General features: G+C 41.2%; 1 protein-coding gene across 3 annotated transcripts; it reads right to left on the bottom strand.

Annotated features, from left to right (window-relative positions):
• Positions 1-16,821: 16,821 nt before the first annotated feature.
• Positions 16,822-105,264, bottom strand: LOC138739606 (interleukin-13 receptor subunit alpha-2-like). 3 transcript variants are annotated; one of them, XM_069891973.1, is made up of 15 exons: positions 105,125-105,264; positions 75,683-75,806; positions 74,718-74,783; positions 71,394-71,426; positions 70,853-70,989; positions 65,612-65,749; positions 43,492-43,643; positions 39,587-39,728; positions 35,333-35,453; positions 35,063-35,241; positions 33,898-34,037; positions 29,177-29,318; positions 27,171-27,264; positions 22,014-22,098; positions 16,822-18,488 (listed from the first exon to the last, which is right to left on the bottom strand). In XM_069891973.1, exons 6-15 carry the CDS (start codon positions 65,685-65,687, stop codon positions 18,402-18,404), a joined length of 1,218 nt encoding a protein of 405 aa, XP_069748074.1. In that variant the 5' UTR covers positions 65,688-65,749; positions 70,853-70,989; positions 71,394-71,426; positions 74,718-74,783; positions 75,683-75,806; positions 105,125-105,264; the 3' UTR covers positions 16,822-18,401. The 3 variants fall into 3 exon arrangements, with proteins under 3 accessions (XP_069748074.1, XP_069748076.1, XP_069748077.1); XM_069891975.1 differs by lacking the exons at positions 70,853-70,989; positions 71,394-71,426; XM_069891976.1 differs by lacking the exons at positions 70,853-70,989; positions 71,394-71,426; positions 74,718-74,783.
• Between the last annotated feature and the right edge of the window lie 38,915 nt (positions 105,265-144,179).

The raw sequence follows: 144,179 nt of genomic DNA on the forward strand, positions 1-144,179 counted from the left end.
TCTCTTTCTTCCATCATTCTCAATTTCTCCAATTCCAATGGCAATTCAACAGATCTATTCTTTGTAAAATTATCTTTTTCAACAAATGTTCCCTCACCTATATAATATTTCACTATAATCCTCTGTATTTGCATTTTCCTTATCCAATGCTTGACTTCAGTCAGCTTTAATGTCTTAGAAATAACCATCATTTCCTCTTTTCTCTTTTTTCTTGCTCTGCAGCTCCGCAAGTGATGGTTGTGACAAAAAATGGACTAACAACCATTGCTGTTGTTTTCCACACCCACACAAGCTTGAAAAAACCTATTAATTAATAAATCACAAAAACTCCAAATGTTTAAGATCCCAAAACTCCAATTTTCAATCCAAAAAGATAAACCCCCAAATGTTACAAGCCAAGAGGACCACAAAACCCAGCAGCAATATAAATTCATCAAGACAAATGGTTAATCATATAAACATTGCTTTTAATTATCTTTAAACATGAAAACCGGATCAAACTCTAACTTATTACCATTAACTTAACCCCTTTCTAGTTCTAAGCTCGTGTATGTAAGTTCAGAAAAGTTATTTGATTCACTGTCCAATCTCACTTCTCACTTCTTCAAGTTCACTGATATCAAGCAATTCTTATGCCGTGCACAGAATTTTTATGAATCTTCACTAGGTTTTGGTGCTTGAAAGGTAAATTGTTACTGCTCAGGAAGGTTCTTGTCAGTTTTCAGGGAGAGATTTTTTGCTCGTTGGACACAAACTGATTCCTTCCAATCAGCCACTTGCCAAAGAAACTTGCCCCATTAGAGTTTTCCAGGTGATAACCTATTTCTTTCAGGTCACCACAGAGTTTCTTTTTGTTTCCCCTATTTCAAGTGAAAAATTATACAGCCAGTCATCTCCTCTTGTATAGACCGCAAAGGTTTTGTACAAGCTGAACTAAGAACTCACAACCCATCTTCAAAATGGAGTTTCATGTCATGTTCCAGTCCCAGATGCTTCTGCTGAACTGTAGAACTGTAGAACTGAATTCCCCCTCTCTCTTTCTTTAAAATAAAAGCCTGTTTAACTCTCTCTGCTTGCAAAACCACACAACCTTCCTAGAACAGCAAACTTCATTCAGACTGCAGCACCAGATCCAAACTTCTGAGTTCATTCATCTGTTGCTTTACAAGGCAATAATCCATTATTTCACAGCATGTCCAATTAACACCTACTTGTGAAGTCTCTATAGACCTTCTTCAATGTTTTTACAAAGGCACTCGGAGCCTGGACCGTCTGGCTTGAGCAGAGCTCTTGCATTTTAAATGAGATCTGTTTGGAAGTTTTTGTATCTGTGTGTGACCTAACTAAAAAAAAAAACACACTTTATCTCCTTTAAAATATATCTGTATACAATATAAAATATAAAATAATCCATCATAATGCCATACTTTTCTTTGGATGGTGTGAGGAAAACAGAGTCATGCAGATCAAGGGAAGAACATCCAAACCCCTTACAGACAGCACCACATTTCAATCCGGGTCACTGGCATTATAATAGCATTGCACTAACTACCACAGTAACCCTGCTGCCTTATTTGTAGAGACCAGTAAGAATTACTGCAGGTATAAAGACATTTGGACAGATATGTATACAGGAAAAATCTGGAGAAATATTGGCCAATGCAAGCAAATGGATCTAGCTCAGGTAAGTACTTTGATCTGCATGGATAAGGGCCTGTTTCTGTACTTTAACTATGTGGAGGAACACAGCACTGTAGGTATAACCTCACTGGACTGGGCAGGCTGGCCCACCTTCCAGACCTGTAGCTTCTTTCCCGTAAGATCCCTAATAAAGGATAGTCTCCTCCCTCATACCTGCCTCGGACATGAGCCAGTGGCATGTAGAGGTATGCCAAGGTTTTCTGATTAATAAAGCCTTTGACTGCTTGCTTCATGTCTGTGGGTGGTCATTGATCATGCCACTGACTGCTCATCTATATACTACTGAAGCAAATTTATAGCTAGGGAGCTGGTAGAAATAGTGTGATGATATTACCACAATGTCCAGAGTCAATCGGTATGGAAGTAGGCCATTTGGCCCTCCAGGAAATGTAAATTGGAAGTGCTGTCCACTTCCAATTTACATATCCTCCAGTGATCCCATGTCCACCTTCCCCATTTTAGTTCTGTACTTCATTGATTGTTTTTATTCTCCCTGTATTACACAGTCAGTTTGCTTACATTCATCATCTGTTTACTGTTCTTTATTTGTTTACATGTGTACATTGTATACAGTACTTGTTTGCACTACCAATAATTGGTAATTCTGCCTCGCCCACAGTAAATAAAAAAAGAATCTCAGGGTTGTATGTGATGTCATGTATATACTCTGCCAATACATCTGAAATCTGAAAAATCTGAATCTATCCTCCAAATATCTGAAAAATATCACAGATGTGTGGTTGAGTTCATGTAGAGGAACTGAGAGAGAAAGATTACAAAAATAGCAGAACCAAAAATAGGTTGCATAACAACTAAGACATTGTGAAAACTATTAATTCGATAAAATGAAGTTGAGAAACTATTTTCTACAAACAAAAGATTGGCATATCCATTTCCCACTAAGCAATGAAACAGGAAATTAGTACCATCTTAACATAACATAACATAACAATTTACAGCACGGAAACAGGCCATTAGGCCCTTCTAGTCCGCACCGAACCAAACACCCCTCTCTAGTCCCACCTCCCTTCACAATGCCCATAACCCTCCATCTTCTTCTCATCCATATATCTGTCCAACCTTTTCTTAAATAATACAATTGACTCCGCCGCCACTATTTCTCCCGGAAGCTCATTCCACACGTCTTCCACTCTCTGAGTAAAGAAGTTCCCCCTCATGTTACCTCTAAACCTCTGCCCCTTAATTCTTAACTCATGTCCTCTTATTTTAATCTTTCCTCCTCTTAACGGAAATAGTCTATAGAGCTGCAGGAGTAAAGCCTACTGCTGATTTTGTTTCTCAAACACTCTTATTTTCTATCTTTGCTTCAAGTCCGTCAATCGTGCAGCAAGAAACATTTGGAAGTACACTTGTCTTGAGGTCTGCATTCATGTCCCACACCAAGGATCTGAGCACAAAAGTTTCAGGTGACATTTGTGTGCAGCACGAGAGTGAGTGTTGCATTCCAGGACGTGCTATCGTTTGGTTACAAAATATTTTTGCAGGTGAATATTTCTGGTCCTTGGTTATTTTGTAGAGAAGTGGGCAATGATCCGTGGAGTCCTTGATTTTTTTTACAACACTCTTAAAAATAGTACAGTATACAGTAAAACTCTGATAACGAAGATTTTCCTTCCAGAATACTTTTGGGAGTATTATATGGATTTTGATCTGATGATCATGAAGGTCAACTTAAAATTTTCCCATCATGTACTGTTGTTTTTAGATATAATCTATTTTTGTGACTTTCTGTCTTATTTTAAGTCTACCAGCATATTGTACACAAAGCCAGCTGTTTTGGTTCGTCCGAACTTGCCTGGGCATCCTCTCAGTTCAGGTGCTATGCAAATGTTGTCTTAGGCCTGGGCATGCTCAGTCAGGACAGATAGAGACAGACTACAAAAGGAGCTCACAGATACAGATGCTGTGCATTGATATAGATTGAATGCATGCTGATGTACATGTTATCTTCAGGCAGTAGCATAGTGAGTGTACTTTATTGCCTTTGGGAAGATTCAATGTCGCAGAAATGTTTCATCAATATTGCAACAGCTGTGATACATTCGGTTACATTTTTGATGAGTTATATCCTTAAGGAAAAGCAGTATCAGGGCAACTGGAATGCATCAATGCTGGCCGACTATCGTTGGACACTGATACGAGAGGCATCAGATGCTGAGTACAAATGAAAATGAGCAGCAAAGCATTTTTAGGTCATTTGAACTAACCCAATGTGTCGGCATCATTATGCGATTAAACACGTTAAATTCAATGTTTCTACAACTTCCCACATGATATGACAAATCTGAAATTATCTCTGTGTTCAGCTTGAAGATATTTATCCTAATCCCTAATTTTCTTTCAGGAAGCAAACCTTTTGAAAATAAAATAGTCCAGTAGTAATCTGGCATTCTTGGGAAATTGGCAATATACTCCTGGGAGATTTTCTGGATGATTGAAAATAATTCACTTTTAAATCCTAAATTTTTGCATCTTATAAGACCATAAGACATAGAAGCAGAAATAGGCTATTCAGCCCATCGAGTCTGCCCCACCATTTAATCATGAGCTGATCCATTCTCCCACTCAGCTCCACTGCCTGGTCTTCTCCCCATACCCTTTGATGCCCTGACTAATCAAGAACCTATCTGCCTCAAATATACTCTGGTCTCCACACTGCCTGTGGCAACAAATTCCACATATTCACACCCTCTGCCTGAAGAAATTCCTGCACATATTTTTTTCTGAGTAGGTGCCCTTCAATTCTATGGAGTAATATAAAATATTTTCCAGTGAACCCAGATATTGGCCCCAGAGAGAAGGAGAGAAGAATGTGGCCTACAGGTTTAAAAAAGAGCAGGAAAAGCAAACTCAGTGAGTTTACATGAACCATTTGATGCAGAACTATTGGGATTTCCACATAAGGAGATTATGAGTTGTGGGCATTTCATTGCAATTATTTGGAGATTATTGCTGTGCACGACTAAGGTCTCCGTTCCCCTGAATTGCAGAGGTGACTACACTTGAATACTTTAATGTCTGAAAACTACTTTGGAGCAGACCTGAAACAACATAGAAATTACTTTTTAAAAATTTCCTTTACAATGTTTTGTTCAAGCAATTTCCTGTACTGAAACCTCTTGTGGGAAACTACAATACCCAGAAATATTCAATCACTTTGACATTTGTCCAAGCCTTAAGTCATTTGAATGTTGTTGCCACTGTAAACTCCAGTATTATTCAGGACCTGAGGTTCAGACCCTATAGGACAAATGGTGCACGTATCTCAATTCCTCGTTCCCTTCCTTCATTCAATAAGATCATAACTGCAATCTCAACTCTCAATCCCACCAAAGGCACTGGACAAGCGAGGTGCTCAGTGGGTGAAGAACCCACATAGGCTTTGGGCCTTTGACGACTGGTGGTTGAAAGATTCACACAGGCTAAGGGCTGCTAGCAACTTGCAGTTGACGGACACAAACAGGACGAAGGCTGTTGGTGATGGACTCATGTTATCCGAATCAGGATTCTACAGAACCATAAAACATTACAGCATATAAAACAGGCACCAAATTATTATTCTATCGAGTCCCACTAACCTACACCCAGTCCACAGTCCTCCATACCCGTTCCATCCATGTACCTGTTCAAACGTTAATTAATGTGAAAAATTGAGCCCGATTCAAGAGGGTACTGACGGTAAAGAAAGGGGCTCAGGCACTGAAGGCTTTCTGATCATATCTGAAGTTTGGGTCTGGAGCTCAGGCTGATGACGGTTTGAATTGGAGTCTCTGCAGCTGCTGTAGAGGTAGTGGGAGCACAGGAAGTGAATCCACAGACATTCAGTTTCACTGAAGAGACCCTCTTATGCTCCTATTGTCAGGGGTACCTGGGAATGCTGATGGCAATACAGACAAAAGTTAGTCTATCATGTATATTACATTTTAATGTATTATTACATGACAATAAAAGGAAGCTTTGAACTTTTGAACTCTCAGTAACCTTAAATATCTATCTACCTCCTCCATAAAAATATTCAGTCTCTGCTTCCAGTGACAAAGAGAATTTCAAAGACTTCACATTGTTATCAAAGAAAAGCTTTTGCTTCATTTCCCTCTGTAAAGGAGCCTGCAGCTGACGTGGACTTTTTACCCCCTCCATAAATCTTCGTCCGCGAAGCCAAGCCAAAGAAGAAGAAAGGGTAACCATAGTCCTAGATACTCCCATAACAGAAAAAAAATATTCTTCCATCTGCCTTTGTGTCATTAACAAATTTAGCAAATCATACTGATAGGCTCTATCAACAACCACAAAGTCAAGAGCTGGGGAATGATAGGATTTAAGAAACACGAGACTTTGGCTTGCCTGGATGCGGAAGGAAGAAGGGAGATGGACCTTTATGGCCAGGTCATAAAGGGCGAACACATAGGAGATGAGTCACCAGTGGGCAGGCCAGCCTCATACATACAACAGCACAGGTAGAGAATAATGTACAAGGAGAAAACATATCACTACACTTAATTTTGATGCTTTGATCAGTTATTTATAGTAATTGTTAAATATTGAGGCCACATTCATGTGGTTCTTGTTTTTGCTAACCAGTAAAATATAGGCTTTGGCCTACTTTGTGTTTCATATTTTACCTTCTGTGCCATCAGCTTTCATTGTCTGCAAAATGTGGTAAATCAGTATCTTATCAACAACTACCACATACTTATTTAGGATATTTAGTACATCAAGCAACTTCCCCTTATCTGCATACTTGCCTTCATGTACTTGCATGGCCTAATGGCTGCAGGGTGTAGGAGCTGACACTGTGGTTTCCCTCCCCAGAGACATTTGTGCAAGATTGTACATTAGCGCTTTTCTCTTTGGAACAATGACTTAATAGAGGTATTCAAGATTATGAGGGGCATAAATGGGATGAACAGACTGCACCTTTGACCCAGGGCAATGGTAGCAAGTCCCAGAGGACAGTTGTTTAATGTTACTGAAAACGTGACCAGCCTCACTCTTCTGCACTCCCACTGCAAGATTGCCCAACGTTCAGTTGCATTGGACAGGCGGGGCCTAGATTGGAGCAGGGTGCCTTTCAATCTCTCACTGCTGCAGTTGTAGGTTCCCACCTGCTTCAAAGAGGCATCCATCATCCAGGTTCCCAACAAGAGCAGAGTGAGCTGGCTCAACCACTAGTGCCCAGTAACACTTGCATCTACTGTGATGAAATGTTTTGAGAGGTTGGTCATGGCCAGAATGAACTCACCTCAACAACAGTAACTCATACATATGGTTGCTCTTCAGAGACTACAGCTCAGCCTTCAACACCATTATTCCCTCAATGCTGGTTAACAAGCTCCAAACCCTGAGCCTCGGCACCACCCCACCCCCCACCCCCTCCCCCCCCCACCCCGCCCACCACCTCTTTGCAACTGGATTCTTGACTTCCTCATTGGAAGATCACAGTCAATATAAATTGGAAACAATGTTTCCTCCTGTACAGCTTTGCCCTCTGCTTTGCTTACTCTACATCTATAACTGTGTGACTTGGCATAATTCAAATGCTAGCTACAAATTTTCCAGTGACACCACAGTTGTCAGCAGAATCACACACAGCTAGATCAGCTAATTGAGTCGTGTCACACCAACAACCTTGCGCTGAACTTTAGCAAAACCAAAGAGATGATTGTGGGATTCCAGGACGAATTCAGGAGAAAACAATCCAGTCTTTTTCGAGGGCTCAGTAGTGGAGAAGATCAACCAATTCCTGGGTGTCAACATCTCCAAATATCTGTCCTGGAACCCCCATGTCAATCCAATCATGAAGAAGGCTCGCCAGCAGCTATACTTTGTGAGGTGTCTGAGGAGATATGGTACGTCATCGAAAACTCTTGTAAACTTCTACAGGTGTATTTTGGAGAGCATTCCGGCTGGTTGCATCACTTGTCTGATACGGAGGTGCCAATGCTCAGGACAAGAAAAAACTGCAGAAGGTTGTTAATTCGGCCTGCGACATAACAGGCACCAGCCTTCACTCCATCGAGGACATCTACAAGAGACAGTGTCTTAAGAAGGCAGCCTCTATCCTCACAGACCCCCATTACCCAGGCCATACCTTCTTCACTCTGGTACCATTAGAGAAAGGGTAATGAAGACGAGGCTGAAGATGATCATTCAGCGGCACAGGAACAGCTTCTTTCCCTCTCCTATCAGATTTCTGAATGAACAATGAACCACTGCCTTATTTTGACTTTTTCTTGCACTATTTTTATTTACTTTGTAAGGTAGCTTATATAAATGTTTTGCATGGTGATGCTGCCTCAAAACAATGAATTTTGTGGCATGTTCACGACAATAAATTCTGATTCTGAGATTCTGAAGGAAGGACCTACATCTAAACGGTTATAACATTACTGGAAGGGGTGGCATAATGACAGGAAAAGTTGGGAACTCTCAGGCAGTCAGAAGGAATCTGTGGAAAGAGAAGCAGTCACTGTTTTAAGTCCGAGATGAATCATCAAAATGAAAATGTGAGCTGCTTGAGAAGCAAGAGTGATGAAGAAAACAGGCTCAGTTGATCAGTCCACTATTGTAAAGAATGAAGATTGTACTTGCAAGTTTGCTCGTGAAAACAGCCTCAGGACATGCAACTGAACTTATTGCACATATCCAGTCTTGTTCCCCAGAAATCACTGAAAAAATCATTGCTGAGGTACAGGAAATTATATTCATGATGCAAATCTTTCCGTGAAATGTTTAGGATTGGGGAATTAGAAGCTCGGGGAGCATAGTCTCCAGAAAATGGATGAGTCACCTTAAATGAATTTCGAGATGAGGAAGGCTTTCTTCTCTCAGAGGGATGTGAAGCCTCAACCCTGGAGAGTTGTGGAGGTTTAACTCTGATGCTGGGGTCAAGTGCAGTATATCAACGTGCTGGAGAAACCCAGCAGGCCACGCAGCATCCACAGGCAGTATAGGGTAACCGACCTTTCGGGCCTAGGCCCTTCGTCAGGGCTACAGAGAAACAGGTAAGTCACTGAATTTTAAAAAAGCAAGTGAGGAGAGTAGGCAGGAGGAAATGGGTGGATTCTGCTGTCATTTGAGATTGGGATTATTGCAGAATCATGGGTTTAAATGGTTGGCCAGCATGTTGACATTCAAATCCGCCATGATCTTACTGAGTAACTGAGCAGGACAAATGAATTTGACAATCTACGCCTGAAATATTTCTTGTGGAAATAAAACTATTTTATTAAAAACACATAGGAACTCAGCAGGTCCCGCAGTGGCCCTTGGAGGTAAAGAGGCATTACTGACATTTTAGGCCTGAGCCCTTCATCAAGATATGAGCAAAAAAAAAATGGGAAGGCACCTAATAGCCTGGGATTGTCTGATCTCAGAAACTAAGTAGGCACAGGACTGGTCAGTACTTGGAGGGGAGACTGCTTAGGTACACTGGCCAGATTGGCGACACTCTGACTGCCTTACGCTAGACAAAAGTTAAAGAATTTCATTTATATTACATTCTAAATGTAGTATTAGGTGACAATATGAAACCTTTACCTTTAAAGAGTGAAGAATAGCGGGGAGAGGAATCCAGATCAGTCTGGCAGTGCATGAGACCATGAATAGACATGTCAGCAAGGGAATGGGATGAGGAATTAAAATGGATGGCCACTGGGAGATCTATGTTATTGCGGAGGACAGCCAAGCAATGACCCAGTCTGGGCCCAGTCCCTCTGATGTAGAGGAGGACTCAATAGGAGCACCTTATGCAGTAGATGACCCTTGCAGATTCACAAGTGAAGTTTGGCTTCACATGAAATAACTGTTTGGGGCTCTGAATGGTGGTGTGGGAGAGAGTATGGGTGCAAATGGAGCATCTCCTGTAGTCACAGAGTTGGGTACCAAGGGGAAGATTTGTGAGGAGGGAGGAGTGGATAAGGGATTCATGGAAGGAGCAGTCACTGCAGAAGGTGAAGAGGGGAGGAGAGTGTCTAGTGGTGGGATTAGTAGTAGGTGGCGGAAACAGTGGAGGAAGATATGTTGGGCATGGAGGATGGTGGGGGTAGTAGGTGAGGATGAGGAATCCTGTCCTTGTTGCGCCTAGGGATAGAGATGCCAGAGCAGATGTGTGGGTGGAGGATGTGTAGGTGAGAGCTGAGTTGATAGTGGTAGAGGAAAAACCACATTGTTTAAAGAAGGACATCTTTTTTGTACAAATGACTGAAGTTGATAGTAAACAAATAAAGAATTTTCAGCAATATCAAAATGCTCTTTTAATTGAGTAAAAAAAGAAATTGAACTTCTACAAAACAATCCTGCAATATTTTTATATCCTTAAAGACCCAATTCTTTAAATGACTATTAAATAATGAAAAAGGAATAAGTTGATTATTATATAATGGCATTAAAATAGATAATTTATCTTTTGATCCTATAATCTTATTCTTTTTTGTCCATAGCATCAATAAATGTTTTAATATCGGCACATTATACTCCCATAATAAAATTTATATTCCACCAAAATATAAATTGATGTATTGCAGTTTCAGAAACACATGCCATCTCAACTTTAGTCCAAATTGGAGGCCAATCCAAATCCATCAAAGCACTAATAAATTTGAGTTGGGCTGCTTCATAATTGTTCTGAAAGTGAGGTAATTGCAATCCACCTAATGCATACTTCCAAGTAAGTTTATTTAATGCTACCCTTGGTAATTTACCTTTCCATAAAAATTCCCTAGTAACTTTATTTAAATCCTGGAAAAAATACCTTGTAAGAGAACATGGCATTGATTGAAACAAAAATTGGATACGTGGAAAAATATTCATTTTAATACAATTAACCCAGCCAATTAAAGTTAACAGAAGGTCTTTCCACTTCATTAAATCTGCTTTTATCTTTTTCAACAATGGAACATAATTTAATTAATATAAAGATTGATACTCAGTATTCACAAAAATCTCTAAATATTTAATTTTATCTGACTATTTCAAATTAACAACAATTTTATAAAATGAATAATCTCATTTTCCTACCGGTAAAATTTCACTTTTATCCAATTAACTTTATATCCAGAAAATTATCCGTACTGTAATAAACATTCCTGTAAATGTGGCAAAGATTGTTCTGGATTTGTTAAATATATCAAAACATCATCTGCAAATAAATTAATCTTATACTCTTTGTCCAGAACTCTCATCCCTTGTATCTGTTCATTTTTACGTATTAATTGAGCTGACGGTTCAATGACCAACGCAAACAGGGCTGGTGACAATGGACAACCTTTTCGAGTAGAACATGTCAATTTAAACATTGACAAAACCAGTGCATTTGTCACCACCCTAGCAGTCGGGTTTGTATATAAAGCTTTAACCCAGCCAATAAAAAAGGGGCCAAATTTAAACTTTTCCAAAACCTTAAATAAAAAATTCCATTCAACCCTATCAAAAGCTTTGGCCACATCAAGTGCAACCACCATTGGATGGTTGGGTTGCTGTCGATATGCATTGATCAAAATAATTAATCAAAGAATATTATCTGAAGCATGTCTATTTTTAATAAAATCTGTTTGGTCTACATGTATCAATTTAGGTAAATATTTAGCAAGTCGATTTGCTAACAATTTAGCTATTATTTTATAGTCCACATTCAATAAGGAACTAGGTCTATATGAAGACACCTTTAACGGAGCTTTATATTTCTTTGGAATTACAGTAATTAAAGCACTAGAACAAGAGTCTGGTAACTCATAATGTTCAGTCAATTGTTGTAATACCTCCCCAAACACCGAGGATAAATCTTCATTAAAAACTTTATAAAATTCGGGCACAGAGCTGCAGGCTTGGATGTTGCTGCAGGAAGCTGGCAAGGTCGGAGGATGGAGAACTAATGCTGGAAACATTTAGCGCCTCCATTTCTGCAAGGCCGGTACCATAAAAAAAAACTTTATAAAATTCCACCGAAAACCCATCATCACCTGGTGACTTACCATTAGGCATTTCCAACATAGCAGTTTAAAAGTCTATGTCTGAAAATGGAGCTTCCAATTCTATAAGACCCTCTTCTTTTAATGCTGGTAACTTTAATGTAGATAAAAAATAATCAATAGATCCATTATCCCGTCTCCCCCTCAGAAGTATATAATTTTTTTATAAAATGTATAAAACTGTTAATTGATTTCCTGAGGTTTATAAATAACTATTGAATTCTTTTTAACAGCATTAATAATCCTTGAGGTCTGCTCCTTCTTTAACTGCCACACAAGTACTTTTTTTTAATTATTTTTTATTTTTCACACCATAAATCACATTAGCCATGATATACACTTTTTGTCTTTCCACACAAGTACTTTATGCACCTTCTCACCCCACTCATAATATCATTGCTTAGTTCGATTAAGTAAACATTCAAATTGATAAGTTTCAATCTAGTCAAAGCTATTTGCTGATCTTCAGTCATTTCCTTCTGAAATTCCTTCTCCAGTTCATCAATCTGCTTTTATAATTTAAGACTTTCAGCCATATACCCTTTCTTAACTTTAGTAGCATAACTAATTATTTGTCCTCTTAAATAAGCCTTCAAAGCATCCCATAATACAAAATGACTTTTAACTGAATTAGCATTTTCAGTTAGAAAAAAATCAATCTGTTTCTTAACAAAAGTAACAAACAGGTTTTTTCAACAAAATTGTGTTAAACCTCCATCTATAGGATGAATGTACTACCTCCGAATGTTCATAAGAAAAAAATAAAAAAGAATGATCTGATATAACTCTACTCTTGTAGTCTGTCCGCAATATCTTTCCATATAAAAGTGCCAATATTTTAAAAAAAATCTATTCTAGGAAAGGAATCATGTCGGGAAGAATAAAAGGAGAAATTTTTCTCTGTAGGGTTAATCCTTCTCCAAATATCTACCAAATTTAAGTCTTTCATTAAAGCCCCAATTTGTATCACCATCTTTGATTTTCTAATACATTTTGGGGATTTATCCATCAATGGATCAAAAACACAGTTGAAATCTCCCCCAACTAGAATATTTTCATTAGCTTGACTCAGTGACAAAAATGTGTCTGAAATAAAACATTCATCATCTACATTAGGTGCATAGATATTAAGTAAGGTCCAAAGTTCATTAAACATTTTACAGTTCACTTTTAAAACCCTCCCAGCATTCCCATCTACGGTCTGTAACTCAAAAGATGGATTCTTATGAACTATAATTGCTACATCTTTTGCCTTAGAATTAAATGAAGAAGAAAAAACATGACCAACCCAATCTCCTTTCAATTTCAAATGTTCTTTTTCATTTAAATGTGTTTCTTGTAATAAAGCAATATCAATTTTCATTTTCTTGATATAAGCTAAAACTCACTTTCTCTTAATTGGATTATTTAATCCCTGAACATTAAAAGTTGTAAATTTCAAACTAGACATTTTAATAATCTAATAATATAATCACTTAATACAAAAAGTCACTCTCCTACTGATAAAGAAAATCTACTCTCCCTCCCCTAAAATAAAAAAAAGTTGATATATAAAGGAATTCAATTAATTCCCCCAAAAAAACAAAAAGAAAAAAAATCACCCAAAAGTAGTAATTCCCTAAAAAACTGGGTGTGGTACACCCCACCAGTGGCAGATGACTATAAAAGATATCAGTGCCATCCACCTCCCCCAGCCAGAAATACAATTTATATATATATATATCTTTGGCTTGGCTTCGCGGACGAAGATTTATGGAGGGGGTAAATGTCCACGTCAGCTGCAGGCTCGTTTGTGACTGACAAGTCCGATGCGGGACAGGCAGACACGGTTGCAGCGGTTGCAGGGGAAAATTGGTTGGTTGGGGTTGGGTGTTGGGTTTTTCCTCCTTTGCCTTTTGTCAGTGAGGTGGGCTCTGCGGTCTTCTTCAAAGGAGGTTGCTGCCCGCCAAACTGTGAGGCGCCAAGATGCACGGTTTGAGGCGATGTCAGCCCACTGGCAGTGGTCAATGTGGCAGGCACCAAGAGATTTCTTTAGGCAGTCCTTGTACCTTTTCTTTGGTGCACCTCTGTCACGGTGGCCAGTGGAGAGCTCACCATATAACATGATCTTGGGAAGGCGATGGTCCTCCATTCTGGAGACGTGACCCACCCAGCGCAGCTGGATCTTCAGCAGCGTGGACTCAATGCTGTCGACCTCTGCCATCTCGAGTACTTCGACATTAGGGATGAAAGCGCTCCAATGAATGTTGAGGATGGAGTGGAGACAACGCTGGTGGAAGCGTTCTAGGAGCCGTAGGTGATGCCGGTAGAGGACCCATGATTCGGAGCCGAACAGGAGTGTGGGTATGACAACGACTCTGTATACGCTTATCTTTGTGAGGTTTTTCAGTTGGTTGTTTTTCCAGACTCTTTTGTGTCATCTTCCAAAGGCGCTATTTGCCTTGGCGAGTCTGTTGTCTATCTCGTTGTCGATCCTTGCATCTGATGAAATGGTGCAGCCGAGTTAGGTAAGCTGGTTGACCGTTTTGAGTTTTGTGTGCCCGATGGAGATGTGGGGGGGCTGGTAGTCATGGTGGGGAGCTGGCTGATGGAGGACCTCAGTTTTCTTCAGGCTGACTTCCAGGCCAAACATTTTGGCAGTTTCCGCAAAACAGGACGTCCAGCGCTGAAGAGCTGGCTCTGAATGGGCAACTAAAGCGGCATCATCTGCAAAGAGTAGTTCATGGACAAGTTTCTCTTGTGTCTTGGTGTGAGCTTGCAGGTGCCTCAGATTGAAGAGACTGCCATCCGTGCGGTACCAGATGTAAACAGCGTCTTCATTGTTATATAATAATGTAATTCAACATCATGGAGATATTCAGTCCTGGGACTCCAGTCCCAAAGATGGGTTTGAATCTTCATCATCACTAAGACTGTATATCAAAGCCTCCTTCTTCCCATCTTTCCCATTTTTCCCATTCTTTCTATTTCCATTTCCATTGGTCCTTCTTTTAGGTGACGACGGCAAGATTCTTCCACGACCATGTAGATCCAGTAACGAATTAGCAAACACCATTGCATCATGATCATTCTCAAAAAATTGAGACTAATAATTGCTATAAAAGACCTTCAATGCAGCAGGGTATCGAAAAGCAAATTTATATCCTTTCCGCCACAACGCATCCTTGGCCGAATTGAACTCGCGTCGACGTCTGATAATTTCTTGACTCTAATCAGCATAGAAGAAAACTCTATTATTCCGACTCATCATTGGAGATTGACTTTGTCTTCCCTTCTGTACCGCCAACCGCAAAATCATTTCTCTATCCTGATAATTCAGCCACCGAATTAACACTGCTCGTGATGGTTGACCCGGTAACGGTTTCCTCCTTAACGCTCTATGTGCCCTTTCCAATACCAAACCACCTGGAAAGAACTCTTTACCCAACATCTCAGGGATCCAGTCCTTAAAAATTTTTATTGGATCCGCACCTTCAATATCTTCCGGAAGGCCCACAATTTTTCCATTATTTCTCCGGCTTTGATTTTCTAATGAATCAATTTTTTTCAATAATTCTCCATTCTGAATTCCCCAATCCACAAATGATTCTTCCACTTTCTCTATTTTATCTTTATTATGTTCAACTTGCTCTTTACATTTAGAGAAAGCTGTCTCAAACTTTTAAATATTTTCCTGTACTACATCTACAGAAGCAAGGCATTTATTAACATCTCTCTAAAACATAGATAGATCTTGCATTTGGATCATTTGTTGAGACATAGTATCCATACAGTAAGCAATCCCTTCCAGCACAGTAAAAATAGAGTTCAGTCCCGGTTCCAGTGCCACATCTTAAGACCCACCTTCTACAAGCTCCTCCTCCAGTTGTTCCTGTGAACTAACTATGAAAGGTAAGTCTTCTTCTTGTTCCAACGTTGTCAGGGCTTTTCCTGTGCGGCTGCGGGTCTGGACACCCGACAACAGCACCCCGACCACATCGGGGCACCGCCACTCGGGCTCCCGCGGCCCATACGTTCCAATAAATCGTGGACCCTGGGAGCACTGCGCATGCCCGGCAGAGCCAGGGGCCGCACAGGGGCAGCCTCCAGTACCTGCCCCGACTCCCCCGACGTCAGCACGGACCCAAGGGTTCTTTGCTCCGCCGGATCACCCGCACACCCGACATCGCGAACGCGCGGGTCAACGTCCGTCGATTTCTTCAACAAGCCGGCGCCATCTTGCAGAGACAAGACCGTTGCCGGTGTAATGTTTAACCTGGCTGGAGTTCTCTGCGGCTTAGGAGTTCCCAACGGCAGCTCCTTGGTTCCAGCTGGACAAGTAGGCCACTTCAGCACTTTAAAAAGTAGTTTTTTCTGTAATTGAGTCTTAGGTTTTTTTAATATTGGCTGCCACTATAGACAACTAATGTACTTAGAAACAGAAATAAAATGTTTATATACTTAGATTTAAATTTAAAAATGTGTGTTTAAAAAAACTGGCTGGGGAGGATTAGGACCGCAAGTCTGCCCTCTACGCCATCTTGCCATGCTCCCCACCCCCAAGGAGGACATCTTTGATGATCTGATATGGAAGACCTTGTCCTGGAAGCAGATGCTGCAGAGATGGAGGAATTAAGAGAAGGGAATGGAATCCTTACAGAGGAGAGGGTGGGAAGAGATGTAGTCGAGGTAGCTGCAGGAGTTTGTGGGTTTCCAGAAGAGGTCTGTCGAGAGTTTGTTTCCTGAGATGGAGACAGAGAGATCGAGGAAAGGGAGAGTACAGAGTTGCTAGAAGTGGACCAAGTGAATCTATGGTTGGGGTGCACGAGGCAGCACCAAGGCAATGATCAATGAGGTGGAGAAAGAGTTGAGGGCCTTTCCCTGTGTAGGCTCGTGCCACGTGGCCAACAAAAAGGCAGGTATATCTGGGGCCCCTGCTGGGACCAGATGTGAGACCAGCTGAGTTCCTCCAGCATTTCTATGTGTTTTTACTACAATCACAGAGTCTGCAGACTTTCATTTTTCACCTCCCTCTCAAACTATTTTGTACCTATTGGCACAAACGATTAACCCCATGGTATTCATCCTCCATGAATGCATCTTGACAATAACTGCTTGCTCGAAGTAGTCAACAAAAATCACACAGACATCCTTTCAGCTTTTGATTGAACAATTCTTTAATACACTATGATATTTTCACAAATGACTGAAAGTTTGTTCCTGCTAAGCTCTGTTGACATACTTTCACTTGCATGTTCTAAGTGCTACTTCGGAAAAAAAAAAGTTGAAATGAAAATGACGATGAGTTTTAAACCACTTTTCTTCATGCAATCCAATATACTCGATCACGGTTTGCAATCCTTTACAAGTGACCAGATGAGTGGTTGTCGTCCAAAACATTCCATGTTTTTGTACTATGCATTCGTAATTGCTCTAAGTTTAAGCAGCGTTTACAATCACACTGACAGATTAGGAGTTTCACCCGGACCAAACCAAGTAAACGTTGCAGTTTCCTTCCACAAAGAGCCTTCTAGTTTTTATCATGTGTTATTCATGATGTATTCATTTAAATTCCCTAGTTGCTTTGGTGATATCTGAGCTCATCTTTGTGAACCAAATTATCTTTGAAACTATGCAACAACAGAAATAATTCAAGCATAAGAATGAAGACGGTTACCACGGTCAGATCGTTTTAAAAAATAAAATTGATTGCAATATTCAAAATCTCTCTTTGTACAGCATTTTTCTGATTAATATGTACATCTTCCTCCACATCTTCTCTAAAAAAATGTTGTGAATGAAATAATCCACCCAATACCTGTTTTCTAGGGCAAGATCAGCAAATGCCAGAAGACATATTTGCAAAGTTAAGGGAGGGAAGTTTACAGTAGATATCAGGAATAGGTTTGCTTTTTACTCAGAGAGCGAATTTAACCAGGCAAATTATTTCTCTTTCATTTCGTGCTTTCAACAATCTCATGGAACTTTCGGGATATCTGCAGGTACAACATTTACAGAATCCACCACTCAATATCCAAAAAAAATCCAATCAGGTTCATTGACGTAATTTTCTCCTCAGAAATCTGACCAGTTGATATCTTCCTGCTTGTTTCCCCCATTATATTACCCAATAGCTTCTCCACAAGAGATTATATTCTAATATTTCTTGAACAACAAAGATTTCATATCATATTATGCAAAATAAAAAACACTACAAAATTGTCTTTCAAAATAGAATTATATTCACATTTGTACTCTTCTTCACTATATCCTTATGTATTTGAAGAATTCTGAATTAATGCTTGTCAGTGACACACATAAAATTATTTATGAATATGCACGGCTTTTTATTCGTTGTTTGACGGTGGACATGGCGCGCCCAAAGGGAGCAAACTTTAGCTGAAGTAATGATGCTCAGTTTTGGCAAATTAATAGGATATCCTTAAAATGTCTTCTCTGTTCATTTTATTATTGGCAGAGGTGAAATTTAAATTAAATTGTTTGGAATAAGATCAATAAAACTGAAAATCCGCAATCCAGGTTATCATTTCACAGAGGAAATGAGTTAATGTTTCTGATCAGTGACCCATTCACTAGTCATGAGAATCTTGATTGACAGTGGAGACATGTGGTGGGTGGGAGGGTTGGTGGGGGGTTAATTAAGAATTCTGGTCGCTTTATATTCTGAGGTATGCAAACATCTGGTGTGATGGAAGAAGTGCATTTCTTAAGTTATGCTTCAGATATGATGGTTTCTTCAACAACGACCGTATAGCATTCTTCATGTTTGGTGATCAGTGTGTGATAGCCAATCCATGTCTGTTGAGCAAGGAAAAACTCAGGTTAGTATCTCTACTTATGGTTTACATTAATTGCACTGAGGTTGCACCAAGAAGGGGGTCCTCCCTTCTTCTTTATTTTTCATTTATGGGATGGGGGCATGCATCCTTGGTTAAGCTGAGATTTAATTGCCCATGGCCTGATTGCTTTGAGTTGTGTTGCCTTCTTGAACCCGCCCCATTTTGTCAGGTGAAGTTACACTTGTGTTAGAAAGGCAGCTCCAGAAAAAAAGGTAAGGAAGGGTTCTATCAGAAGTAGACAGTCAGCTACGTATAACCATATAACAATTACAGCACAGAAACAGGCCATCTCGGCCCTTCTACTCTGCACCATACCAAGTGCTCTACTCTAGTCCCACCTACCTGCACCTTGCCCATAGCCCTCCATTCCCCTCCCTTCTATATACCGATCCAATTTTTCCTTGAATTACAAAAATGGACCCTACCGCCAATACTTTCCTGGAAGCTCATTCCACGCGGCCACCGCTCTCTGAGTGAAGAAGTTTCCCCTCATGTTATTTCTAAACTTTTGCCCCTTAACTCTTAACTCATGACCTCTTGTTTCAACCTCTCCTATCCTCAAGGGAAAAACCTGATCTACATCAACTCTGTCTATCACCCTCATAATCTTTAATGAATCTATCAAATGCCCCCTCAACCTTCTATGCTCCAAGGAATAAAGACATAATCTGCTCAATCTTTCTTTGTAATCTAGATTCTGAAACCCAGGTAAATCTTCTCTGCACTCTCTCTACCTTGTTGATATCCTTCCTATAATTCAGTGACCAGAACTGCACACAATATTCCAAATTTGGCCTCACCAATGCCTTGAACATCACCTTCCAATTCCTGTATTCTATGCTTTCATTTATAAAGGCCAGCATACTAAAAGCCTTCTTCACCACCTAATCCACATGAGATTCTACCTTCAGGGAACGATGAACTGTTATTCCTAGATCTTTCTGCTCCACTGCATTCCTCACTGCCCTCCCATTTTACTACATATGTCCTGTTTTGATTATTCCTTCCCAAATGGAGCACTTCACACTTTTCAGCATTAAACTCTATCTGCCATCTTTCATCCCACTCTTCTAAGCAGCCCAAATCACTTTGCTGTTTGAAAGCCTTCTTCATTATCCACAATTCTACCTATTTTAATATCATCTGCATATTTACTAATCCAATTTACCACCTCCAGATCATTAATGTAAATGACAAACAGCAAGGGACCCAATACAGAACCCTGAGGCACACCACTTGTGCCACCAGGCTGACAAACAGTTATCCACTACGACTCTCTGGCATCTCCCTTCCAGACACTGTTGAATCCACTTGACAATCTCAAAGTTAATACCTAGCGCCTGAACCTTCCTAACTAACCTTCCATGTGGAACCTGTTAGGTCTGCTTTGTTCATGAATGAGTGAGACAAACACCAGGCTGAGTCGAAATCAGGGTTCTTTGTTCTTTATTACCGGATTGTAACACTTGCGACTAACAAAGTTAGTCGGAGAATGCATTCTGCCGTTATCAGCAAAATGGTGATTTTTTATACCCTTGGATACATGCTTAGAACATCATCATATCATTACTTGTCCAATGACTAAAACTGTTGCTATCCTTTCCCTGCTAGCTTCCTGCCTCTCAATCCATCAATGTCTCTCTTATCTTGTAAGTACAAGGATGCATTCTGTTACTCCTTAGTACTGGGTGACTCCTTCTCCGGTCCCATCTCATGATGTTTTACCTTACAAACCTCATCGAAGGCCTTAATGAAGTCCATATAGACAACATCCACTGCTTTCCCTTCATCAACATTCCTAGTCACCTCTTCAAAAAAATTCAACAAGATTAGTCAAACATGACATTCCACACACAAACCCACATTGAGTATTCTTGATCAGACCCTGCCTCTCCAGATACTTCTGTATATTATCTCTAAAAGCTCTTTCCATTAGCTTCCCTACCACAGACGTCAAACTTACAGGCCTATAATTACTAGGCATGCTCCTCAAACCCTTTTTAAATAAAGGAACCACATTATCAATATGCCAAATCATTTGGCATCTCTAATGACATTTGAAAAATCACTGGGTTTAGTATTATCATAGCTCATCTAAATGTAGCCTCAATTGCACATGCCCACCCTCCTTCAGTGATACTTCACCTCCTTGGTTATCAACGAATGACCAAAGACCACTATTTCTGCTGTTTGAGGACAAATTACATACTCAGCCCATTCTTGCTTCCTTCATCACTTTGGTAGAGTAATTCCACTTCCACTGCACTCCTTTCATAGCCTGTAAATAATTTTCACCTTGAAATTTCTTCTAAAATTTTTGTTTGTATCTCTCTTTCTTTATTCTTGAAGAGGTGCCCTCCAGATCAGAAAATAATCTGCTGGAGGAACTTTGTGAGTCCGGCAGCATCAATGCGAGAATTTTGGATTGGAATTGTTTCTGCTCTTGACCCATGACTGCACTGCCAGATTCAGTTCAAAAAAAAAATCATCACATTTGTGGATGATGCAACAGTAATAATGATGAGTTGGCATAAAGAGAGGAGCTTGGGCAGCTCGTAAAATAGTGTGAGAACAGCAACCTCAGTCTCAAAGTGAAGACTAAGGAGATTGCGGACTTCAGAAGGGCAAAGGTTGGGCCAGTCCCCATTACCCATCAGTAGCTCCTTTGTGGAGAGAGTAGAAAGCACAAAGCTCCTTGGTGTGCATCTAAAGCAAGGCCTATCTTGGACACACAACACCTTTAGTCAGGAAGGCACAGCAGCACCTAAATTTCCAAGGATGTTATGGAGGGCAAGCCTGCCAGTTCCCACCTAGACAACTTTTTACAGGAGTATAATTTAGAGTCTGCATGCATCACTCTGTGGTGCAATAGCTGCAAAGCATCAGACTGGAGATCAATACAGAGGAACATCAAAACTGCCAAGGTGATCACAGGTGTCTCCCTTTCCTCTATTGATGGAGAGCACTGCTTAAATTGGGCTCCACGAATTACTGAGGACCCTTTCCACCCCGCGAACAGTATCTTGATGCACTGCCATCAAGTAGAAGGAACAGGAGAATCAAAATCAGGGCTGCCAGGCGGGGAAATAGCTTTCTCCCACAGGCCGCAAGATTGAAGAACTGTATCCTGTTACCGAGTAAACACTCCCAAAATATTTATATTTATTTATTTTAAATTATATATTTATGTGTATATGTGATTATTATTTGCTCTGTATTGTGTGAATACACTACAGTCCAGAAAAATACTGCTTTGTTTTGCTGTAAATGTACGGTCAGATGATAATAAACTTGAACTTGAATGGAAAAAAGAGGGAATTGGATATACCTAATATGTTGCTTGTCTGATGAAGAAATATTAATTACATTGAGATTTTCTATTTTACACAAAGCTCCAAATGCATTGTTTATCACGGACAACGGGACAATTTTTATTCGAGCTTCTGGTCATGAAATAAAAGGCATTTTATCCATGTCTGCCTACCTGAAAGTCACCATTGTGTTCCTCAATCAATTCTTTAAACTTCTTCTGAGGATCGGGGATGGAGCTGGATGCAATAATTTTGTACCTGTGGAATGTTAAATATTTAAATAAATCCATGACTTAAACTCATTTGCACATAAACACAGAAGAGAGATAGAAGTAGGCAAAGCAATAGGCGAGATAATCAGTTGCCAGACTTCGAACTTTCCCCAATTTTGTTTTATCTTTGAGTCCAAAGGTGAAGCTGCCACTTGCCAGTATAACTATAGCACAATTGGAAACCTTCAATAAGACTGGCCATTCTATTTTACCCAATGATACTAAGTTCATCCACCAGATGATTTTTTTACTCCAGATTCCAGCATTCTGCAGTCACTTGTGCTTCCCCAGAGATGGGCTCTTCAGCCCATCATGTGTGTGATAACCTATTTAATCACTCTATGCTTCCCATTTGCTTGAATGAGAACCTATGCCAAGCCTACTTCAATATCTACCTAAAATAGTTTTTAAAAAGACTAATCACACCTGCTTGCATAGTTTTGCCAATTTATCAACAGGATAGTTCGTAAGTGGTAGGCATGAGGTTAGTCTTACCAAATTTGTTGTGAAGTTCCAGTCAAACTCCCCCCCCCCACCCCCAGTGAAGTTCAAGGCTGTTCATTTTGTGGCAGTGCTAATGGCAACACTCCAACTCCCAGGAGAAATCGAACCGGCCATGTGACATCGGTGCATGATGATGTCAGCACGGGTCGAGTACATGATTCCGGCTCTTAAAAGGTTGCACAGGTGATGAAGAGAAAATCTGTTTGATTCACTCTAGAAATGCCTTGTGTGGTTATTTCGTCATGTCCACTGCAATTCCAGTGGCCACAATCGGTGACTCCGACTTTAAAGGTTAAAACCTTGTGTTTTTGATTTTTGTTAATTTTGTGCCTTTAAGAAATTGTTGTTTGCAGTGTTACCATAGTTACTATAACATCATACATCATAATATCCAAGCAGAGGGAGAGTTTGCATCTCATTCTTTGAAGAATTATGGAGGAGACGCAGGCTCGAGATATTTTTCTTTAAATTCATCTTAATTTCATCTTAATTCATCTTATTTTGTTTATTTCATTTATATTTGTTTAAAGTTGAATATTGTTATCATTATACAGAACACTTAGTTACTCATCATTAGGAAAATCTCACTGAAAAGTTACGCAAAATGTTTATTCATTTTACCAACAAATTAAAGCTACTTACAGCTCCAACTATGAAGTTTAATTTATTGGATTAATAAGATAGTAATTTGGAATATCGTCATTTACTTTTTTTCGAAGATGACGTGTCTTGAAATTGGGAAGTACTAGAACTTGGGAAGTGCCATCTATACCGGCGAGGCCAAAAAATGTACTTTTGGACAAACATGGACTCTGCAGCTGTTGCTGTGAAGCTGCCACCTTTCTGGACAGTTGAGCCTGAACTGTGGTTCGAGCAGTCTGAAGCATAATTTCACCTTCGCAAAGTCGAATTGGACACCACTTGTTATTACCATCTCATCAGTCCCCTGGACCAGGCCTTCGCTAAGAGGGCCAGAGACTTCCTACAGGATCCATCATGTACCAGCAAGTATGACACTTTCAAAGCACTTTTATTACGTGTACATGATGGTATGTTCCGTAGGGAAAGGGTAGCCAACTAGTACATTTCGATGGGTTGGGAGACTGCGCCCTTTGAGAACTAATGGATGAAATGATGCTTCTGGTAGCTGGCGAAAGGCCCAACATATTTTTCAGGTGAATGCCAGATATATTAGGCTCTTGTTATCAAAGTGTTCATTTGAAGATCCAAGGACTGTAGTGGCAGAGGCAGACACTCTATGGCTGGCTAAAAAGCACAGCAAGGAAAGACAAGTCTGCACAACCAACACCTCCGACATTGACGCCATGTCACACTCTAGTGCTCTTAGCACATCACTCCCAACAACCAGGCAAAGACCCAAGACAAGCAAGCAGCCTAAGGACACTTGTCTTGGTGTTATTACCACAGATGTTGGGGAGTAAATGCCCACAAGCATTCCACCCTGCCTGTTTGCGGGAAATGCCAAAGCCAATCGCCAGTAAGGGCTGCGGCGCTTGGCAAGAAACCTACAAGCTTACTGTATGTATGGGTGGGACCAATTGTCCCAGCAGCAATATCCCAACATTTGCTTGATGCCAATTTTCTTCAGGGTTATTTATTCCTCATCGACTTTAAATGGCTAATGGATGGAACTATTTTTCAGATCATTCCTCTGGCAGAAGTCTATATCTCTGCTCTGAGCCTTAAAACATTAAGTAAACCAATAGATGAATTCTCCAAGCTATTGGAAGATTTCCCTGAGATGACTACTCTACAATTTTCTGCCTCCACTGCAAAGCATGGTGTTACTTATCGCATTTGTACTTAGGGCACTCCTATTCTTGCCTCCAGAGAAGCTGCGATTAGCTAAGGAAGAATTTTCCAAGATGGAGAAGCTAGGCATAATTCGCAAGTCCGACAGTCCCTGGGCATCTCCATTACATATCATCCCGAAACACAGTGGAGGTTGGCGACCATGTGAAGATTACAGGCGGGTTAACAATGCCACCATCCCGGATCATTACCCGATACCTCATATTCAAGATTTCACAGCTGATTTGGTGCATGGCTATCACCAAATACCAGTAGAACCAGAAGACATTCCAAAAACTGCAATAATTACCCTGTTTGGGTTGTTTGAATTTAATGAACACCATTCAGATTAAAGAATGCCACTCAATCATTTCAACGGATGATAGATGCTTTAGGACGTGGTATGACCAACGTCTTCATTTACCTCAATGACATTTTAGTGGCCAGTGGGACATTTTCATACACTTGTTATTCATCTTCAAAAGTTTGGACTGACCATCAATCCAGATAAATGCATTTTTGGACATGAAATGATTGATCCCTTGGGTCTTAGGATTACTCAGGAAGGCGTGACTTTGCTGCCATCCAAAATTGAGGCCATTACCAAATATTCAAGACCTGCTACGGTTAAAAGCCCGCAGAAATTCTTCGGAAATGTAAATTTTTACCGTCGGTTTCTTCTGGGAGCAGCTCATATCATGAAGCCTCTTTTCGATTTACTGTTCAGAAATGCCAGAACCGTCTATTGGACTAAAGAGGGAAACAATGTTTTCTTGAAGACATACGATTTCCTGACTCATGTCACTGTGCTCAGATACCCAGTTTTAAATGCATCTACCGCCCTTTCTACAGACACTTCCAGTATGGAAGTAGGAGGTGCACCTCATCAATATGTTTACGGGCATCTTTCAGCCGCTATCTTCATGAAGCAGAGAAGAAATACAGTGCTTTAGATAAGGAGCTTTTGGCCATTTACTTGTCTATTCGACTCTTCTGTTATTTTTTGGAGAGCAAAGATTTTACTTTGTACACCAACCACAAGCTCTTAACATTTGCATTTTACAAGGTCGCAGAGCCCTGGTCAGCATGCAAACAACACCAATTATCATTCATTTCAGAATTCTCCACAAAAAAAACCTACATATTTCCAGAAAAGACAATGTTGTAGCTGATAAACTTTCCCGCTCTGCTCCACTCGAGGTTTTGTCTGTAGATCAAGGTATTGACTACACAGCTTTGATGTGGCTCAAGAACATGATCATGAGACAAATGCTTATCCGACTGCAATCAGGAACCTGCAATTGAAAGATGTCCAGTCTGGAGTTGACAGCAAACTACTTTTCTGTGATATATCAATGGGACACCCATATCTAGTAGTTCTGGCACCATGGAAATGTTGAGTATTCAACTCTGTGCATGGTCTCGCACATCTGTCAATTTGATCGACTATTTGTATGGTTTTGGACAGATTCGTGTGGCATGATCTTAAAAAGATGCTACATAAATGGTGAGGTCCTGCATTGCCTGCCAAAAAGCAAAAGTTCAGCGGCATACCAAGGCACCACTGAAGTCCTTCCAGGAGTTCACTCGGTCTTTTGCTCATGTCCCATTGTTGGTCCCTTTCCTGTTTCAAGAGGATACTGTTATCTTTTTACAGTAATAGATAGGTTTACATGGTGGCCCGAGGCCGTGCCTATGGTGGATGCTACTACAGACACCTGTGCTCGGGCATTCCTCAGTTCCTGGGTGTCTCGTTCTGGTTTACTGGCGCATGTTACTTCAGATAAAGGACCACAATTTACTTTCTCGCTGTGGACGGCCTTGTCTCGCTTGCTCTGTACAATAATTCATTATACGAATGCTTATCATCCCCAGGCCAATGGAATGGTGGAAAGATTTCGTCGACACCTCAAGTCAGCCTTGATGGCTCAGTTAGAGGGTCCAAGCTGGACATTAGAACAACTCCAAAAGAGGACCGCCAAGCTTCATCTGCAGAGCTCATGTATGGCACATGGTTGGCGGTTCCAGGGGAGTTAGTCCCCTACCATTCCAACTCTAGCAATGATCCTAAGGAACTATTGAGAAGGCTAAGGGAGACCATAGGAAAATTGACCCCTATACCACCATCGTCACATGGAGAACACTCTTTCATTGTGCCAGAAGACCTCAAAAACTGCGAGAATATGTCTTCGTCCAAAAGGGAACACTTGGTCAACCTTTACAGATGCCCTACGAAAGACCTCATAGGATACTCAGACAAACTAGGTTGACCTGTATTTTGGACATTGGAGGGAAGCCACAGTCTTTCACTCTTGACAGCCTTAAACCAGCTCATGTGGGCAAATCTTTCCCACTGCAGCAGCCAACAATCTGATGCAGAAGTCGGCAACCTAAAAAAAACAGACAAACCTTTCTGCCGGTTCTGAGGGAGGTGCCGTGTAGCGGTGCTATGGCAGCACTACAACTCCCAGCAGGCATCAAACTGGCCATGTGACATCAGCACCAGTTGAGCGCACCATTCTGGCTTTTAAAAGGTTGCGCGGGTGATGCACTATGAAAATGCCTTGTGTGGTTGTTTCACCATATCCACAACGATTCCAGTGGCCACAATTTTATCAAGTTGTGTTAAGGGATTGATGCAGTTTCCAGGAACCAAATCACAGTCTGGCTCTCTCAGAATAGGAGGAGGAGCATGCACTGGAAAATATTTACAACACAATAAACCTTTGCGCATGGAGTTACCTTCTGAAAACCAGTGTCAGCAGCATTGCTGCCGTTATCATGAGTAAAAGCAAGGCAATTATCATTACGTGTCCATCCAGCTGTTCCGTGGGTTCTGCAATTAAAAGTCAATGATTATAGGCCATAAAAGATATTTCTTATTCAGAAATACCATAAATTTCAGCGTATAATTGAAGTCTTGAAACCCTCAAAAATGGAAGGGGTCAACTTGTATGTCAGACACAAAAATGAGCCTTAAATTCAGCTCAAACAATTAATTTTTTTGAAATAACAAAAAAAAAGCCAACCTTCAAGAAATTTTCATGCTGCCAGTATGTTAAAAATAACTTTTTTTATTGGGAAACAAAACAGTTCTTTCACTTTTAACGTAAAACTCGCTTCATATTTTCATGATTTGTCTGGAACCTCTGTGATAACAACAACCCTCAGGCCAGGCCCAGCAGCTCAGTCAGCGCCGTTTTTTGTGGGGGCGGGATCGACTTATATGTCTGGTATGTGATAAAACCATTCAAATGAGCCTGAAAATTGGGACCCAACTTCTCTGAAGGTCGACATATGCAGTACTTGCTGCAAGAAGGGTAGAGTACAATAAAAATAGGAGATGGACTGAAATAAAATAGAATGTGAATGTTCAAATAATCAATGCAAGAAATTGGATCATCTTCAGCCTGGCCAGAGGTTAAGAAGTAAAATCAAATGATATTTTTGATAGGGGACATATGAGAATTTCATGCTAAAAGTGTCAAATTGGTAGGGGGCCCTTAATAGACTCAAGCTGGTGTTAAGACCATTGCGACAGGTGAATTTGGTTGGGCAAAGCACAATGGTAATACAGTGCCAATGACCTGGGTTTGAATCCAGCCCTGTCTTGAAGGAGTTCTCCCCATGTCTGCTTGGATTTATTTCAGGTGCTCCAGTTAATTGGAGTATTTGGGTGGCATTGACTCATGGGCCAAAAGGTATGTCTACATTTTTTTTAAATTAAAAATCAGTTTGGCTTCATCTGGTACTTGATAGATCTTGGTGATAACTTTCAAATGATGTCTCAAACTGGTTCAATTTATTGTGTAGTCAAGAAGGGATGTACACAGCCACTGGACGTGATTACTGGGCCCACTGTGGCCATCTGGACTCAATACTGAATTCTCCAACTTTTGGGACACTCTCTCTCTTTCTATTTATACCAGAATGGGCCATTTCTGACTGTTGTAATTTTGGGTCAGTTTTTCCCTTTAAATTAGCATGGTCTTGACTTGTTGATTGATGACGTACATTGTGTGTCTAATTGCAACAATACGGCCTGTGATCTCTCCCCAGCGGAGTTGGTCCCTTGTTGTGTTCATGTGATTGTCTCCCTTTCCACTAATGGTGCCTGACCTGCTGAATGTTTTCAGTGCTTTGTTCCAGATTTCCAGCAATTGGAATTTTATTACTCGACTCCCACTCCTGATTACTGAGACCTCTTTGCTCTTTGATCTCCTTCAAAGCCATCGGCAGTGTTTCAGTCAACTGTGGCTGTTGGCCAGTGATCCAGCCCTTGTTAACCTCATGTCAAAAGCTGGTGGTGGAGATGATGATGTATTGAACAATTCTTTTAACATTTCAAGAAAATGACAGAAATGATGGGCTGAATGGTTCTCTGTTGTGCTTTGATTCCATTCTTTACTCTTTCTTAAAGGCTAGCCCATCCCTTTACCTCTTCTGCCAGGGCATTGATTCTTGGTCTTGCCTTTGAAGAGTCAACTTAAGAATAAGGACTCCTGAATCACTCTGCATATTGTTTTGGTTGGAATGAATTGGCTGCCTTTTCCTGCAGGGACGTTGGCAGCGAACACTGAGCCATGATCTCGTTTATTTTGTGTGGTTTCACTGGCATTCCATTTGAAACTAATCACTGGTCCCTTTGGAGGAAAGTGACACTGCTTCAAAGTCTTCTATGATTGTTACCAATGAAGGAAAGTTTGGGCCTGGCAGTAATGGTTGAAGCAAATGCTCAGAAGCCTTACCCAAAAATAATTCATTGCTCCAGTCACTCCAGTACATGGTCTCCTTGCAATACTTCAGCTTCATTCGGACTTTCACCGAGTAACGTTTCGATAAGTTGATATTCACAAGAACAAATTTGGTGTCAACTTTCACGTAGAAAAACTAAAGGAAAATGTCAACAAATTATTAGCATTATTTTGTGGCTGAATTGTACAAGGAGGCAAATAACAGTTAAGGTAAAGGTTTCATTATTGTTACATAATAACTACATTTAACTGTAGTCTACCGTAAGGCAGACAGAGAGTCATCACTTTGTCCAGCGCCCCTCACAGAAACCTACAGCATCTGGTATTCCTATGTTGTCTCCCCTAAAACACAAAGAAATGCTGGAGCGCAAGTCCTTCCCAGGTAAGATACAGAGACGGAGAAATACACAATATGATGCATTGTGATGTTGATATGATGTTCTTCCAACTTATGTAAACCTACTCCACATCAATCCAATCACCCCTCTTTCACACCTCATAACCTGATATATATATATATTTTTTTACATCTCATGTACCTATTTAAGAGTCTTTTAAATGTCCCTATTGTACCAGACTCTACTGCCATGCCAAGCAATGCATTCCAGGCATTGTAAAAAACGTATCTCAGACTTAACTTCTAAACTTTTCTCCGTTCGACTTAAAAAAAAGAGGTCCACTGGTATTGGCTACGGCTGCTCTGGGACAAAAATATCCATCTCTCACTTTGCCCTCATAATCTTAGATATTTACATTAAGTCACCTCTCATTCCATTTTATTTGCTCTTTTAAAAAAATTCAATCAACATGGAGTTACAAAACAAACAAAATCAAAGAAGCATCACAGATAAATACAATAAAATGCCAAATAGACAGGAATGATCAAATTCTGCACTACTGTTTATGAAAACAAAATTACACTCTGTGCTGTTCCAAAAAAGTAGAAAACAGGAAAAAAAAGAGAAAGACCCCCCCCTCCACAAAGAAAATGGAAAAAAGAAGGGGTAATTCTCCCATATGATGTAACAAAATCATCTGTTTTCCAAAAGCATTAGTTACATATAGATGAATCATCACGTGATTCATCCAGAGCTTACTTCCTCCCTTAAGGGATAAATGTCTTGGCCTGGACATGACTAGGGAGATTGGAGATCATGGTAATGGAGGGGGAAATCATCAAAGTTAACCCCCATATATCTTAAATATTTTTAAAAATACCTTGTAACAATTTCTGAGGTTGTAAGTAATCTTCTCCAGGGGAACACAACTATACATTTCTGACTTCCAACGGGTCAGACTCAGATGGGAATCAGATTTCCAAATAATGGCTATACATTTCCTGGCCACCGCTAAAGCATGTTTAACAATTTTCAGTGGATATTTCAACAGCCTCCCCAATGAAAATGATTCTGGCACCGGAGGTTATCAAATTCCGGTACTTTGTTCCAGAAGATTTCCCAAATCTTCCCTGAAGGATCTCACCTTACGGCATGACCAGGTCGAATGAAAAAGCCTCCCTATACCTTGACCATATTGAAAACATAAATTTGATCATTCAGATTTCAATTTCTTTAATTTTTGCAGAGTAAGGTACAGATGATTTTAAAAAATGATATTGCATCAACCTATACCTTACATTAATTGTATTGACACAGCCCAACAACACCAGAACACACAATTCATCAATTACATGCAGATGTATTATACAAAATGAGAATGCGAATGAGATGCAAGAAAAATGATAATTGGAAGGATTCATCTTTAGGTTATATTCTTGTACATCCGTGAGTCTATGAAGCTTTCAGTGGAGCCTGTATCAATGAGGCATTTAGTGAAATGTCCTTTTACCCTCACAGTCACTATGGAGTTGCAGAGCTTGTGAGGTCTGTCCTGATCTAGAACCATCGATAATTGTACTCCTGAGGCTCTGTACTCCTCACTCGAGTGGCCCCCACCATCCTGGGTTGCCCTGCATGGGTAAGATGGCGTCGAACTCGTGGTGCAACAAGATGGCCGCCCTCCTTCCCCCCTCTGATGATGATGGCGTCGAATTTGAATTTGGGTCATGGCAAGATGGCCACTGAGCATTTTTATGCCATCTTCTCACTGCCACTGCCACCCTCCTTTGGTGTGTAGCACAGCAAGTGTGCTCAGGCGAATTCAGAGCTTGGAATCAGATCCCGGAGCAGTGCAGGCCATGAGCTTCCCCAGGTTTCCTCTCATGTAGCAAAAACCCTCGCCTAATATCCTTTCTTGCCACAGCTGGAGCAAACTGAGTCTTTCGCAATGAGATTGGGGGTGCTAGCTCTTGTCGCAGAAACACAGGAGCACACCCTAGCACAGGAAGCGGCAGCTGTTAGGGCTGGGGTAGAGGGAGCAGCTGGTCCTTGGAAGGGGTCACCTGGGTGAGCGAGCTCGCTGGCTTTGAGGTCATCATTCTTGAGTTTGGCCAGTTCCAGCGACTTGGCCAGTTCAACAAGGCTAGCCAGGTCATTCTTACCCAACTCGCGCAGTCGCTGCCTCATGTACCTCAAGCGGACTCCCGTGACTAGAGTGTCCCGGATCTGTTCTTCCTCACGAGCACGACCCATAGCTGCTTCGTACCTGCACTTCTTGGCAAGCGTCTACAGATCCAGCAGGTAGTCATCAATGGTCGCTCTTGGCTGTTGGCAACATAGAGCGAGTTGATGCCTCACTAGGGCCTTGTTTGGTACTTCAGGTACCGACCCTTCAAAGCTTTGATGGCAACGTCACATGTAGAGCAGTCCTGATGACTGCACGCTATTTTGTTTTTACCCTCCAAATGAGTGCAGACCTCCTGAGTTTTTCAGTGTGGAAGACATCTCTGGTCACATTCAGGTAGGCCTGGAAGCAGTCTAGCCATTAAATGAACTCCTCAGCTGCGTCGGGGACAGAGGGTCTATCGGCAACAGACCAGGCTTGAGCAGCGCTTCCATCATTTAGGGAATAAGCTAATAAAATTGTAGCATGAATAAAAGCTCTCACGACTGGAGGGAGAACATATGCTTTTATTAGCTTATAACTGAGGGTAGGGTCTTACAGTGGTCTTCGGAAGGGCTCAGGGTTTAGGTGGGAAACCAGTGTTATATATGGGTAGATGGGGGTGGAACCAGCCATCAGTATAACACACCACCAGTGAATCTCAGTTCACTGCACAGAGATACTGAACATATGCAAATCTAAATTGACATAGTTTTGATTTATTACTAATTAAGGGAGCTAATGGGGAAGTTTTTGATTTAAAATGTTGTTTAACTTATCTGTCACAAAATACCTGCTTCTATGAGAAGGAATCTTCTTCTAACAAACTGACAGGTTGACTCTAGCATTCATACAGCTATGCAAAGAAACACAAATTACGCAATATAGGATTACAAGGAAAAGGAAGATCATCTAGGACCAAGCTAAAGTAGCATGACTACTCTGTTATGGGTTTCATTTGGGCACCTGATAGATGGGGGGGGGGGGGGGGAGTAACTATAGTTAAGTCAGTTAGCACTCTTTTGCTTTGTCCCCAATGGGCGTGTCCATGGTGGATGTGTCATTCATTTTGTGGCTGGAGATGTAGATGGATTCCATGGAAGGGAGATGTGCTCTGAGCTGCCCTCTCTACCTTCTGTAGCTTGTTCCAACCTTGAGCAAAGCAGCTCCCATACCACGCCGTGAGGAATCCAATAAGTACTCCATCAGGTAATGGTGCAGGATAATGGATCAATTCTAGACCAAGATCCAGAACTTTCTGCAGTAGTGGTGCTGACTCTCACGGTTGACTCCCATCTCTTTCTTTTCCATTCTTATTTCTCCTTTGGTTCATTGTGGAAAAGGCTGTGACTCATCTACTGAGTGCTGGGTCATTGGTGCTGTAATAATATCACATTAACCGCTAAGCTATATTATCATGGTTCATAACAGTATCATGAAATATTCTATAGAAAAGAACAGAAGTCAAAATAGATACTTGATAAGCCAGAGGTGAAGTGTTATTGAAGATACATGGGAAGGTGTCAGATCAGAACATAAGATATAGAAGCAGGAGGAGGCCATCCGGCTCCACCATTCAATGAGATCATATCTGATCTGATGATAGGCTTATCACCACCTACCTGCCTTTTCCCCATATCCCTTAATGCCCCTACTATGTGTAGATCTATCCAATCTTGTCTCCAATATATTTATTGAAGTAGCCTCGACTGCTTCAGTAGGCATCGAATTCCATGGATTCCTCACCCTCTGGGAGAAGCACTTCTTCTTCATTTCCATCTTAAATCTGTGACCTTGAATCTTGAGGCTACGTCCCCAAGTTCTAGTCTCCCCCACTAATGGAAATAACCTCTGTCTTAACGAAGCCTTTCATAATTTTATGTTTCCATATGATTCCCTCTCATTCTTCTAAATCCCAGTGAGTACAGTCCCAGACCACTAAATCTCTCCTCGTGGGTTAACTCCCTCATCTCTGGGATCAACTTGGTGAACCTCCCCCTCACCCCCCCCACCACCCCAGGTTTCCTGCCTCAAAATCCACTAATATCCTTCCTCAAGTAAGGAGACCAGAACTGCACACAGGATTCCAAACGCGTCCTCACGTGTACCTTGTACACTTTCAACAGAAATTCCCTGCTCCTCAACTCAATTCTTCATAGGCCTTGAAGGGGCTAAGTGGCCTTGCTCCCACATCATGAATTTTCATACTTTACCTCATGGTTATTTCCAGACAATTCCGTGAGTTGCAATTGATACTGAAAGCAATTATCATTAATAGTGTAGCCTGGAGGTTTTTCCCATTTCACTGTCAGATTTGGTAAGATCTCAAAATTCACTGGTGGATTGTATATCTCTGAAAATGAAGACAACAAAAAGAGACATTCCTAGTCACTTGAACATTGAATGCAATGAGCAACTCAAGTCTATTGCATCAAGATTCAAATGTGCTAGAGAAACTCAACAGCTCATGCAGCCTCAATAGGAAGTTAAGGGTAACTAATGTTTCAGACCTAGGCTATTTAACAGGTCCGAGCAAAAACAGGCAGGTACCTGAATAAAAAGGCGAGGGGACAAGGAGAGGAAAAAGGCACCAGGGGAGGAGAACAGACTTACAAGTAAGAGGCCATAGGTGGGAGTGAAGAGAAAAAAAGTTGAGGTGATTGGGAGAGAGGGTATCTCTCTAAATGGAGAGGGAAGGGAGGGGATAGAGAGCTGGAGGAAAAAGAGAGGGAGAGGGAAAGAAAGAAGCTCTAGGGAAGGGGGGGGGGGGTAGTTACCAGAAAAGCTAATGTCGTCTGGTTGGAGAGCACCCATTTGGAAAATAAGGTGTTGTTCTTCCGATTTGCAGTTAGCCTCAGTATGCCAGTGCATGGCAGACATGTCGGTGTGGCCAATGGTGTGTGGGAAAAGAAATGGTTGGCCATTGGGAGATCCTTGCTGTTTCCGCAGACAGAGCAAAGGTGCTCCACAAAATTATATCCCACTCCGTGTCCACTCGCACCGATGTAGAGGAGGCCACCTTGGGAGTACCAGGTGCAGTAAGTGACCCCTACAGGATTGATAAGTGAAGTATTGCTTTACTTGGAATTACTGTTTGGAGCTCCAAATAGTGATGAGGGAGGAGACGTTTTGTCCATGTGTAGCATTTCTTGTAGTCACAGGCTAGGTACGGAGAAGTGGAGGGGGTGGTGCAATTCAAGGGAAGGCATGAGTGGACGAGGAAGTCCCAGCAGAAGTGATCCTTTAGGAAAGCAGAGAGGGCAGGGGAGGGGAAGATGTGTCTGGAGGTGGGATCATACTGTAGGTGGTGGAAATTGTGGAGGACAACTACAGACTTTCTTCTTTAATTATATTGCATCAAAAAACACTTTGTCATACCAAATAACTGTGGATCAAAATCTGTATAATAAGGCATAATTGACAAAGAACTATTTGATCTGTTGATGCATATGAGGACATGCTCATCAAGTTCAATCCCATTTTCACCAACATGGCATTTTTGTCTTCCTTCAAAGTCTGTAAAGTAGTGAGGACATTCTGTGGTGATGTCTTCCTGCCTTAAATGGAAAGTGTTCAAAATTGATGTGAGAATTAATTGCCAAAATTTTGAGGTAATTAGAAAATTGTGAATTCGCATTGTACACTTACCTATAATACATTTTATATTGAATGCCCCTTGGGACTTTGATGCCATTCTGCCAGGTGCAATTCATGTATGAGTAATTGTACACAACACATGAAACGTTGGAAGCCAATGTTTCTGGATCACCTGTATCAATAATATACAAGTAAATTGATTAAACATATTGCATTATTTGTGTTCAATTGAAAATACAGCACAACTCCGATTTATTTGAAATCCTCAGCTGACCGAAATATTATTGGACCCAGAAGTAACATCTGTTCGGCTCTGGAAAACGTTTCGGATAATTGAGGATTTCAGAAACATCAGAAATCCTCATTTATCCAAAATATTTCAAAGCCAAAATGATGTCACCTCGCCTCCGAAAAATTTCAATTCGATGAGGATATCTTAAAATAAATGAAATCCTCAGTTATCCAATTCCGGAGCCAAACTGATGTCACGAGTTGAAAAAAATTAAAAGTTTACAAAATCTTATTTTGTTCAGGTTGCTTTTTTTGTGAGAATTAAATGTTATTTATTGCATAAAAAAGCCTTTCTTTGTTGTTTGTTGTTGTTTAAACACTGGTATAAAGTGATTCGCTGTTGCTACTAGGCTGTTTTTAAAAAATGACCAGTTATCCAAAAATATCATTTATCCAAAATAGGCCCAGTTCCAACCATTTCGGAAAATCGGCGTTGTACTGTAGTTTTAAATCGTATTATTTTTACTAAAATTAACATGCAACAAAAATGTGATTTTACTTCTACAGATGTCCCAATTAATTTATCCTGTACAGGAAGTGCCCTGATTAGTGGATGAAGTATTCACGAAGAGGGTGGTCCCTACAGAAGATGGAGAGATAAAGATGTGTCTGGAGGTGGGATCATATTGTTGTGGCAAAAATTGGGGAGGATGATATGTTGAATGCAGAGGCTGGGTAGGGTGGTAAGTGAGGACAAGGGGAATCCAGTCCTTGTTGCAACTTTGGGGGGGGGGCGGGTTTGGAGGGGGACAGGACAGATGCACGGGAAACAGAGGAGATGCGAGAGTGAAGTCCGAGTTTATGGTGACTTTGCATTTTGCTTATTTTTGGTGATCCACACAATATATTCCCACACAATCACATGACCCACTCACCTATTCCTATTCCGAACAGAAAAGAAATATCCAGTCTGTGGAAACAATTTCTCTCCCTGCATTTCATTATCATATCTATTGATTTTTTTTTTCCTGAAATGACTCTACTCTTTAAGGGACATGATTGTAATATCTGGCTTGTACATTCCCTCGAAAACCTTGATTCCTTCTGAAAGGGTAGAGCTCAGAATTGGCCACATTGGTTCAACTGAGGCCTCTCCATGATTTAGGAGAGCTCCAATGAAATAAAAGCTCAGCTGATAATCTGCATTGTAATTTTTTAAATTTAAATGTTTTAAATTTAGAACTACACGCCCAAGCCACCCAATTGCACCTAACTGACCTTCAACGTTGGAAGTTTTTGAAGAGTGGGATGAAACCGGAACACCTGAAGCAAAGCCCATGCAGGCATGGGGAGAACATACAAACTCCTAAGAGTCAGAGTGGGATTCGAACCCACGGTCGCTGGTGCTACAACCACATTGCGCTAACCGCTAGGGTAACCGTGCTGCCACTTTTCTATTGAAAGATCGTCCACTGCTCCACTTACATTCGACAGTCTCAGACAGAAGGCAGGGGGTTATATGGAATGAGCTGGCAGGGGAAGCTAAGGATGTGAGGAAAATTTCAATATAGACAGGTTAAGAGATGCAAACGCAGCAAGTTTGAGCTGCTGGAGGAACTCAGGGATCATGCAGTAGCCGTGGGTACAATTGGTAAGTCAACATCTTACATTGTGACCTTTAGCTAGAATAAAGTGGGAAGGGTAGATGACAATTTTCAATTTTCGATAACCCCCCACCCACTGTTCCACTATCTGGTTCCACTGTTTAGTTCCCTTTTTTAACCACCCCTCCCAGTGGTTTCTGTCTCTCCACATCTCCCATCTTCTATCCAATACCCTACCCCCTCTTTGTCCCTCTCCCAGTTTCTTTCATCCTTTGATGGAGTTGACAGCTCCCCTTCCTAATTTAGTCTTAATAAAGGCTCCCAGCCTGACCATTTCTACTCATGGATGATGCCGGACCTGCTGAGTCCCTCCAGGCACCATGATAGGAGAGGATTTGCGGAAACACTGGCAAATGGTCTAGCTTGAATGACTGACTTGGTCAGCATGGATGAAATAGGCCATAGGGCCTGTTAGCCTGCTGTATGCCTCTATGACACAGTTAGCGTAGCGGTTATCACAAAGCTGTTACAGTGCCAGCGATTGGGCCTGAGGTTCGAATCTCATGCAGTATGTAAGGAGTTTGTATGTTCTTCTTGTGTCTGCATGGGTTTTCCCCAAAGGCTCCGGTTTTCTCCCACCATTCAAAACATACCGAGGATTGTTGGTCAATCAGCCAGACTCACGCAAGAGACAACTTACAGCAGTAAATTAAATGGACCAATGCTTATTTTGTAAATTCTCCTCGTTCAATAGGTAAGGGATGAATTACAGATGTCTCGCTGAGTTTCCAAAGCTCACTGAGAGAACCAGCTCATCCTCTATGCAACACCACAGTTACAATACTCTGCTGAGCTGTAGCACCACAGCACATTAATGGACTGAGTTCTGAATAGAAAGCTATCCAGGCTTCTCAAATTTATTTATCATCCAATTGCACAAGCACAACCCGGTAAAACGGCGTTCTCTTGTCCTCGGTGCAAAACACGCAATACGCAAACATGACTTGAGGAACCCAGAAGGTCACCCAGTATCCATAGGGTGTAAAGGGTAACAAACATTTCGATCCTGGGCCCTTGAGCAGAGAACATGGATGCTGTGAAGATGGACGCTGGGTGACCTGCCTTGAAGATTCATTGAATGCATTTCAGTATAGTATATTGTCACCAATTATGAATCTGATGGTATGGGATAAACCTTCTCATAAATGTTTTGTGCCAAGTTAAGTTCAAGTTTATTGTCATCCGACTGCACAAGTAGAACGTGACAAAGCAGCATTCTTCGGTCCTTGGTGCAAAACATGCAGGTACACAACCAGGCAAATAATACATATGCAGGACACACATACATAAATAAAAATAAATAAATATAGTTTAGTTAATATTAGAGTCTCAAATGGTTAATGTGAGCATTTCTTTGCTTGTCCAGCGTTCTCACTGTCCATGGGTCGAAGCTGTTCCTCAGCCTGGTGAGGCTGGCTCTGATTCTCCTACTCTTCTTTCCAGGCGGAAGTAGCTGAAAGATGCTGACTTTCAACACCCTCTTAAGTCATTGATCCTAATAGATCACGTCAATATGGGGGAGGGAGATCCCAGTGCTTCTCTCTGCTACTGAAAAAGTCCTGTGGATTGACCTACGATCCACTTCTCCCGCGCAATCGAACCACACTGTGATCACCTGGCCAGGATGCACTCAATAGAGCTCCTATAGAAGGTTAACATGATGGTGGATGGTAGCCCTGCCCACTTCAGTCTTCTCAGGAAGAAAAATTGCTGTTGTGCCTTCCTGAGAAGTGAGGAGATATTGTGTGTCCAGGATAGATCACTTGTTAGGTGATCTCCAAGGAATTGGTGCTCTCCAATCTCTCCACTACTGAGTTATTAATGTGTAATGGAGAAGGGTCTTTTCTGGTCCTCCCAAAGTCCACGATGATCCCATTTGACATAACCATGTCGAGATTGAGTTTGTTATTCTTGCACCATTTCACCTCTTCTCTACAGTGCGACTCATCGTTGTTGCTGATGAGGCCAAACGACTGTTGTGTCATCTGCAAACTTGATGACACTGTTGGAAGTGGATCAGCCGATGCAGTCGTGTGTCGGTAGCATGAACAGGAGCAGGCCGAGCACACAGCCCTGAGGTGTGCCAGGCCTCAGCGTGATGGTGCACGATGTCCCGCTACCGACCCAGACAGACTGTGGCCTTTTCATTAAGGAGTCCAGAATCCAGTTACAGAGAAGAGTGTTGAGTTCCAGTGAGGACAAGGTTTTCCAACCCCCCCTGGGGAACGATCGTATGAAATGCTGAGCTGAACACATGAGGCTCGTTCTCCAGATATATTCTCCATAATCATTTATGTCTGAGAAAAGCTGAAAACATACGTGTGTACTTATGTATAAAACGAAAGCGTTCTTAGACAAATAGATATGCTTATTATTTATACAGACATATTCATATTCATACATATCATACCTGATGGTGGTTTCCTCATGACTGTCCAGTTGCTTTCTTTCATCTTGTTATTATCATAAAGGAGTATATTTTTAATTCGTATGTATAAACCCCTGTGCAATTCAAAAATGCCTTCATGCTCTGCTTCAGATAGTCTGACTTCCTGTGATAAATGACAGAACAATTAATGTTACGATCATTCAGCAAGCAAGTCTATTGAGCACTGATTGTAAAGTGCCATTTGCCCATTTTTCTTGCAAATAAGCCCAAAATGATGAAAGTACATCTTTTCCTTTCTTTGTGAAACATTTTTAATTGTTAATTTACAATAAAATGTTGAATAACGCAACTAGGAATTGTGCTACAAGATCAGATTTAAAAAATGATACAATAATGAGTGTACAAGCACACTCAACGCATTAAAACAGTACAGAACAAAAAAAAACAAAAAAAGAAAAAATAAATACATTCCAAAACTCCCTCCCCTCAGCAAGGTTGAAGATTGGCATTCATAAATCCAGGTGGCACAGTCTTACCCCCTTTTCTACTGGCACCCTGTCCCAGAAATTAACTGGGAATTTACTGGGACATGCTCCATTGGAAAAGGAACATTGTCCAAACGCCAGCATCAAATGACATCATTTCATGCTGGGGATTAACTGCCTCGACCCCTACTCATATCCCCGGCGTTTGCTGATGCCAGTGTGCTGATAAAACCAGTGGAAAAGGGACAGCAGATAGTCATCCATTTCCAGTTGAAGGTAGAACACACTGATCCCCGGGGATGAGTTGTGGTCAGCGTCCCAGTTACGGGTGGCACAGTGGAAATGGCACAAAGGGCTTCCTATCCCGGGAACACTGCACAGCCAATTAACTGGGATGCCAGGGGAAAAGGGGTTTTAGAGAGGGGACAACACAATGCCAAGATTCCAGTTTAAGACTAAATCTTAAGATTATAGTAGTATTCTAAGAATGGGTCATTGGAAATTTAATATTTGAGCTATTAACAACATATCTAATTTTTTTTCTAAGTTTAAACAAGAAAATATCCCTTCATCGTTGTAGGTGGAGTGTAGGTGGAGTATTATCTTTCCATTTAATCAAAATTTCACATCTGGCCATCAATGAAATAAAAGATTAAAAGCAGCATTAAAATGAAACTAGTAGAACATCATCTTTTTGTAATGTTCCAAAAAGAGCAATCAAATGGCAAGGCTCCAACTTTAAATTTAAAATTGCTGATTATGTTTGAACAACTTTCTTCCAAAATGTTTCTTCGCTAGGGCAGGTCCAAAACATATCAATTAAGGAACCATCACCTGTTTTACATTTATCACATCAGGGATTTATTTTTGAATAAAAATGAGACAATTTTAGTTTACACCAGTGGTTTTCAACCTTTTTCTTTCCACTCACATCCGATGACACAAGTCTTCTGTGATTAGTAAGGGATTGCTTAAGGTGGGAGGGAAGTTGAGAATCACTGCTCTTGACCCAATTTTTACTGAAATATTTTGCTAGACAAATTCTCCCTCCTTTGGAGTTATGAAATGTTGCACATAACGAGTCAATGAGGGATGATTAAAACAGTGGATTTCAGACTTTTTCTTTCCACCCACATACCACCTTAAGTACTCCCTTACTAACCACTGAGCACCTCATGGCATGGGGAGAACTTAAAGTGGTATGCGAGTGGGAGGAAAAAGGTTGAAAATCATTGATTTAGACATATGTGCTCTATGAACCACTTTAAACTGCAGCAGACAATGCTCTGCACAAAGATTGTCCAATCAGAGCTGGAAATGAAGAAAGATGGTGACTGTAAGGACTAAGAAGGGTATAAAATCATAGTGGTTAACCAATGGAACCAGAATTTTGGACAATTGAATCCAAAATTCGTGTTCAAATTAAACCATGTAAGTAAGGATTTTCAATTAATAAAAATGGCATTTTAGGCAGGACGGTGAGTGTGACACTGCTTCAACACCAGCATCTGGGGTTTACGTCTGGTGCTCTCTGTAAGGAGTTTGAATGTTCTCCCCCTGTCTGTGTGGGTTTCCTCTGGGTGCTCTGGTTTCCTCCCACTGTTCAAAACATACCGGAGTTGTAAGTCAATTGGGTGGTTCGGGCTTGTGGGCCCTAAGGGCCTGCTAATATTGCCCTTTATCTAAAAAAAATTGAATTTATTAAAATAATTGGCGTAGCGGTTGGCGCGACACCTTTACAACACCAGCAGCTGGGGGTGGTGTTCGAATCCCGCGCTGTCTGCAAGGCATTTGCAGTTCTCCCTGAGTCTGCTTGGGTTTTCCCTGGAGGCTCTGGTTTCCTGCCACCATCCAAAATTGGGCAGCATGGACATGTGGGCTGAAATGACTGTACGTCTAAAAACAAATACAAGAACTAGGAGCAGAAGTCGGCTGTCTGACTCATTGAGGCTTCTCTGCCATTCAGTAACATCAAGGATGATGTGGCTGGGGACAAAGCTCCACTTAACCCCCTCCCCCACTCCCCCCCCCCACTTTGCCCATTAGCCCATAAGGTTTTTGGCAAGTTGGCCTTCATTGGGTAGGATATTGCGTGCAACATGTGGGACCACGTGTACAAGTCATTGCGGAGATCACACTTAAGAATATTGCTTGCAGTTCTGGTCACCCGGCTACAGGAATGACATTGATAAATTGTAAGGGGTGAAATGGAGATTTACAAGGGTGTTGCCAGGAAGTGGGGGCTTGAGTTATAGGGAAAAGTTAGATAGGCTGTGGGGCATTAAAGGCTTAGGACCGATCTTAGAATTAAATTATGAGAGGCATGGGTACTATGAATGCTCAGGTTTGTAATTTTTCCCCCACAGGGTAGATGAGTCAAAACGTAGATGTGTTTAAGGTGTGAACAGTGGGATTAAAAAGGGAGCAGAGCAGACAATTTTTCACTTGGTGCACTGGCATCACTAGGGGGATGCAGACTGCACCAGGTGACACCAAAATGACTGTCTATAAGATTTATGTGCAATATTTCAGCAGAAATTTATTATTTACATCAAAATATCTCTGTGTGATAGTACAGTTTCTATCACCAATGTGTCTATGTACAGCTTGAAGTGTAGGATGACTGTGATTGGCTGAGAGTGTAGCCACACCAACTGGCAGGTCTTAAAGGACTGCTCCTTGCCAGACCAGGTCATTCTGGACTGGTCGACCTACTTGTGATAGGCTCCAGTCTTTTAGTTAATAAAAGCCTTGGTTTGGATCAACAAGTCTTTGGTTCTTTCAACACGCTCTGCACCCTGAAGTTAATTATAGCAACAAAAACATTTTTCGTCAGCCCAGTTTTCAAGGCAAAAACTCTATGCTACTTTTTGAACCTCCTAATGTGCTCTGGATAGAGCTGCTGCCCTCCCCCGACATACAAAGAACACACACCTCTTTCTTCTCCACTCTGTCCACCCATTTGCTCTCAAAAGGCCGAAGCCAAATACAAAGCCTGTGCTCACGAGAGGTTGGCCACCCCTACCATAGGGGCAATTTTCCCGAGATACATCCCCGGGTTGGGGGGGGGGAGTGGGTGAAGTTACTGCACTGGGTGACACCAACCCTAGAGATGCCATAGTTAGCATAGAGGGTGTCACGGTACGCATGGCAGTTAGTGCAACACTGTTACAGCGCCAGAGACTGGGAACGGGGCTCGAACCCAGCACTGACTGTAAGGACTTTGTACATTCTCCCCATGTCTGCCTGGGTTTCCTCTGGGTGCTCCGCTTTTCTCCTACCTTTCAAAATGTACCGGGGGTTGTAGGTCAATTGGGTGTAATTGCGTGGGTGGCAGGTACTCATGGCCCAAAAGGAGCTGTTACTGTGCTGTATGTCTAAATTAAAAATCTTAAATTATCTTTTAACATGACTAACACCAAGAATTGAAATTAAACTTACATTGCTCCAATTGTCTGAATCAAAGTATTGATACTCAAAGACATATTTAATATGATATTGTGGATCAAAGGGGAGGTTGTTCTTCCAAGAGAATTTCAGATCTCCAAGATGTTGCTCCACAATCCTGATGTTTGTTGGTGCATTTATATGACCTATTTAGAAATGAATAAATGACAAAAGGTTATTACAATACCCAAAACTACAAATGAGACAAACATATATGAGGAGACAATTATACAGTCCTGAACCTGTTCCTTCATTTTACACAACCCTTGTTGATCTAATCTCAGCCGTATTTTTTCTGATCACTTCCTCCAGTCTTTCTTGTGTCAATGTAATGCACTGTCACACTGAGATAATCCGTAAGACCTCGTCTTCCGTCTGGGCCCCCTCCAACCAGATGGTATTAATGTCGATTTCTACAGTTTCTCTTGAACCCCATCTTCTACCCCTGTCTCTTTTCCTTTTATTTTCTCTCTCTCTCACCCCTTTTCCCTCTTTCACCTTTCACAGAGCCAAAATTCCACCTTTCCTCTTAATTGCTTGGGACTCCTCCCCTCCCCCCGCCATTCTTCTCTCTTTTTCTCCCCAGTCCGGCCATGGATGCTGCAAGACCAGTTGAATTCCTCCAAAATTTCTGTTTCAACCAAGCCATGTTGAACCCTTAGGAGCGGGCTTGGAATCCAAGTTCAAGTTTCAGTTCATTGTCACATTATACTTGGTACTGTGAGATTACTTATTTTAATGAACAGTCCAGTAAGTCAAAACAATCATGTATACAGAAGTATGGAGCAAAAGAGAATGAGAACTGTGCAGTGTGCAGTGTTACATAAGAATATAAGAACATAAGAAATAGCCTGCTCTGCCATTCAATGTGATCATGGCTGATCCGATTTTAGGGTTATCTCCACGTACATGCCTTTTCCTATATTCCTTATTTCCTCTACTATGTAAAAATCTATTCAACCTTATCTTAAATATATTTAAACTGCTTCAATGGGCCGTGAATTCCACAGATTCGCCACACTCTCGGAAAAGCAATTCCTCCTCATCTCCGTCCGAAATTTACTATCTTTTCTTTATGAAAATTTTATTTTTCATTTGCTTCAATACGTACATACAAATTCTTCATCATATAACAAGACAATGTCATAAAAATAATACAAAATGATAGATTTGTTTTTCTTTTTATCCCCCTCCCCAAAAGAAAAAGAGAGAAAAAAAAACCTGAATTTATTTATCATTCACTATTCATATATTCCTAACATATTATTGAATCCTGTACATATTAATTGGGAGGAGTGGGTGTTATGGACGATGTGGATGGACTCTTACTGATGAAATCCATATATGGTCTCCAAATCATATAAAAATTCTCAGCTTGAGTCCTTAAATTATAAGTAATCTTTTCCAATGGTCTACAAGTTTGAATTTCCATATGCCATCTATCCAACCTTATAAAATTATCTAACTTCCATGTTACTGCCGTATATTTCCGAGCCACCGCTATTGCTACACTCAAAAATTGTTGTTGATATTTATCTAACTTCCATTTAGTATCAGTTTCATATAAATCACCAAGCAAAAATATTCTGGGATTTTTTGATACCTGTAACTTCATAATTTGTCCCAATAGTATATTCAAATCCTCCCAAAGTTTTCCCACTTTTTCACAAAACCAAATTGCATTTATAACCTGATATCAAACCATATTCTGCCAATCGTACATTTATTTCCTGTTTCTTTGTTACATCTGAAACATTTGTCTGAACAAGTTGAATTAAGTTCATGTAATTTGTATGGAGTGTAGTATAATTGGTGTAAAAAATTATATTGTACCATTTGATATTTAACAATAATTGCATTGGTTACACTCTCCTGGCATAATCTTCACAAGGCCTCATCACAAATTTGTATATTTGAATCTTTTACACATCTTTTTTTTTGACTTACATAGTTCCTTTTTCTGTACAGTGTATATTAGTAATAAATTTCTCAATAAATGTATATATTATTAAATACTCAAATGGGTTCTGTTCCAGAAGTCTTTTTTCTTTCTTTAAAATGATTTAAGCTGATAGTATGAAAAATAGTTTTATTTGATATATTGGATTTTTCTTTCATTTGTTCAAAAGTCAAGAAAAAAGAACCTAAGAAATAATCTTTTATCCTCTTTATCCCATGATTGTGCCAGATATCAAAGAAGGATTGACCATTCCCTCTGCCTCCACAGATGCTGCCTGACCTGCTGAGTTCCTCCAGCAGCTGACTTGTTCCAGATTCTATTCCCTTGTGCCTTTTATGGAGTTACTATTTTATCAATTAAAGTAAAAGAAATAAGTGGATTCTGCTTTAACATCAACTTAGCTATTTGGTTGTTCGTAATTCCTCTTTCTATATGAATTCTATTCCATATTTTGAATAAATGTTTTAAAATTGCTACTTTCAAAACTTCCTTGTTCCATTTATGCAAAAAATGTTCTGGATTAGTTTCTCCTTTGTTATTTATTTCAATCTGTACCCACACCATCTTCTTCCCAATTTGATAACAATAAGATAGAAATTTTAATTGAGCTACTTTATAATAATTTTTTTAAATTTTGGCAACCGTAATCTTCTTTGATAAAATATCCAAGTTAATTTTTCCAATCCTATCCTTGGCATTCTATTACGCCAAACAAATTTTCTTACACTTTTCTTTAATTCTTGAAAAAACTTTGTTGGTATAGGAATGGGTAATGATTGAAATAAATATTGCAACCTTGGAAAAATATTCATCTTTATACAATTTACCCTTTCTATTAAACTTATTGGTAAATCTTTCCATCTCTTGAAATCTTCATTAATTATTTTTTTTGTAATGGTAGATAATTCAATTTAAATAAATTATTTAAATTTCTTTCAATATTAATTCCTAAATATTTAATTGCTTCCTTTTCCCACTTAAACTTCATCACCTGCTTACTTAATGTATAGGCCCCATCATTCATAGGCATCACTTCACTCTTTCCTACATTGACTTTATAACCTGATATCAAACCATATTCTGCCAATCGTACATTTATTTTCTTCAATGTTATTTCTGGTTCTGTAAGATATAATATAACATCATCTGCAAACAAGCTAATTTTATGTTCTCAACCTTCTATCGTAAAGCCTTTAATCTCATGATCTCTTCTTATCACTTCTGCCAATGGTTCATTAGCCAATGCAAATAAAAATGGGGATAATGGGCATCCTTGTCTAGATGACCCTTCTAATGGAAAAGGTTTAGATATTTGCATATTCATGACCACCTTAGCTTCGGATTATTATACAAAGCTCTTATCCAATCTATAAAATCATTTGGAATTCTGAAAACATTCAATACTTTAAATAAAAAGTCTCATTCTAGTCTATCAAATGCTTTTTCTGTGTCTAAAGCCACTGCTACTGCTGGTATTTTTTTTCTTTCTGGGCTACATTTAATAGACATAAATTTAACTATATTGTCCACAGATCTTCTATATTTAATAAAGCCAGTCTGGTCCATATTTATTAATTTAGGTAAATATTTAGTTAATCTGTAAGCTAATAATTTGGATACAATTTTATAATCTGTATTTAATAATGATATCGGTCTATAAGAGGATGGTAATAAAGGATCTTTCCCTTTTTTTGGAATAACTGTTATTAATGCTGTTTTAAAAGATTCTGGTAAGTTGTTAGAGTCTCTCATTTGATCCAAAAAGCCCATAAAAGCAGGAATTAACAACTCCTTAAATTCTTTATAGAACTCCGGAGAGAAACCATCCTCTCCCGGAGCCTTATTATTTGGCAAAGGCGCCAAAATATTATATACTTCAACATCCATAAAGGAATTAGATAATTCCCTTTTTTCATTGACAATTAATTCAGGCAATGTAACTTGTGAAAGATGTTCATCTATTTTCCCTCACCCATTAAAGATTCGGACTGATACAATTGTTTATAAAAATTCCTAAAATCATCATTAATTTTCTTGCGTTTTATATGTAATTTGACCGGTTTCTCTTTTTGTAGCTATAATTCTTCTTGATAATTCCTCCGTTTTGATTTGCCGTGCTAAAACTTTATGGGGTCTATCCCCTAATTCATAATACTTCATCGTGTGTGCTTTCTACTTTATAAGATTGTGTTGTATTAAGTTTGAATTTTTTTGATTCCAATAATCTTAGTTTCTCTTCATTCTTATGAACATGCAATTCCTTTTCTAAATACAATATATCTTTGTCCAATTGATCTTTCATATATTCCTTCTTTATCTTAGATGTATAACTTATTATTTGTCCTTTTAAATAGGAGGAAAATTCATCCTAATGATAGGGAATATTCTTTTTATTCTTTTAGACACAAGACAAATTCATGTATTGGGTAGGACTTTTGTGAATTTATGAGACAACAGATAAAGTTTTTCTTGAAATTAATGAACGTTAAGTAGCAAATAAATTTATTATATGGGACTCTATGAAAGCCTATTTTACTACCTTGAATCATCAGTTTATGTCCCCTAGTTCTGGTCCCCACCAATGGAAATAACATTTATGTCTTTCATAATTTTATATATTTCTATCAGATTCCCCTCTCATTGTTCTAAATTCCAGCAAGTGCTGTCCCATATGACTCAATCTATCCTCATAGGCTAAACCGCTCATCTCTCCAATCATTCTGGTGACCTTCCTCTGCAGCCCTCCAAAACCAGTTCATACTTTCTCAAGCAAGGAGACCAGAACTGCATGCAGAACTCCAGATGTAGCCTCACCAGTACCTTCTATATTTGCAGCATAGCCTCCTTGCTCCTAAATCCAATCCCTCAGGAAAAGGATCACTTAGTACAGTGAAACCCCAATTTTTTGCACTCCGGTTTAATGCAAATTCGGATACAATGCATCGAGTCATGGGACTCAGGTGTTGGGCTCCTGGCAGGAGTGGGGACCTCAGTCTTCCAGCAAGAGGGAGGATGCTAGGGCTAATTTTACACCATTCAGATAGTCATCTGCCTTCTTGTTTTTGCCATCAAAGTGGATATCCACATTAAACTGCACCTGCCCACTCACCCAACCTGTCCAAGTCACCCAGCATTCTCCTAAAATCCTCCTCACATTACATACTCCCACCCAGTTTTGTGTTATCTGCAAATTTGCTAATGCCACTTTTAATCTCTTCATCTAAATCATTAATGTATAATGTAAATAGCTGTAGTTGCAGCATTGAGCCTTGCCCACTAGTCGCTTCCTGCCATTGTGAAAGGGACCTATTAATCTCTACTCTTTGTTTCCTATCTGCCATCCAATATTCTATCCATGTTGCATCAATGTAGTTGATCCATTCAGGTCACTGGAAATATGTACTCAGTGGCGACCCACTTACCAGCAAGCGAACTGGCTCCCAAAATGTTGGATGTGCTGCGGAAAACATGGGAAACTGACTTGCATCCAACACACGTTTTATCCGGGTCTGATGACATCACGGATGAATGTCACTTCCAGTCCATGTGACAGAAGCAGTGATGTGTATAAACCCAGCATGCAAGCATGGAGGTGTCACTCTTTCACTAGACTCCACAGTGTGTACACAAACTTCCCAGCATATACATCAACTCAACAACGTGTACAGCAATTCCTCAGTGTTTACATCGACATCTATGGTAGCTCAGTATAGAATATTTTGCTACACTCCCAAGAATTTGAAGGTATTTTAGTCCCTCCACTTCATCACAATTGATGCACACAACGGAGTGTACTGCACACGTCCCCCCACTCTCCAGATCCTGAATCTACGATCAGCTCCTTTAGATGTGTTAACAAAATCCAGAGGCTTTTGACTGAGTGACAAGAGATAGCAAAAAGAGCTTGAGGCAAAATTTAATTTCCAGGTCCTACATTTCTTTATCCACAGATTGTTCCCAGGGTCAGAATGAGACAAATATCAACCGTTGCTGGAAGATCATCCACCTGGCGAAAGAAGCAGTTTGCACAGCCCAAAACCTGTTGGTCTTCCAGTGTAAAAAGATGTGCTTCAGGGCTTCGGAGGGCAGAGGGAAGTGGTGAGGGGGAACATTAAATTTTGATACGGCCATTGCAAAGCTCCATGGGGAAGGGCCACAGTGCAGGATCGGACCACAACTGGTTGCTCAGGAGGATACAGCTCAAACATGAATGGCACTGTAATAAAATGTATAGATTTGATGGCACAGTTGATGTAAAGAAATATGTAGTTATTTTTCATTAATCAATTTTTTTTAGTAAAACCTTTTAACAAGTTTTTTTTTCTCCTGACTAAAACTCACAAGATCCTGTGTTCCTTCCTTGTATGAATATTTTCACATTTTCAAACCCGTGATTGATTTCATTCCAAATTAGTCCATTGGTCGAAAATCAAAAATAAAACCTTGCAGAGGCTGGAAATCTGAGATAAATTATAATGGAGAGTCTGAGACAGAAAATGTTAATTATGCAAAAAACAATGCTAGAGAAACTCAGCAGGTCAAATAGTGTCCTTCAGGAGAAAGTCAGGAGAACATGACCCAGTCCTCATCGAGGGCTCAGTAGTGGAGAGGGTCAAGAACTTCAAATTCCTGATTGTCAACATCTCTGACGATCTGTCCTGGAGCCTCCATGCTGATGCCATCACAAAGGAGGCTCTTCGCCAGAGGCTACACTTCGTGAGGTATGTCACTGAAAACTCTCAAACCTTCTACTGGTGTACCGTAGAGAACACTCTGGCTGCTTGCCTGGTATGGAGGCACCAACTCTCAGGACAAGAATAAATGTGAGAGCATTTTTAACTCATCTTGCGACATCACAGGCCTCAGTCTTCACTCCATTGAGGACATCTACAAGAGGCAGTGTCTCAAGAAAGCATCTTCTATCCTCAAGGACCCCCACACCCAGGCCATACCCTCTTCACTCTGCTAGCATTAGGGAAAAGGTACAGGAGCCCAAAGACGAACACTCAGTGGCACAAGGACAGCGCCTAACCCGCTCCCATCAGATTCCTGAATGATCAATGAACCAAAGACCCTGCCTTACTTTTCGAGCACTAGTATTTAAATTTTTTAAATTTATAGTAATGTTGTAAGATGGTTATAATTAGAATGTCTGCACTTTGACGCTGCCGCAAAACTCTGTCGTTACTCGTTCACGACAATAAATTTTGATTCTGATTCTGTAGAGACACAAAGTTGGAGAGACTCAGTAGGTCATACAGTGTCGTTTACAAAGCAAAGGTAAAGATATATAACCGACGTTTCAGGCCTGAGCCCTTCGTCAAGTTGCAGAAAAATATCGGTAGGCGTCTGAACAAAAGAGTAGTAAAAGGCACGGTCACAAAGGCAGGAGGTGATAGGTGGAGAAGGAAGGGAGGGAACAACAGTGACCAAGGGAAGGAGGGAAGGCTAGGTGAATAGAGAGGGAAGGGGAGGAGGGTGAGCTGGGAAGGGGAAGGGAGGGGAGGGTAAAGTGGAAGGGGGGAGGGAGAGCAGGTTAGCAGAAACCAGAGAAGTTGATGTTAATGCCATCTAACTGGGGAGTTGTACCCAGATGGAAAAACAGGTGTCATTCCTCCAATTTGTGAGTGATCTTGGTCGGATAGTATATAAGGACCATGGACAGACATGTGAGTGTGGGAGTGAGACACAGAAATGAAAGGGTTGAAAATTATGTTTTTCTCTTGATCTGCTGACTGTTTCTAGCATATTCTGTGTTAATTTCAAGACCTTTATTTATTTGGCTTTCTTTCCTTTGCAGACCAAGAAAAATAAATAGCCCTGACTTCTCATTTTGTTCACGGCAAACTGATCTGTTAATTCTCTGGTCAAAACCCCTCTTAGAGAGTTGTGGGTGCCTGGAAAGCTTTGCCAGGAGTGGTGAAGGAGGTTGGAACCATAGGGGCATTTAAGAGACACTTGGACAGGCACATAGATGATTATGAGGTAGGGAGAGTTTAGATTTTTTGGGAGTAGGTCTATATAAGTTGGCACAATATTGTGAACTGAAGGGCCTGTACTGTGCTGTAATGCTCTATGTTCCTGGAGTTTGATGATCTAAAAAGCCTTCATGTCTCTTTTTATTTCTTAAATTTGACATACAGCACAGTAACAGGCCATTCTGTGCTGACCAATTTACATTCAATTAACCTAAAACCCCTGTGACATTTTGAACAGCGGAAGGAAATCAAAGCCCCAGGGGAAAACTCACACAGACATGGGGAGAATGCACAAATTCCTTACAGACAGCATGGGATTCGAACCCCCAGCCCGGTGATCACTGGCGCTTTACCGCTATATCAACCATGCTTCAGTCCATTCCAACCAAGAGAACAAATTTTCTTCTGATGTCATCATGTTTCTTGAGGAAACTGACTCATTCTAATCACTGCCATTCTTTGTAGTATTCGTGTTTCTTCACTGGAATATAGAGAGAATTAAATATCCTGATAAAGCCCCATCAAGATGTGACACAATTTCAACATCAGATAAAATGAGCTAATGCTCCAAGCTAAAGACCCGTTTGATTACCAATGGAATTCAAGTCCTTTAGGTTGAAAATTGGAAAAAACTCCTGCAGAAGCTGAAAATTTGAAATAAATCCTAACAAAGGATCTCAAACCAGAAATGTTTTATTTCAGATTTTCCAATTCTTGTAATTCTTTTTGAAAATGAAAGGAATAATTTAATTGGCCACTTTTCAACCTGTGAATGTAAACTAACTACAGTTAATTCTGAGGATAAAATATTTGATATTTGGTTCAAAGATGAAGATCATTTCTTTCCTGAAAGGGTCAAAGAGCTTTGGAATTCATCTGTTTAAAATGAACTATATTTTTGGTTAATAAATGCATCGGGACATATGGTTATTGTTTTAAAAAGTTTTCCTTTCATTATTTACAACACTGTAGAAGCTGATTCCCGTCATTGAGGCTCATTCCACCAAATGCGCTTACAACCCTGCATGTCTGTAGAGGATGGGAGGAAACCAAATCACCCAGGGAAAACCCACACAGACATGGGGAGAATGAGCAAACTCCTTTCAGACAGTGCCAGATTCAAATCCATGTCACATCCACTGTAATAGGGTTTCACTAACCACTATCCAAATTGTGCTGCCCGTGCAGGAAGGGATGTGATTGAAAGGCACAAGAAACTGTCAGATTTTCCACCTTCAGCGGGTACTCAGTAGGTCTGTCAGCATTCACGGAGAGAAAGTGGGCAAACCACATTTTGGATCCCCACCTAAAACGGTGTATCCATTTCTTTCAATGCTGATTGGCTGACCTGATGCATTCATACCACTTTCTCTTTGGTTGCAACAGATATCACTATATTGGGGGGGCTGGCCATTAGATTCCCTTATTGCCTGGTACTAAGAACAGGAGTAATGTTACACAAGATTTGCTTTATCTGCCATAAGATAGACAGTTCTTTTTCTTTGGCTTGGCTTTGCGGACGAACATTTATGGAGGGGTAATGTCCACGTCAGCTGCAGGCTCGTTTGTGCCTGACAAGTCCGATGCGGGACAGGCAGACACGGTTGCAGCGGTTGCAGGGGAAAATTGGTTGGTTGGGGTTGGGTGTTGGGTTTTTCCTCCTTTGGCTTTTGTCAGTGAGGTGGGCTCTGCGGTCTTCTTCAAAGGAGGTTGCTGCCCGCCGAACTGTGAGGCGCCAAGATGCACGGTTTGAGGCGATATCAGCCCACTGCCGGTGGTCAATGTGGCAGACACCAAGAGATTTCTTTAAGCAGTCCTTGTACCTCTTCTTTGGTGCACCTCTGTCATGGTGGCCAGTGGAGAACTCACCATATAACACGATCTTGGGAAGGCAATGGTCCTCCATTCTGGAGACGTGACCTACCCAGCGCAGTTGGATATTCAACCGCGTGGATTCGATGCTGTCGGCCTCTGCCATCTCGAGTACTTCGATGATAGGGATGAAGTCGCTCCAATGAATGTTGAGGATGGAGCGGAGACAACGCTGGTGGAAGCGTTCTAGGAGCCGTAGGTGATGCCAGTAGAGGACCCATGATTCGGAGCCGAACAGGAGTGTGGGTATGACAATGGCTCGGTATATGCTTATCTTTGTGAGGTTTTTCAGTTGGTTGTTTTTCCAGACTCTTTTGTGTCGTCTTCCAAAAGCGCTATTTGCCTTGGCGTTCTGTTGTCTATCTCGTTGTCGATCCTTGCATCAGATGAAATGGTGCAGCCGAGGTAGGTAAACTGGTTGACTGTTTTGAATTTTGTGTGCCCGATGGAGATATGGGGGGGCTGGTAGTCATGGTGGGGAGCTGGCTGATGGAGGACCTCAGTTTTCTTCAGGCTGACTTCCAGGCCAAACATTTTGGCAGTTTCTGCAAAGCAGGACATCAAGCTCTGAAGAGCTGGCTCTGAATGGGCAACTAAAGCGGCATCGTCTGCAAAGAGTAGTTCACGGACAAGTTGCTCTTGTGTCTTGGTGTGAGCTTGCAGGCGCCTCAGATTGAAGAGACTGCCATCCGTGCGATACTGGATGTAAACAGCGTCTTCATTGTTGAGGTCTTTCATGGCTTGGTTCAGCATCATGCTGAAAAAGATTGAAAAGAGGGTTGGTGCGAGAACGCAGCCTTGCTTCACGCCATTGTTAATGGAGAAGGGTTCAGAGAGCTCATTGCTGTATCTGACCCGACCTTGTTGGTTTTCGTGCAGTTGGATAACCGTGTTGAGGAACTTTGGGGGGCATCCAAGGCGTTCTAGTATTTGCCAAAGCCCTTTCCTGCTCACGGTGTCGAAGGCTTTGGTGAGGTCAACAAAGGTGATGTAGAGTCCTTTGTTTTGTTCTCTGCACTTTTCTTGGAGCTGTCTGAGGGCAAAAACCATGTCAGTAGTTCCTCTGTTTGCGCGAAAGCCGCACTGTGATTCTGGGAGAACATTCTTGGCGACACTAGGCATTATTCTATTTAGGAGAATTCTAGCGAAGATTTTGCCTGCAATTGAGAGCAGCGTGATTTCCCTGTAGTTTGAGCAGTCTGATTTCTCATCTTTGTTTTTGTACAGGGTGATCATGATGACATCACGAAGGTCCTGAGGCAGCTTTCCTTGGTGTCAGCAGAGCTTGAAAAACTCATGCAGTTTGGCATGCAGAGTTTTGCCACCGGCCTTCCAGACCTCTGGGGGGATTCCATCCATACCTGCTGCTTTGCCACTTTTCAGTTGTTCAATTGCCTTATATGTCTCTTTCCGGGTGAGGACTTCATCCAGCTCTAGCCTTAGGGGCTGTTGAGGGAGCTGGAGCAGGGCGGATTCTTGGACTGGGCAGTTGGCACTGAAAAGAGATTGGAAGTGTTCTGACCATCGGTTGAGGATGGAGATCTTGTCGCTGAGGAGGACTTTGCCGCGGGTTTGGACTTGGGGTGAGGGGCCGTACACAGCCTTTAGAGCCTCATAAAAACCCCTGAAGTCGCCAATGTCCGCGCTGAGCTGGGTTCATTTGGTGAGGCTAGTCCATCACTCATTTTGGATCTCCCGGAGTTTGCGCTGAAGATGGCTGCATGCGCGACGGAAGGCTTGTTTCTTCTCTGGCCAGGACGGCTTTGCAAGGTGAGCCTGGTGGGCAGCTTGCTTCTTTGCCAGCAGCTCCTGGATTTCCTGGTTGTTTTCATCGAACCAGTCCTTGTTTTTCCTGGAGGAGAAGCCCAGTAAGGCCACAGAAATTGCCAGGCACCTCTTACAGTTAGAGAAAGAGAAGCAAACGAGAGTGCCCACTGTATCCATGCAGTCACCTCCAGCACCCCCGTAGCCTTTGCAGCCACACAGACTTCTGTCCTGAGCTCTGGATCTGAACATCTGACCCAATCAGCAAGCCTTCAGTGTGCTCAGCATCTTCTCGCATCCTGGTTCCGATAGCTGGTATCCCTCAAGCCTGATTTCAGCCAGCCTCCAGCAGTTCACAGCCTTTGGCAGGAGTCATCAGCCTTAGTGGGTTCCTTGCCTTGAGCCGGCAACAGCCTGCCCTGTCTGTGTGTTCATCAGCCACAAAGCTCTTCACTGGTCCGCTGCCTTAATCGCGTTCTGTAGAGTCTTCACCTCTGTTCCTTCGCAATAGGGTGAGGGAGGGGGATATCCTCGTTTCTGGGCCCCACGCCGGTTCTCTGCTTCCACAGAGTTTGCAACACTATGCCAAACATAGGCACCACCATCTTGGGCCAAGAACCTGCGGTCGTAGGATTTTAAAATAAACCACTGACAGCTCCTTTAACAGGCTGCTTAAAACCTCTATGGAACCGTCAGTAGTTGGACTAAGCGGGAAAACCCTGAGGAGGAGCACCGTGCCTCCTCTCCTCGCTTTTCGCAGGACAGCATCGGCGGCAGCGCTTCCATTGCAGCAGCCCTGGCAATGTCGCCATTTTTTTAAAAACTGTCATGTACGCAACGCACAATATTTTTCAACTTTTGTTTGCTGTTCAGACACGTAAAGAGGTACCCCTATCCCAGCACCACCACGAAGCAAATGACAGTCCCTTCAGAGACCCTGATGATGCTGAGTTCACCTCTTGAGCTCTTGAAAGCTCTGCAGTTGCACAGCCTTATCAACCTGTGAACAAACCTTATCCGTTTGTTCCAGCAATGAACCCAGGCTCCTATGCACCTTCTTTTCTTAAAGATGGAGACATGCATCAGTGGAAGTAGTCATTTGCCTTTCCAGATGCTGCTTGACCTGCAGAGTATTTTCCCATTTTTTTCCCCCAGATTCCAGCATCTGTAGTCTCAGTCTCAGAATCAGAATTTATGGTCATGAGCAAGTCACAAAATTTGTTTTTTTGTGGCAGCATCACGGTTCAAACACTCATATAAACCACCTTACATCAATCCATAAAAATAGTGCACCAAAAGTCAAACCAAGGCAGTGTCTTTGGTTCATTGTTCATTCAGGAATCTAATGGCAGCGGGGAAGATGCTGCCCTTGTGTGAGTGCTACTGTGCGAATAATTCTGACACAAAGTCCACAGAGTGTACAACAGGCTTTAAATTAGCTTAAACATATACACTACGAGACAACAACAAACTCTGTTATTGATTCAGAATAGCAGAGTTTTTTTTAAATCCTGATTTGAGTCAAGAGTTCATTCAACATCGACGTCGATTTAATCCAGATAAAGAAGTTTTGTGGCGTAAAGGTTATAAGTCTACTTTTCACTACCCGGCAGTGTTGAAGGTGTTTTATGGAGACTATCAATTTCGGTTTTTTGAGAATGATCGTGAAGCAATGATTTTTGCTGATTCATTGCCAGGACAAAGATGTAGTCCACCATTGCCTCCTAAAGAAACATCTGGTTGTTCTGGAAACAGAAGAAATGGCAGAAATGGGAAAAACGGGAATGGAAAGAGTCCAACTTCTTCTGAAATTGGATCTTGGAGATTGGAATCACTTGGATGAATAGAAACATTTTCTTTTTCTTACTCTATTTTTTTTTTGTTATTATGATATTTTGATGTCATTGATTGTTTGGTTGGGGAGGGAAAGATTTGCACCAAGTTCTTTACTAGTCATCAGCCACTGGTGGGTGACCCACACCCAATTTTTGCTTAGGGGATTACTACCTTTTGGTAGTTGTTTTTTGGGGGGGGATTTTCTTTTTTTTTTCTTTATTATTTTTTAATTTTCATTTTAGTTAGTTTTTAATTTGTGATTTTTTTTTTCTATTGGAGGGCCTATATACGTTGATTTGAGTTTTTATATAAAGATATTATTGGTATTTAGTAATAATAGTAGGTATGTCAAAGTTGAGGTTTGCTACTTTAAATGTTTGAGGATTAAATAGTCCGATTAAGCATAAGCGAGTCTTGGCGTATATTAAGAAAATGAAAATTGATGTTGCTTTTTTACAAGAAACACATTTGAATGTGAAGGAAAGCATGAAATTAAAAAGGGACTGGGTTGGGCATGTATATTCTTCTTCATTTAATTCTAGAGCTAAAGGTGTAGCAATTTTGATACATAAAAATGTATCTTTTGAATTAGAATCAATGGAGGAAAAGGCAGGATGTATTCTTAAATTGAATTGTAAGATTTTTAGTGAATTTTGGACTTTACTTAATATTTATGCCCCAAATGCAGATGATGAAGTATTTATTTCGGATGCATTTTTATGTTTGGGTCAAGCTAATGATAATATTTTAGTTGGTGGTGATTTTAATTGTGTTTTGGAACCTTTATTAGATAAATCTCCGAAGAAAGTTAAAAAAATCCAAGATGGCAATTCAGGTCCAAGCATTGAGGAAAGATCTCAATTTAGTACATATTTGGAGATGTCTTAATCCGACAGAGAAAATGTTTTCCTTTTATTCATCTAGACATGAATCGTTTTCAAGGATTGACTTCTTTTTAGCACATTTACAAGGGAAAATACAACAAGCAGAATATAAAAGTAGGGTGATTTCAGATCATTCTTTGTTATATTTCACATATGAAACTTCTGAGAAAATTCAAATGGCTTATCGTTGCAGATTTAATATAATGTTGTTAAAAATATGGAATTTATTTATTTTTTGAAAAAACAAATTAATTTTTTTTGAAAGAAAATTCTAATTCTGTTCAAAGTAAGTTTGTATTATGGGATGCAATGAAAGTTTATTTGAGGGGACAAATAATTAGTTATACTTCTAAAATAAAAAAAAAATCAGAGTCTTGACTGAGAAACAGATTGCTGAGTTAGAAAAGGAATTCCAGAAAGATGCTACAGAAGATCAGAAAATAGAATTATCTAGGTTGAAATTAGAATATAATATTTTGCAATCTTATCAATTTGAATGTGTGATTAATAGGACTAAACAATGGTATTCTGAATGGGGAGAGAAAGCACATAAGGTATTGGTGTGGCAATTAAAGAAAGAAAAGATTTCGAGGACTATTAATGCTGTTAGATGGAATTCTCTTATTACTTATAAACCTCATGAGATTAATGATGAATTTTGTTCATTTTATAAAAGGTTATATACATCTAAAGGAAAACAAGAAACTGGATCGATTGATCTTTTTTTAATCACATTTGAATTTACCGATATTAGAGGATGCAGATATACAGGAGTTAGAAGAACCATTTACTGATTCGGAAATTAAAATGGCTATGCTGGAAATGCCGAACGGTAAATCGCCTGGTGCTGATGGATTTTCAGTTGAATTTTATAAAATTTTTTATGATGATTTATCTACAGTGTTTGGGGATGTATTACATTAAGTTGGAGAACATTATTAATTACCTGAGTCTTGTTCTAGTGCTTTAATTACAGTAATTCCAAAAAAAGATAGAGATCCTTTGAAAGTATCTTCATATAGACCAATTTTGTTGTTAAATGTAGATTATAAAATAATAGCTAAAATATTAGTGAATAGATTGGCTAAATTTTTACTTAAGTTGATTCATATGGATCAAACAGGTTTTATAAAGAATAGATATGCTCCAGATAATATTTTTCACGTGATTAGTTTGATTAATAGATTTCGACAATCTTCAGATCACCTGATGGTGATATCTCTAGATGCAGAAAAAGCATTTGATAGAGTTGAATGGAATTTTTTGTTTAAAGTTTTGGAGAAATTTAAGTTTGGTCCTTTCTTTATTGGTTGGATTAGGGCTCTATATAGTAAACCGGTAGCTAGAGTATTGATGAATGATTTGATTTTGGAACCCTTTAAATTAACTCGATCAACTCGTCAAGGTTGTCCTTTATCAACAGCTTTGTTTGCGTTAGTGATTGAATCTTTAGCACAGCTGATAAGGCAAAATACACAGATACAAGGTATGAAAGTTTTAGATGAGGAGTATAAAATTAATTTATTTGCTGATGACGTATTGGTGTATTTAATAAACCCAGCTCAGTCATTTTTGCACTCAAAGGAGTCTTTAATACAATATGGATGTCTTCTGGATATAAAGTTAATTGTGAAAAAAGTGAACTATTACCGGAAAGTGAAGGAGATTATTCAGTTTATAAGAATATTATTAATTTGAAATGGACTGATCGAATTAAATATTTGGGTATAATTTTGAATGTTAATTATTAATCTTTATATAAATTAAATTATGTTCCGTTAATGAAAAAAATGAAAATTGATTTAATTAAATGGAAAGATCTACCTATTAATTTAATGGGTAGGACAAAAACAATTAAGATGAATATTTTTCCACGTTTACAATATAACATAACATAACATAACAATTTACAGCACGGAAACAGGCCATTAGGCCCTTCTAGTCCGCACCGAACCAAACACCCCTCTCTAGTCCCATCTCCCTGCACAATGCCCATAACCCTCCAACTTCTTCTCATCCATATACCTGTCCAACCTTTTCTTAAATAATACAATTGACTCCGCCGCCACTATTTCTCCTGGAAGCTCATTCTACACGTCTACCACTCTCTGAGTAAAGAAGTTCCCCCTCATGTTACCTCTAAACCTCTGCCCCTTAATTCTTAACTCATGTCCTCTTGTTTTAATCTTTCCTCCTCTTAACGGAAATAGTCTATCCACATCCATTCTGTCTATCCCTTTCATAATCTTAAATACCTCTATCAAATCCCCTCTCAACCTTCTACGCTCCAAAGAATAAAGACCTAATCTGTCCAATCTCTCCCCATACTCCAGATGCTTAAACCCAGGTAACATTCTGGTAAATCTTCTCTGCACTCTCTCCACTCTGTTTATATCCTTCCTATAATTAGGCGACCAGAACTGCACATAGAACTCCAAATTAGGCCGCACCAACGCCTTGTACAATCTCAACATCACCTCCCAACTCCTATATTCCATGCAATGATTGATAAAGGCCAGCATACTAAAAGCCTTCTTCACCACCCTATTCACATGAGTTTCTATCTTCAGGGAACGATGTACCGTTACTCCTAAATCTTTCTGCTCTTCTGTATTCATCAATGCTCTCCCATTTACCATGTATGTCCTGTTCTGATTCTTCTTACCAAAATGAAGCACCTCACACTTATCAGCATTAAATTCCATCTGCCATTTTTCAGCCCACTTTTCTAAGCAGCCCAAATCCCTCTGCAATCCTTGAAAACCTTCTTCATTATCCACTATTCCACCTATCTTAGTATCGTCTGCATATTTACTAATCCAATTTACCACCCCATCATCTAGATCATTAATGTATGTAACGAACAACAATGGGCCCAATACAGATCCTTGAGGCACACCACTGGTCACCGGCCTCTAACCTGACAGACAATTATCCACTACCACTCTCTATTTGTTTCAATCTATTCCGTATTTACTTGATAATACTTTTTTTCGAGAATTGAATAAAATGGTTAGGGAGTTTTTATGGAAAGATAAATTTTCAAGAGTAGCTTTGAATAAATTAACTTGGAAATATGAGTTAGGGGGATTACGCTTACCACATTTTCAAAATTATTATGAAGCAGCCCAACTTAAATTTATTAGTTCATTGATGGATTTGGTACAGCCTCTTAGTTGGGCCAAAATTGAGATGGCAAATATTTCTGAATTTGAAATACATCAATTTTTGTTTAGATGGAATATAAATTTGTTACAACAATATAATGTGCCTAAACTAAAACATTTAATGAAGTTATGGATAAAGAAAAATAAAATGATAGACTCTAGGGGTAAATTATCAGCTTTGACTCCATTGTATAATAATCAACTTATTTCTTTTTCAATACATAATTGAAGTTTATTGCATTGGAGATTTAAAGATGTGAAAAATTTGGGAGATTCTTTTAAAGAGGGTAAATTTTTATCTTTTAATTAGATGAGGGACAGTTTTGGTATTGATAAGAACTCTTTGTTTCTGTATTATCAAATTCGATCTTTGGTAAAACGTACGTTTGGTAGAGATTTTACCTGAATTGACTAAATTTGAGATTTTTCTTATGAAGGTACCAGAGAAGGGTTATATTTCATCTATGTATCAAATATTACAGGATGGTATGGATAAAAAGGGTTGGGATAGATCTAAAAGTAAATGGGAAGTGGATATTGGTTTCATTTTCTCTGAAGATGATTGGTTAGATATTTGTTATGATAGTGTAACTGGATTGATAAATGAACGTTATGCAGTGATTAATTACAATTTTTTACATCAATTATATTTAACACCTTAAAAATTAAAAATGTATGGTTTTCAGAATCAGATTTGTGTTTTAGATGTGGTAATATGGTTGGAACTTTTTTTCATGCTGTTTAGTCATGTATACATACACAATCTTTTTAAAAGAAAATTCAATAATTTTTAGAATACCTGTATAAAATTAAAATACTTTTAGATCCAACAGTATTTTTATTGGGTAGTTTGCAACCTCTGAAAGGCTTGAGATTAGATAAGTTCCAGCTTGCTTTTGTATATTTAGCTTTATCCGTAGCGAAAAAATGTATTGCTAGTACGTGGAAAGATACAAATATGATTGATATTAATAAATGGCATAATGAGATGAAATATTGTTTAATAATGGAAAAAATTACATATGTTTCACGTGATAATTATAATTTTTTATTAATAAATGGTTGTTATATTCAGAATATTTACATTTCAATTTACATTGATTAGATCTTAATATGTATATTTAATTTTTCTTTAATTTTTTTTCTTTCTTATGGCTCTCCTTAGGAGAGTTGGCTGAAGGGGGAGGGGTTCTTTGCTTTTCTTTTTTTTTTCTCTTTTTTTTCTATATATAAAAAATAACATTCATGTTTATGGTTAATTGCTGTATATGTCATATATTATTTGTTTTTTGAATGAATAAATAAAGTTTAAAAAAATGCATATACACCAGTCTCAGTATCTTTGCTGGCTCCATGTGTCTGACTTTCCCCAAATGGGCTGGCTCGAGTCTTTATACGGGCTGGTGATTGACAGCTGGAAGGTGGCTGCAGGTACAGTGGTTTCCCCCTGCAGTACGCTGGTAGGAGTGTGGCCAGTGTCGTGGTTGGATTACTACAACTTGTGCCATTGTGTGCTCACCTTTAGGCTCCGGTACCTTTTTCCCCAATGATAGCAAATTGAAGAGGGGTGGTTGGGGTCCTTGAGGATAAAGGCTGCTTTTTTAAGAATCCACCTCTTGTAGATGTCTTCTCTGGAGTGTAGTCTGGAGCCCGTGATGTTGCAGGCCAAGTTAACAACCCTCTGGTGATTTTTCTTGTCTTGAGTGTTGGCACCTCTGTACCAGACAATGATGCAACCAGCAAGAATGCTCTCCATGGTATGCCTGTAGAATGTTTCGAGAGTCTATTCTAAATGGTCAGATCATTCAGAAAGAGGAGGTCCAAAGGGACTTGGGAATCATGCAGGATTCCCAGACGGGCAGCATTCTTTTCCAAAAGGTTTGTAAATGGATAAAACAAATAAATATTTAATACTTACACAAAGGTGTAATGCTTAAGGTTTACAAGGTGTTGGTTAGAAAACATTTGGAGTATCATGTGGAGTTTTGGCCCCATATCTAAGGAAGGATGTGCTGCTATTGGAGAAGGTCTGGGAGAAGTTTACAAGAATAATCCTGGGAATAAGGGGATTAACATATGAGGAGCATTTGAAGGCTCTGTGCTTGTACTTGCTAGAGTTTTGAAGGATGAGGAGGGGATCTCATTGAAGTCTACCAAATATGAAAGAGCTGGATAGAGTGGATGTTGAGAAGATGTTTCCAGTAGTGGGAGAGTCTAGAACCAAAGGGCACAGCTGAGAATAAAAAAGGCATCTCTTTGGAAATGTTGCAACAGATGGCTGTTGAGACCAAGCCATTGGGTAGATATGAAGCTCAAGGTAATAAGTTCTTCATTAGTAAGGGTGTCAAAGGTCATGGAGAGAAGCCAGGAAAGTGGGGTTGAAAGGAAGAATACCTCAGCCATGCAGACTCAATAGAGGGGGGGGGGGGGGGAATGGCTTAATTCTGCTCCTACCTCTCATGGTTTTCTGGTCTTACAAAGAACGGTCAATATTTCAGGCTGAAACCTTTCATCAAGATGGAGTGCAAATGTGAGGAAGTTATTTTTAAGTTTGTTTTCATATTCAAATTAATAACATGACTACAAACTGATACACCGTTGCAACATAATGTAGACATTGTGGAAAATTTGCTGCATATATATTCCATGACTTATGATCTGGTGATGTTGACTGAGGGCACATTGGAAACTTCCTTTAGTCTTCAGATTGTTTCCTTCACCTGAGAGCGAATGGGGTCACAATTGTTATGTTATCTCAGTCTGACTCTCTTGGAACTTTCCATGAGAATCAACATGGCTAAAGCAAGCAAGGCTCTGGATGAAGTGATTCTTCATCCAACTTTGTTCCACAGAAGGAAGATAAGAATATGTCAGAGAACAATGGGCGAGATCTATGTATCTCAGTGAGGAAATTTCTAAATATTCTCAACTGTCCTTCAGTGCATCTTTGGATGGATGTTCTCAACCTTGTTTAAATTTTAAGCCTCTTCAACTGTTTCATGTTGCATTTTTTAGTGGCATTTCACATTTATACTTTTGCACATTTTTTTTCTGAGCTTGCAAAATAAATGATTTCGTAATTTCCCTATCTCAATTTCCTCTCCATTAATATTGAGAGGTAGCACAAAGGTTAGTGCAACGCTAATGCAGCACCAGTGACCCGGGTTCGAATCTGCTGCTTTCTGCGAGGAGTTTGTTTGCTCTCTCAATCCCTGCATAGGTTTCCTCCATGTGCTCCAGTTTCCTCCCACCCTTCAAAGTGTATGGGATTGAAGGTTAATTGGGATAGTTTGGGGACATGTGCTGGAAGGGCCTGTTACTGTGCTAAAAAGAAATGATGTGGTTGAATATCCCAGCCATCCTCGTATCCACGGAAGTACACTTTATTATTCCTGTTATTTGCGATTGATTTTAACAATGTTTTACCATCCTCCATCTATTTCAGTTTGGAGTTCTTCGGTTCCTCATTACTGTAATAGTTTCCATTTTCACCAAGTTATTCTTCTATTTTATCCTTGTTTGTTGGATATATTATTTTGTCAGAGTAAATTATGGTTCTGATCACATGGTGATAGCATGGACAAGCAGCTGGCAAATGTACAAGATACTGCTGGAATTTGGAGCAACACACTCAGCACAATGGCCTCCACATCCTCCAGTCCACAGTGGGTCATGGATAGAAGAAAGGAGAGGAAAGGCACCATCTGGGCCCCTTCTGACCAGACTTCTCCAACATTAACTGACTTCTCAAGTTTCCGTTAGCTCCCCCAATGTCTCTTCCTTCCCCTAATTCTATGTCTCCTTTCCTCTAGCTCTATCTCTCTCTCGTTCCTTCTCTATTTTTTCCATTGGTAATTATCACATCTATCTTCCGGAGTGTCCGCTCACAGTGCAACGACCTAACTGCCAAACACTCGGATCTCACTGCGCATTTGCACTAAACACCTGAGGTGCTGTATTTTCATAGGCTGGTAATGGGATGCCACTGCGTCAACCATGATGTATAACCTATGTGCGACGTATAGCATCGGTCATCACCGATGATATCCCATTCATCAGCCCATTGCTGCCGAATGCCTGTAATTGTGTTTAGACTGCAGGCATTCTGTGAAATTCTCCAGGGGTCCAGGAGGTAAATTATCAAAACGATATTTTACCTCTGGAATTTTGGAAAAAATTCTCCGGAATGTAGCAGCTGTGTAAAAAAAAAACCCCACCTCCATCAATTCTCGCCTTCCCTTTCCTGTTTTCACTATAATCACAGCGGCCACAAACTTTCATGCATCACAGTAGATTTACTTTTGAGAACGCTGCTCCAAAAACCATCAAGGGCGATTCAAAGAAAAGTACTGAGTTTTATGAAATGTAGAAATGGGATTAAACAAAGGGGACAGGCAATGCTAAAATAAAACGCAAATGTAAAATGTTAAATTTAGACGGCACTTCCAGCCCCCGAGCCCGTGCCGTCCAAATACACCCAACGAACCTAACAATCCATGTACATTTTGAAGGGCCGAATGCAGATACAGGGTGTACGTTCAAACTCCTTACAGACAGAGCCAGATTCAGACCTGGGTCACTGGCCCTGTAACAGCTATGCTAATCGTGCCGTACAGGGTAAATGGATAAAACAAATAAATATTTAATACTTACTAAGATTTTCAAAGAGGTTACTTAATGCAATCGGTAACATGAAGGAGAGAGCAAAATATATAATCTGATAGAACATGATGAGGATTTTCCAAAGTAAAACTTCCAGCTCTGGAATGTCAATTCACGGCATAAGAAACTCTGAAAGTAAAAGAAGGTTAATGAGATGTTAATGAATTGTGAACACATTTCCAAAACAAGTGATTTTTTAGTGCTTTATGTTAAACTGACTTTCTGTTGGAAAGTGGGTGCAAAAGACATGGGGCTCATTAATGGACTATTATCATAACCTAAAGAATTAAGGTATTTAGATGCTCTGGGGCTGTGCTGTCTGGTTCCAGGTTGGTGTCACCTGATTCCCATGTATCTGTTTTTTAACCTTGCTTAGTGGCCAAATCATAGCGACCGGGACTCATCCTTTATGAGTGACGAGCTGCGTCAGTACCTGCTGGCGAGGGGCATCGCATCCAGCAGGACAACTAGCTACAACCCCCGGGAGAATGATTCTGTTCAAAAGGAGAATGGCATGGTCTGAAAGGCTGTCAACCTGACCCTGAAGTCAAAAGGTCTTCCAGACTCACACTGGCAGGAAGTCTTCCCATTCCATCCGGTCGCTACTATGTTCCGTGACCAACCCTACTCCTCACAAGTTCCTATTCAATTACGATAAAAGGTCAACATCAGGAAATACACTCCCAACCTGGCACACCACCCCTGGTCCGGTCCTTCTCAGGAAGCACGTGAGGAGAAGCAAGACTGACCCACGCGGTGGAAAGGGTGAAACTGCTCCTTGCCAATCCCACGTACGCCTATGTAGAGTACCCGGATGACAGGGAGAACACCATCTCCATCAGGGTCCTAGAACCCGTTGGAAGAGAGGGTCCATCGCCTCAAGTGCCCTGCAAGTGAGCCACATAGCTCATTCTCGCCACCTCCAGTCAGGGCCTCGGGGGGTCTGCTTAAGCCTCCACCATTGAGCTGGAGACCCAGCCTACCTCTCCTCCCTCACAAGGGGACCAAGAGCCCCAAGGAGTCCAAGGCCTCCCGGTGCTAAGGTACTCCACCAGGATCTCCAGAACCCAGTCCCTCAACCCCCCCCACCCCCGGACCACTTAAACGTAGATTTGTAAATAACTGTATATTTTTTACCACTTATTCTGAATCCATGTTCTCTGTCATCATTCACAGACTCTAAATTCTACAGGAAGGGGTGAATGCAGTGAACTGATAGTGCAACACACTGGTAGTGTGTTGTGCAGATGACTGGCTCCACCTCCATCTGCTCACATATAACCCTGGTTTCCTACCTAAACCCAGAACCCTTCCAAAGATGACTGTGAGACCCTCCCCATAATTATAAGCTAATAAAATTGTTTGTTCTCCCTCGAGTCGTGAGAGCTTTTATTCACGCTCCAGACCCAATGCATAAAATGGCGGATGAACATGGTGATCTCACAAAGCCCATGCAGGCTAACAGTCTTTCTTCCCGGTGACATCCCGCACGGTGGAAAACAGTGAACATTGGCGGGAGCGCTGACCCATCAGTGGCCAGCACGCCGGTGACATGTCTGCCGACTGCGGCGGGAAACCAGGCCCAGCGACAGGAAGCTGACCCTATATAAGCAAGAGCAGGGAGAGCAATAAAAACAGATTTGACAACAGTCACATCGACGGCGTGCTGTTCTTCCACTCTCTGCTGCAGCGCTCGCTGTAGTCCTTCTGATAGTGCAACAGTTCTGCGGTGCTGCACGGACCTGTTAGCCAGAATATGTCCTTGGGTACCTGACTCAATCGGCGTGAATGACACCCACCAAACCACAGATGAGAAAATGGCATTTCATGCAAAAGAGGAAGTTTCAAAGAAATGACAACTGCATGCTATCTTTAAACGCTTTCTTTATCAAGTTGTTGCAGAAGCCAATGTACACAGGTCGACTGGGCTTCCAAATATGAGAAGTTGTCACTTTTATTTTCATCTTCTTCTTTGGAGACAGAAATTTAGAAACTAAAAACTGAGGCCTTGAAACATGAGTGCGCCTTTGCCAAATACTTTCTGAAGCACAAAATCCTCATCAGGGCATTCCCAGCCGTTTTGTCCCATTGTCTTTAATAAGTGCAGCTCAAATGGTGGAGCAGACTCAGTGGGCTGAATGGCCTAATTCTGCTCCCACATATCATGATCTAATGAAGATCATAAGGAGACATAGGGGCAGTAATAGGCAATGCAGCATATTGAGCCTGTCCCATCATTTAGAATCATAGAATGCTACAGCACAGAAAACAGGCCATTCAGCCCTTATAGTCTGTGCCAACTACTCTCTGCTAGCCCCACTGACCTGCTCTCACTCCATAACCCTCCAGAGCTCTTCCATCCATGTATTTAGTCATGAGTTGATCCATTTTCCCCATGCCCAGCCTTTTCCCCATAACCCCTGATGTCCTGGGAAAGGCCATAAGACATAGTAGCCGAGTAGGAGGGTAATAATGAGAGGGACTTCACACTGACAGCTTAAATCAAATATTAAGATGATGCCTTACCTAATCTTGTCACTGGGCTTAACAGTCTGTCCGGATTGGCAGCAAAACTGATCACTGATGCCCCCTCAGTTTAGCCTGCTACTGTTCACACTTCTCACTCGTGACTATGTTGCCAGATTCAGTTCCAACAGAACAATCAAAATTAAGGATGATACAACAGGAGTTGGTCCTTGTGATTTGCATTACCGAGAGAAGGTGGCAAATCGCATGAGACGAACAACCTGAGTCTCAATGTGGACAAGACAAAGGAGATGATGGTGGACTTCAGGACGACGACCATTCTCCACTCCACTTCCATGGTTCCATTGTGGAAAGAGCAGAGTGACAAATTTCCTGGGCATGCATATAAGGGAGGTCCTATCCTGGACTCACACCTCCTCATTAGTGTAGGCGCAGCAGTGCCTACACTTTCTAAGGAGGATGAGGAGAGCAAGGCCACTGGCCCCCATCTTAACCACCTTTTACAATTAAGACTATCATGTCTGGCTGCTTCTTTGTACGGTATAGTATTTGCAAAGCAGCATACAGAGGATCATTAGGACAGCTTAGAGGATCACCATGGTCTCCCTTTCCTCTATAGACAACATTTACTGGGGGCATTGTCTAAATAGGGCTGAATGAATGATTCAAGATCCTTTCCATCCATTGCATAGTACCTTCAACCTATTGGCATCAAAAAGAAAGAACCAGCACAGCAAAATAATGGGAAATAGCTTCTTCACGCAGGCTGTGAGACTACAGGAGCAGTATCCTATAACCGTGACAATCCCAAATATTTATAGGTATTTATTTTGACTAGTGACAAGATCATTATGCACTGTTCATTGTATGTTTTTGTGCAGAGATGTTGTTTCATTAGGTTCCATGTGCACAATCAGATGATAATAAACTTGAACATGAGGTTCCATGGAAAAAGAGAAGAGTGATATCTGGCTTACTAGTTAACATCTTCCCTTTAATCAGTAATGCCAAACAGAGGTTTACCAGAGTTTGCTTTGTAGCAAGCTAAGAAGGTGGATTAAAAGTGATGAGATAAAGACAGAAATAAAATGAGGTGAATAAGCAAAATAAAAACGGGAGAAATATGCCCAGCTGATGTAGTTTTCTTCATGGCAGATCCGTCGAGCACCTGATCATCTCAAAATCAGTTACAGATGAGTCACACCTTAAAAAATGGAATTAGGTCCATTGTAATAATGCTTCTCTGGTCAAAAAAATAATTCAACTGTACCAACTCCTCTCCACATTTCTGCAAAATGGTTCATTTCAGAGACTTTTCTCAGTTCTATTTTGAGCACCGTTATTGGATTTGGACCTGGAAATACTTCCCAAACACTCACTGCATTAAAAAAAGTTTATACTTATCTGCCAATTGGCTTTATTGCTCTTAACTCTTACATCAATGAGAAAAAAATGTTCATTGTCTACAGCTGTAATTTTAAATACCTCCATTAGATCTCCCTGGAACACCCTTTGTTCTTGAAAGAATAGTCGCAATTTCTCCAGAACTGCATAATCTAACCCTCCTTTATTCTAAAACAATTTTACCAAATCTGCATCCTCTTTTCAGCTTTCCAAAAGTAACCCAAAGCTGTGGGCCAAATAATATTTCATCATAACTCTTTTGCTTTGTGCTTTTATTTTAAAGTCCAGGATCCCCAATGTCATTTTCTATCAACTGGGCACCAGGTACTCCCAGATCTCTCTGCTATTGTCCCTTTTAGAAACATAAAACATGAGTGTTTTTCAAAATGAAAATGGCTGATTATTGACTTCTGTACCCTAGTTCTGCTTTCTCTCCATATCCTTGGTCCGTTTAGCCAAGAGGGCTACATCCAACTTCCTTTGGAATATATCTTGCAGACAGCATCAACAACTTTCTGTGGTCAGGAGTTCTACGAGTTCACAATTCTCTGTGTAGAAGGAGTTTCTCCTCATCACAGTCCTAAACAGCCTACCTCATACCCATAGACTGTAACCCTTTGTAATAGATTTTGCCAACATTCTTCCTGCATCTAATTTATCCAATCCTGTCAGAATTTTATATGTGTCAATGAAATCTTGACTCATTCTTCCAAATTTCAATGTACATGATCCTAATCCATTCAATCTCTCTCCACGTGTCAATGCTGCCATCCCAGGAACTCATCAGGTGAATCTTTGATGCATCTCCTTAACAGCAAGAATGTTTTTCCTCAGAAAATGAGACCAAAACTCAAGATATGGCTTCACCAAAGCCCTATACAACTGGAGTAAGACTTCCCTACTTCTATATTCTACATTGTTATCTGTAATAATCTCTCGGATAAATCGGGAGTTTCAAGCCATGTGTACACTTTACTAACACGTTTCACCCAAACATTCACTACCTTCTTTGCTCCATTCAGACTGATGATGACATTGTTTTGTCAAATGCATTTTTGACAGAGTTGCATATTTCATACAAGTGTGCCATTTGAGTGGGTTTAGGTTTATAAGAATGTTGGTCACAGGCCATCAATGAGTATGTGGTCAGGAAAAGTTTTAAGGGATTTAGGACAAACACAGGCAAATAGTACTGTTTCTGTGCTGTCGGACTCTACTACATTGCATACATCACTCCTGTGTTTGTCTTCTCATGGATTCAATGCAAATGATTATTGGGAAACTTTAAGAAGTCACCGTCGGCAGAGATGCTGATTTAAAGCAATTACTTTCATCTCTTACCCTATTTCTTTTTCTGTTCCTTTGATACTTCATTGCTACATTGCTTCCTTCCTCCCAAAAATTTGCTGATGCCACCTTGTCACAGAGTCACCAGGAAAGTTGACTCAGTCCTGCATTGAACCTTTGAGTAAATCAATCTGCAAAAGCCACAGGATTTACAGTGGACATCCATTGTAGACCTTAAACAGACTTCAGAACTGTAAGGCAGAGACATACAAGACTGCAAATACAGGAATCCGAAGCAAAAAACAAACTACTGGAGAAACTCAGTTGGTCGAGAAGCATTTATGGAAGGAAAAGAACTGGCGATGTTTTGCATTGAGACCCTGCACCATCAAGGTTGAGATAGATTAAAATAAGGAGCTTACAGGATGTCATGAAGGGCTCTAACAGGCATGATGCGGGTGATCCGGCCATCTACTTACACAGAGCACAGAGTAAAGATAATGGCAAGATCATTTGCCATAGTGTTGGATTTAGGACATTCATTGTCTAACACGCCATGAGCTCTAATGTAATGTTGTGGATAGTTTATACACACCTGAAAGGCTAGAAGAGGCATTGGATGAATCATCTTAAAGACAAAATAATTGCAATCACATCAGAAGTTAAATACAGCGTGTATACCTTAAGAGATATTTTGGCTTTGAATGAACTGTTTCAATCTTTACATTCATTAGTAATGAGTGACATGGAATATCATTAGTTTTACTTTTAAAATTTCTGCTTAAGAAATGCATATTTCAATATTTATCCTCTCAGGCATAGATGGTTTTGTTAAAGATGAATGTGCAATTCATTTTATTGCTACTCCTGCAATAGAGCAGAAGATAATGAATGAGTGGCATCCCATTTCCCACCTTTACAATTCACTCTATCTATAACTTACACCCTGTGGTTGTGCTGGGTACAGCCTACAAAATGCAGTGAAGCAATATGCTGCAGCTCTATAAATTTCTGGTTTGCAGCCCAATACATCTCTGGTGAGATGATACTTGGAATATTGTGTTTAGTTCTGGTGACCTCATTTCAGGAAGGATGTGGAAGCTCTAGGGGGGGTGGGGGGGGCGTTGTGCAGAGGAGATTTACCAGGATGCCGCCTGGATTGGAAAATACATCTAATGAGGCAAGGTTAGCAGAGCTAGGGATTTTTTCTTTGATGTGAAGAATGATGAGAGGTGACTTTGCAGAGCTTTACAAGATCAGTTTACACCTCGTTTCCCGCAGGGTAGAAGTCACAAACACGAGAGTACATCCGTACAAAGTGAAGGGAAGAAAGTTTAGGGGAGACATTGTGGATTCCAGTTCGTTCAGTGGACTTTACAAAATGATGTTACCAAAACTTTGTCTGGTCAGACTATTTTATTCTGCAGAATTCTGAGTTTTCTGCACAGATCCTCACAGAGATGCTCTCTCTATGAAAGCTGACAGAGAGACTGACCATGTGTTTCAAAGCTATTCCTTTGTCTTGTTCTAATATGGGCGGAGTTACATTTGGCCCAATCAAAAGTTCACACAATACATTCTTATCCAATGCAATTGCTGCTAAGTACAAATTCCATTGCTACATAAGATTGACAACCTCTTACCAGACCTGCTCATTGATTGGTTGAGAGTAAATTCCTATAGCTAGTCGTAGTGCTAATTGGTCCTTTTGAATTGCCATGCCCGCCTTTCTAGAATGCTGCAAAACTAACCCTTCCCTTTCTCATTCCCCCCCTTTTATGATTTCATCACAACTTCCTAAGCCGTCGTAACCGGCGTATCCCAAAGGGGACATTGCACACTTGTCCCTAACCCACCATAGGCCACTTCCTCACTGCCTATTTCCCATACTCCAACACTCAGCTTAACCAAAGCTCCAATTCTATCTGAGCCTGTATCTCCTTCTCCTCCCACTGCTCAGTCTCCGCCTCTTCCGATTCCATCTTTTCCAGCATCATAGGGGTGTCTGGGCTTACCCAAATCAAACAACCAGCACCTGGTCGAGAAGAATTACTAAATACGACTGCTACAATCACCACAATCTTAGTAACCCCAAAGTCCAAAGTTCGCATGTAATCAGTTAAAGAAAAGGTGGTCATAACCAGCAGTCTCCTTGAATTCTTGCTGCAGAGTCTTAGCCCAAGTAAAGGAACCATCTGGAGCTGTGTTGTTTGGAATAAAGGTACAGCAATGCAGACACCTCCTTCGTTAGCCATTAACCAGTCCAAAGTCTGTTGATTCTGCCATGTCATTTTGCTGGTCACATCGACCGGTTTTCCAGGGCACTCGATACATCATTGGGCAGAGTTTGATAAATCTCTGTTGGTCATAATAAATATAGTTTATCCATTCTGCATTCTTCGCAATTCCAATTATTGGTAGTAAGGCTTCCCATCTTGTTAAATAACAAATCCTGCAACATATAAACTAATTAATATCCTTTCAGTACATTTTTTCTGTCTTCTCCCATGTTGGCTCTAACAAGGGCAAACATTTCAAATTCCCAGGAAAAATGGATGATAGAAGGCAGCCGTCTTCATGACTTCATTTCTGTATCTTTCACAAGGCAGCTTTAAAAGGCCCTCGAGTTAACAGTAGTACACTCACCGAAGGTCAGATGAATTCACTAAGGGAAAGGTTCATAGTGGCTCAAAAGTGCTTGAGTCAGGAGAGCTCCTAAATGTTGGATGTATTTTATTCTGGGTTTGAAGGTATCTCAGCTCCCTGTCTCTTTAATATTTGGCCCAGGAGTCACAGCCACTCTCCTAGATTGTTAGTGGTATTAGACCAGATTCAATTAGTCTTTAACACGTTGCAGTTTTCTTTCTGACTTCTGTGTGATTCATTTTTACTCCTTCTATACAAGTTAGAACGAGGAAATACTGCAGAAGTGGAACACCATTGTTACTTTATAAAGTCCTATAACTTGTGAACTTGCTGTATGATTGAAGCTCTCTGGAAGACAGGTTTCAAATTACTGCAGATAACTTAACCCCTTCTTGATCGTAACTAGTGAGACACAGGTCTGGACACTGTGGCTGCTGGGGTACATATGGGGGTGGCCTTACCCACATGGAATCGTTTGATTCCTCCTTCTCATCACTCTGCAGACATCGGGACCCTGGGGTTTTTTTTTTCACCTTCTGTTTGTTAACCATTTGGCACCCGAGGGAATGTGCTACCATTCTAATCATAATTATCATATCTTTAATCTGAAATGCTAAATCAGTTTCACATTCTGTAGTTGGTGCTGGTCTGCTCCTTTTTTATTGCACATCTTACGTGGAGAAGAGTTCAATTTCAGCTTTAAATAAATATACGGAGCGGCCAATCATGATTGACTTCACTTTGATGGCCAAGCAATATTCCAGACACATAATTGAGATCCCCAACGTTTCCTCCCTCGTGGCTCCCATTATCACTGCAGCTCCAATGCTTTTCACCACATTAGTTGCTTTGCCACAGCTGTATTACTACCATTAGAAATTCTTCTTCCTGCTCCATGTAATTGGAACATGGATGGGACAGGTCCCCTTTCTGAAATATCATTAGCTTTTTAACTCAACCATAAATTTGCCTGGCCTCCTGCTCAATTCCTACCTTTTTCTGAGTTGTGTCCAAATTAAATTTTTATCATACTTCAGATATAAATAATACATTGGCTGTCCCGGGATCCCCACATCACTCATTTCCAACATTTTACCCATTGGAGTGTTTACTCTTGGCTTATCACACACTTGTCCCATGTTGTCGTTTTGTCCTCTGCGCCACTTCAAGGTCCTGACCTTCGTATGGGGATTTCCCACTTAACAACCAGTCTAAGGCAGGGCATCAGAACTAGGACAACACATTATGTAGGGCAGTACTTCTATCCCCTCACCGGGCAAATCCTCTGTGTGCTTGGGGTCCGACACTCGTAGTTCATCTGGAGTCCATCAGAGTTATGCTATAGGTAGGGAGAGATCAATTGATTGAACACCTTAAAGAAAAACAGGGAAAGTCTGATGCAAAGAACACAGCACACAGAACTGGTACAGTTAACCCTTTATTAGACATCACGTTAACCTGAGAGAACCCTTACTGCTTTCAGCCTTGAAAGCAGTCTCCAGAGGTCTCTATTCAACAAATGGATGCATCAGTTTTTATACACTCAAGAAAACAAATTGAACTAAAAGATTACATCATTATTCTACATACAAAGTACATCATACCCCTTATTACTACTCGCCCCACTGCGCAATTTTCCTGATCAATACTCCGAACCTCCTGTTCTTTTCTGTGTGCACATTCTTTCAGGAGGACTTTCACAGGTTTCAATGTCCCCTCTTCTGTCATTGGGATCCCCAGATTTACAGCGTTCGTCTGCCAAATTGCAAGTTTATCTCTCTCTTTTCTTTCTTGTGCCAGTAGATGCCATTTCCCTATTATCTTCCTAGCTTTCTCATTTAATATACACTTCCAAATCAACTGTTGTGCCTCTTTTATTAATTTATCATCCCATGTGCCTCCTAAAGGCCACCCAATTTTATTTAATCTCGTATTCAAAGCCCCTGCCCCACCGAAAATTTACGTAGAGTCTTCTCATCTTCTGGATATTTCTCACACGTGGTCTGTATTGGTGAACCGCATTCACTCACAACATCCATACAATTACCTATAAGGTCCCTGACCTTATCCGAGCACCCAGAGCTCCTTTTCAACCACGGTCCCAGACTGCCGAGTTCCCTGAACTCTTAACTCAAGTCTGTCCACCGTTAAATTCCATCTGGTCTCTCAGTCCACAAAATCATGCAGAGAGGGTTCGTTCAGAGCAGGGAAAATGGAGAAGATAATAGTTATACTTACACCATCCGGCCACTTCCCTGGTCTGCACAGACCCACTCCACTTTGTTCCAACTGCCAAAGATCTGCAGAGCCTTTGGATCCCACTTCTGACACCAAATGTGGAGTCCAATTCATTCGGTGGACCCTACAAAATGACATTACGAAAATTTTGTCTGGTCAGACTATTTTATTCTGCAGAATTCTGAGTTATCTGCACAGAGTCTCACAGAGATGCTCTCTCTATGAAAGCTGACAGAGAGATTGACCATGTGTTTCAAAGCTATTCCTTTGTCTTGTTCAAATATGGGCGGAGTTACATTTGGCCCAATCAAAAGTTCACACAATATATTCTTATCCAATGCAATTGCTGCTAAGTACAAATTCCATTGCTACATAAGATTGCCATCCTCTTATCAGACCTGCTCATTGATTGGTTCAGAGTAAATTCTTATAGTTAGTCATTGTACTAATTGGTCCTTTTAAATTGCCATGTCTGCCTTACTAGAATGCTGCAGAACCTAGCTACACTATCACTAGCTATTAACCATTTCCTTTCTCAAGATCAGGTGTAGGTTTTTTTTACACAGAGAGTTGAGGGTTTCTGGAATGCATTGCCAGGGGTGGTGGTGGAAGCTGAAACAAAAGGGGCATTTTAGAGAATCTTAGATAGGCACATAACCATTAAACAATTACAGCAGGGAAACAGGCCAATTTGGCCTTTCTAGTCCTCACTGATCCAAGCACCCTCCTCTAATCCCACCTACCAGCACCCTGCCCATCTCCCTCCATCCCCCTCCCATCCATATACTCATCCATCTCTTTCTTAAATGACATAATTTATCCTGCCTCCACCACCTTTCCGGGAAGCCATAGTAAAGAAGTTCCCCCTCATGTCACTCCTAAACCGTTGCCTGTCAACTCTCAACCCATGACCTATTGTATCCATCTCTCCTACTCTCAATGGAAAAAGCCTTTCCACATCAACTCTATCTATCCCTCTCATTATCTTAAACACCTCTATCAAATCCCCTCTCCGCCTTCTATGTTTCAAGGAATAAAGACCTAATTTGCTTTATCTTTCCTTGTATTCCAGATGCTGAAACCCAGGCAACATTTCTGTGAATCTTCTCTGCACTCTCTCTATCTCGTTAATATCCTTCCTATAAATCGGTGACCAGAACTGCACACATTACTCTAAATTTGGCCTCACCAATGCCTTGTACAGTTTCATCATTACTTCCCAACTTCTATATTCTATGCACTGATTTATATAGGCAAGCATACTAAAGGCCTTCTTCACCACCCTATCCACATGTGCTCCTCCATTCAGGGAAGAATGCACCATTATTCCTTGATCTTTCTGCTCCACTGCATTCTTCAACACCCTCCCATTTACCACATATGTCCTGCTTTGACTATTCTTTCCAAAATGAAGCACCTCACACTTATCAGCATTAAACTCCATCTGCCATCTTTCTGCCCACTCCTCTAAGCAGTTTAAATCCCCCTGCAATCTTTAAAAACCCTCTTTATCATCCACAATTCCCCCTATTTTAGTATCATCTGCATATTTACTAATCCAATTTACTGCCCCATCCTCCAGATCATTAATATATATGACAAACAGCAATGGTCCCAATACCGAACCCTGAGGTACACCGCTTGTCACCGGCCTCCATCCTGACAAACAATTATTTATTACTGCTCTCTGGTACCTTCCTTCTAGCCACTGTTGAATCCATTTGACTATCTCCAAATTAATACCCAAGGAATTAGCCTTCCTAACTAACCTCCCATGCAGAACCTTATCAAAGGCCTTACTGGTCCATATAGATAACATCCACTGCTCTACCCTCATCAACATTCCTAATCACCTCTTCAAAAAAATTCAACAAGATTAGTCAATCACGACCTTCCATGCACAAATCCATGTTGAGTGTTCCTGATCAGACCCTGTCCCTCCATATACTTATATATACTATCTCTAAGAACGCTTTCCATCAATTTACCTAACACAGACATCAAACTTACATGCCGATAATTGCTAGGCTTGGTCCTCGAACCCTTTTTAAACAAAGGAACCATATGCGCAACACGCCAATCCTCCGGCACTAAACCCGTCTCTAATGACATTTGAAAAATCACTGCCAAAGCCTCCGCTATTTCCTCACTAACTTCTCTCAAGGTCCTGGGGAAAATCCTGTCAGGACCTGGAGACTTATTCACCTTTATAGGTTTCAAAAGCTCCAGTACTACCTCTTTCTTAAACACTATAGTCTCCATATTTACCCCCTTTGCTTCCTTTACCCTGCACAGTTCAATATCCTTCTCCTCAGTAAATACTGAGGAAAATAAATTGTTCAACACCTCCCCCATCTCTTTTGGCTCCACACTCATTTGTCCTTTCTGATTCTCTATTGGAACAATTTTATCTCTCACTTTCTTTTTGCTATTTACATATTTGTAGAAACCCTTTGGATTTATTTTCACCCTGCTTGCTATAGCCACCTCATACCTTCTTTTAGCTTTTCTAATTTCTTTCTTAAGATTCTTTTCACATTCAATATAGTACCCAAACATCTCCTTTTTTCCTTGTTTCTTATATTTATTGTAATACTCCCTCTTTTTTCGAACCAAGTTTCCAATATCCCTTGAGAACCATGGCTCTCTCAAACTTTTGACCTGACCTTTCAACCTAACAGGTATATAAAGATTTTGTACTCTTCAAATCTCTCCTTTAAAAGACCTCCATTTCTCTATTACATCCTTCCCAGAAAACAAATTGTCCCAATCCACCCCTTGTAAATACTTTCGCATCTCTTCAAACCTAACTTTTCCCCACTCCAAAACCTCAACTCTGGGCCCAGGCCTATCCTTTTCCATAATTACCTTGAAGCTAATGGCACCGTGATCACTGGACCCGAAGTGCTTCCCCACACATACCTCTGTCACCTGACCCCATCTCATTCCCCAACAGTAAATCCAACACAGCTCCCTCTCTAGTTGGTACCTCCACGTATTGATGTAAAAAGCTATCCTGCACACATTTTACAAACTCCAACCCATCCAGCCCTTTCAGGGAATGGGTTTCCCAATCAATACCCAGAAAATTAAAATCCCCCACAATCACTACCCTGTGTTTATTACAAATAACTGCTATCTCCCTACTAACTTGTTCCTCTAATTCGCGTTCCCCATTCGGTGGTCTATAATACACCCCTATAATTGTAACTTCCCCTTTCTCATTCCTCAATTCCATCCAAATAGCCTCCCTGGATGAGCCTTCTATTCTATCACACCTAAGCACCGCTGTAATATTTTCTCTAACAAGTAGTGCAACCCCACCCCCTCTTGCCCCCCCCCCCCCCCCACCCTGGGTCTATCACACCTAAAGCAACTAAATCCAGGAATATTTAGCTGCCAGTCACATCCCTCCTGTAACCATGTTTCACTAATCGCTACCACATCATATTTCCAAGTGTCAATCCATACCATCAGATAAAAGAAAAATAGAGGGTAATGAGGTGGGGAGGGGGTTAGTTTTTTTGGTAGATATATATGGGTCAGCACAAGATTGTGGGCTGAAGGGCCTTTACCATGCTGTTCTATGTTCTATGATATTCCAAAGGACCACACCAAAACTGCAACCTCTACTACCAAGGGCCTAAGGAGCATGAGAGTATCACTGCTTGAGTCCACAAGTAATGAAGATTCATTGCCATGTACATTAGTATAATGTTCAGATGGACCAGTGCTGCAACCTAACAGGTAAGATACACAAACAAAATACTACACGTTAAATTTGCACAATATGCCAAGACACATCAAGAGATAATAAATGTAAAGGGATAAAGACAAATATTCGCTGTTCATGCAAGAAAGTAATAGAGTAATTGGTGGGCCCTGACTTGTTTATGGTTATAGTTGGGCAATAAATAGAAGTTCAAGAGCCTGATAGTTGTTTTGAACCTGTAAGTGCTGGACTTCAGACTTCTGTCTGAAGGTAGAAGTGAAAAGAGGGTCTGACCAGGGGAGTTTGGTGGTCCTTCCTGATGTTAGCTGCCTTTTGGAGGCAGTGCCTCACATAGATGTCGCCAGTGGAATTAAGAACATGTTGCCGTTCCTTTATCATCACTGGATCGATATTCTGGAAGTCCTGTCATAATAAAACACTGGGAGCAACTTTATCAGAATTTAGGCAGTTCAATTAGGCAGCTCACCACCAAGCTGGACTTATCAATAATGCCATAAACCGTCATAAGTTTAATTCCAACTGTTTGGCTGGTTTGAATCAGAATAAGGATGTTGAATGGAATTGAAGTAGACGCCATTGTATCAATTGTTAAAGGAATAACAAGACATTATATAAAAGAAAAGTGATTGAGAAGGAAGGGAAGAGAATGTACTGGGTGAGCTTACCTCCAGAAGGCTGGAAGATACTCATTGATTTGATGCTTAACAAGTTCTTGGTGAGTAAACAGGACCAGTAAACATGGAACCTGACAAACTAAGGCCCGAGGACCCTGGATAATTGGTGTGTCACCCTTCTGAATTCTCTCTCTCTCGACACCATTTAAAATGATGACTGTAAATTTTTAAAAATAACAAAGAATTGCTGTGGTATGTACTGATGGTAGGTGGCCTTACATAGGAGATGTGATAGCATATAGTGGTGTGAAATGGACATTTTAAAAATGCACCGTACTCAGGGGGACATTCGGTGGGGAGTGTGCACGTGCGATCCCATGTTAACATTTATTGTGTCCTGGCACAGAACCAACAATCTATTCATATTTAAAGATGGCAATGAAACTTGTACAGTACTAATACAAAAGAGCTGCTTGTCTAAGAATCAACCACTGTGGATTGCCCGTTGCCATGTAGAGATGGCCTGAGGGATACTGGGGACCATAAGATTTAGAAGCAGAGGTAAGCTATTCAGCCCATTGAATGTACCCTGGGTTACTAATGGAACAAACAGGTGAAAGGTTTACTCTAGTACCAGGCTGCAGTCATGTTCACTACATTTCAACCTGACCACCTGATGCACCCGCCTCCCCCCAGTATTTGCGGGAACAGACCAAATCGCCTTTTCCAACATCTAGTCAAGTTTATTTTCACTTGATTGTACAAGTACAGTCCAACGAAACAGCGTTCTCTGATCCTTGTCACAAAAGCATGCAGACACTCAACCAGGCAATACACACATTCAGACAAATAACACATATGCAGGACAAGTACTCTATCTATAAAAATGAATAAATAAATATTGCTTTGTACAAACGAGAGTCTCGGATGTTTAGTGTGACCAGATCCTTTGCGAATTCAGCCTTCTCACTGCCTGTGGGAAGAAGCTGTTCCTCAGCCTGGTGGTGCAGGCAATGATCCTCCTGTAACTCTTCCCCAATGGGAGCAGCTGAACGATGCGGTGTGCAGGGAGGAAGAGGTCCTCAATGATGTTGTGTGCATTGCTCAGATGACGGGCACATTGATGGTGGTGGGGAGGGTGGAGAGGGGAGACGCCGGTGATCCTCTCTGCCACACTAATGGTCCCGTGGACTGACCTCTAATCCATTTCTTTGCAGCAACTGCACCCCACTGTGATGCAGCCGGCCTGTGATAGAGCTCCTACAGAAGGTTGACATAATGCTGGTTGGTATCCTTGCTCGCTTCATTCTTCTGAGGAAGTGCAGTCACTGTGGCGCTATCCTGACATGTGGGGAGATGTTGAGCATCCACGATGGGTCACTAGTTAAGTGCTCTCTGCCACAGAGTAGCTAATGTGCAGTGGAGGGGGGGTCGTTCCTCACCCTCCTGAAGCCCACGAGCATCTCCTTAGTCTTATCCAAGTTGAGACTCAGGTAGTTACTCTTGCACCACTTCACGAGATCTTCCACCTCTTCCCTGCGGTGCAACTCATAGTTGTTGCTGATGAGGCCAAACTGCTGTTGTGCCATCTGCAAACTTGATGACACTATTGGAGCTGGATCTGGTGATGCAGTCGTGAGTCAGTAGGGTGAACAGGAGAGGGCACAGGCGTAAGTTGTAATGAGTTTAGGATAGAAAAAGAGAGAAGGAGAAATGGTTGATAGAGTTGGGAGCAGGTTATTCAACGGGTGTGTCCAGAGTTAATGGTTTAGATAGAAGTTGAAGAGGCCCATAAAACAAGATTATGGTGATTTGGGACAAGCCAGTAAAATAGAGAAGCAAAAGGCAGTGGTCAAGTTAGAAACTACCCAGCTATTGCAGCCACTGAAGGATATAACTGATGAGGTTACTGACAGAGTGAACAATGACAACCGACGCCATGATAAAATGTAATCTATACAACATATGTTGCCTGAGACAACTAACTGAAGGAATGGGTGGGTGGGTGGAGGGCGAAGGCGCCCCTGTCTGCCACATCCGTGATCTCTCTCTGACTAACTATATCCTGGGAGACTTCAAAGGTGAGAGGAATGCACTGTACCCTGCTGCAGTCCTCCACGTTCCTCGACATGGAGACAATCAAACATTCAGTACCCTCTCATGAGAGTGCATAATGTCAGAAAGTACCATGAGGGAACATGGCTATCTCTAAGTAAAAGCCCAATGCTGGAGGAACACAGCAGGTCAAACAGTGTATTTCATATACAAAAATAAAGATACAAAACCAACATTTTGGCTTAACCTCTTCAAGTAGCCCAAAATGTTGATTATGTATCTTTATCTTTGCAGGGTGAGGGAATTCAAAATAAGAGTGCAGAGAATAGGACAGTAGGGAAACAGGGAATTATAACAGGGAGAGAAATAAATAGTGAAGAGTTACTCAATAACAACATTAAAAAAAGTCAGGTGAGCTGGCAGGATAAAGTGCTGTACAAAAATAATACAGAAGAAACTATTTCGGTATTGGGTTTAAGGGGACTATATTTTAATGCATGTAGCATTAGAAACAAAGTGGACGACTTGGATGCTCAGATTCAACTGGAAAAGTATGACATTGTAGCCATAACTGAAATGTGGCTCAATGAGGGGTGTGATTGGGTACTCAATATCCACGATTACACAATCTATAGAAAAGATAGGCAGGTGGGTAGAGGAGGAGGGGAGGCTCTGATGATAAAAAAAATTGCATTAGATCAATGGAAAGAAGAGACATAGGGTAAAAAGAGAGAGAATCATTATGGGTTGAATTAAGAAATGTCAAGGGTAAAAAAGACCATATTAGCAGTTATATACAGGCGCCCAAAAAGTAGCCTGGAAGTGGATAATGAGATACAGCAGGAAATACAGAGGGTATGCCACAAGGATAATATCAAAATAATTACGGGGATTTCAACATGGCAGAGGATTGGGAAAGACAGGAAAATTCTGGAAGCCAGGAGAGAAAGTTTGTAGAAAACCTAAGAGATAGCTTTTTTGAACAGCTTGTTGAGAAGCCCACCAGGGGATCTGCAGCTCTGGATTGGGTCATGTGCAATGAACCCAAGGTCGTTAGGGAGTTAAAGGTCATAGAACCTCGAGGAAGCAGGGATCATAACATGGTTGAATTTAATTTAAAAATTGAAAAAGAAAAAAAAATTATCAGATGTATCAATTTTTCAGTGGAATAAAGGAAATGACAGTGGTATGAGAAAGGAACTGGCTCAAGTAAACTGGGAAAGCAAATTGGAGGATCAGAGCAGGACTGGAAGATATTTTTACAAGTAATAAAAGGAATGCAGGATAGATATATTCCAAGGAACAACAAATTTGTCCAAGGAAAGATGGTACCATTGTGGCTAACAAAAGAGGTGAAGGCTAAGATAAAAGCAAAGGAGAGGGCACACAAGGAAGCTAAAATTAGTGGGAAGTCAGAGGACTGAGATTCCTTTCGTCACTTGCAGAAAGAGACAAAGAAAGTCATTTGGAAAGAAAAGATGAGCTATGAAAGGAGATTAGCTAATAATATTTTCAAATATATAAGGAATATATAAGGAATAAAAGAGAGACACGTGTTGACATAGGACCGAAAGAAAATGATGCTGGGGAAATTGTAATGGGTTATAAAGAGATGGCAGAGGAACTGAATCAATATTTTACATCTGTCTTCTCCGTGGAAGATATTAGTCATATCCCAGACAGTCAGCGGCTTCAGGGAGTAGAGTTAGATTCAGTTAGGGTTACTAGAGAAATTGTGCTAGGCAAAATAAATGGATTAAAGTTTGATAGATCTCCCAGACCAGATGAGGTACATCCATGGGTTTTGAAAGTGGTGGCTTTGGAGATTGTAGATCCATTGGTGATGATCTTCCAGAAATCAATAGACTCTGGATTGATTCCAGAGGATTGGAAGTTCGCAAATGTGGTTCCGCTGTTTAAGAAAGGTGAAAGACAGAAAAAAGGAAACTATAGGCCGATTAGTCTGATTTCGGTGGTTGGGAAGATATAAGTATTGATCCTCAAGGATGAGGTGATTGAATCCGGATTGCTGAAGGTGTCGCTGGACCACAGTGGCAGTCACTAGCTGCCAGTTTTGAACCACTGATTCCAACATTTAGTAGAAAATAGTGGAAGTTCAAGTTTATTTTCATCCGACTGTGAATAAACAATCTGAGGAAGGAGCATTTCTACGGACCTCGGTGCAAACAATACAGAACATGTAACAACTACATAAAAAAATATATAAAATAAATATATGTAAATATTTCCAAATAATTTTCTCTATGTGTTGAGATATTAGAATATTACGCAGCTTGACGGGTAGGAATGAAACCACTCGCTTGTAGAAACCTACCAGGTCCTTCAGAAATGAAATCTTCAGAGCCCTTCTGATCTGGTTAAATATGATTACCAGCTCATCAATACAGTTGCCTTTTAACCATTTCCTCAATCAAGGAGCAATCAGAGACTGACAATAAATGCCAACATGGTCAAATGATGTCTCCATCCAGTGAACAAATAAAAGATGCCTTGGTGTAACAAGGACAGCATGTCTTATCTTGCTCCTCGTCAACTCCTTCTCGGTGTTCGGAATCTCGCTCTTCCCCTTCCACCCTCCCCACAGGTCCTTGAAGAAAAAAATACTCGGATTTGCGCAGCACTTTTCACAAGATCAGGTAAGTGCTTCACAGTCTGCGAGTTGCATTGTCAGTGCAGTCGGTCAGTAAGAATGTAGTAATATACAGCACAGTAAAGTCCCTTCAGCCCATGTTGTTGGTGCTGACCTAATAACCTACTCGACCAACTGCCCAGAATGTCCCTACTGCATGACCCTCCATTTTTCTCAGTTCCATGTGCCTATATCATAATCTATTAAATGATCACCATTGCTCCACCACCATTGCTGCCAACCCTTACTACCTTTTTACATCCTCCCTGTATTTATTCACAAGCACCTCAAGACTATGCCCCTTATGTTATTCATTTTAGCCCTGAGAAAAAGCATCTTGTCATCCACACGATCAATGCCTCTCATCATCTAAAACACCTCTATCATATCACAATTCCTCCTCCATTGCTCCATGGAAAAAAATTCATTCAACCTATACTCTCCAATCCACACAACATCCTTTTGTAAATCTCCTCTGCACTCTTTCCTGTAGTGAGGTGACCACAATGGAACACAATACTCCAAATGGGGTCTAACCTAGGGATTAGATAGCTGCAACATTACCTCATGGCTCTTCAACTCAATCCCATGGTAAATGGAAGCCAACACGCCATACCCCTTCTTAACAATATGTGTAGCAGCTTCCTAAGGAAGATTCCACAAACAACAAGAATTAATGATCAGATTATCTGATGATGTAACTTGTCTCTGGGGTAAAGTTTGGGCCGGATTCTTGGGGTAGCGCAACTGCTCACTTTCTCAATACTACAACAGTATCTAGCAGAACTGTTATACTGAGCATTGGCACACCCCAAGGGTGTGTGCTCAGCCCACTCCTGTTCACACCACTGACCCACTACTGCATCACCAGATCCAGCTCAAACAGTGTATTAAGTTTGCAGATGACCCAACTATAGTTGGCCTCAACAGCAACCACGGTGAGTTGCACTACAGGGGAGAGGTGGAAAATGGTGTGAGGGTAAGAACCCAACAAAGTAGACAAGATGAAGGAGATGATTGTGGACTTCAGGAGGACCAGGAATTGCCACCCTCCACAACACATCTCTGTCGTGGAGAGAGTGGGGAGCACCAAATTACTTGGAGCTCACTTGAAAACTGATTTATCATGGACACAGGGCATTTCCTCACATGTTAGGATTTGCATTTAGGCTCAACCCATGAAAAATCTAGGAGGCATCTGATTGGAATGAAAGGAGTTGAAATGATGAGTTCGTATAGGATTAGTGTAAAACTAAAATGAAGCTTAACTGTCAGGCATACTAGGGTTAGGCATACAAGATCCCTCTGCAACTCTATGGCTCCAGTGTAGGTAAATGGCAAAAGAATCAGTGAAGTTGATGGTAATGTTGAGAAAGAATAAATTGCTGGAATGAAGGAATTAAGACTGATGGGTTTGTACTGTTGGGAGCTGCCATGATCCCAATAGGTTGAATGGCTTTCATTTCTGCTGTAGGGTAAACATAGTCATTGCTTCGTCACCCCTTTTTTAGTTCAAAAGCAAATCGTCGTTTCTTGCCGTGAGCTAAAATTGAAATCTGGGTCCGATACCAGATGACAAATAGAATGAAATGTCAGAGGGTGGATTTATACAATCTTAATTATTTTAGGAGGCAGTTCGCTTAGAACCCAGTAATCTTCGCAGTAAAATAGAAACTGCACGGAATTGCAGGCAACAGTTCGAAAATCACACAAAAACGGTGAAGAGAGAAATAAAGGTAACATAAGAGGTCCGTGATCCTTTGCCAGAACTAGGAAAAAAATGAAGAAACAGACAAAATGAAGAGGTGGTAACCTGAAATATTAATTGTTGGTCAAGGTCCCATGCTGGTCTGGAGGGTTGCATTGTTTGGAATCCAGGGTGAACGAATAAATTGCATCCAAAATTAGCTCGGTGGGAGAAGATGTTAGTGAAAGGTTGTTGTTCAGACTGGAAAGTATAGAATTCAGACTGTTAAAAATAGAGATTCATCACTTCATGAAGGGAGTAGGTGACCACAATGGAACACAATATTCCAAGTGGGGTTTAACCTAGGGATTATATAGCTGCAACATTACCTCATGGCTCTTCATCATCTCTTTTCTCAGAGTAGGAACTCTAAAACTAAATTTTAAATTTAGACATACAGCATGGTAACAGGCCCTTCCAGCTCAAGAGCCCCTGTTGATCAATCACTCCCAAATGACCTATGTTTCAAAGAGTTGGAGGAAACCGGAGCACCCGGAGGAAACCCACGCAGACACATGGAAAACGTACATTCTCCTTACAGACGCCGCCGGATTAGAACCCCGGTCATTGGTGCTGTAACAGCGTTAGATTTAAGGTGAGAGGGAAAATATTTAAAAGGGACCTGAGAGGTCCCTTCTTCACACAGAGGGCAGTGAGTTCACGGGACGAGTTGCCAGAAGAAGTTGTAGAAGTTAGGAAAAGTGTAAAGTTTAAAAGGCATTTAGACTAACTAATGAAGCTAATGTTTCAAGAATGTGGATCATATCTACAATCCCAACTTCTTTCTAAATAATATGAAGTACAAAGGCCAGACCACTGAGAGCACGACAATGTCAGAAATATCAATCTTTGGGTTTGAAATTAAATCAAAAATATCTGCTTGATAAATTTGCAAAGAAGATTGATTCCACATCACTGGTTGAAAACCAGTACAGAATTATCTTGTGCCCTGACTAACATGCATTCTCGATGATCCAAAATAGATAACTATTTTTTTCTTTATAGGATGTTGCCTCAGACATGTGTGACACTGTTGTTTGCATGAATGAAGGAGAAGGGTAAGAGTTCTGATTGGATAGTTGACTTGAAAGATATTGCATCAGCAATAACCAAAACAACTCTGTGAGCTTTCTTCACTGAGCCTTTTCTAAGAGATACCCAGAGATATCTGCATTTCAGATCTTCTACGCTCCAGAGAAAAAAGTCCCCGAAGTCCGACAATATCCTCATAGTTTAATTCAATTAAAAAGACAATAAATACAAAGGAAACACGTGGACATTAAACCTTCAGTTATCCCCGTGCAAAAAACAAGATTCACCAATTGTGCACACAATGTCTTGGTGATTATGGTTAGTGTTACAAGGCAAGGTTCAAGAAGAAATGCCAGTCTTCAAGCACCTTCCACCTGAAGGTAGCAGTGAGCAGAGGTTGCAACCAGCGTGATGGGAGTCTTTTCACGAAATTGCCTGCCTTATTGATAGAGCACCTCACATAGATCCATTCACTGGATGGGAGGTCAGAGCCTTTGATGGTCCTGGCTCTATTTCTAATTTTCTACACTCTGAGCCTGTCCTATCACTGACTGCCACTCACATAGATGTACTTGTGTATTGGCTACATCTGTAGGAGTGTCTGCTAGCTGATATAGCAGATGGTGCTCAGTGTCCCACTGGCCAGACTAAGGTAGCATTGAAGACTGTTAATAAAAGCCAAATCTTAGTCCGTTCACTTGTCTGAACTCTTATCGATGGCATATCAATTTTATTAACAGACTCAACTCTGGGTTCCTTCCTTGAAACCTGTAAGACTGGAGATAGATGAAGATGCTCCGAGAGCTGGTGAAATTGGCTCCAGTGCTTCGAAGCTTACATGCGAGTGAACAATGTGGTTCAAGACCCTGTGAAGAAGGACCATCTTTTTTGCTCTTGCGCTGAAGGGGCCATCAAGAGCATATACCTTTGCCGCTGTTGCAGCTGAAGCTCAACGAAATGCCCTAATGTTGGACGCCTTCATAAGTGGACATCACCTACTGGAGATCCTTGACCTGACTTTTAATGCCACCCTACTGCAGATAAAGACTCTCAAGGCAGTGCTGCAGAGTGCTAAAGCCCAAGGGGATGAGGCAGGTTGAGGTGCTGAAGCTACTCCCTCAAAGTCTGCTTCCCGCGATGATGACCCACTACTGAGTGTAACCAAGCAGCCGCTTCAGGAAGGACTACTTCTGTGGGCTGATGATGCATTTGTACTCCCTGCCCGACGAGCTGAAGGTGGCAGTTGTAGAGAAAGGGGGCACTTTGCAAGAGCCTGCCGAGCTCGTGAGTTATCGCCCAGCCCGCTCCGAGAGGCTAGAAAAGGAAAGGCGAAGAAGACAGGTACCAAGGACAAGATGAGAAGCCATGGCAAGATGGTAGTGATAACTACCTTGAGAGCCGATAACTCATTTGACACATCTTCTTCCTCAGAGACCGCAAGCGAAATGACCAGGGACGAGGCGAGCTCCTGTGGGACATCACAGCCGCATGGTCCCATCCTGGCGTCTATCACCTTCAGTTAAGACAAACCCCACAGGTTGAAACATTCCACGATGAAGGTGAAGGGAAACAGGAAGCCTGTTGACTGTTTATTTGATTCCGGGAGTACTGACAGCTACATCCACCCTGCGACAGCAAACTCCTTGGGCTTAAGCTGTACCCTTTAAGGCGAAGAATTTGTATGGCATGATATTGACTCAAGAAAGAAATGACTAACTTCCTGTAGAGTAACATTAAATGTGAAAGGAACCAAGTGCAATGATTTTAAATTGCATGTACTGCCCGATTTATGCGCTCAGATGTTGTTGGGTTTAGATTTCCAGTGCCAAATGAAGAGTTTAGTACTGGCATTTAATGGGCCACTACCTTCATTCACTGTACCCCAGGAGACAATCTGTGGGCTATCAACTCTTAAAATTAAACCACCACGCCTTTTTGCCAATTTAACCCTGCGATAGTACAGATTCTATCACCAATGTACAGATTGTAGTGTAGGATGACTGTGATTGGCTGAGAGCATAGCCACACCTACTGGCAGGTCTTAAAGGATTGCTCCTCGCCAGACCAGGTCATTCTGGACTGGTCGACCTACATGTGATACCCTCCAGTCTTTTAGTTAATAAAAGCCTTGGTTTGGATTAACAAGCCTTTGATTCTTTCGACGCGCTCTACAAACCCCAGACTGTAAACCTATAGCCACAAAAAGTAGATGGCATAGAAAAGGGGAGAGATAATTTATTAAGAATGAAATCAACCGATTGCTCAAAAATTGGAGCAAAACACCGGATGGTTGTAGACTATAGTCAGAATGTAAACAGATTTACTCAGTTAGATGCATATTCCCTACCTCGCATCTCTGACATGGTGAATCAATTTGCCCAATATGAAATATACTCCACAATAGATTTAAAGTCAGCCTACTACCAAGTACCTGTACTCAAAAAGGAAAGGCAGTACATGGTGTTCGAAGCAGACGGCAGGCTGTATCAGTTTAGAAGAGTTCCATTTGGAGTTACCAATGGAGTATCTGTTTTCCAGAAAGAGGTGGATAGGTTGGTGGACGCCCACAACTTACAGACCACCTTCCCCTATTTGTCACCATATGTGGCCAAACCCTGGAGGATCACGATCATAACATGAATAAATTCCTTCGGCTCACCAAAGATCTAAACTTAACCTTTAACGAAGACACGTGCGTGTATCACACAAAGTGCCTGGCTATACTGGGGTATGTGGTTGATAGAGGTGAAATCAGCCCCGATCCTGAAAGAATGAGACCTCTCATCAAACTGCCTCCCCCAACCACACCGACGTCTCTCAAACGCTGTCTTGGCTTCTTCTCTTACTATGCACAGTGGGTGCCGAACTCTGCAGACAGGGCAGGACCACATTTTAAAACGACTGTTTTTCCTTTGTCAGCGGAAGCCCACAAGGCTTTTGAGGGCATCAAGTTAGACATTGCCAAAGCCTCGATGTCTGCTATTGACGAGGATTTCCCCTTCCATGTCGAATCTGACACCTCTGATTGCACTCTCACTGCCACACTAAACCAAGATGGTAGACCCATAGCTGTTTTCTCACGGACATTACAAGGGCCGGAACAGAGGCATTCCTCCATTGAAAAAAAAAGCACAGGCTATGGTATTGTAGACACTATTTACCAGGGAAAAGATTCACATTGCTGACAGATCAAAAGTCAGTAGCTTACGTGTCCAACAAGAAATTGAAGAGCAAAATTAAAAATGATAAAAAATCATGCGCTGGATTACGATTCTACCTATGATTAAGATATCCTCTACCACCCAGGGAAACTGAATGATCCTCCTGACACTCCATCTCGCACGTATACAATCCGATCACTTGAAAGAACTTCACGATGATTTATGTCATCCTGGTGTCATGAGATTGTATCATTATGTGAAGTCTCTCAACTTGCTGTATTCGCTCAAAGATGTAAGACTAAGAAATGTGAAGTCTGGGCAGAGTGCAAACCCCAGTTCTACAAGCCTTCCAAGGCCAGCCTTATTAAATCCACCAGACCTTTTGAGTACCTCAATATCGATTTCAAAGGACCATGACCGCGTAACAATAAAAATGTCTACTTCCTTAACGTTATAGATGAATTCTCACATTTTCCTTTCACTATCCCCTGTGCCGATGAGTCAGCTTCAACTGTCATTCACTCCCTTGACAAAAGCTTAAGCATTTTTTGTTATCCTGACTTTATTCACGGTGATAGAGGATCTGCCTTTGAGCACTGAGGTAAGACAAGCCCTCCTGCAAAAAGGTATCGCTACTGGGCGTACAACTAGTTATAATCCACATGGTAATGAGCAAGTAGAGCAGGGTTATGCCAATATTTGGAAAACTATCACCCTTACACTAAAATCTAAAGGTTACCCCATCAGCCACAGGCAAGATCTATTGCCAGAAGCGCTACCCTCAATTTGATCCTTACTACGCTCCTTACTATGTACTGTGACCCCCTCCACCCCTCTGTGACCCCCTCCACCCCACTGTGACCCCCTCCACCCCTCTGTGACCCCCTCCACCCCTCTGTGACCCCCTCCACCCCTCTGTGACCCCCTCCGGGCCCCTCCACCCCTCAGTGACCACTCCACCCCTCTGTGACCCCCCTCCAACATATGTCCCCACCAACATATTTTTACTTTTCCTAGAAAATCGAAAACTGGGACGACTTTGCCAGCCTGGCCATCTAAACTGGGACAAGTTTTGCTGAGAAAACACGTTAGACACAGCAAATCTGATCCACTCATGGAAAGAGTGTAGCTACTCCACGCAAATCCAAGTTATGCTTATATCCTGTATCCAGATAGAAGAGAAGACACTGTCTCTCTCCATGACCTTGCCTCACCCGTTACTCTTGGCAAAAGACTCTCTACATTCGACCACATGATTTTGTACACCTCCATGATATCACCCCTTGTCAGTGATCAAGGAAAAATCCCTAGCCTGCCCAAGCTTTCCCCTTAGCTCAGGCCCCCCAAGTCCAGGCCACATCCTCATAAATCTTCTCGACACCCTCTCCAGCTTGACATCATGGTAACCAAAACTGAACACAGTACTTCAAATGAGACTTCATCAATGTCTTATACAACTGAAAAAATGACCTTCCAACTTCTATATTCAATACTCTGACCGATGAAGGCCAATGTACTGAAAGACTTTTTGACCACCCGATCTACATGTGACACCATTTTTAAGGAACCATGTTCATAAGCCCATAAAAGCTCTAAACACTCCCCAGATCCCTACCATTATTGTGTAGGTCCTACCCTCTCATTTCTCTGCATTAAATTCCATCAACCAGTCCTCTGCTCACCTTCCCAACTCTATGCAGTAACTGACATTTTAGTGTCATCTGCAAACTTACGGATCATGCATGTGTGTTGAGAAGGCCGGAGAATGAGGTACATCAGCCATGATTTAAATGGTGGAGCAGACACATTGGGCCAAAAGGCCTAATGCTGCTCATAGCTTTTATGGGTTTATGATTGTTGGTGGGTCCTTGGCAAGCTGATGGGCTTGCTTCTGCCCTGTCTGGCATTATTAAATGAGAGGAGGCAGAGGGCATTGGTGAATGGGTGTTTTTCTGACTGAAAATCTGTAATGTATTGTACCACATGGAGTCAGTACCGGGACCCTTGTTGCTTGTAATGTTTACAAATGATTTGGATGAGAATGTAGTGGTATGTTTGGTAAGTTGATGAAGTTGTGAATCACGAGAAAAGTAGGAAAGTTGTTGAATGATACAGTGGGGACATAGATAAGATGGAAAGTTGGTGAGAGTGGTGGTAGATGGAATATGATATGATGAGCTTTATAATGTCAAATGCATAGAGGATATGCAAGAGTAAATGCCAGGGACCTTAGTCGTGCTGATGTAGAGAGAGAGACAGAAAGGCCATGGGGTGAAAGTCCTTCACTCCCCAAAAAGAGGCAACAAAAAAGTCAATGTTGTGTTGGCATTAATGGACAGAGCCATTGAGTATAAGAGTTGCAGATAGGCAGCACTTAGAGTATTGCACACAATTCTACTTGGCCACACTACAGGCAACATACATCTGGAAAAAGGTACAGGAGCATCAAAATCAAGTCTAGCAGGGTGGGAAGTAACTTCTTCCTGCAGGCTCTGAGACCAATCAATAGTATCGTTGGGTCTCTTCCAAATAAACAAATAAATTTAATTCATATACACACACACACACACACACACACACACACACACACACATAGACACACACACACACACACACACACACACACACACACACACATAGACACACACACACACACACACACACACACACACACACACACACACACACATACATATACACATACATGCACACGTACATACATACACAAATAACAGGTGTGGAAGGTGGCTAGACACCCTGCAGAATGAAAGACAAGACCTGTCAAAGGGCAGACAAACCCTCTCGTAGGGTCAACAGCCATTTAGCAAACATGTGCCGTGAAGCGTGGAAAGGGCATCCCTTGCTTGGACTGACCATTCGCTGCAACACAACCCCCCCCCCCAGCTGTCTTGGACCTCACCACGCCCCTGGATCCAGGAGGAGATACCGAGAGAGTGAGTCTGGACCTGTGCAATCCCCTGCTTGTCTAAATCCATTCACTCATACGCTGTTCATTTCTGAGGAGTGGGGTCTCCTCATATCAAACCCCACAAACTGACTGAAAGGAACCAGCATCACCCTAAGGGACGGATACACAGAAGAAGGAGGTATGCATACAGACACATTGTGGATTGTAGAGGGCCATGTATCATCCCTGTCCGAAACTTATTTGGAAGACGCATCACCTGCATCCATTAGTGCACACCTGGCATTTTGGTCATTTTAATTACTCAGGGTCATGATTGGGGCTAGAACACCCACCAAGCTCAGAACAGTATAAAACATTGATACATAGCACATTTCTACTCTCTTCCTTGTGGTCCAAGCCCCGGACAACGCTCCATGCCAGATTGTTACGGTGGACATCGCAGGAAGTGTCGGGGGTAAGGTGTGTGCTACACTTAAGCTGAGCCATTGAGCCATAGTACTGCGAAAGATCAGTTATTTCAGAGAGCTGTACCCCCATTGGTACAGGGAGCCAGGAGTGTGTTTGTAAGTCCCTGTCTGTAGAGTGTGTGCATGTGTATGAGCGTGTAGAAGATAGGTGGCCCACTGGTATCGCAGTCCAACCTGGGTCCAATGTGAATGTCTACATAGTTGTTTAATAGTGGAGTAGTTAAGTGTCGTTTGATGTTCTCCACTATTTGTCTCCTGTGTGTTCAATAAATCTAACTGTAGTTGTAACACTTGAGTCTGTACTCCTCACTCATTCTCTCTCTGTGAACCCATTGTACCTGATACTCTTCCAAACAACAATGGGTGATTTATTAAAACTGAGAAGCATCAGGAAACCAGTCAAAGGTAATCTCCTGAGTAGGATTTTGGAGGTTTTATATATGCTCAGTGGACAGAAAAGTAGTTTTACTGTTTTGATTACAAAATCGGTGTTACAAAGATCTAGTTACAGGCACAATAAAGGTTGATAATAAAATAAGATACTGAATTATCCATAAGTTTAACTTAGTCAACAATGGGTCTAAATTTCTGTGGCAACAATGATGCCCTTTTATGATTGTAACAAACTAAATAATAAATCCAGTTCTCTATCATGGCAAAGAGTGCACATTATAACATAATTAATGATATTTTGAAACTTGGGTGCCAGCACCCAACCCATAGCTCTACTCTTGGGCCTGTCTTCGGTTTCCTGTTACCACATTACCACAATCCACATCCCTCTTTATAAGTTAAAGCCCCCATTACTCTTTCCCTTACAACAAAGCATTGATGTGATTGTTACACGCTGTGCATTATGTGTGTGTGCAGTCAGATTATAAGAAACTTGAATTTTTGGCGCATTGTGTGCAGTGAAATGTTTATTTTTAGCCTGCATATTTATTGGAAAGATTCCCAAATCTAGGAACCAAAGATATTTAAATTAACTGTTTGATTAAAAAGAAAACCATAAGGACCTTGAGGATCATTTCTGGGATTGAATTTAGCAAATCACTTTGTAAGAACTTTAAGTTAATGTTTGGGTTAATTTTAAACAGCAATTTGCCTCAAAACAATTGCTGGCTTTCAACAGGAACCAAGAACATGACTTAGAGAAGGGAATATGTAAAAGCTGATGCTTTACACCAACTCAGTAATGAAATGTCATTTCCTTTCTAGTGCATTGTGCTTTGGCATGTCTGGAAGAATTCTGCTGAGAAAGCATTGATTTTACGGAACTCCAGTCGCAAAGAACATGAAAATTCTCAGTGAATACTGTGATGGTACATTTGTTTAGTTACCATAATTGAGAGGCCAGACTTCGAGTGCACAACATAAACTGTTTAAATTAATATTGGCAGAGATTCATTTTGGCAGCTGGCAATGAATTCCCACCGATGCTCTTATTAAATTAGGGTTAATGACTTTCCCAGTCCTCGATCTCATTGCATATCGAGGATTCATTTGTAGATGCATGGACAAAGTTTGGCTTTGTTGTCCTTCAGAATCAAATTTAATGATCAGCTCTCTCCCTCTTTCTCTCTATTTCCCTCTCCATCTTCTCCTCATTCTTTTTCCCTCACTCTATCCCTTTATCTCCAACTCTCACACTCCCTTTGTCTTTTTCCCTTGCTTTCTTTTCCCCTTCCCCATCTCCCCTCTCCCCTTCTCCCCCTCTTTCACCATGCATGCAGAACGTAAAAGCAAATGAACATGGGAAATAGAGTGAAAAGGCACCATTTAAGATAAACACAGATAAAGGTATTGATTCGGTGTTGATCAAAGTTCGCAACTGGGCAACTACAAAGATTTGGACAAGGTATCTTGAAAATCTTTCCATCTCTCCCCATCTGAACAATATGCTACTCCAGTCATAAAGCTAAAATTGACCCTTAATTTTTGACTCTTAACTGTCATCTCAATAGCCCAGAAAACCATTCAGCTCAACAAGGCAAGAAGGGCTTTTCCATTAACACTCATGTGAAAACAGAACTAACAGAGCTCCTTAAAATTTTCCACTTTTGTACAAGAGCAAACTATCAGATAGTCTACAAGAAATCAAATAGAACATTCAGAAATAACATCTTAACTCAAAAAATGGTGAGAATATAGAATTTCATGCCAGAGAGAAATGTTGAAGTGAGCAGCACAGATGCATTAAGAAAAGGCTCCCTTCCACCCATGGGCCATTAATATAAGCCTCTGGTTTGATTACCGCAATGCTACCATACATCATGGTCTATTTGAAGATATCACCCAAAAGGTTTGCCAGTGCCTTAAAAAGAAGAGGAAAGAAAATCTAATTATAGTGGAAATATTAAAGAAAAGTACATACTACAACATCTTCATTTTCATTTAGGTTACAAACCAATGAGACCAGGACAAAATAAAAAGTCACCTTCTCAGAACTGAAGAAAATTTGGAAGTTCCCCCAATGTCAAAATCCAAGAATGCACTGAACTCAGACTTGAAGGTTATTCCCTCATCACTTCCAAGAAGTTCAGCCATCTCAAAACTTTCGATAAGAATAGGTTTTTAAAAAAATTTACAGTACAAGGTTGGCCCATTCTTGTCCACGTGAGTGGTGATTGATCTTTTTTAAACCTTTGGAGTTTGTGTGGGTAAGATATTGATAGGTCTAAAAGTGGGGCTATCTTCAAGAAGACCCTTGAATCAAAATGAGTTAATGCCAACGACATTAGGAAATAAAATCCTGGACACTGGGCACCGTAAAAGGATCAAGTGAATCAAGGATTGTTATGAACATGGACAATTTACGACATTTGAACAGCTAAAAAATAGATATGATTTGTCAAATAGATCTTTCTTCCGCTATCCTCAATTAATTTTTTTTTAAGAGACAGTTTAGGACCAGCCATGACTCTTCCCATTTGTAGTGACATGGAAGCTCTTCTTCAAAAGGGAATCACAAGTAAATTTATGTCGAAGATGTATTTCCTATTGAGGGGTTATAGTCCGAAAAAAGGCTTGTGCAAATCGAGCGAAAGGTGGAAGTTGTTCTTGGGGAAAGGATTCAAGAATAATATTGGTCAAAATTGTTCTTTGATAATATGACATCATTTATTAATGCCAGATATAGATTGATACAGACTTGCTAAGTATTTACCACAACTGGTACATGCTGACCAGGCTGGTTTTATTCAAAATAGGTATGCTTCTGACAATATTCTTAGAGTGATTTCACTGATCAACACTTCACATCAGCAACCCAACCTACCAATGGTAGTTGCTTTAGATGCTGAAAAAGCTTTTGATTTGGTCGAATGGAATTTTTTATTTAAAGTTTTGGAGAAATATAAGTTTGAACCCTTTTTTCTTGGTTGGGTGAAGGCCAATTGCTAATCTCATTGCTAGGATGGCGACAAATGGTCAAACCTCTTCTTTCTTTAAATTATCGCATTCAACTCATCAAGGTTGTCCTTTGTCCCCAGCTCTATTTGCGTTGATCATCGAACTGTTAGCTCAAGCTATTAGGCAGAATGAGAATATTAGAGGTATAAGGATCGCAGACGATAAATATAAGATTAATCTATTTGCTGATGATGTTTTGGCATATTTAACTAATCTGGAACAATCTTTAATTTATATGCAAGAATGTTTAGAACAATATGGTAAATTATCAGGATATAAAATGAATTGGGACAAAAGTGAAATAATACCAATTTCTGAGGGAAATTATGACCAGTGTAGACAAATTACTAAACTCTATTGGACTGATAAAATTAAGTATTTAGGGATCATTGCATAATTTAAACTTTGTACCATTAATGAGAAAGATTAAAGGAGATTCGATTAAATGGAAGGATTTAACTTTGTGATTTTACCTAGGTCGAGTAAATTGTATTAAGATGAATATCTTTCCACAAATTCAGTATCTCTTTCAATTGATTCCTTGTTTACTTTCAAAATATTTTTTTCAGGATTTAAATAAAGTAGTCCGAGAATTTCTATGGAAGGGAAAATTAGCTAGAGTAGCGATACATAAATTGACCTGGAAATATGCTTTTGGAGGTTTGCAATTACCCTATTTCCAAAATTATTATGAAGCAGCTCAATTAAGATTTATTAACCATGTGTTAGATATTTTGTGCCCTCTTAGTTGGGCCAGGGTAGAATTGACTGGTATATCAGAACCTTACCCACATCAATTTGTATTTAAATAGAGTTCTGTTTTATTACAGAGATTTTAAACATTTGTTAGAGATTTGGACTAAAAGGAATTTATTAATAAGCTAAAAAATAAAATATCAGTTCAAACCCCAATATATCAAAATAAATTTATTCCTTTTTCATTGAATAATAGATTCTTAAGAAAATAGCAGACTAAAGGAATAAAGTTATTGCAGGATTGTTTTGAAGAAGGTAAACTTTTATCATTTAATCAACAGAGAGAAATTTGGAATTTCAGTGAATTCTTTGTTTATTATCAAATTAGAGCATTCGTCATTTTGGAAGAAAAATGAAAATTCCTAAGTTAATGAAATTTGAGATTGCAATTTCTCATTTTTCAGATAAGGGTTTTATTTCAGAGATGTATGCGTTGTTCCAAGACACTATGGATAAAATAAACTTAGATAAATCCAGGATTAAATGGGAAAATGATTTAATTTGTGATATTAATCAGGCCGACTGGGAGATGATATGTTTTGATGGTGTGAATAAATTGTTTAATGTAAAATATAGTATGATTCATTATAATTGTTTGCATCAGTTCTACTTAACCCCTGAGAAATTAAGAAAATATTGATTTAGTAATTCAGAGTCATGTTTTAGATGTGGATTATGTGTAGGAACATTTTTACATTCTGTTTGGCTTTGTGATAAAGTTCAATCATTTTGGTATAAAATAAGGGAATTTCTTCATATTTGTTTAAAATTCAATTCTTGTTAGATCCCAAAATCTTTTTGTTGGGTTATACTGCTCCATTTATGGATTTGGGGTTAGATAAGTTTCAGACAGCATTTCTGCATTTAGCATAGGCTGTAGCGTGCAAATGTGCTGCGATTTCTTGGAAAGATGAAGTTGAGATAAAAGTAAACCTTTGGCATAACGAGTTCAGGTCCTGTATTTATATGGAGAAAATAACATATAATTTGCATGATAATTATGATTTTTTTTGTTAAGATGTGGTCGTCTTATTTGAAATGTATGAATTTAGTAATATCTTAAACTGCTGTATGTATTTTTTTTATTTTCTCAATGCTTCCCTTGTGGGGTTTGCTGAGGGTGGGGGGGAAGGGGGTGGGATAGTTGTAGTTTTCATTTTTTATATTATGGATTTTGTAAAAGTTTTTGTTTTTAAAATATTAAATAAAGTTTTTTTTTTAAATGATATAGATTGATACAATACAATTCTATGCACCAATTATACCCTACACCGCAAAAATTACATGGTTTAAAATCTGAAATTCCAGATTCGTATTTTAGGTGTGGTATAGAGGTTGGAACATTTATACATTCAACCTGGCTATACGCGAAAGTACGATCCTTTTGCTGTGACTTGGCAGAAACTTTTGCAAAAACTATAGAAGTGGATTTTCCATTGGAATTAGATCTGTATTTATTGAGCAATCTGATGGTTATGGGCACAAAACTATCAACATATCAAATCCAGTTCGTGAGGATTGCACCGATGGCCAGGAGATGTATCACCTGGAACATGGAACATGCTACATGGAAGTCCGACTCCCCCAATTTATTACTCGCTAGAATATGGAAATGCAAAGTTGTGTCCCCTGGAAAAGGTAACTTAGAAAGAATTATGACATGTTTGAATCATACTGGTTTAAGGAATTAATGGACTTCCCCAAAAAGGTTTAAATAATATAGTCAGGTTAATAGCCTTGAATTCTTGAAAATCGAGATATGGACTAATTAATGAAGGCAGCTCAAACTCTCCCTCTAGTTTGGACATTTTTTTAATATTAGCAACTGGGGGGTGAGATTTGGGGAATCATATTAGACTGTAATTTATGTGATGTATAAGTCCTGGAAAAAATAAAATATTTGAGGAAAAAGATGTTCCCATGCTGGGCAGAATTTAGAGAATAGATTGATGATATGGCTCCCATGACAGTAAGGGTAAGACATCAGTGAAACAATAAGAGATGATGCAGATCCTCGAAATCTGAGGAAATGCCAGAAATTACGAAACACACACAAATCAGGCAGAAAGTACTAAAAACAGAAGTAGAATTATCATTTTGGATCACTTGATTTTCATCAGAACTTACAATCAAGTTTCAACTCTTTTTTGTGCATTCTTCCAGCATTTTAAACTGTTATATATAAAATTACAAATATCAAAAGTTATTCTGGTTATACTTTTACCAGACTGACTAGAAAAGAATGACAGCTTTTGGCTGTATATGTAAGCATGAACTGTTTTAGCACCATGTAAATCACAAAATTCTGTAGACACTGTGGTTGAAGTCAAAACACAAAATGCTGGAGAAGCTCAACAGGTCAAACTGTGACATTTATGTAGCAAAGGTAAAGATACAGAACTGATGTTTCGGGCTTGAATGGCAAAGGGACATAAATACATGTTTTAGCAGCGAAATTCCCAGATGCCAAGATTACTTAACTTATTTAATTTATTTTAGTGGTACCAGACTCAAAAAAATATTGAATGTATTGTATATTCCCAGATGGGAGCATTCTAAATATAACTCCACATAGCACCATGCTCTGCTTTATGGAAGTCAGGTCCATTAATGTCTTGGCATGTCACTGTGTTGTATAAAGATATGGAAGAAAAGCAAGTCTTTTGGCCCATCATCTGTACACTGACCATTACACATCATCAAAACTATTCTCATTTACCAGAACATGTTCTACAGGTGATGAGACTTAGGAATTCAACTTAAAACCCACAGAATTACAGGAGGAACTCAGCAGGTCTCACAGCGTCCATAGGAGGTAAAGATGTTTCACCAAAGTTACAGGTCTGAGTCTTTCTTCAAGGTATAAGCAAAAAGCAGACAGGAATCTTAAAGACTAGAGATTAAGGGGGAAGACTGGAAGGGAAAGGAGTTCAGACCAACAGCCAAAATGTTTTAATTGGATATGATAAAAGGAAAGGTCTGTGAAAGGACGCAGAGAGAGAGAGAGAGAGAGAGAGAGAGAGAGAGAGAGAGAGAGAGAGAGAGAGAGAGAGAGAGAGAGAGAGAGAGAGAGAGAGAACTAGAGAAAAGGAGACAGGGAAGAAGGGTGGGTGGATTTTTTTTTTAATGTATACCAGAAAAGTCAATGTTAATGCCATCCCTTTTCCCTCTGTCTCCTTTCACAGAGCCAAAATCAATTCTCACCTTTCCTCTTATCATATCTAATTAACACCTTTTGGTTGTTGGTCTGGACCTTGTCCCACTTTAATTCTTCTCCCTTAATCTCTAGTCTTAAGTTAGATTTGTGTGGCAATATGTTTCCTCCATTGTATTTAGTTACTGTTGACTACTGTATATATGGAGCTGGCCCACCCACTGATGACTCATACCCTATGACTCCTCCCCCGTGGTACTCGGCCATAAAAGTCGAGCCACCTCTCCCTTCCCTCCATTCCTCTACCTGGATCCGAGCCAGCAAGAGTCTTCTGTATTGTTCCCCCAGTCATGTCTCTGTGGTTACTGGTGGTGCCTATCAACTCCTGACTGCTTTTTGCTTATACCTTGAAGAAGGGCTCAGGCTCGGAACGTCGGTCATTTATCTTTACCTCCTATGGACAGTGCGAGACTGACTGGGCTCCTCCAGCATTTCTGTGTGTTTTTTTACTACCATCACTGCATCTGGAGACTTCTGTGTTTCACACTTTGGAATTCAAGAGCTCATCCAGATTTTTCTTCTGCAGTGAAGATTTGCCCACCATCTTCACAGGCAGTATTTCTCAGATTCCAAATGTACTCTGGGTGATCGCCTCTCAGCCTGTTACACTTCTTCTTAAGCCAATGCCTTTGGTTCTCAGAGGACTCGGCCATCATGTAAAGTTTCTTACTAGCCACACCACTTAATTTTTTTTGTACTTCTATCAAGTACTCCTTCAGCCAAAAGAAAAAGCCTATCCCGTCTCTCTACAAAATCTATCCATCCCAGGTATAACCTGGTGAATCTTCTGTGCACCCTTCCTTAAAGAACATGTTGACTTCTGGTCAGCATTAATGTTCTCAGGCTCTCCAAGTTTGCATATAAAACAAAATTAAGTTGCACCGTAATCAAATGTTGAATAAATACTAAGATCAATACCATAGCATGATGCCAAAACATGTTTCCAAAAAGAGTCAGGAAATGGGGAGGGCAGCCTTCGAAGAAATGAGAAAAATTGCATCCTTCAACTGTACATTTGTCTACTCACTTCATAGACATTTCAGAAAGGATTGTATGTGAGACTGCTTTTACACTAAGCTGTGAAAATGTGAATTGACTTTGCTAATAGAACCTTATTGCCCTTTCATCAAATCATTCACATGACAGTATGAATCATATTGAATCAGTGTGATTCATTTTCTAGAAATTGTGAAAGGTTTCCTGGATGTCTTGCCTGGCACCACTTCACACCAAAATGTCTTAGAACAATAGAATCACAGAGCACTACAGCACAGAAACAGACCCCTTCGACCCTTCTAGCCTGTGCTGAACATTTTTTTTGCCTAATCCCACTGATTTGCACCCAGTCCATAGCCCTCCATACCCCTCCCATCCATGTACCTGTCCAAATTCTTCCCTCTCTTCCTGGCTCAACCTCAATTTGTCAAATTCTTAAGTTCACAATTATGCTACATTTTTCAAATTGCCTTTTTTATATAATATATAGAGTACAATGAAGAAAAGGGAACAAAACTGAAAATAGAATATCACATATGAATATATATCAAGATAATACTAAACAGTATAACTTCATCCACTGAATGAAGACAGAAAAGACATCAAAAATATTATATATTTAAAACACCTAACCTACTCTATTAAAAAAAACTAACCAAAAAAAAATTTGAGCAGCTTATCCTGAAGGTTATATCTATTTTGTAGCTGGTGATTCAAACCATGAATCAAAAAAACGAAAGTAAGGCTATACTTCATCTGGAAGGTAAGGCTATACTTGGAAGGTAAGGATATACTTCATCTGGAAGGTAAGGCTATACTTCATCTGGAAGGTAAGGCTATACTTCATCACATTAAAAACATTTACATCAAATGAAAAGAAGGCATAAAATGTGACCATGTATCTTCAAATTTCACTGATGAATCAAATACATGATTTTTTTTTCTAAACTTAATATGAGAGACCCATTGAAACACTGTTGGAGGTCTAGAGTTCTAAATGTGGAGAAGGCCACAACCAATGCGCAGGCACAGAAAAACTCCCCATGTCTGGTTCAATAACCCCCAAAAGAGCAGTTATTGGATCGGGTCATAGGTCCACCTGAAATGCAATTGAAAAGATAATAAAAATTTCTTTCCAATAGATTTTCTAAGGATGGACAAGACCAAAACATGTGTGTCAATGTAGCAATATCAGATTTGCATCTGTCACAAGTAGGGTTAATATTAGAAAAAATACAAACCTTAAATCCTTCACTTCACTGTAAAATACCAAGTCTTGCGCTTTGTTGTCAACTGACTTACATTAGCTACCACCTGATCGACACGTTAACTTTATCTCGCACAGAAATGTGCAGGAGAAAATCAGCAGGTCGTACACATTTTCTTGAATAACTTAAATTTATCTCTCCTTCTCCACGCAATTTAAAATTCTTAAAACTTTATAAACAAAATATCAAAAATAAAAATAAAAATTCCTGTAGACATTACGTAAAAGTTGAATTTTGTTGACCATGTATTAATGTAACATTTATGGTGTCGACTATTACATGGATATTACTTTTGACTGTGGTTAGTAACTGCATCGTTGGAGGCATCAGGAGTTTTGCTGGGTGGGCAGACAAGATTGACTTTTACATGAGATATAAGGAAAATTCCAGACCTCTTTTTTTGGACAAAATTTGTTGGTCGACTTTTACACGGCATCGATCTTTACATAGTTAAGAATGATAAAATAAATAATTGGGGGGAAAAATTCAAAACTGCCCCTCTACTTATTGTGATCCTTTGATGTGCTTCCATTTTCTCTATTCTTGCGCAGTCCGCAGAACAAATGGGCACCCAATAGCCCTGAATCGACAGGCAACCCCGGAGCTGATTTTTCAGCCTCTGGTCCGAATGGCATTAAAGAAAACTCAGCCTTAATTCTAGCCCTTCAATGTTTGGACAGTTACAGCAATATAACAGTACTTTGGAGGCCAGATTCAGGTACATTGGAGCTTTATTTGTAGAATCACAGAATGGCTTTGGCAGATGGGAACATAGAATCAAGTAATCAAATCAACCAAAATCTATCAAATTGTCTTTTGGGTCACGAATGTCCTTCCTCTTCATTGTCTGGTCGAGTATGCATTGAACTGGAGACTTGTCACCACCTCTCAGGGATGAAGGAGAAAGCTTCTCTTCGGGGACATCAAGTCGCAGTGAATGAATGAGCAAATGGCTGTGAAGAGGATGGGGCTTCGCTGTGTTGTCTTTGATGCAAACTAGTACAATGTTGTGGATGCTCAACCACTGTTGCCATTGGAGAAAGGAAGCTTTCATGAACTAGAAAGAGGACAGAATGAATTCGACATCAGCCTCAAGGCAACTACCTTTGACTGGTGATAAGGTGAGTTCACTCTCCAGCAGAGAAGGTTACTGACTTGCCAGCTCCTCTCAAGGCAAGCTCCAACCAAGCAGGTCAGAGAATACCCCTTGCAATACTTTTGGAAACGATAAGCAAGACGCTCAATGGAACATTTTAGCAAACAATAAACGGTGAATAAGCCATACCCACAAAAGCCCCAGTTCAAATCGAAGTAAACGATGCAGAAATTACAACACGGTCACCACTTGTCACTTAAAATAAAACCCCAAATGCTTCAGTCGAAATATCCAGTGCAAGTCTCCCCCTTACTTTCAGGACGACGACTGCATTTGTGCAGGAAGAGAGAACCCTCTCCTTCTCCGGGCTGTCTCCAAAGTCCAAGTCAGTGGCCGCCTTGGTCAGAATGACAGTCTGCTCTGTCCCCAACTTCGTTCTATATGCGCACACCAGGCTGGGGGCGGACTAAGCTTGGGAAATCCCCGCCTCTCTCTCTCTCTCTCTCTCTCACTCACTCACTCCCTCTTTCACTATTTTTTCTCCCTCCCTCTTTTCCCGACTTATTTTTCCCATCTCCCTCTTTATCTTTTTTCTTTCTCCTCTAGCTCTTTCTCTCTTTCCCATCTTCTCTCTCCCTTTCTCCATTTCTGTCTTTCTTTTTTCTCTCTCTGCTTTTTTTCTCTCTCTCTCTCACACACACACACACACACACACACTCTCTGTTTTGCTGCTGTGGCCATTGCTCTAAGCAACAAAAAAAACGTTGATTTGCTGTCATCTATGAGGCCAAAGTCTTTGCAGGCAGGGGGAAACAGCGTACAGACCCGTTGTAGTTCAGCTTTCACCTTCATTAGGTGTCTCCCTGATGCCATGGTGAGATACTGAGAAAGCCTATGGCAGACAGCGTGTTGTTATCCTTTTGGAGTGCAATTAAATTAAGCCTCTATCCATCCTCTTCCACAGATATAAAAAAAGAACTGGCACTATTTTAAAAATCACTAAAATGATTTCCAATAATCTTATCCACCAAATGGTAGAGTGGCACAGCCTGCGTCACCTGGTATCAGTCCTGACCATCAATGCTGTCTGAATGGTCATTTATATGAAAATTTCCCTTTGCTGCAGACAAATGGCCAAAGAATAAATTGGAAATTGATGGGTACATGAAAGAGACTAAGCCACTTTCAGGTGGCCAGAATACCCCTAAAATACCCAAATGCGGCTTTTGGGAGGCCACCTGAAAGCAGGTGGGACTACGGCCACAGTCGACAGGAGCCGGCGTTTGCTCCGCGGCACCTCTCCCCACTGCGGACCTTCGCGCACACCCGGAGCCGGCTCCGGAGCCACATTCTCCCAGCTAATCCACCTGAAAGCAGCTTAAGTTGCAGAGACACAGGAGAAAGTGAATGGCGATGATGGTGGAGGGTGGGGTGGGGGCGATGGTATGGTGGGCTATCATAAATGCAATGAACTGTCTGGCTGCATCGAAAAGTGGAATGGTGGTTGCAAAGCATCAGACCAAAATAATTCAATACAGAGGATCATCAAAATGGCTGAGAAGATCACGGCGTCTCTCTTGCCTCTATTGACGACATTTACCAGGAACGATGTTTAAATGGGGCTCAAAGAATTAAAGAGGACTCTTTCCTTCCAGCACACAGTATCTTTCACCCACTTTCATCAAAAAGGAAGCACAGGATCATCAAAATCATTCCTGCCGAGGTTTCTTCCTGTAGGCTGTTAGATTGATAATTGGCATTCTGTAACTGAGTAAACAATTCCAAAATATTTCCACATATTTACTTTGATTATTTGTGGACGTGTGTGTGTGTGTGTGTGTGTGTGTGTGTGTGTGTGTGTGTGTGTGTGTGTGTGTGTGTGTGTGTGTGTGTGTGTGTGTGTGTGTGTGTGTGTGTGTGTGTGTGTGTGTGTGTGAGTCGTATTGTCTGTGTGTGTATATATATTTGTGGGTGTGTGTATGTGTATATATGTGTATGTGGGTTTGTGTGAGATGCATTGTCTGTGTGTGTATATATTTGTGTATATGTGTATGCTTGTGTATGCATGTATTTGTGTGCATGTACATATATGTGTGTGGGTGTGTGTGAATTGTATTGTTTGTGTGTGTGTGTGTGGGTGTGTGTGTGTGGGTGTGTGTGTATGTTTGAGTCATATTGTCTGTGTGTGTGTATATATATTTGTGGGTGTGTATATGTGTATATATGTGTGTGTGGGTTTGTGTGAGATGCATTGTCTGTGTGTGTATATATTTATGTATATGTGTATGCTTGTGTATGCATGTATTTGTGTGCATGTACATATATGTGTGTGGGTGTGTGTGAATTGTATTGTCTGTGTGTGATGGCATGTGTGTGTGTGTGTGGGTGTTTCCATGAAACTATCATTGCTAAAGATTATTTGGTTTATTATGTCATTCTGGTAATGTAATCTGTGGCTTATGGGAATTGGCAAATTAGAAAATGCTTGAATTACTGGAAAAAAACATGTTGTTGAGACACTTCTGGTGAATTTGGAAAACCTTTGGATACAGCACCTCTCATACGGAGCCTATGGAGGATGAGTATAAAGAGCAGAGGGGAACCTAAGCAAGAGAGAGCCACCCATTCGAGTAGAATCCTTCCCTGCAGTTGCAAATGCTGCAGATCCCACCCAGGATATTAATTAACTTGGAAATTAAGCAGAGCATGAAAAGTGATACCAAGTAAATTAACTGCAGGAAATGCTTATCTTGTACCTGTGCCTCCTCTCTCACCACTATTCAGGGCCCCAAACAGTCCTTCCAAGTGAAGCAAGTTTTTATTTGTGAATCTGCAGGGGTTATCTACTGCATCTGGTGCTCCCGTTATGGCCTCCTCTGCATCAGAGAGACTAGGTGCAGACTGGGAGATCGCTTCGTTGAGCACTTATGGTCTGCCCACTACAATAGTGGGAACCTCCCAGAGACTAATCTTTTCAATTCCACATCCAATTTCCACATCAATATACCTGTCCATGGCTTCATGCACTACCACACCAAGGCCACCTGCAAATTGGAGAAACAACACCTAACATTCCATTTAGACACTCTTTGGCTGGATGGCATTAACATTGAGTTCTCCAGTGACTGTTGGGTGCCTCGTGTATTTCCCTCCCTCTCCCTATCCCTCTGTCTACTTTACTACAGCTCTCCACCCCTTCCCTCTCCATTCAGAGATTTACCCCTCTCACTATAATTTCTCAGCTTTTTTTCCCTTTCCCCTCCCACCCATATCTACCTATGACCTCTTGCCTGTTGGTCTGTGCTTATCCCTATTCCTTCTTTCCTCCACCCCCTCCCTCAATGTTTCATTCAGGCATCTACCTACATTCTGCTCATACCTTGATGAAGGGCTCAGACTTGAAATGTTGGTTATGTATCTTTGCTTCCAATGAACACTGCATGACAATTTTGCATTGTTACGAGCCCAGAGGACCCCAAAACCCAGCAGCAATAGATATTCACCAAGACAAATGGTTACTTAAACAAAAGATGCTTTTAATTATCTTTAAACATGAAAACAGTATCACACTTTAACTTATCACTATCAACTTACTTTACCTAACTTGTCCCCTTCTAATTCTAAGGACGCGTGTGTGTAATATGTGTGTAAGTTCAGAAAAGTTATTTGATTCACGTCCAATCTCACTTCTCATCCCTCCACGTTCACTGGTTGCAGGCAATTCTTATACTGTGCACAGAATTTATAAAGTTCACCAGGCTTTGGTGCCTGAAAGGTAAATGTTTACCTCTCAGGAAGGTTCTTGTTGGTTTTCAGTAGAGAAATGTGTTGTTCCAGGACATCCACAACTGAGGTACTTCCATCAGTCACCTCAGTGTCTTGCTGACGAAAGTTGCCCCATCAGGGTTTTCCGGATGATAACCTCTTTCTTTCAGGTCACCACAGAGTTCCTTTCTGTTTCACTTATTCCAAGTGTAACATTAGACAGCCAGTCCTCTCCTTTTGCATGAACCACAAGAGCTTCAACCCGACTGTCTTCCAAAAGCTTGCCAGCTTGTCCTGTTTCACATTGAGATTGAGAAAAAGCCTTTTTGACTCTCTCTGCTTGCAAAACCACAGGACCCTCTTACAACAGCAAGTCTCCTGCAAACAATAGCAGAACCAGCGTTCTCTTTCATCTGTTGCTCTAGGGTAAACAAGAATCCATTAGTGACATCTCGAGCATTCTTCAAAGCTCTTGAAAAAGGTGTGAGAAGCTACTATGTCTCCAGTGGTTCAAATAAGATCTGTTTTAAAGTGTGTGCAGGTGACTTACTCTAGCAAGCCTTTCCCAATTTATCCCCGCAAAACATTTCTATTTTTACTCTGTCACAGCATGTAACAAGTCAGCAGATTTCTGACTTTTAAAGACAGGCCACCACACAAACTGTCCTGAACTCCATCAATTCTATCCATAACTTTCACTGTCTTGAGGGAACAGCTAAAATATTAAAGGAAACCCCTCCTCCCACCACACCAGTCACCTGTCTTCTTACCCACCCCTTAAATTTATTTTTTTAATTTAGACAAACAGCATGGTAATAGGCCTATTCGGCCCACGAGTCTGTGCCACACAATTTACACCCAACTAACCTACCCTCCCAGTACATTCGAACAGTGGGAGGAAAGCCCCTTTCCGAAAAATAACTAGGACCAGGTTCCCATTAGGCCATTTCATGTCGGGCCTCCACCTTGAGACTGGCTACGGAACGGATAGAAAAATGGGAACTTACCTTTCAGACAGCAGCCGTAATTCATATCCAGAGGTGCTTCGTAGCACCCTCTGGATCCGATGGAGGTGGGGTGACTGGTGCTGTAGTGTCACCTGTCATCAATACATGGCAGAGCAACGGCCATCTTCCCTACCCATAATCTCCCACACAGCTGAAACCGCTCTATTGTTTCCAGAACAGTTCCAGCTGCATGGTGGATTATGGGAGCAAAGACAGTCATTGCTCTGCCGTGTTTTGAGCCGCAGAGAGCGGCTTTGAAGTCTGAATTGGCTCAGTATGCTGTCTCAGCCTACACTGGCTGCCCCCGAAGACTCCTGCCTCCCCGCCAGTCCCCGCTGCCCCACTGGTCTCCACTGCCCCGACAATCCCCACTGACCAGCAATTTCCTGCTGCCACAATGGTCCCCGTGGCCCCGAATGCCCAGCTGGCCCCTGCTGACAGCTCCCACTGCTCTGCAGGTCCCTGCTGCCCTGTCAGATTCCATTGCCCCAACTGCCCCCGCTGATAGCCCACGTTGCCCCGACTGCCCCAAGGGCTCCCTACTGCCCCTAATTTGGAGGGAGAGGGGTGAGTGGAGAGATGGGTCATGGGTTGATGGTATCATCAGCCCATCCATAAACAGCCACTTAGCACAGATGTACATTCAGATTGAATGGGGGAGAGCTGCGCTGTGGAGGTTATCGCTCTCGGAGAGGGGTTGAAATATGCAGGTTGGAGACCACCTCTACACATTCAGAAAAGTAGGTGATTATGCATTTTGGCAGAGTTTCTCCACCTCTACATCTCAAATTTTTGGCCTCTTGTCTTTATCTACCAACCCCCCAGCCAAGATGAGGGGCTCAAGCCTGAAAAGTTGATGTATCTTTATCTTTGCTATATAAAGAACACTAGTTGACCAGCTGAGTTTTTCTTGTTTAAATACGCCCAGTGATCTGGCTTCCACTGCTGTATGCGGCAGCAAGTTCCACAGATCCACGACCCTCTGGCTAAAGAAGTTCTTCCTAATCTCTGTTTTATCTGGATAACTTCTAATTTTCAGACTATGACCCCTTGTCCTCGATTCACCCGCATCCACCCTATCTAAATCTTTCAAAATACGAAATGCATCTATGAGATCTCCTCTCATTCTTCTAAACTCCAGTGAATACAACCCAAGAACTTCCAAACGTTCATCGTACCCTTGCATTCTGGAATCATCCTAGTAAATCTCCTCTGCACCCTCTCCAACAACATCACATCCTTTCCAAGATAGGGGGTCCAAAACTGCACACAGTACTCCAAATGACGTCTCACCAGTGCCCCATAGAGCCTCATCAACACCTCTTTACTCTTGTACACTATTCCTCTTGAAATGAATCCCAACATAGCATTCGCTTTCTTCACTACCAATCGCACCTGGTCATTAACTTTTAGGTTTCCCTGCACGAGGGCACCCAGGTCTTTTTGCACATCCAAAGTCCAAATTTTCACCCCATCCAAATAGTATTCTGCCTGCTTGTTTCCACTGCCAAACTGTACATTTCTCTATGTTGAATCTCATCTGCCATAATTTTGCCCAGTCTCCCAATCTGTCTGTATCTTTCTGCAACTTTACAGTTTCTACTACACTTCCTACTCCGTCACCTATCTTGGCGTCATCCGCAAATTTGGCCACAAAACCATTCATATCACAATCCAAATCATTAATATATATTGTAAACAGCAGCGGCCCCAATACCAACCCCTGCGGAACACCACTAGTTATAGTCAACCATCCAGAATGGGAACCCTTAATTTCAATCCTTTGCTTCCTGCCTATCAGCAACTTTTCTATCCAATTTAATAACTTCTCTTTAATTCCATGGGCCCTCATCTTATTTAGCAGTCTAATGTGTGGCACCTTATCAAAAGCCTTTTGAAAATCTTAATAGATAACATCCACAGCCTCTCCTTTATCTATCCAATTTGAGATCTCTTAACAAAAGACTCTAATAGGTTGGTCAGGCAGGATCTACCCTTTAAAAAACCATGCTGACTTGGACCTATCCTGTGGTGCATCTCAGGGTATTTCATCCCCTCATCCTTGAGGATCGACTCTAATATCTTCCCAACCACCAACGTCAGACTAATCGGCCTATAGTTTCCTTTATTCTGTTTCCCACCTTTCTTAAACAACATAACCACATTTGCGACCTTCCAATCCTCTGGAATCTCTCCAGAGTCTATCGATTTCTGGAAGATCGTCACCAATGGATCGACAATCTCCAAAGTCACCTCTTTCAAAACCTGTGGATTCACTTCATCTGGCCGTGAAATTTATCTGTTTAGTTTGCCTAGCACAATTTCTCTAGTAACCCTAACTGAATCTAACTCTACTCTCTGAAGCCTCTGTCTGACCGGGATATTACTAATGTCTTGCTCGGTGAAGACAGGCACAAAATATTGATTTAGTTCCTCTGCCATCTCTTTATAACCCATTACAATTTCCCCAGCATCATTTTCTGTCGGTCCTATGTCAACACGTGTCTCTCTTTTATTCCCTTTATATTTGAAAAGGCTCTTAGTATTGTTTTTAATATTGTTAGCTAATCTCCTTTCATAGCTCATCTTTTCTTTCCAAATGACTTTCTTTGTCTCTTTCTGTAAGTGTCAAAAAGAATCTCAGTCCTCTGACTTCCCACTAATTTTAGCTTCCTTGTGTGCCCTCTCCTTTGCTTTTATCTTAGCCTTCACCTCTTTTGTTAGCCACAATGGTACCATCTTTCCTTGGACAAATTTGTTGTTCCTTGGAATATATCTATCTTGCATTTCTTTTATTTACTTGTTAAAATATCTTCCAGTCCTGCTCTGATCCTCCAATTAGTTTGCTTTCCCAGTTTACTTGAGCCAGTTCCTTTCTCATACCACTGTCATTTCCTTTATTCCACTGAAAAATTGATACATCCGATAATTTTTTTCCTTTTCAAATTTTAAATTAAATTCAACCTGCTTCCTTGCTTCCTTGAGGTTCTATGACCTTTAACTCCCTAATGACCTTGGGTTCATTGCACATGACCCAATCCAGAGCTGCAGATTCCCTGGTGGGCTTCTCAACAAGCTGTTAAAAAAAAAACTACCTCTTAGGTTTTCTACAAACTCTCTCTCCTGGCTTCCAGAATTTTCCTGTCTTTCCCAATCCCCTACCATGTTAAAATCCCCCATAATTATTTTGACATTATCCTTGTGGCATACCCTCTGTATGTCCTGCTGTATCTCATTATTCACTTCCCGGCTTCTGTTTGGAGGCCTGTATATGACTGCTAATTTGGTCTTTTTTACTCCAGACATTTCTTAATTCAACCCATAATGATTCTATTAATATTGCCTCCAACAGTTATTGTTGCATTCCATTTTGTCAGTTTTATTTTGTTAAGGTTCACGTGAGAGAAAGTTCTTTCAACGGCCGCATTGCAAACAGTACTATGAGAGAACCAGTTGTATGTTTCAGACATCATATATTGAGAGGCATAACTTTAAGAGCATATGATAAACATAGCTGTATAGAATGGCAAATACACTTGACGTGAACAACCTTTTGATTTATCTCTCAGAACTTTATTATGACTGAAATTGTATTGCCGGATGTTGTATTACATTTATCTGATGCAAGATTTATCACTTGACAGTTTCTTACCATTCAGGAATTTCATTAGTGCAGTAAAAATAGCCTCTACCAAAATCATGCCCAGAAAAGTTATCACAACTTTACACAACTGTAGAAATGAGCAGAGTTGTTTCTTTCTTGTTATATCGGTACTTCCATCAATTTTAATTGAGTGTGGTGTGTCATTTAAATCCTGCAATAAATCTTCCTGAATTGATGGACTGAGAACATGCTTTAATCAAAGAAGTTCAATGGACTGCCAAGTCTTTTCCAGATATTCTTTGAACTAATTCCCCCAGGTGATCCGTTGTTGATGTACTTGAATGGCAAGCAAGGTGCGCAACAAATTTCAGTTCAGAAGTTTTATTGCTATTAACCATATAACAGTTTATGGCATGGAAATAGCTATCTCGGCCCTTCAAGTCCACTTCGGTTCAGTCAAACAACTCTGCTATTCTCCCCCCATAACCCTCCAACCCCCTCCTATCCATGTACATATCCAGCCTCCTTTTAATGAAAGAATTGACTCTGCCTCAACTATTTCCTCTGGAAGGTTATTCCATTCAGCCACCACTCTCTGAGTGAAGAAGCATCCTCTAATATTTCTCCTAAAATTTTGCCCCTTTACTCTCAACTTGTGTCCTCTTGTTTCAACCTCCCCTGCTCTCAGGGGGAAGAGTCTACTTGCATCTAGTCTATCGATTTCCTTCATAATTTTAAACACTTCTATCAAATCCCCTCTCAACCATTTACATTCCTATGAATAAAGTCCTAACCTCTTCAATCTTTCTCTGCACTCTAGGTATTTTAAGCCATGCAACATCCTTGTAAATCTTCTCTGCACCCTCTCCACCTTATCTATATCTTTCCTCTAATTTGGGAGACCAGAACTGAACACAATACTCCAAACCTGGCCTCACCAATGCCTTAAACAGTCGTAGCATCACTTCCCAGCTCCTATACTCTATGCTATGATTTATGAAGGCCAGCATACCAAATGCCTTCTTAACCATCCTGTCAACATGGGAATCCACCTTCAAGGAACGCTGCACCATAACTCCAAGATCTCTTTATTCTTGTGCATTCCCCAATGTCCTCCCCTTTACGACGTATGTCCTATTTTGATTATTTTTACCGAAATGAAGCACCTCACACTTCTCTACATTAAATTCCATCTGCCATCTTTCACCCCAACTCTCCAGACAAACCAAATCCCTGTGTAATCCCTGAAAACCTTCCTTGCTATCCACCACTCCCCCTATTTTCATATTGTCTGCGTATTTACTTACCCAGTTAACCACCCCATCATCCAAATCATTAATATAAATTATGAACAACAAGGGGCCTAGCACCGATCCTTGAGGCACACCACTCGTCACAGGCTTCCATCCTGACAGACAGTTGTCCACCATGACCCTCTGCTGTCTATTCTCCAGCCACCCCTGAACCCATCTTACTATTTCTCTATTAATCCCTAGTGACTGAACCTTCCTTACTAACTTTTCATGTGGAACCTTATCAAAAGCTTTGCTAAAATCCAGATAGACTACGTCAACTGCCCTGCCTTCATCCACCTTTCTTGTCACTTCTTCGAAAAACTCAACAAGGTTTGTCAAACATGACTTCCCCTTCACAAACCCATGCTGGGTGCTCCTGATCAATCCCTGCCTATCCAGTTATTTATACACACCATCTCTAAGAATACCCTCCATAACTTTCCCTACCACCAAAGTCAAGCTTACAGGCCTATAATTACTTGGCTGACACCTCGTGCCTTTTTTAAACAACGGAACTACATTAGCAACCCTCCAATCCTGCGGCACCACACCTTCCTCCAGTGATCATTAATGTCCTGGCCTCCCTTAATGTCCTGGGGAAAATCCTATCAGGACCAGGAGACTTATCCACTTTTACTTACCCTAGAAGCTCCAAAACCCTCTCTTTACCAATCTCTATCTTTTCCATAACTGCAATCTATTTAATAATTATACATCTTATCCATTTTTTGTTTCTTAAATTTAGTAAATGCCCCCCCCCCCTCTTATCCCGAACCAACTTTCTAATTTTATCAGAAAACTATGGTTCCCTTGAACTTTTGGCCTTGCCTTTCGATTTGACTGGCACATAAAGATCCTGTACTCTCAATATCTCTTCTTTAAATACCCTCCAGATCTCCTCTACATCCTTTCCAGCCCATATAATTTTCTGCAAATCCCTTCTCATTTCTTCAAATCTGGCCTTCCCCCACTTGAAGACCTTCAACCTCGGACCTGACCTATCCCTTTCCATATTTAAGTTGAAGCTAATGGACCTATGATCACTGGATCCAAAGTTTTCACCAACGCACACTTCCGTCACCTGCCCTATTCCGTTCCCTAAAAATAGATCTAACACTGCCTCCCCTCTAGTAGGCACCTCAACATATTGCTGTAAAAAGCAATCCTGAACACATTGTACAAAGTCTACGCCATCCTACCCTCTCACTGATTGTGTTTCCCAATCAATGTTAGGAAAATTGAAATCCCCAACTATCACAACCCTATTTCTACTACACATTTCAGCTATTGCCCTGCACATTTGCTCTTCCAGTTCCCTATCCTCTTTTGGCGGCCTATAATATACCCCCATATTTTTAGCCTCACCTTTCTTGTTTTTTAGTTCAGCCCACAGAGCCTCCCGCGATGAGTGTTCCAGTCTATCTTGCCTCAGCATCGCTGTAATATATTCCCTGACAAGCAATGACACACCTCCCTCACATACCCCACCAATTTTGTCACGTCTAAAGCAGCAAAATCCTGGAATATTTAGCTGCCAGTCACAACCTTCCTTCAACCATGTCTCACAAATTGCTTTCACATCATAATGCCACGTGTCAATCCACACCATTAGTTCATCCACCTTGTTTACCACACTCCTTGCATTGAAATAAATGCATCTCAGAGACCTTCCACATTTAACTTCCTGTCTCTCACCCTCTCTCCAATTGTTACTACGGCCACTATTATCAACTATTTTTTGATGACAACCCATATCAAACAGATTTCTCATGCTGGATTGCAGCAGTGCTTTTCAGTTGAGCTGCGCAATATCAAGTCACCTCTATGGGCATTAACTTCACCTCGGTAGTATTTGCCGTATGCTTTGGTGTGCCTGACACTTTCTGGATCTATTCCTTAAAATCTGCTTTTCTCTCTTGCAGGCTTGAGAGTAACGCCCTTCATATTTTGCCTACTTACCCATGAGGGGTGCACCCTGCTAAAGGAATAAATTGATAATGTTAACTAACAAGAGTGGATAGATTAATTTGAAACTGTCAAAAAATACACCGTTAAATAGAGTTATATACTACATTTAGCTACGGGCCTAAATGGATTTTGCAGTTGCAAAAATTTGCAGGGGGTACAAGCAAACAATGACAAAACCAGAAAGGGTAACAGGAGAGTGCTTTACTGCATTTTGAACGTGTTTTATGATAAGTCACTAATGAGTGATGAATTATAAATAGTTCCCAAGTTACTTTTGCCCAACTTAATGAATTTTCAAAGTTACAATGGTCAGAATCTGTACTTTCGATTTTGTTGTGATTTACCACGTGCCTCTTTTCAATCTTCTTCAGCATGATGCTGAACCAAGCCATGAAAGACCTCAACAATGAAGACGCTGTTTACATCCGGTACCGCACGGATGGCAGTCTCTTCAATCTGAGGCGCCTGCAAGCTCACACCAAGACACAAGAGCAACTTGTCCGTGAACTACTCTTTGCAGACGATGCCGCTTTAGTTGCCCATTCAGAGCCAGCTCTTCAGCGCTTGACGTCCTCTTTTGCGGAAACTGCCAAAATGTTTGGCCTGGAAGTCAGCCTGAAGAAAACTGAGGTCCTCCATCAGCCAGCTCCCCATCATGACTACCAGCCCCCCCACATCTCCATCGGGCACACAAAACTCAAAACGGGCAACCAGTTTACCTATGTCGGCTGCACCATTTCATCAGATGCAAGGATCGACAATGAGATAGACAACAGACTCGCCAAGGCAAATAGCGCCTTTGGAAGACTACACAAAAGAGTCTGGAAAAACAACCAACTGAAAAACCTCACAAAGATAAGCGTATACAGAGCCGTTGTCATACCCACACTCCTGTTCGGCTCCAAATCATGGGTCCTCTACCGGCATCACCTACGGCTCCTAGAACGCTTCCACCAGCGTTGTCTCCGCTCCATCCTCAACATTCATTGGAGCGCTTTCATCCCTAACGTCGAAGTACTCGAGATGGCAGAGGTCGATAGCATCGAGTCCACGCTGCTGAAGATCCAGCTGCGCTGGGTGGGTCACGTCTCCAGAATGGAGGACCATCGCCTTCCCAAGATCGTGTTATATGGCGAGCTCTCCACTGGCCACCGTGACAGAGGTGCACCAAAAAAGAGGTACAAGGACTGCCTAAAGAAATCTCTTGGTGCCTGCCACATTGACCACCGCCAGTGGGCTGACATCGCCTCAAACCATGCATCTTGGCGCCTCACAGTTTGGCGGGCAGCAACCTCCTTTGAAGAAGACCGCAGAGCCCACCTCACTGACAAAAGGCAAAGGAGGAAAAACCCAACACCCAACCCCAACCCACCAATTTTCCCCTGCAACCACTGCAACCGTGTCTGCCTGTCCCGCATCGGACTTGTCAGCCACAAACGAGCCTGCAGCTGACATGGACTTTTACCCCCTCCATAAATCTTCGTCCGCGAAGCCAAGCCAAAGAAGAAAAGATTCTACTCTCGTGCAATTTTGGGCAATGGCAGCATCCTATAAGGATAGACTATTTCCATTAAGAGTAGGAGAGATTGAAACAAGAGGACATAAGTTAAGAGTTAAGGGGCAGAGGTTTAGAGGTAACATGAGGGGGAACTTCTTTACTCAGAGAGTGGTAGCGGTGTGGAATGAGCTTCCGGGAGAAATAGTGGCGGCAGAATCAATTTTATTATTTAAGAAAAAGCTGGACAGGTATATGGATGAGAAGAAGGTGGAGGGTTATGGTCATTGTGCAGGTAGGTGGGACTAGAGAGGAGTGTTTGGTTCGGTGCGGACTAGAAGGGCCTAATGGTCTGTTTAGGCTGTAATTGTTATGTTATATTATGTTATGATGCCGATTCAACCACGCTATTCTCGTGGTCATGCTCCTTGCCCAGGCCCCCCACCCATCCGACTTTTATTGATTCAAATGATTTTTCAGCGGCTCAGCGAATTCAGTTTTGTCATATAATAACAACCCCTCCCCCAAATACACGCACACCCTACGGAGTAGCAAAAACCCCACACCACCCATCCAACTGGCAACCTTACCTCCAGCTTTGCATTCATAGAGCCACCCACCTATCCATGTCCAGTTATCACCTTTTGCCTGTTCCACCCTTTTTATTCAAGAGCTTGCCTGCTTTGAAAAAAGGCTCAGGCCCAAAATGTTTACTTTAACTTCCATAGACTCTGTGAGACCTGCTGAGTTCCTGTTGCATTTTTGTGCTTTACTACATTAACAGCATCTTTAAAGCAGTCCATAGATGAGTCGATCCCGTTTCAAGTAGAAACGGATGCATCCGATGTGGCTGTGGCAGCCACCCTAAACCAAGACGGACGACAGGTGGCCTTTTTCTTGCGAACCCAACAGGGGTCAGAGGTAAGACACTCAGCAGTAGAGAAGGAGGCCCGACCCATTTTGGAAGCAGTAAGGCACTGGTGGACATTATCTGGTGTGCAAACACTTCACCCTCGTCATCGACCAATGGCCTGTGGCTTTTATGTTCGATAACCAGAGCAGGGGGAGAATTAAGAATGACAAAATCCTGCGCTGGCGGATAGAATTGTCTACATTTAACTACAACATTCTATACTGCCCCAGGAGACTCAATGAGCCCCCGGATGCGCTGTCCAGAGGCACTTGTGCCATCCTTAACCACACGTCCCAGTTGCAGAGCTTGCACAATGAGCTGGGCCACCCGGGGATCGCTAGACTGTTTCACTTCATTAAAATCCAAAACCTCCCATTTTCGGTAGAGGAAGTGAGGTCAGTGAACAAGAGCTGCCCCATCTGTGTGGAATGCAAACTGCAATTTTACCGGCCAGACAAAGCCACCCTGATAAAAGCTACCAAACCTTTTGAGCACCTCAGCCTCGATTTTAAAGGCCCGTTCCCGTCCAATAATAGAAATGTCTATTCCCTAAACGTGATAGATGAATATTCCCGTTTCCCCTTCACAATCCCGTGTCCTGATGGATCAGCACCCACTGTTAGAAAATGCCTCCAACCCATCTTCAGAATATTTGGGTACCCGAACTACATACACAGACAGGGGAGCTGCATTCATGAGCGCAGAAGTACAGCAGTACCTGCACAAGAGAGGGATTGCTACCAGCCGCACTACAAGTTACAATCCCAGGGGGAATGGACAAGTCGACAGGGAAAATGCCACTATCTGGAAAACGGTCCTCTTGACTTTAAAAGCAAAAGACCTGCCTGTTACTAGATGGCAAGAAGTGTTGCCAGGGGCTCTACACTCTATACGTTCTTTGTTGTGTACTGCCACTAACATGACCCCACATGACCGTATCTTTTCTTTCACAAGGAAAGCCATGACGGGCAAAGTGCTGTCTAAATGGATGATGACACCGGGACCTGTTCTCCTCCGGAAGCACTGCAGACACCACAAAGCGGACCCGCTGGTGGATCAAGTGGAGTTGAGGCACGTGAACCCTTAGTACGTGTTCATCACATTCCCAGATGGAAGAGAAGACTCGGTGGCCACCAGGGATCTCGCGCTGGCCGGATGTGTGAACGCAGAGAAAACACAGATGTCTACGGATCGACAAGGAACGCAGCAGCAGTCACTAGAACAATCGTCCATCGAGTCACCCCAGAGGACTATACCACCCACCACAGAAATAAGAACCCTGGGTACGCCTGCCCCATAAAATATTTCCACCCTAGACTCGGTGGCAGGACCTAATCCCATACAAGTGGATCCCAGCCCACACGGCCACATGACCAACCAGTACTTCCCACTCCCACACCTCCACCAGGAAAGGCTGAAAGGCAGATTGCACTCCCCACCCCTATACCACTACCAAGGAGGTCCAGAAGGCAATGGAAGCCATGAAAAATTTTGGACTTAATGAACTTACAAACAAGGGAAGGATGACGGGGGGGTGGCGGGGGGAATAACAATTATTTTTAAGGGATGGTGAATGTGGTGATATGTAATTACACCACTAGGTCACCAGGGGTCATTCCGATGACCTTGTCTATAAAGCTGTCCAGAGCTACAGTCTAGCCTTCCAGGTTTGTCCTGCAGAGAGACAAGACCTCTTAGTGTACATATTAGTTTATTAAAGCTGTCTTATACTCACACCGCTGGTATCGTTATTGTCTACAATAAGAGATACAACCTTTCATGTTTGACCCTGCTCTCACTGGCCGGCTCGTGACTCCTCCCCTTTCTCCCCCATAAAGGCTGACGTGTCACAACCCTGTGCCCAGTTCGAGTTCGGGTCAGTGTGAACTAGCCACGCAAGGGATGCTGCCCACCTCTTGCTAATAAAAGCCTTCAGTTCCATTAACTTCAGTCTTTGCGTAATTGATCGTACATCAATTTTATTAGCAAGACTTTGTTTCTTCGGATCATGGACAAATACTTGAAGCTGGACCGCCTAGAGATCAAACTGAGAGAAACCGAAGCAGCCGAAAAATTTGTGCTCTGTCGCCACTGTTTCAAAAGGTTCCTCGCAACCTCTGAAGCTGTGCTCCAGGACGACGAAGACGAGCTCTATCTGTTATTTTCGTAGATCGGGCACCGAGTCTACTGGATAGTCCGGGACTCCCAGATCTATGGAGATGTCATGGAGACTCTGAAAGACCAGTTCAAGGTACAGGTGAATGAAGTCCATGCACGGTACCTACTCCACTCGCACAGGCAGCGACCCAGGGAAACATTCAAACATTCTGGAAGTCGCCATCCACAATGCAGGATCATTCTCCAATGAACACACGGCTGCCTCATGAGGAACACGGAGGCGGACATCTTGGGAGACGGGTTCGCAAAACCCTTCTCAACCATAGCTGACCCCCATAGCAGTTAGTGACCACATGAAGTGCTACTTAAGCGGGCAGGGCAAGCATCCGAGGAAATTCTGCCCTACCAAGGACACCGTCTGCTCCAACTGTGGGAAGAAGGGAGACTTTGCGAAGGTCTGTAAGTCTAAACAAGCTCCCAGGCCCCACAGTGCTGCATACGAATGGAAGCCTCCATCTTTAATGCAGTCAGTTCCACCGCCACTTCCGGGGAACTTGGATCGCCTATGAGTGCCCACCACAGAAATCAATAGTATGGTTAAATTTATTATTATTTTTTCTCTTTATATCTGAATTCCAAGAGAAGTTGGGAGCAACTCAGAAGTAAGATTTAAATTATTGGAGGATAGTTTGGGCAGATATGAAGGAATAGTATATTGATATACATTAATAAATGGAAGAGGTAGTTTATTTATATTAAATTTAATTAATTGATAAGGAAAACTAGAAGATGAAGAGATTAAAATGAAGCAATAACGGCCTGATCATGGAGATACAGACTGGCCCACAAAATGGCTGATGAACACAGCGACCGCATGGACCTGGGGGTGACACGGTCCCCAGGTGACCTCCTGCACAGTGGGAAGACAGCGAACTATGGCGGGAGTGCTGGCCAGCCCAAGGCCAGCACTCCAATGACATTAGTGCCTGGGGCCAATATAAACGTGATGGCCAGTGCAATAAACCATTCTTAAATCTTTGGTGTGCATGTCGTTCTTCTCCACACCCGTATAGTGTGGATGCTACAAGACTACTTTGTAAAATGGATGCCTGTATTTATAATTCAAATGTTAATTTAGAGGCTTTTTAAAAAATTATATATATATGACCCTCCTTAAGAAATATATATATATATATATATATATATAAATATATATATACATAAATGAATGTGATACTACAGATTCTATCACCAATCTGTATATGTATAGATGGTAGTGTAGGATGACTGTGTTTGGCTAAGAGTGAGGCACCACCTAGTGGCAGGTTTTAAAGGATTGCTCCTAGCCAGACCAGGTTATTCTGAACTAGTCGACTTACTTGTGATACGCTCCAGTCTTTTAGATAATAAAAGCCTTGGTTTGGATCAACAAGTCTTTGGTTCTTTTGACGAGCTCTACAATGACATTGTGCTGTATTCTGGGGTAATCATCACTTACTTTTTTTGCTGTATCTAATCTTACTATTTCCTGCTTTTTTTCCTTTTGGGGGCCTTTGTGGGGGAGGGTGTGGGGGGGAAATCAAACACAATGTAGTGTATATATGCTTAATAGTTGATGTATGTATTTGCAGCCTTGAAATTGACTGCATTGTGGATGAAAACTTTAATATTCAAAAAATAAATGTGGACAGGTGCATGGGGCCTTGGCCTCCCTTCGTAAAATCAACTAAAGCTCCTTGGTGTTGGTGTTGTTGAGAGCAAGGTGGATATTCTGGCACCACCTGTTCAGGCTTTTGATCTCCATTCAGTATTCTCATCCATCATTTCCAGTTATTCACCCAACAATAGTTACTTGGCCCTAGCATCTGCAGACTTTCTTGTTTCATAAAAAAATATTGAATGAAGTTTATTTGTCCAGTCGTAGTTTACATGACTTCGCTCCTCAGCTTTGATTTACTGTGTAAACTAACTTTTGGAAGTGGAATTGCATCAAAATGTATCCTTGGTCATCCATATCTATGACCACGTGCATGATGTCTTTTGCAATGTGATTCTGGTAGATAAAACGAATTTGGGCTTCAACTGAGAAGGGGAAATTAATGGCTTTTAAGAGAGGACAAACCTTATCAGTGTATTGAGGGATCCACTGGGTGTAATATGAAAAAAAGCCCAGACATCTCCTCAAAGCATTTGTGGTCCTGGGAATGAGGAGCTCTAACAGGGGGAGCATCCTATCAGGATCGGGGCCAATTATGCCATTCTCTACCATGTAGCCAAGGATATCCAGATGTTTAGTTCTGAACACGCACTTGTTAGAGTTAAAAGTGAAGTTCAGGGCTTTTGCCACATGGAGAAAACTCTGGAGATTGGCGTCATGGTTTTCTAAGGTATGGCCACAGATGGTGACATTATCGAGGTAGGGGAAGGTAGCCTTCAACCTATACTCATCCACCATTCTGTCCATCTGCCTCTGGAAGATAGAAACCCCATTAATGATATCAAAATGGATTCCCCGGAATTGATAGAGGCAACTGTTAGACTCAAATGCCAGATACGGATGGTCCTCGCAACAGGTTGGTAGCTGGTGATAAGACCCGATACTGTGCAATATCATTCACCGTGCCTGCAATTCGAGGGAGGGATATGCATCCAGGAGTGCCGATTAATAGTTTATCTATAGTCAATTACTAGTCTGGACTTGTATTTCCATTTTACCACTACCACTTGCACTCTCCACAGACTGGTGCTATGTTCGATGATTCCTTCGTCTAACAGACTTTGTGTTTCAGACTTTATGAAATCTCGGTCTGCTGCTGTACCTCCCGCTCTTAGTAGCAATAGGTTTGCGATCAGAGGACAGATTCTGGAAGAGGGGTAGGGGGTCGATATTCAGTGTGGATGTGGGTTCTGATTTTAGGGGCCTTCCGTTCCAAACTGTTACACGGGGGAGAGGACCAAAATACTCCAAGGTCACGCTTTTAAGGTGACACAGGAAGTCTAGACCCAACAACACACAATTCGTCAAGTACATACAGACGAATCTTACAGAATTCCCCCCCTTCAAACGACAGATGTACTATACAATGTTGTTGAATATGCATAGAATGCGAATGAGACGCAAGGAATATGTGATAATTGGAAGGATTCATCTTTAATTGTACTCTTGAACAGAACGTGAGTCTATGAAGCCTGTGTCGATAATGCATTTAGTGGAATGTTCATTTATCTTCACAGTCACTATGGAGTTGCTGAGCAGGTGACGTCTGTCCTGATCTAGGACTATCGAGGCTACATCCCCAGAGACTTCACACTCCTCACTCGAGTGGCCCCCACCATCTTGGGTTGCCCTGCGTGGGTACGATGGCGTCGAACTCATGGTGCCGCAAGATGGCCGCCCTCCTTCCTCCTCTAATAATAATGGCGCCGAGTTTGAATTTGGGTCATGGCAAGATGGGTGCCGAACCCTTTCTCGCCTTTTCCTCACTGCCACCCTCCATCGGGGTGCAGTGCAGCAATTCAGAGCAGACCGCTTGGGGCTGGAATCGGATCCGGGAGTGGTACAGGTCATGGACGTCCCCAGGCTTCCCCTCACGCGGCAAACCCTCACCCAATCCCCTTTCTTGCCACAGCTGAAACACTCTGAGTCTTTAGCTGGGCAATGAAATCGGAGCTGCTTGGTGTCTCCAACGATTTGGCCAGTTCAACATGGCCAACCAGGTCCTTCTAACCCAACTCGCGCAGTCGCTGCCTCATGTACCTTAAGCAGACCCTCGCGACTAGAGTGTCCCGGATCTGTTCTTCCTCATGAACATGGCCCATAGCCGCTTTGTACCTGCACTTCTTGGAACCGTTCATAGAGCCAGCAGGTAATCACTGATGATCTCCCCTGGCTATTAACGACGTAGAGCGAGTCAATGTCTCGCTAGGACTTCGTTTTACGACATTTGGTACCGAGCCTTCAACACCTCGATGGCAACATCATATGTAGCGCAGTCCCTACAGGGTTTCCTACCATGGAAACAAGTGTGGACCTCCTGAGTTCATCCGTGTGGAAGACATCTTTGGTCGCATTCAGGTAGGCCCGGAAGCAGTCTAGCCAGTATGTGAACTCCTCAGCTGCATCAGGGGACAGACTATCAACAGCAAACCAGGCTTGAGTAGTGCTTCCATTGTTTAGGGAATAAGCTAATAAAATTGTAGCACGAATAAAATGTCTCATGACTGAAGGGAGAACAAATGCTTTTATTACCTTTAACTATGGGTAGGGTTTCACAGTAGTCTTCGGAAGGGTTCTGGGTTTAGGTGGAGCCAGCCATCAGCTTAACACGCTACCAGTGAATCCCAGTTCACTGCAACCTGTAAGCATTACTATGCAACTCATGGACTATAAAGACATTGCCCCACCAGACTCTGACTAGAAAAGGAGGGGTGAATGTGGTGAAACATGGTTTTGCGGGCACGTTCCCCACTGAGCAGGGAAGGGTGGCCTGCCTGTGGAAGTGGTAGCCCCTCCCCCTAAGACTATAGCCTCGGGGCATCCCTCAGCACGCCCTTTTGCAACCTGGAATGTGTCATCTGGCAGCATTGCCACCCTGACATCTCAGTGCGCTGACAGACCAGTAGGTTTCAGGCGGCCTCTTTACCGCGAAGATGATCTTCCAGCAACAATGGGATGTCTGTCTCCATGTCCGTTCCCAGGAGCAGCCCCTAAATCAGAGTGAAATATGAAAGTCTGCAGATGCTGTTGTTGTAGTCAAGCCACAAAATGCTGGAGGAACTCAGCTGGTCTCACAGCATCCATAGGATGTAAAGATATATAGTTGACGTTTCAGGTCTAAGCCCTTCCTCAAGGTATGAGTGAAAATAGACAGGCATCTGAATTAAAGTTTGGGGAAAGAAGGGAGGGGGAGAAGTTCAGATCAACAGACAAAAGGCGTTAATTGGATATGATAAGAAAAGTCAAACTCGATTTTTGACTCTGTTGAAGGAGAGAGAGAGAGAGAGAGAGAGAGAGAGAGAGAGAGAGAGATGGTTTTTAAGCAATTGCTTCAAAATGGGAATTTTTGCAAAATTCCCACAATGCAGGATGTGTGTAAAAAAAATTGGAACAGAACTGAGTGACTCACTCCATGTTCCTAGACATTTTTGTGGACTGCAAGTTGATATGCCATCAATAAGAGTTGAGGCAAGTGAATGGAATAATACTTGGCTTTTTCATTAACAGACTCAATGCTAACTCAGTCTAGCCAGTGGGACACTGAGCAGCATCTGTTAAACCAGCTACGCAAACACTCCTACAGCTCGATGTGAGTGACGGTCAGTAATTGTACACAGGCGGTCGGCAACAATGGTCTAATGAATTCGACGCCATTCAACTCGTGACAATGCAACGCAGGAGATTTAAATGTGAAGCAAGTTGACATTTACTTATCAGTAACAGTCAACTGCCATATTGAATGTGATGCTGGCATTGTTGATCTAGAGCTTTTTGGCCCTTCTGTCTTGGGGCTTTTTCAGACACAGGTGAATTATGACATTGACGCAGTGACATCATGCATCACACGCACATCATACATCACGGGCGACATCGACTCACATTCAGCCTATGTAAGTACCACAGCTATGGCACTTTGCTAAACACACGTCGATATTTACACACAGGTTGCTCTGTGTTAAATGTGAAAAATTACGAAGCAAAAATTACATTCTTTGTGTGTAAAAACCATAAAACAGAAAGGAAAGGAGACAGGGGAAGGAAGATGGGGGAGTGGTGTTTAACAGAAACTGGAGAATCCAGTCGAAGGGTGCCCAGACATTCCTCCACTTCCTTCAATAAGTCTCATTCTGGCAGTGCGTAAGACCATGGACAGCAAGGGAATGGGGTGGGAAATTGAAATGGGTGGACACTGGGCCAGACGGAAGATGAGGTGTTGTTCCCCCAATTTGCAGGTGGTCTCAGAGAGACCTCTGTTACACTGCTGCTGGGGATGCTGACCCTCTTCACAAATCCACAGTCTAGAAAGAGGTGGGCAATGATCTCCCCCTGATTGTTGTTGTCTGCAGCGCAACGTGCACTGGGGATGATACCCCGGTCATACAGGAAGGATCTGATTGGGAGGACTCCTTTCACCATGAGCCGAGCTACATCTTGGCGCTTGTTCCTAAGTTCTGGCCATGAGGCATTCTGCCTGAAGATAAGGAAAGTCTTCTCAGGGAAAACACTCACAGAATTTAATGAGTTCTTCTCCCAGGGATATCCTCAGAACAGAGATGAGGAGAAATTTCTTCAATCAGACAGTGGTGAATTTGTAGAATATAGTGTTCAATTCTGGTCACATTACTACAGGAAGTATGTGGATCCCACGGACAGGGTGCAGATGAGATTGACAAGGATGCTGCCTGGATTGGAGAGCATGGTTTATGAGGATAAGTTCAGTGAATTTGGTCTTTTTCTTCTCGGAGTGACGGAGAAGTGTAAAAGATGATGAGGGGCATTGATCATGTGGATGGCCAGGGGAGTTTACCCAAGCTTGAAATGGCTAACACGGGGATGCCATAGTTTTAAGGTGCTTGGGAGTAGGTGGGGGGATGCAAATTTTTCACGCAGAGAGTGGTGGATGCATGGCATGTGCTGCTGGTAAAAATGGTGGTTAGAGGCAGGTAGAATAGGATGTTTTAGGAGACGATTAGATCAGAGCAGGAATTGGGAAAAATGGAGGGTTGATGCAGCAGAGAAAATTCTAGGCAGTTGTTAGAGTAGGTTTTTATGTTGGTACAATGGTTGGACCGTGCTGTAGATTTCTATGTTCCGTGAAGCCTTGTTTGTTGCTGCATTTGCTTTTGTTATTTAACTTAGCATCAAGTCTGGAAGTTGTTAAAATATAACCCCTGTAATGCACTGAATAGAGCTTCAGGCTCACTGTGACAATGATCTAAAATTCAGTCCTGACCTCCTGGTGTGTCTCTGTGGAGTTACCAAAATCTTCCGGTAAGTCTAAGCACTCCCCTTGTGTTCTTCAGTTTCCTCCCAGATCTCAAAGATGTACTGATGCATAAATTCTTTGGTTGCTATAAGCCACTGCTTGTGAAGGTAGGAGGAAAAGATAACGTTGATGGGCGCATGGGAGAGAATAATGCATGAGGAGGTGGGGGGAATGGAACATACGGGATTTGCCTGATTACTGGTGTAAGCAAATGGCCTCCTTCCATGGTGTGCCTGCACCTCCTCTTTCACCACCCTTCAGGGCCCCAAACAGTCCTTCCAAGCAACACTTCGCTTTTAACTCTGTAGGGGTTATCGACTGTATACTAAGAAGTAAATCAGAACAGAATTTTGCAAAGGATTTCCAAAACACAAGTACACAAGAGAGGGTTCGAACTTTCATGACTGTAGGAATCCCCATTTCAGAAGATCTCTCCTGCAACCAGCACATCAAGGTACCATGAAGTAATCACACAAAATGCCTTTACTTTTCGGCATGTCGTGAAATACTCTATCAAACTTCTACAGATGCTCTGTGAAAAGTCTACTGGCTGGTCACATCAAGTCAAGTTTATCATCATCTGATTGTATAACCCAATGAAACAGCATTCTCTGGTCCTCAGTGCAAAACACACAGACACATAACCAGATATAACACACATACAGACCAACAATACATATGCAGGACAAGTATTTATATATACAAATAAATATCAGAATCAGAATTTATTGTCATGAATTTATTGTTTATTGTGGCAGCATCTCAGTTCAGCATTCAAATACACCACCTTATAAAAATAGTGCATGAAAAGTCAAAATAAGGCAGTGTCTTTGGTTCATTGATCATTCAGGAATCTGATGGCAGCGGGGAAGAAACTGTCCTTGTGTCCTTGCTCCTTACCATTTTCCTAATATTTGCAGAGTGAAGAGGGCATGGCCTGGGAGCAGGGGGTCCATGAGAATAAAGGTTTATTTCTTAAGACACCGCCTCTTGTAGATGTCCTTGATAGAGTAAAATTAGGTGCCTGTGATGTCGCAAGCTGAGTTAACAACCCTCTGGAGTTTTTTTTCTTTTCCTGAGCATTGACGCCTCTGTACCAGACAGTGATGTAACCAAGAAGAATGCTCTCTACGGTACATAGAACACTACAGCAGAGAACAGGCTCTTTGGCTCTCGATGTTCTGCTGAACCATATATTCCTTTAAAAAAAGTACTAAACCCATCCTTCCGCATAACCCTCTATTTTTTTCATCCATCTGTCTAAAAGTCTTTTAAATGCCCCTAATGTTTCAGCTCTACCACCATCCCTGGCAAGGCATTCCAGGCACACACAACTCTCTACGTAAAAAAAACGTACCCCATTTATCTCGTGTAGAAGTGCACAAATGTAGAGGTTTTCAAGCGTCTCCAGTGACACACCAAATGGCTTCAAACACCTTGCAAAGTATAGCTGGTGGCAAGCCTTCTTTGTGTTTGCATTCAGGACAGATCCTTAGAGATGTTGACAACCAGGAATTTGAAGTTTCTCAACCTTCTCCACTACTGAGCTCTTGAGGACAGGTTCATGTTCTCCTAGCTCCCCCCTGAAGTCCACAGTCATCTCCTTGGTTTTGTTAACATTGGGCACAAGGTTGTTGGTATGATACCACTAAACGAGATGAGGTACACTCCTGTACACTTTCTCATTGCCGTTTGTGATTCTACCAACAACTGCGGTGTCATTGGCAAATTTGTAAATAGCATTGAAATTGTGCCTGACCACACAGACATGGGCGCAAAACGAGTAGAGCATGCATCCTTGAGGTCTGATAGTCAGTGAGGAGGAGATGGTGTTTCCAATTCATACTGACTGTGGTCTTCCAATGAGGAAGTAAAGGATCCAATTGCAGAGGTGGACACAGATGTACAGGATTTGGAGCTTGTTGACCAGCACTGAGGGGATGATAGTTTTGAGGAGTGAGCTGTAGTCAGTAAAAAGCAGATGTATGTATGAGTTGCTGTTTTTTAAAAAAAATTTAATTTCTTGCACAGAGTCATATCAATAACATCCACAAGTGATCATCTTCAATATGTACATAGTGACATTTCTTCTTTCCCTCCCTTTTCCCCCCTTTATCCCCCCTCTCCCCTTCCCCATCCCCTTAAAAAATCAATAAATAATAAAACACATAAAGCAAAGAAATAACTAAAAACAAAGAAATATCTAAAAACAAAAAAGTCGTCTTGTCCATTTTCACATATTTAAATCTTATTGTGGACATAATCATGTTGCTTTAAGAGATGGAGGTCTGTGGTCGGAATTCTCCGACATATTTTATGTATGGTTCCCAAATTTGTCCGAATAATGTACACTTGTCTTTCAGATTGTATGTAATTTTTTCTTAATGGAATACACTTGTTTATTTCTCTATACCACTCTTGTATTTAAAGGCTTGTTTCCATTTTCCAACTTGTCATAATACATTATTTTGCTAGTGCAAGTGCTATCATAATAAATCTGTCTAATTTTAGTCCTAATTTTTTGTCTCTTGTATTATTTAATAGAATTTTATTTTGGATCTTTTGGTATATTATTTGTTGTGATTTTGTTTAATATTCAGTTTAGATCTTCCCAGGAAGTTTTTACTTCTGAACATGTCCAAATTCCATGTAATGTTGATCCAATCTCTTGTTTACAGCGAAAGCATCTATCCGATATTGTTGGGTACCACTCTTTTAATTTCTGAGGATGATATATAATCTATGTAGCCAGTTATATTGTATCATATGTAATCTAGTATTTATCGTGTTCCTCATATGTTTCGTTCTTTATCTCTTTGTTTAAATCTTTTTCCCAACTTTGATTTGGTTTATCCCTTCTTTCATCCTTTTCCTTATATTGCAATTTGATGTACATGTCGGTAATAATTTTTAAAATATCGTTTTGTCTGTGATTAAATATTCATAGTTGCTACTTTCTAGTAATCTCAAACTATTTCCAAGTTTATCTTTTAAATAAGTTTTCAATTGGTAATATGTAAACATTGTATCTTGTGTTATTCCATATTTATCTTTTAATTGCTCAAATGTTAATAAATTATCATAGTATATTTAACAGAGACAGATGTTAATAAAAAAAAACTACGTATGAAACTGGAGGAGTATGGAAAGATATCAGGGTACACGATTAACACCAATAAAAGCAAAGCGATGCCAATTAACAAAGTTGATTATTCATAATTTTAACAATAATCCCCTTTTAAATGGCAATCGCAGGCAATACGTTACCTTTGTATCAGAGGAGATAAGAACCTAAAACATTTATACCAATTAAACTATGAACCATTAATTTAAAAAAATACAGGAAGATTTAGAGAATTGGAAAGAACTATCGTTAACTTTAATAGGAAGAGTAAACTGTATTAAGATGAATGTGTTCCCACGAGTGCAATATCTATTCCAAACATTACCAATTCCCCTGACATATTTTTTTTTTGAAAAACTGAAGAAAATAGAAATGAAATTTTTATGGAATGGTAAGAAATTAAGAATAGCTCTAGAAAAATTAACATTGAGTTGCAAACAAGGAGGGTTACAGCTACCAAACTTCAAAAATTACTACAGGGTGGTGCAGTTTAGGTACTTATCAGATTTTTATCATAGAGGAGAAGAAACAGGATTGGACTAAGATAGAATTAGACAAGTTGGGAGAAAATATCCCGGAACTCATACTTTACAAATGGGATGAAAAATTGATGCAATACAACAATCCACTAGTACTACATCACATACTTAAATTATGGAAAAGAATACAACTGGAAGAAAATAAGATAAATGATCAAATACCAAAAATGTTATTAACACAAAACTCATTAATCCCCTTTATAATAGATCTTTTATTTTTCAAGAATGGGATAGAAAAAGAATCAAGAAAATAGAAGATTGTTTTTGAAGTGATCCAGAGCTGAGTGGAGAACCAATAATTTGCATCTGCTGTAGAGTGTTTGTGACAAAACGTGGATTGCAGTAGGTCCAGACCTTTTTTAATGTACATGTCAATTCTGGCAATGACCAACCTCTCAAAGCATTTAATCACAGTAGATGTTAGTGTTACTGAGCAATAGAATAAATAAATATTGTTTCATAAATATGAAAGTCCCAGATGGTTAGTGTAAACAGATCCTTTTTTCAGCATCTCACTGCCCATTGAAAGAAGCTTTTTCTCAGCCTGGTGGTGTTGGCTCTGTATCTCTTTCCCGATGGGAGTACCTGAAAGATGCTGGGTGCGGGGTGGTAGGAGTCCTCAATTATTTTGCGCATCCTCTTCAGACAATGATCTCAGTAGAAGGAAGGGGGGGAGGGAGACACCAGTGATCCTCTCTGCCACTCTTATGGTCCTGTGGATTAACCTCTGATCAATTTCTCTGCAGATGGCTCCACAAGGTGACAACCATGGCCCAGCCCATCACAGGCTCCAAGCACCCATCAATTTAAAGGATCTATGTGCCCTCCAGATGGATGGTTCCCAGACATGTGTAATTCCTCCAATGACCATCCAAAATTGGAGGAGTAACATTTCATATTTCATCTGTGCACTCTCCAAACAGAGAGCATTAACATTGTCTTCTCAGGTTTCTATTAGCCCCATCTCCCATCTATTTCCATGTCTCCTTCCCTCTCTCTCTCTTGCTTTCCTCACTGTCTCCTCTCCTCTAAATCTGCATTCACAGAGCCACCCCTGTCCTTATTACTTCTCATATTCCCTGTCCTTGCCCTCCTTTAAACACCCAATTATCACCTTTTGTCAGTTAGTCTGTGTTCCCCTTTCATTCCTTCTCCCCCAGATAGGCCTGCTTGCTTTTCATTCATATTTTGACGAAGGACTCGGGCCCAAAATGTCAGTTATAAATCTTTACGTGTGAGAGCTGTAAGTTCCTGTAACAGGCCAGGAAACAATAAGATTCTTTTCCCATCTGAGAAATCTGTAACAGGAACATGGGCGTTGTGAACTTCCTCCACTAAATTCCAGATGAGAACATAATTATGAGTCTGCTAACATTTGAGTGCAAGGTTGTTGGTGTGACACCACTCAATGAGCTGGTTTCTCTTTCTCCTATACGCTTCCTATTACAGAGTTCTGTGTTGTGCATTGGCCTATGTGTTGTGTGGTTTTATGTTAAAAAAATGACAGTTTGCCTTAGAGAGCCAAGTGAAGGTGGACTGCTGAGAAAGTGGGAGACCGACTGAGCACGTGCAGAAAATGATCAAAAAATTTCTGGACTTGGATGATAAACCACAACTGGGGGTGCTGTGGAGTGGAAGGAGGCCCAGAGCATGAGTCATGGTCTGGAGGACAGTTTAGAATGTTGGGATTTCGGGGGGGCATGGCAAGATGGCGTAGGGAGCGGACGTGCATTCCCGGTCTCCCCCAGGCAGTTATATAAATGCCCGTTTTAAGAATATTTCTTTTCTGTTAAAAGTCTTTGTTTTGTTTATCAATTGTTTTTAGTTTAAAATGGCAACAAAGATTAAGGAAAATAGAGCTCAAATACAGAACAAAACTACACTCTCCGACTTTGGAAGAAACTCGGCCTACTTGCCCAGACAGAACCACGGAGTCAAGGCTGGAATTTTCTTAAGAACGGAGCTCATTAATTGGACTGTCGGATAAGCTGGCCTTGGACACCCCTCTGAAAGATGTTTAAAATGGCAACAAAGATTAAGGAAAATAGAGTTCAAATACAGAATAAAACTACACTCTCCGACTTTGGAAAAAACTCGGCCTACTTGCCCAGACAGAACCACGGAGTCAAGGCTGGAATTTTCTTAAGAATGGAGCTCATTAATTGGACTTTCGGATAAGCTGGTCTTGGACACCCCTCTGAAAGATGTTTAAAATGGCAACAAAGATTAAGGAAAATAGAGTTCAAATACAGAATAAAACTACACTCTCCGACTTTGGAAGAAACTCGGCCTACTTGCCTAGACAGAACCATGGAGTCAAGGCTGGAATTTTCTTAAGAACGGAGCTCATTAATTGGACTGTCGGATAAGCTGGCCTTGGACACTCCTCTGAAAGATGGTGATGAATATTGATTTAAAATGTTTTATGAAGATAAATTGCAGTAATTGGCATTGGTTGCCCGTGAGTTTTAAAAATCCAGATAACATTAAAGTTTATTAGTGATTTTTTTTGGATGGAATATCGGAAGGATGAATTTATTATCTATAAATACAGAACAAAATTACATTCTTTGACTTTGGAAGAAATTTGACCTATTTGCCCAGACAGAGCCGGAGTTGGTGCAGGAATTTTCTCAAGAACAGAACTTATTAAAGTTGATTTCGGACTCCTTTTTGAAAGATGGTGACGAATGTTGATTTGAAATATTTGAAATATTTTCTGAAGATAAACATATATATGGAACTCCTTGACCTGCAATAAGGTTTATCAGTGATTCTTTTTTTGGATGGAATATTGGAAGAGTGAATTTATTATCTGTGAGTATGCATACATTGCAAACAGATATTAATTGTTTTGAAAAGGTTTTTTTTAAACTAAACAACAAGATCAGTTTAATATTGAGAAAATTGGAAAAAACGGAAACTTTATTATTAAATTTGGAAATTCAGTAGAAAGAAACTATGAACAAGATTGATGATTTATAAAATTAAAGTCGAAGGAGCAATGTCCAAGAAGAGTTAAAAATTTTGAATAAGTTTTTCTTGAAAATAAACAATAATTTCAACTTAACATTGAGAAGATTGACAAAGTGGAAAATTTGGTATTAAATTGGGAAACACAGAAGAAAGAACTTATGAATAACATTGATGCTTTAGAAGATCAAGACCAAAAGAATTATGTTCAAGAAAATTTTAAAAGATTTGAAAAAAACTTTTTTTGAAAGTAAGCTACAAATTCAACTTGAGACTGAGAAGAATGGATGATTCGGTGTTGAACTGGGATGTTCAGAGGTGTTTTAATTCAGTGCATGAAATTCAGGAAGACTTGAAAAAAAATAAAAAAAAAACTTTTATTGATTGTAAACAATGTTTAACTCAGTGATGGGAGGGTGGAAAGGGTGCAAATTTTAATATCAAGTTTGGATTTTCAAAAAAAAGAGTTTATGAATAAGATTGGTTAAATTGATGGACCGGGGTTTTATGGATATAAGAAATGATGATTTTTCAGTTTATACGTGTATTTTGCCTGCCTGGTAGGGGGGGAGGGAGTGGTACTTCTCTCCCGAAAGTCATATGCCACTTGTGGTTTATACCACACCCATTTGGGTTTTTGGGAATTAACCACCACAAGGTGGTTTCCTAAGGGGTTAGGGGAGGTGGGGGGGGGGGTGAAAATTTGAAAATTATTTAGTATCTATTATGTAATATTATACTAAGTCAATTTGAAATGAATGTATGGAGATACTATAAATAAATTTCGAAAAAAAAAAGAATATTGGGATTTCAAAAAGGATGAACATTCCAAAGGCAGTCAGAAGGATCCAGACCAAGCCAGTGGTTTCTCTCTCTGCAAGCAACACAAGACAACTTCAAATTTTGTGCTCTCTCACTCCCAAAGATCTTTTGGCTTCAGTTTACCAAACAAACTGAATATTGGTGTCTGATCTTTGCTTCGGTTGAGATTGAAGTTTTGTGAGTCATGTGTGTTTTGTGTTTAAGTTTTTCAGTGGGCTGGTTGGAAATATAACTTAGACTTTCATTACATATTTATATTTAGGCTGGGAAATTTATTAGTTTTACACTGTTATAGGGATTTGCATAGTAACCACTGGGCATTGTTATAAAAGGGGGGATTTTGAATTAAAGTTTGAAGGTGATTTTTTTATTAATAAAGTAATTGTTCATCTTTACCCCTGTGTGATCTGCCTTCTTTGTAGTTGCTGGTTTGATCTTGTAACATAATTTGGGGGAATCGTCTGGGATCAAACCAATTTGGAAGCTTAATGGGTGATTGACTTGTGCTTAGTTATCAGTCGTCTGAGTTTGACTCAACCTCCAGCTTGAAATTAAAAATAAATGGTGAGTGTATAAATCACCAGCAACTATGAATATTGACCAGTTCATAGCGAACCCTTCAGTGGTTAATTTAAAAATTGCTAAAAAGTCAGAACTGATGGTTATAGTTGGCAAGTTAAAACTTCTTACAGCAAGAAATGGGATGAAAAAAAAGGAAATTGCCCAAAAGATTGTTAAGCACTATGTAGGAAAGGGGGTATTTGAAGAAGCTGCATTAGAACAGTTTCCAAAGGAGAAAACTTCAGAGGAAGTAAAGTTGGCTTTGAGAAAACTAGTTAGAGGAAAAAAGAGAGGCAGAAAGGAAAGCTGAACGGGAAGCAGTAAGGCAGGCAGAAATGGAGGAGAGAGAATGAATGGAAGCATGAGCTAGAACTAGCTAAATTAAAACTGACCCTGACCCAAGGAAAGGGAGAAGCCCAAAACTCATGTCCTGGTCAGGAGGAGAGGTTTCTGGTCAGTAGAGAAGTGAGGTTCGTTCCTCCATTTGAGGAAGCTGAAATAGACCAGTACTTTCAGCATTTTGAGAGTAGCTGTAAATTTAAAATGGCCACCAGACCAGTGGTCACTCCTGCTACAAAGTGTTCTTAAAGGGAAAGCCCAACAGGTGTATTCATGTCTCACTGTACAACAAGCAGCTGATTATGAATTTGTAAAGCAGGCTATACTCCGATGTTATGAAGAGGCTTAAAGACAAAAGTTCAGGAATTTTAAAAAGCCAGGAACCCAATCTTATCTGGATTTTGCTTATAGGAAGGTTGTGTGTTTTGATCGCTGGTGTGCCGCAATGAAAATAGAAAATAACTTTGATTTATTGAGGGAAATCATTCTGATTGAGGAGATTAGAAATTGTGTTCCTAACATATTCAAGTGTACTTGGCAGAGAAAAATATAAAACTTAGCAAGAATTGACTAAATTCGCAGAGGAATATGCTTTAACCCACAAGCCTAAGTTGGCATCAGGGAAAACTTTTCAAAGGAATACTGCTGATAATCCAAGTAGAGTAGAGAGAAAATCTAGAAGTGAGGTTAAAGGAAGAGAGGAAAAGAAATGGAGGAAGGAAAAATTTTTGATTGTTATTTGCCACTTTTGTAAGAAGCCAGGGTACATAATAACAAATTGTCCTGTACTGAAAAGGAAGAAAGAGGTGGTACCAACTGCCTGTGTTCAGAGTGAGAAAGTTAGGGATATTTTTAAACCATTCATGACTGAAGGTTTCATTTTGGTTAAAGAAGGATCCAATCAAGTGTCAGTTAAAATCCTGAGGGATACTGGAGCAGCCCAATCACTTGTATTAAGCAACGTTTTGAATTTTGGTGAGGAGACCGATACTGGAGATGTGAATTTAATTAAAGGCATTGGTGGTGAAGCAGAGCCTGTACCTTTGCATAGAATAGTGATGAAATCAGACTTAGTTAATGGCCCGGTTACGATAGGGATAAGATCAAGTCTGCAGGTGGATGGAGTTTCTCTTTTGTGAGGGAATGATTTAGCAGAGGGTAAAGTCATACCTGCGGTGAAACTCACAAATAAGCCATTGGTTTATGAGTCCGAAAAGGATTTGGAAATCTACCCTGCGTGTGCCATTACTAGAGCCAATGTTTAGGTAGAGAAAGTCTGTGATGATCTTGTAGTGGAGGCAAGCATTGAGGACAAACCTAAGGATCCAGCTTTGCTGTTGTCAAGTGAAGAATTAATAGCCAGATAAAAGCATGATCCTGATCTTGCTGGGATAAGAGATAAGATTCTGTCTAACCAGGAAATTGAAACTGTGCCAGTAGGTTACTTTGTTCAAGATGGAATATTGATGAGAAAATGGAGACCTCAAGTGATACCTGCCAGTGAAAACTGGGCTGTTATAAGGTAAGTTCTAATTCCAAAAACTTACAGGAATTAAATATTAAAGTTGGCTCATAGCACACATATAGGAGGTCATCTTGAAGTGAAGATGGTAGAAAAGATAAGGAAACAGTTTTATTGGCCAAAATTAAGAAAGGATGTTGTGAACTTTTGTCTTGTAGCACAGATTGTAGCCGCGAGACCGAAGCATGTGCTGGGTGGTGTGGATCCTTGATGATTGCTCCTGCTTTTCGACAGCAGTGTTTCCTGTAGATGTTCTCGATAGTGGGGAGGAGTTTTCCTGTAAAGGGTCCTCGGCTGTGTCCATGACCTTTTCCAGGGCTTTACACTCAGGAACATTGGTATTCCCATACCAGACAATGATGCAGACGGTCACCACATAGCTGTAGAAATTTGCCAGGGTTTTCGACATCATGCCAAACCTCCGCAAACTCCTGAGGAAGTAGAGGCACTGGCATGCTTTATTCACATTGCCATTTACGTGATGGGTCCAGGAAAGATCTTCTGAGATAGTGACTCCCAAGGACTTTAATTTGCTCACCCTCTCCACCTTTGATCCCCACATTGTGATGCATCCAGCTCAAATGCTTTTAATGATGCCCCTGTAGAAGTTGTTGAGGGATATGGGGGACATGCCAAACTTCCTTCATCCTCCAAGGAAGTAGACACATTGATGTGCTTTCTTGACCATTACATCAATGCATATGGCCCAGGTCAGGTCACTGAAAGATTTACTCCAAAGAACCAGAAGCTAGCTACTTAGCAATTGTTAAGCAGTTAACTCAGTCACTCAAAAGGAGCTCTATATCTCTCTTTTTCCTTTTCCCTCTGACATTGTTCCGCCAGCCCTGCATTCACAGAGCAACCCACTCCCCCGGTTAATTCTCACATTCCCTCTCCTGTCCTCCATCCACATCCAATTATCACCTTTTGTCTGTGGGTCTGTTTCCTACCACTGGTCTTTTGTTCCTTTTAATTCAGGCCCCTGCCTGTTTTTCGCTCATACCTTGAAGAAGGGCTCAGGCCCAAAATGTTGGTTATATATCTTTAACTCCTATGGACAATGCTTGAGACCTGCTGTTCCTCCAATATTTCTATGGTTTTAACTAGAGTCACAGCATCTGCAGACTTCCTTTCCTATATCGAGGTCTCCAATACCTCCCTCAGATCAATGATCTGTTTATTGTTCCCTTCTCCTGGTACACCCATTCAACATAAACACTATTACACAGTCTCTGTCAGGAGTTTGTACATACTTCCTGTGACTGTATGGGTTTTCCCCAGATGCTCCGGTTTCCTCCCACCCTCCAAAACTGTAGAGTTAGTGCGTTAATTGGGTGTAATTGGGCTGCACAGGCTTCATAGGCTGTGATGCAAACCAATTTGTCTGAGCATTGAAATACATGGTAAAAATCACAGAGATGCTGGAGGAAGTCAGCAAGTCTCGCAGCATCCATGGGAGGTAAAGGTACTTAACCGCTGTTTCGGGGCTAAGCCCTTCTTCAAGTTAAGTCTACAGATTTTCACTCCATTCAGTTGCTCCACTGCAAAATCTCTCCAAGGGATGGCGACCCTGAGGAAGTTCTCCTCAGCATTTCTGTGTTTTGAGTATAATCACAGCACCTGCAGACTTCCGTGCTTCACTCCATTGATACGTATTGGATCAGAACTCTGGAAAACTCCAGTAATTGTTTTCATTTACCACTTCATTGCCATGCTTGTACTCAGTGTTAACGCAGTTTTGTTTTGTCCAGGAGGCTCCCATGATGCATATGGCTGCCTCAGTAGTCAGAATCACATGTTGTTTACTCTGTAATTGCACATTTATTACTTTTGGTATTACTGTCCCACATCGGACTTGTCAGCCACAAACGAGCCTGCAGCTGACGGGGACATTTACCCCTCCATAAATCTTCGTCTGCGAAGCCAAGCCAAAGAAAGAAAAAATTATGTAATAATGGAGGTTAATATGGTCCATTCATTGCAGAAAAACACATCTGCAGATGGTTATAAATTCAATTTTTCAGACATTCCCACACATATTTATGCTTATTATGTGTAATTTAGTGTTTAACTTGGCACAAAACATTGGTGAGATTTTATGAGATGTACTGCATAGTAGCAGATTCATAATTTGAGTCAATATATTGTACTGAAATAAATTAAATGAATCTTAAAGGCCAAGTATGACTCCACAGTATACAGGTGTGCGCTGCTTAATGTCCAATTGGGCAATGTCCGACTGCATATATGTACGTCGCCCATGGCCTAATAAGTTTTTAGTAGAGTTCAGTCAGAGAACGGGACCTAGCTGATGTCACCAGACATATGCAACAACTTCCCGCGCACAATATATGCAGCTAAGGTCCATGTATGTAGGTATACTGTACTGGTAACTGTACTTTCTATCTATCATGGCTCCCAAACACAGCCAGACCAGTGCAGCAGGAGGCAAAGGAGAAGTATCGATTTGGAAGTGAAACAAAACTTTATTAAACAACACAAAGGTGGAAAAACAGGGAAGGCGATTGCTCAAGATTTAGGCCACATCACACTCGACAATCCTGACACTCCTTAATAAGAAAGAAAAACCAGCTCAGGCACACATGGTCAATAATTTTGTGGTTCTGGGTTATGTATGAAACAGATAGAGCAATCTAAACTTAAATCCTAAACAGCATAAACCTGCAACAGAGAGCCTCCTCCAATTCAGGAAAGCTCGGGAGAGCATTGGTTTCTGACGGGAATGAAGAAAATATTGTACACCTCATTTTTGATTGTCATTCAAGAAGAACTTATATTATTTGCTTTGTACCTGTGTTAGTACCACTGGAAAGAACAGCTTTTATAGCCCATCCCCAAGTGTACTTGAGAATGAGGTGATAATCTGCCTTCTTGAATTGCTGCATTTCTCCAGGTAAGGGAAATCCCATTGTGCCAAGTTCCGAAATTAAGTACCACAATAAATTATAATTTTCACATTTTGTCAATTATTTCCACACAAAACTCCCAATTCCAGAACTGTTCTCCCCATTCCCAACCATTTGAGGTAGATCACTAATAACAAGAGAGTACTTATAGCTGTGAACTCTCGGCAATTCTAAAATATCAATCAGTACACATTCAAACAGACCCGTAGGTATTCGTGTCCTACCCGGAGGCACTTACTTGCTTTGATACGATTCTTTTTCTGACAGATAATACATTCCCTGTGCTTCTTTTCTCAAATTAGGGTGTCACCACTTCTTTTGTAATACCACTCCTACCTTTATATCCTTACCCAAATGTGTTATTGCACGTATATAATTAAGCAGTACAGGTAAAAATGCATCAGGTACAGAAATTTGTCCAGCAAGGTGGTCTGTAATTGAGTTTCTGGACCTTTGGAACACCCCTGTGATTTCCAAAGCTTAAACAAATGAGCAGGAATGTCCCCCTGAAGTTCTTCTGCATCGCCCATATCAGGCAAGACCATTTTATTTACGAGCAGTTTATCGCTCTCTGAATAAATGGTGAGGGGACTGTTTATAGCAGAGGCTTTTGCAGTTGCATCTGCGCAAGTATTCCTAAGGATACAGTGTCCTGGGCTTTGGTAGAAGCATCGCATTTTATAATTGAGAGGTGGGTGGTCTGGGAGAGGGGCATCAGCAGGTTGGCCACAAAAGTGGCATTCATAACAGGTGACCACAAAGATGTCATGCCCTCTCCCCCCCACGCAATGTTGCCATAAAGTTCAAAAATCTTGTGCTGCATTGAAGGCATACCAAGAATCCATATAAATATTAAGTGAGGTTCCCTTCCTTTTTATGCAGACTCAAGTAAAGGCAAACAATTCAGATTGTTGTGCAGACAATGGATGGCAGAAGGGTCGATTATTTCATCTGTATCCAGGACAGTGGCATGACCTGAACAGTGCTGATCTGTATTATGAACAAAGGCTGGCCCATCCACAAACCAAGTCGGAGCTCCAACAAAGGGGCTGTCTTTTAAATGTCGCGCTGAAGTCAAAAACCAATTACTCTGTAAACAATCATGATCTGGTTTCTCAAATTTATCTGGCGGCCGTGTTAAAAAAGGCTGTTCAGCTGCATTTGTGGAAGGTGAGATATGGGTTTGCTGAGAGCTCGAGCTCATTGCGGTTCAGATGTGCTTGTCTCTTTGGATGTTTTCAGGTATCACCCCTGCTTCATAATCAAAACTAATTTTCTCTGCCTGCCTGCTTGCAAGCATGTTTCAGTACTGCACCTCCTTGCTCCCTGAGTCTAATTGCTGCATGGTAAAATACATAGTAAAATAAATTGAACAACTGAAAAGTGACAAAGCAGCAGGTATGGATGGAATCCCCCCAGAGGTCTGGAAGGCTGGCGGCAAAACTCTGCATGCCAAACTGCATGAGTTTTTCAAGCTTTGTTGGGACCAAGGAAAACTGCCTCAGGACCTTCGTGATGCCATCATCATCACCCTGTACAAAAACAAAGGCGAGAAATCAGACTGCTCAAACTACAGGGGAATCACGCTGCTCTCCATTGCAGGCAAAATCTTCGCTAGGATTCTCCTAAATAGAATAATAACTAGTGTCGCCGAGAATGTTCTCCCAGAATCACAGAGCGGCTTTCATGCAAACAAAGGAACTACTGACATGGTCTTTGCCCTCAGACAGCTCCAAGAAAAGTGCAGAGAACAAAATAAAGGACTCTACATCACCTTTGTTGACCTCACCAAAGCCTTCGACACTGTGAGCAGGAATGGGCTTTGGCAAATACTAGAGCGCATCGGATGCCCCCCAAAGTTCCTCAACATGGTTATCCAACTGCATGAAAACCAACAAGGTCGGGTCAGATACAGCAATGAGCTCTCTGAACCCTTCTCCATTAACAATGGCGTGAAGCAAGGCTGCATTCTTGCACCAACCCTCTTTTCAATCTTCTTCAGCATGATGCTGAACCAAGCCATGAAAGACCTCAACAATGAAAATGCTGTTTACATCTGGCACCGCACGGATGGCAGTCTCTTCAATCTGAGGCCCCTGCAAGCTCACACCAAGACACAAGAGCAACTTGTCCGTGAACTACTCTTTGCAGATGATGCCGCTTTAGTTGCCCATTCAGAGCCAGCTCTTCAGCGCTTGACGTCCTGTTGTGCCTACCAGATTGACCACCGCCAGTGGGCTGATATCGCCTCAAACCGTGCATCTTGGCGCCTCACAGTTCGGCGGGCAGCAACCTCCTTTGAAGAAGACCACAGAGCCCACCTCACTGACAAAAGACAAAGGAGGAAAAACCCTCCTGTCAGCCACAAACGAGTCTGCAGCTGACGTGGACATTTACCCCCTCGATAAATCTTCGTCCGCGAAGCCAAGCCAAAGAGAAAAAAAATACCTTGTCCTTGGCATTGTACTATAAGTAGTTGTTCGCAATCAAATTAAAATCTTACTCAAATTGGTCAAATGTCTGATACTGATAGCGTTCAAGCTGTTTCTTCAATGCACAATTTTTATCCTCTAGTTCCCTTTTTCGGCATTGCTGCTGTACAAGTTAGTAACTGCAAGTGAGACTGTAAATGCTGAAGGAGTGGAAAACTATTTCTTGATTGCCACTTTAATGTCCAATAGCTGTGAAGCCGCTGCATGAACTGGCTTTCACGTCGGCCTGTGATCTTGCTTAGTCTGCCAATTTAATTCCACAAAGCTCTAGAGAAGCAGACCTCAACTTTGTTTCAGACACATTGCGGATTGGCATCTAAGGAAAGAATGCTCTTCTGGTGCTTTCTAGCTCTTTCCAAAGAATCAACCCTGCCCCATTGAAATACTGCTGTTCCATGATTCATTGCATTCTGAGGAAATGACTCCAGAGGGCAGGTTTCAAATGACCACACTCAGTTTTTTATCCTCCTTCTTCCTGCACGATATCATTACACAAACAATTGTGCTCAAGGAGCACGGAAGGTGGGAAGCAAACCTCTTTATCTAAAATGAGCAACAATTCTCCATCAAAGCTGAGTCTGAAACCTCGTTCAGCTATTTCTCCTCCTCCTTCATCGTAACTAGCGAGAGACAGGGATTGGGGTATTTTCTCCGGGTTGTGGGTGGTGGGAGGGGGGTGGGGGTGCTGGTGGATGAGGTGGGGGGGGTGGGGTTGTGATGGATGGCGTACATATAGGGGTGGAGTTATCTTGGCCACAAGCTACATTCTGATTCTCTTCTCTTTGGCTTGGCTTCGCGGACGAAGATTTATGGAGGGGGTAAAAAGTCCACGTCAGCTGCAGGCTCGTTTGTGGCTGACCAGTCCGATGCGGGACAGGCAGACACGATTGCAGCGGTTGCAAGGGAAAATTGGTTGGTTGG

Source organism: Narcine bancroftii, chromosome 7, assembly GCF_036971445.1.
Source record: "Narcine bancroftii isolate sNarBan1 chromosome 7, sNarBan1.hap1, whole genome shotgun sequence".
In the NCBI taxonomy this organism is placed as follows: domain Eukaryota; kingdom Metazoa; phylum Chordata; class Chondrichthyes; order Torpediniformes; family Narcinidae; genus Narcine; species Narcine bancroftii.

What these genes read in the sequence shown, in the direction of transcription:
- LOC138739606 (XM_069891976.1), bottom strand. Translation starts at nt 65,687, where the DNA reads ATGTTCTATCAGATTATATATTTTGCTCTCTCCTTCATGTTACCGATT. An exon ending in ATTCAGACAATTGGAGCAAT is followed by an intron (nt 39,729 to 43,491) that starts GTAAGTTTAATT and finishes CATTTATCACAG; the next exon opens with GAAGTCAGACTATCTGAAGC. An exon ending in GAGCAATGAATTATTTTTGG is followed by an intron (nt 27,265 to 29,176) that starts GTAAGGCTTCTG and finishes TTTTAATTGCAG; the next exon opens with AACCCACGGAACAGCTGGAT.